This window comes from Polyodon spathula, chromosome 1 (assembly GCF_017654505.1).
Source record: "Polyodon spathula isolate WHYD16114869_AA chromosome 1, ASM1765450v1, whole genome shotgun sequence".
Taxonomy (NCBI): domain Eukaryota; kingdom Metazoa; phylum Chordata; class Actinopteri; order Acipenseriformes; family Polyodontidae; genus Polyodon; species Polyodon spathula.
The window spans coordinates 30354866-30499044 of record NC_054534.1 but is presented as its reverse complement, the minus strand read 5'-3'; the positions used below and the strand labels follow the sequence as shown (position 1 = coordinate 30499044).

At 38.7% G+C, this 144179-nt stretch overlaps 3 protein-coding genes across 3 annotated transcripts; 2 read left to right on the top strand and 1 right to left on the bottom strand.

Moving 5' to 3' along the window:
* Positions 1-8242: 8242 nt before the first annotated feature.
* Positions 8243-16161, bottom strand: LOC121318420 (F-box only protein 4-like). The gene is made up of 4 exons (XM_041255106.1): positions 16105-16161; positions 15587-15816; positions 9057-9277; positions 8243-8322 (listed from the first exon to the last, which is right to left on the bottom strand). The coding sequence occupies exons 1-4, from the start codon at positions 16159-16161 to the stop codon at positions 8243-8245; spliced, it is 588 nt and encodes a 195-aa protein (XP_041111040.1).
* Positions 16162-26200: 10039 nt separating this feature from the next.
* Positions 26201-101430, top strand: LOC121317112 (succinyl-CoA:3-ketoacid coenzyme A transferase 1, mitochondrial-like). The gene is made up of 17 exons (XM_041252728.1): positions 26201-26398; positions 31719-31827; positions 32178-32268; positions 36205-36340; positions 39449-39598; positions 47751-47857; positions 48452-48512; positions 62230-62337; positions 63620-63734; positions 65688-65782; positions 66849-66897; positions 67564-67636; positions 72405-72480; positions 86814-86903; positions 88481-88561; positions 95696-95797; positions 101013-101430. The coding sequence occupies exons 1-17, from the start codon at positions 26294-26296 to the stop codon at positions 101052-101054; spliced, it is 1590 nt and encodes a 529-aa protein (XP_041108662.1). The 5' UTR covers positions 26201-26293; the 3' UTR covers positions 101055-101430.
* A 10731-nt stretch (positions 101431-112161) lies between these two features.
* Positions 112162-136263, top strand: LOC121295184 (PI-PLC X domain-containing protein 3-like). The gene is made up of 3 exons (XM_041219630.1): positions 112162-112355; positions 132948-133656; positions 136017-136263. Exons 1-3 carry the CDS (start codon positions 112253-112255, stop codon positions 136171-136173), a joined length of 969 nt encoding a protein of 322 aa, XP_041075564.1. The 5' UTR covers positions 112162-112252; the 3' UTR covers positions 136174-136263.
* The last annotated feature ends 7916 nt before the right edge of the window (positions 136264-144179 follow it).

Sequence of the window (144179 nt, the reverse complement as noted above, 5' to 3'; positions counted from 1 at the left end):
ATCTTGCTCGTTTGGTTGTTAGTAGCTTATTGATCCCAGAATCTCATCAAGCAGCTTCTTGAAGGATCCCAGGTTGTCAGCTTCAACAACATTACTGGGGAGTTGATTCCAGACTCTCATGATTCTCTGTAAAAAAGTGCCTCCTATTTTCTGTTCTGAATGCCCGTTTGTCTGATCTCCATTTGTGACCCCTGGTCCTTGTTTCTTTTTTAAGGTCGCAAAAGTCCCTTGGGTCGACATTGTCAATACCTTTTAGAATTTTGAATGCTTGAATTAGGTCGCCGCGTAGTCTTCTTTGTTCAAGACCGAATAGATTAAATTATTTTAGCCTGTCTGCATATGACATGCCTTTTAAACCCGGAATAATTCTGATCGCTCTTTTTTGTACTCTTTCAAGAGCAGCGATATCCTTTTTGTAGCGAGGTGACCAGAACTGCACACAATATTCAAGGTGAGGTCTTACTAATGCATTGTACAGTTTTAACATTACTTCCCTTGATTTAAATTCTCAATGTATCCAAGCATCTTGTTGGCCTTTTTTATAGCTTCCCCACATTGTCTAGATGAAGACATTTCTGAGTCAACAAAAACTCCTAGGTCTTTTTCAGAGTCCTTCTTTAATTTCAGTATCTCCCATATGATATTTTTAATGCACATTTTTATTTCCTGCATGCAGTGCCTTACACTTTTCTCTATTAAATGTCATTTGCCATGTGTCTGCCCAGTTCTGAATCTTGTCTAGATCATTTTGAATGACCTTTGCTGCTGCAACAGTGTTTGCCACTCCTCCTATTTTTGTGTCGTCTGCGAATTTGACAAGTTTGCTTACTATACCAGAATCTAAATCATTACTGTAGATTAGGAATAGCAGAGGACCTAATACTGATCCCTGTGGTACTCCACTGGTTACCACACTCCATTCTGAGGTTTTTCCTCTAATCAGTACTTTCTGTTTTCTACATGTTAACTACTCCCTAATCCATGTACATGTGTTTCCTTGAATCCCTACTGCGTTCAGTTTGAGAATTAATCTTTTATGTGGGACTTTGTCAAAAGCTTTCTGGAAATCTAAATAAACAGATAGCCTCTCCTCCTTCTTATTCATATTTTATCGCAAAAGGGGTCCCACAGGGTTTAATCTGTTTTCTGTGTGCATTAACAATAGAGTACAGGCAGTTCTTCTCTTGTTCTTTATTACTTAATTAACTCTGATTATAAATTGATGACTTTAATTGTGCCCGTCTGGTGTAAAACATACCCCTTAACTTCTGGCAATACACTGCACTGATCCACCAATAGAGGTGCTAATGATGAACTGCAGTAAAAAGCTTTGAGAATCTATCCCTATAAGCAACACAAGTGTAGAGTGCTTAAAAGAGCAGAGCTGCATTGTCACCTGTGTTACATCTGTATGATGTTTGCAATCATTCTGAATGTTTCTGTGTTCAATTGCTCTAATGTTGAGATTGTGATCATTTTTTTTTCTGCTCAATCTGAATGGCACACACTGTTTCGCCACGTGTCTTTTAATCCTGATTGTGACCTTTCGACTGTAAGCCCCGCCTGGTTTATGGTAAAGTACAGTAGTGACTCTTTGTGACCACTGGCTCCTCTTGATCCTACCGTTTCACAAATCAGACGGAACCAACGGAGCAGAAAAGTCCGAATCAGAATTGAAAGAGACATGGCAAAAATGACACAGGCTTGCAAGAAAGAGGGCAGCCTGTTAGAAAATGGAGATGGAGAAAAATAACAATGAAAAGATAGACTACGACTACAAATCATTACTTAGGCAAATATAGAAAAAAAAGCAAAAAATGTTCAAGACTGCCTTTATGGTCAATGAACTAAAATTTAAATCTGAATGGATTATAAAATGAACGTATTATATACTTTATATATATATATATATATATATATATATATATATATATATATATATATATATATATATATATATATATATATATATATATATATTTGGACTGATGTGATGTTTTACAGCAAGACCCTGTCTTTGATGTGCTGTATGTGAAACGGCAGACAATAAGCCAAGATTTCTGTTTGCAGTTAGAGCAACGTGTACTGTCCCACTGTGACTGATCTTCATCCAGAGAAAAGTTTTAAACAGATTATAAATGCACAGCATGGCTAAATTTCAATGACTTCTCAAGGCACTGCTGACAAAACAGTATAAAGTGCAGTCTACATGCACAGCTATGGCCAACGGTTTTGCATCACCTAGAATTTTAGGATTGAGACAAATATAAAATATATATGAACATAATTTAGATATTTTACTTAACATCATGTAATCAAAGAAGCTACAAAATGATACAGTTTTTCATTAAGTATATGGAAAACTACAAAGCGGTATGTGATTTAATATGTTAATATAACAGTATTCAGCAGGTTTCATTTGACTTTGTAAAGCAAAATTAGTTGGTCAATAGGGGAAGCAGCTGGTTGGTTAATGACCTGAAAAGGGGGTTGAAGCGGTTGTTTGGAACAACTTCACACTCCAGGTTGAAACGATTGCGTGTCAAGTGTTCTAATTGGTGAAAGGAAAGCATAGGAGAAAGTATTAGCCCTATGACAGTGTAGGAAATAACAAAAGAAAGATTTTGGATTGATTCAATTTGAACCAAATTTTATAGGTCCTCTAGCTCTTTGACCTATTTTGAAGCAGGGAAAATACCTTTTCTTCTGAAATGATTTGAAAAAATGTAACCGCATGTTTAGTAAGAGACAGCTTAGTTGCAGGAAGGATGTGGGGCTGTTTGATTACCAGTGTTTTACCATCTGTACCTAGTGGAACCATAAGAAGACCACAGCACTATAGCGTTATTTGTCAGTAGAACAAATATCGCACTGTGGCCACACGGTCCCACACTAATACTGGTGTAGCACTATAGTAATGCAATATATTAGTGTGTATTGGGTTATTCCATTGGGATTGCATTGATATGTACTCATATGAAAATGTTAATACTGTTTTATTACTAGTTCATACTGCTACCATTGGCTGTTGGTACAGACCCATTGCATTGACACAGTAGTGCCACTGCATTGACATTGAAGATCAATTGGTAAGTGTGGACAGTAAATAAGAACTTAAAACTTACATTTGTGGACCAGGCTTCATTCAAGCATCATCTGTTCTGGAAAACTTTTATAGATTTATGCAAAATGAAAATGTCAGGTCAATGATGGGAAATAAATGAAAGATAATTGGCTGCTGCCATTGCCTGAGCAGATTTCATCTCACTTAACAGCCAAACGAGTGAGCAGCAGCATGAGCATTTCAAGACTGAGAGAAAAGAGAGAAAAGGTCAGCCTCAGAGATCTTACAGCCAAATATAAACTGCATCTCCAGGAAGGGGAAATTAAGTGCTGTTAATCTAAAAACAAGCACAAGACATATCCAGATTGCGGTTCTTGACGAAGGCGCACAGATCCAGACTGCTATTCTTGACAAAGCACACATAATATTGTTTACATAGCAGTCCTGACAGCTCACCAGAGAGCTAGGGCCTGCCTTTATGAAATGCAAACATTAGCATTTATTAGAAAAACAAATATATTTCAAAGTAACCTTGCATCATCCAGTGACTTATTGTTTTTTTCCATCAGTGTTGTTTTTCACCCCTCAAACACACAAGGCAACTCTTAAGGAAGTTTGTATAATAATATATTCTTTCATACAGTACATCATGGGAAGTCATTATAGTAAATATTTCTACTTAGTTTTTAGTTAAAATAGTAGAATAGGATTTTAATATTACATATGCATGTATTTATATTATTGTAAGGGTGTGCCTTTTATTTAATATTCCCTGGGATTACATTTCCATAAGGTGCTGCTGTCCTTATTGCTGTTTTTTAAAAAAAGAACAACAAAATAAACTAATTGGTTAAACAAAATTAAAAAAATAGCAAAAACAATAATTGAACTGCTCCATTCTACAACTTCTTTCTCACTAGTTTCCTACAATTGTTTGTTTTAAAATACTTTTCCTACCCCTTGTCAAATCCAGTCCCCTTTTCACTTCTCACCTCATCATTTTGCACATTTTTCTTGTCTAATATATTTTCCTCACAGTTTAAATCCCTGTGCAAAAGCTTTCTCCTCCATGTTGATCTGCTATAGTCTTCCATCTTCTGCTAGCTATAATGCCACAGACCTGGAAGATTGTAATCCCACAGTGGCGAGGAGGACTGCTTTAATGCGTTGGACAGAAATGCTGCAAGTTAAGAAAACGTATCAGAAACGTAATTTGGCAAGGATATGGGGAATATAAAGGTAGTGTTGTCTGCCGAAGACAGATACAATGTAGGCTAGGTCAGATGCAGTGTCTTTATAAAAGTAAGAACCAGCCACACATTTGACTCTTTGTTCTCTAAACACTTCTCTGACACTATGTACTCCTAATCATCACAAGCAGGGTTTATATTTTTTTGTCTGAAAGGAAAAAATACAATTGGATATTCTAAATCACTACTCTTAAGATCATGTCTGAGTTGTTTTTTTATTTATTAGGTGTGTTTTTTACTTTGTGGACAAATCAAGCTCGATGGGAATTTAGCCCTTTGTTGGATCTAGCTTATCTTTGTATATCATTGTGACAGAGAGTGAATTAATCCTAATCAACAGTCTCCCTCCTGACCTGTGAGGGCGCTGTATAACAGGAACAGTGTGACCCGTACTGAATGATTTAGCAGTTCATTCTAGGGTCAGTCGGAAGCCAGCCATACAGGAAGGGAGCGGAGTCACAATGCCAGAAGTCATTGCCCTAATGTGGTATGTGATGCGTCAGTCATAGATTGGAGGATATGTGATTGTTTAGTGTTTTGTTTGTTACTGTTTGTTCTTGTTAGATGGCTAATACATACTGGGAGCTGTCGCTACAGGCCAGCATAAGCCCGGACTACACTGCACTGCTGCACCAGTTATTGTCTTTCACCACACCTGCACAAGAGCACACACTGTCTGGAGAAGTGGCCGTGTCCATGTTGAGTGTTATTGTATTATTATTTCAGGACAACACTAAGATAATATCCATAAGAATAGAAAGAAGACAAGCGTTGAATTAACAACCGAACTGGCAGAAGGCACAGGTGTCGTTGTCCACCAAATCAATAGTACGAAGGTCTCTCTTTTGCAGTAAGAATACCTCTGTTAACAAAGGGGAACAGGACTAAAAGGCTAAAATATGCACAAGAACACAGAAATTAGACTATGGGACAATGGTCAAAGGTGCTTTGGACTGTTGATAGATGGACAACTGCACTTGTGCTTTCTGACAGTTCTGTTGTCAATTCAACACTTGTCTTCTTTCTATTCCTTCATGATATTTTCTTCAAGTATTGCTCACTTCACAAAAGTATCCTATATGGCAGGGTGTGAAGAAGGAAGCCATTACTGAAAATAAGCCACCTCAATGCCTGCATGGAGTTTGCAACAAAACAGCTGAGTGATCCTGCAATGTGGCAAAAGGTGTTGTGGTCAGACGAGACCAAATTGGAACTTTATGGTCTAAATGCCAAGCGTTACTTTTGGTGCAGACCCAACACAGCACATCTCCCAGTCAACACTATCCCTACAGTCAAGCATGGTGGTGATGTCATCATGCTATGGGGATGCTTCTCAGCAGGGACTGAAAAGCTTGTTAGGATTGAAGGAAAAATGGATGGAGCAAAGTACAGGTAAATACTAGAGGAAAACTTGTTTCAGTCTGCTAAAGACTTAAAACTGGGGCGAAAATTTACCTTTCAGCAGGACAATGATGCAAATCACAAGGCCAAAGCTACATTGGAGTGGCTTAGGAATAAGAAAGGGAATGTCCTTGAGTGGCCCAGTCAAAGTCCTGACTTGAATCCTATTGAGAATCTGTTGAAAGACTTGAAAACTGCTGTCCATAAACGATACCCAAGCAACTTGAGAGAACTTGAGCAAATCTGCCAAAAAGAATGGGCACAAATTGCACCAAGCCAGTGTGCAAAGTTGGTAGAGACTTACCCAAAAAGACTGGCTATAATTGCTGCCAAAGGGGTTTCTACCAAATATTGAGTTGACAGGTCTGAATACTTATGCAATCAACATATTTCAGTTTTCTCTCTTTAGTTTTTGCTGACATTTACTGTAACTTATATTAGCCTTAGAAGTCTTCAGTTTGAGCATTCAAGTTCTGAATAAAATATTAAGTGTAAAAAAATGTGTACGCATTATTTTGTAATTTCACAAAATGGGACACTAGAGGAGGCATATAGTGTGAAACTATGTCCCCCGATGGAAGAACTATGTGTAGTTATCAACAGAACTATAATTCCCGAAGCCAAAGGCACAAAATCACAAACACTTACATACTGTATCAACATAACTGATTGCTGCTATATCAAAGTGTTATTAGAGTTCAGTCCTGTGACTGTAACTATCCTCCACTTTCCAACTACGAAGTGCTTTCTATTACACTTTAACGTTTGGCACACAGGTGGAGTAATAGCACCCTCTGCTGGTACAACAGACATCTGACAATCATCCACATAGTGGGAATAATTTATCAGCCACTGTTCAATATATCCAGATCTGACTTGAAATACTGCAATTGTTGCATTTTCTGTTTCACTAACACAGTCATATCTTACAGAAACCGAAATATATACACAGCATAGCTGCATTAGTACCTGTGCCTAATGGTAGGCCACTAATTCCACAAGGGACTGGACGGTGTCTTGAAGGATATTTAACAAATTCGTAAGTAATACTGTAAAGCCATAAATTTGCAAACTTTTTATTATGCATTTTTTCCATATCAAAAAAAAAAATAAAAATTGTGGCACGAATATCAAATTCCACTAAGAATACATATTTCGGATATTGCAACAGGTTGCCAACATTTCTGGAGCAAAAGAGGTTTTATGGGTGTGATACGCCAAATATTTTGGTCACAAATACTTTACAGTATATCATATTAATACATCACTGTGACGGGATACATCCCGCCTCTGTGTATTTTGCATTATTATTTAAATACATTGTTTAGTGTTTACAAACACAATGCTTTATTGTTAATTATTTTACAGCATGGATGGGATTAAAATTCTCCTTCCATGATAAACTCGTGTAGAATGTGACCGTCTCCAGATTGATCAATGCATTACTATTCTGGAGACGGTCATATATATATATATAAAACCTGCAGCTCTGGTTGAGCAGGATTGGTTGTTCAGAGGCTGTTTTGTGTGGAAGTGTTTTGTTTGTTCACTCCTTTTATTTAATTAATAAACGTGCACATCAGCGCTTCGATACCCCAATCCTGTGTGTGTGTCTCTTCCTGGTCTGACATCACCCACAAGCCTATCCATGACAATCACACAACCGGTACAGAGGAGGTAGGCAGAGGATTGTGCCAATGCATGTGCCGTTCATGTTTATCCCAAATATACACAATCGGATTTAAATCATTCACACACGTGGTATACCAAGAGAACATGCACCTCACCAGGGCAATGACAAATCCAATCTGGTTAGATGTGTGCTAATTGGAATGGCTAGGCTGTGTATACACTGAATGATACAAGTGAACTTATAAAACTGCCCTACACACAGACACACAAAAAACTCTTTTCAGTCGATCATCAGAGACTATCAACCATGCTTAAGTGTGATAGTCATCTGGATACAGGCGGATGTAGGATTGAAGACTTTCAATACACGTGTCAGTGCTTTATGTTTTAATTACACTTTGGTTACATTGCACCCTTTCTTGAGGACTGTATTCGCTTCATTACAGTGTGACTGCAGAATTGTCTTGCTGGTAATTACTGTAAGTGATTCACAGCTCCATCCATGACTAAAGATGTTATTCTGAAGAGCTCTAGGCAAATGAATTGCCTCTGTATGTATCATTAAACCTATTTTCATTTAGACCTACTTCTATACTCCATCACATCTGGATCAGCTGGTTTGTTAATGACAGGAAAGATGCCATTGAAGGGGTGGAACAATTCCACCCTCCCCATGAAACAACCAAGCAAATACAACAATAAGTGAAAGCATGGCAGGCCAGCATAGCTCTCTAACCAGGTCAAGTGTTTCTTCCAATATCGGACATCTGAGCCCTATTTACATCGCTATTATTTTGTTAGCTACGGTTACTTTAATGATCTCAAGCATCTTATAAAAGACTGATTCCAATTATACATTTTTTTAAATTGGTGAATGTTGTTAGATTAATGTTACTTACCTGGTAGTTGAGTACAGTGTTAAAATATTAAATGTCTGCTGGTTATTTAACGTGAAGCTAATTCCTGACCCAATGCCTGAAAAAAGAGGAGGAGGCAAAATTGTGTACTGTTAAAAATTATATATATATAATCAAATAATAGCGAATAAAAGTTATATATAGATGTTTTGGCACGCAATTATATTTTTGACTAGTTAAAAAAAAAAAAAATTGATGTCTTAAAATAAAATCAAACACCTGGAACAAGTACTGAAAAATAAATTATTTTGGCTAGAATGTGCGCATACTAAACTAAACACAAAATACAAGCACAGGGCTAGATTCTCCTCCAGAATGTCATTAGCAAGAACACTTCACACAGTAATAACACACCCAATAAAATAACCCCTTAAGACACAATTGTGCGGCTGTTCAAATGGTTTCTTCTTTAAATACATCTGAGTGACACCAGTATCACAAGGAAACAATTCAGCCAGCCAGTAAATCTTAAACCCTGTTTCCTGCACCTCATTGGCAAAATAAGAAAGTCACCATCATTTTCTTTGTGGGATACATAAGCCTCCCGTACCTTAAAGAGTGAAACAACTCAGACATTTGATTCTAGAGCTTGTGGGTAATCTTGAGTTGCTTTTTATTCTTTTTAGAATTGTAAATGGTGTTTTATCCCCATCAGACAAAAATCACACAAATGATGATTTGATCCAGCCCTGAATGCTTTCCTGTGTGTACAAGGCAATCTGATAACGCATGTAAAAACTGTCATTGGCCTTTGCTTTTAACTACATAAACCATTTTAAATGTCATGCATACCATTGATTTGCCTCTGCGGAAAGCCTGCAACAGGTATCACATCCAGTGAATGCCTCATTTTCCTCACCAAAGAAAGCTCCAGTTGTTCCAAGCCAGGTTCAAACATAGCCAACCGGGGCTCTGTGTTTATCACCAAGGAATGTAAGAAAGAAGTAACAGCAGCATACCCTCGCCTGTAAGGTCGCAAGCGTCTTCTGCACCCAGGGCAACTCTTCAAATATCTAAAAGCAGGACAATAATAATAACCAGGCTCAGTTCCAATATATTAATCACTATTTAATTCTATACTATACCCTTTTTTCACTGGTCGCTTACAAGGGCTGGAGTAGAGCAGTATAAAAGGGGTTTGACTTGAGGAACGGGGCTGCTTGTGTAACAAGGAATTAGAGACAAAGCTGGACAACTTGAGAGGAAAATAGCTGGACAAGACGTACGATGTAAAAAAACTCTGAACTCTCACGTCTCACCAGGTCAGGCAGCATACACATTGCTGAGCGGCTATTGAGAACGAGAGACAGAACAAATAAAGACAAAGCTCTCAGTCCAGGTCGTTAGCCAGGCGGCGTCTCTTAGCTGCTGGTTGAACAAGGAGAATGAGAAGACAAACATAAAAGACACTCTCGATGAGAGACATAAAAGACAAAGAGATAGATCCGTCACTACTCAGTGCAGCATCCTCAGGCATCGTGGCTGGCAGCTGGGCGGCGTGGAAAGTTAGGATGAAGTGTCTCGGGTCCGTGTTGGAGACACGAAAATAGAGACCCCCTCCCCTTTGGCGGGGCCCGACTCAGCAGGTGGGGACTCGGCCAGCCAGAAGGGGCAGAAAGGTGCTCGGACCTGAAAAGAAACTAGAGAGATCGGATAGCAAGGTTGTGGCCGTGGTGAGACTAGCGCATGAGCTGTGACAGGATAGTTGTGGCTGGGGATCCCCTCTAGCTGAAGAGTAACCGCAGGGGACAGCAGTGACTTGGGCAGGAGGCCGACCCAGTTGGTCGGAGGAGTGAAACTCACGTCCCCCCAAGAGAAGGACCCCCAGCTCACCACAGCACCGCACCGTGAAGTTGGGAAGAGACCGCTAAGCCTCACTCATAGATAAGAGAAAGCTGTAAAGAATAGAAAATACAGGGAGAGGTTAGTATAACGGGCTATTGATTGGAGGCCATCGCTCTATGGAGAGGAAACCCCCCCCCCCATTGGGAGGAAACCTCTAGTGGACCTGGCGGAGAGAGTGCCCCCACTTCGGGAATACTAACAAAGGACTTTTGAGCTGCTGTAATGGGTGAAGGGGAGGATCTGATGTACAACTCGACTGCTGAAGAGGACCAGCGCCCCATGTTTTTTATCAGGTGCTGATTGATTCCTGCTCGTGCTGCGGATGTAGCTGCTCCGATCCGGAAGGAAAGAGAGGAGTAGCGGCTTGAGCATAGCCCAGTCCGAGTCAGGAGGGAGTTGAGGTGAGAGAAAAACCAATGTCTCGTAATGATTGTTCTTGAGGAGTCAATAAAAAGTAGGAAGACAGGAAATCCTGGAGGCGAGGTATTTGATTAGCGCAGAACTAGGACAGAGAGAAGAGTCAATTTTTGAGAATTGAACGTACTGACCCTTACGAAGCTGATCTGTTTTGGAAGATCTGATAAAGAGAATGTAATTTCCCCCAGGAATTTGGGTAAGGTCAGAGCACCGCAATCCTAAGGCTGGGAAACTTGCGGATGTTGGCACAGAGAACTCTGAGCAGCGAAGGAATCCAAAAAAAAAAAAAAAAAAAAAAAAAAAAAAAAAAAACATTTAAGCATACTGCTTCCATAACAATGTCATAGAAAAGAGTGAAGCAACCGTGGCAGACTAGAGATGAAAAGAAGAATGTCCAAAGAAATAGGCTGTCTTCAAATGGAGGAAGGAGAGAAGTTCTTCTCCATACCTCGAATCGACAGGCGAACCTTAGTTATGGAAAGGAGTGGGGGATGAAGGACTGGACTGAAAGCGTAACTGATACTGAATGCCCGATAGGTAGTTTCTGATGGAGGAAGGAGCAAGGTTGTGAGACAGCCTGAAATATGATTAAAGGCTAGCAGGTGTTGAAGATTAAAGGAGGTGGGAGATCTAATTCTGAGCGCAGAATGTGGTGAAGGAAGACGAGGTAATAGAATAAGAACAGCAAGTGAAAGGGGCTAAGGCTTTTTTTTTTTTTTTTTTATATATAAAGTTGCGGGCTGACTGAAGGAGGCTGGTGAGTGAGGACTTTAGTGGAACACAAGTTGATTGAAAGGGGGAAACTTGCCACGGATTGGGTCTGCTACTGGGACCAGGCTGAAACTTGTGGACCATCATACAACCTCCACCATGTTTAACACTGGGCATGGTTAAATTTTTTATTTTATTTTTTTTAACTGCAAAATGTAGTATTGTGTAATAAAATTACTATAGCTGGCAAAAGTCCAGTATCTGGGTGCACGGTAAGTTTCAGAAACCCTCATGGTTGATAGGGTTTTACACTCCAAGACTATCAGTTGTATTCCCCTTGATGTCCTGATATTTTTTTATTTTTTCCTCCTCCCCCCAGTAAACCATCTGGTGCTGTCACAGTAAGTTCACAGCGAGAACCTTGTTCCTTCAGGAGTCCTGCAGAGGAAGGTGTCAAAAGAGCAGCTAGCTAGTAATGACTAAAGCTAAGGTTTACAATTTTAGAAAAGCAAACTATGAATATGAAACAGAGACTAACAGAAGTAGATTGGAGTAAAATAGAGAAAACACCCACAGAAGAAGGATGGTTGTTCTTCAAAAATGTAGTACTAGAGGCGCAAAACAATTACATCCCTAAAGTAGACAAATCTAAATGTAAAACTAAATTGCCAAAATGGTTTAATAGATCAATTAAAAAAAATATTCAGCAAAAAAAAGGTACTTTACAGAGCATTAAAAAAGGACTAAAAAGAAAGTACGCAGAAAGAGTACACAGAACTGCAAACGCAAGTCAAAAAGGAAGTTAGAAAGGCCAAGAGAGAAATAGAAATGAACATTGCTAAGGGAGCTAAAACCAATTCCAATTTTCCAATATTACAACAGCAAGAGAACATTCAAAGAGGAGATTAAATGTTTAAGAGATACAAATGGCAAAATCGTAGAGGAAGAAAAAAAATAGCAAATATATTAAATGATTACTTTTCACAAGTTTTTACAAAGGAAGATACTGACAACATGCCCCACATGTCATCCAGTTCCTATCCAGTTTTAAATAACTTTAGCATAACTGAGGCAGAAGTGTTAAAGGGACTAGGAGCACTTAAAATAAACAAATCCCCTGGGCCAGATGAGATCCTCCCAGTAGTACTCAAAGAAATGAAAGAAGTAATTTACAAACCGCTAACCAAGATCATGCAGCAGTCTCTTGACACAGGGGTGGTACAGACAGACTGGAAAATTGCAAACGTAATACCGATCCACAAAAAGGGAAACAAAACTGAACCAGGTAACTACAGACCAGTAAGCCTGACTTCTATTATATGCAAACTTATGGAAACTATAATAAGATCCAAAATGGAAAATTACCTTTATGGTAACAGGGTCCTGGGAGACAGTCAACATGGTTTTAGGAAAGGGAGATCGTGTCTAACTAACTTGCTTGATTTTTTTGAGGATGCAACAACGATAATGGATAATTGCAAAGTATATGACATGGTTTATTTGGATTTCCAAAAAGCTTTTGACAAAGTCCCGCACAAAAGATTAATTCTCAAACTGAACGCAGTTGGGATTCAAGGAAACACATGTACATGGATTAGGGAGTGGTTAACATGTAGAAAACAGAAAGTACTGATTAGAGGAAAAACCTCAGAATGGAGTGTGGTAACCAGCGGTGTACCACAGGGATCAGTATTAGGTCCTCTGCTATTCCTAATCTACATTAATGATTTAGATTCTGGTATAGTAAGCAAACTTGTTAAATTTGCAGACGACACAAAAGTAGGAGGAGTGGCAAACACTGTTGTAGCAGCAAAGGTCATTCAAAATGATCTAGACAAGATTCAGAACTGGGCAGACACATGGCAAATGACATTTAATAGAGAAAAGTGTAAGGTACTGCACGCAGGAAATAAAAATGTACATTATAAATATCATATGGGAGATACTGAAATTGGAGAAGGAATCTATGAAAAAGACCTAGGAGTTTTTGTTGACTCAGAAATGTCTTCATCTAGACAATGTGGGGAAGCTATAAAAAAGGCTAACAAGATGCTCGAATACATTGTAAAAAGTGTTGAATTTAAATCAAGGGAAGTAATGTTAAAACTGTACAATGCACTAGTAAGACCTCATCTTGAATACTGTGTGCAGTTCTGGTCACCTCACTATAAAAAAGATATTGCTGCCCTAGAAAGAATGCAAAGAACAGCGACCAGAATTATTCCGGGCTTAAAAGGCATGTCATATGCAGACAGGCTAAAAGAATTGAATCTGTTCAGTCTTGAACAAAGAAGACTACGTGGCGACCTAATTCAAGCATTCAAAATTCTAAAAGGTGTTGACAGTGTCGACCCAAGGGACTTTTTCAGCCTGAAAAAAGAAACAAGGACCAGGGGTCACAAATGGAGATTAGACAAAGGGGCATTCAGAACAGAAAATAGGAGGCACTTTTTTACACAGAGAATTGTGAGGGTCTGGAATCAACTCCCCAGTAATGTTGTTGAAGCTGACACCCTGGGATCCTTCAAGAAGTTGCTTGATGAGATTCTGGGATCAATAAGCTACTAGCAACCAAGCGAGCAAGATGGGCCGAATGGCCTCCTCTCGTTTGTAAACTTTCTTATGTTCTTATGTTCTTATATATAACTTCCAAGGTCAGCTCACTGAATGGACAGGAACAGCCTTTTCTGAGGGTAAATATTAAAGAGTGAAGGATATCTACTGATGAAGTTGGGGTAAATGAGGAAGAGAAAATCCAGGAACAGGAAGGTTACCGGAATAGCCTGAAGCAGGGAGGCTGGAAATTAATGTGCTGGTGGATTCTTAGCATCTCTGAAAGCTGATGAGCTTGGCTTCATGACCAGGTCCTCAAGGGGAGGGGTTTGGATTTGAAGAATTCAAGTTAATATATGTATATAGGTTGAGGCAGGAGGGTACTGGGAATCCCTCGGAGTGACAACAAACTGCAGGAATTGATAGAAAGATTGGAGTGTGTGATTCGCAACGATAGCAAACCAGTTTAAATTATGTATAGCTTGTGGTGTTATGCTGCCATCTAGAGGTCAGATTGAAATTGAAACTATTGGCTTTAGTGAAGCAGGGTATATTTTGTTATTTCAACTAAAATCCTTGTTTGTGTATAAAACACTTGCTTTAGAACAGTTAGTATATAAATAAGTTAACATAGGTCAACAAGAGGAGCCTGCAGTATTTAGATGTCACAATTCGGCGAGTTGAACTCGCTCTCACGTTGCAAAAGCACAGCATAAGGAGCCAGAAGACTGCAGTACTGAGGCACAGGCTCAGAGTGCCTGTCGAATCTGCCTGGTCGCCAATGGCAACTTACCACTCACAATAGAACTCGATGAAGCGTAGCTGTGGTAACCATTGTGTGTGAGGCCCAGCGGAACAGAGTTGTAATACAGCAGTGTCGCTGGAGCCGGTCTTTCTGATGAAAACGCAGGCCAATTTGAGTAACGAAGCTGTGCTTTGAACAGGCTGGAGCCAGGCTGGAGCCTGGATGGAGCAGGAAAGATTAACATTGGAGCTCCTGCAGCTGAACAGAGAAGCTGAATGATGGGAAGAATCATCTGAGCAGGTAGGAAAATAGTTGATAATATCTTGGCAGCACTGTGCAGTAAAATGACCAACAGAAAAAGGAGCGAGGTTTTAAATATTAAGCGAAGATTTAAAGTTGAATGACGATGTCTGCGCGTTTGCTACAAAACAAAAACAAACACAGAAGGTTGAAGCAGTGCTGAGTGTATAAATAACAAAGAATGAGATTGAGAAGTGAACTGACCCCCCCGGAAGTAGTCTGCGTGGCTAATCCCGCCCCCGCTGAATGCTGCCAGGGAGGCTAGAGAAGCTGAATACAGCTATAAAACTTGGAAGCTCCACAAGGGAGCGCCCTCTACAGCGTCCACCGAATTACACCTAAAAGGTTAACATAACCTTAATACTCTCCTAATAAGGCAGGGCTGTAATACAAATGCATTACAAAGGGTGGTTCAAAAGTGGGTCACAGATTACTACGGGGAATAAATATGCACCCTGTAGCTATGAGATCTGGCAGGCAGTTGACCTTGCATCATAGGGGGTGCAGTTGACATTGAACACCAATAGACATAAAGTAAATCACGTTTGATGGAGAAAAGGGTTCCAGGGCAGGTGTCCTATGCATGGAAAAGATGAGCTGTGCAATCCATTCCCCACACAGTGAGAGCCTGTCTGCAGCTATGTGCCCATTCTACTCATGGTCCTTGATAAATACTTTTATGCAAGGGGTTGAGAAAGCCCCTTTGTCTACTGCAGCTGGACAGACCCAAACGTGTTGCTTTAATACGTACTCTGTCATGTAGTCATGCATTGTACTGTCGTCTAATCCACCTAATGGTTGGCTTATTTTCTCCATGTCTGGCATTGAGTTATGGTCGATGAAAGTGGGGAGGTCCCTTAATAGAAAATACCTCCACAACACAGGGTCACGGACAACAGTGTGCCAGTATTGACATGTGCTCCCCAACTTACACAGATCTTGAGGGGAGAGGAATGACATGACATAAAACTTCATATCCACCTGCAACAACAGTGAACAGATGTCAGCATACTCAAATAGGAACTCAGTACCACATCTACAGAAACAACAGTGAATGAGCTACCACAGATCATTCTCTTTACACAATTTAATTAGATAACAATATTTTAAAGGCATATGTAGAATTACAATACCGACATTAAAACATGCTATTGACACTTTGACAGTTTTTATTGTTCCTGTTAGTTTTTCCAGCTACATCCGGTTTTAATATCAGTAACACAAAGATAATAACAATAATACTTACAGGTAAACTCCCTAAAATGTTACCACCGGTGGTTGTTTCCCCAATGTGAGTTTCTTGCAGTTCCTGATTTTCCCTAGCATTTCTCGAACTTTGTAAAAACCTGTCTCTGAAGTGTTTTAAACTCTTGATAACTGCCGACTCCAAACGGCTCCACACACTCTCATCAGCCATCAGCACTCGACTGGTTATTCTATTAATAAATACAAGTCACGTAAAAATAGATGCCACACACCAAAAAAAAAAAAAAAAGAGCCAGAATCTGCTGTGGTGCGAATTCTCATGGTCAAGCCTTGTCTAAGCAGAGGCTGTCCAAATGAATAGCAGACACGCTCAGGACTGCCTATGAGCGAGCCAACTTGCCCCCTCCAGAAAAGCACACTGCTCATTCCACTAGGGGCATGGCAACTTTGTGGGCTTTATTCCAGGGTGCATCTGTCTAGGACATTTGGAATGCAGCAGTGTGGGCTACTCCCCATACCTTTATTATATTTTACAGAGTTAATGTTGCGGATCCTCAAAACTAGGTGAGGTGAGTTTCACCCTCAATATTTTCCCCCTAGCTACTTGTTACTGGAGTTCTGTATGGTAACGCACAGGGCAGCCTCTTGGCTTAGCCTTGTAGCATTCCAGTCATTCTGCAATCTTGCCCTTGCGATGGCTTTGGTACACTCACCCATTTAGGTAATGGTTACATTTCATACTTGAAAGGGAACGTTATGTTATTATCATAATCCTGGTTCCCTGAAATATAAATGTAACTATTAACCTTCAAGGTCACTGAGTCCATGATTGCAGCAGGCTTGAAGGAAAAATAAAGTTGAGGTCTGTGACCGCAGTGTTTTTATGTCAGTGGTGGGCTATGACTGTGTCACAGGCTCTTTGATCAGCTTTGATATATCTTATTTGGATTTTGCTTCTTTAGGAGGTAAATACCCATACGGTAATGGTTACATTTCTATTTCAGGGAACCAGGGCTATGATAATAACCTAACGTTATCAAATTCAGATTTTTAAAAGACACTTTTTCATGATCTTTGATTGTAGTGAAAAAAAGCGTAGATTGAAAATAATGGAATAGGCAGGAGATTTCTTCATACAATTAACATGTTTTTAACAGGTTCCTTTCTGTTTTGATGTGACACCTGTCACCTTGCAACATGTTCAAGGGGGAATTTGAAAATAAAACTATTCAGAGAAACGTAAAGGGTTTGCCTACCTGGATTACTATTTACCACACTTAATAACTACTTCAGAAGGAAATTTTGTGCAATCAGGGCAGCTTCTAAACAAAACTCAGAAAAGCTGATTATCTGTGAAAAAAGTGGGGTAGCTTATGGTGTGATGCAGTGGGTTTAATTTATTTCACACAGTCAAAAGATGCAATATTTAACAAATTTCATCACCTCTAGGCTTTCCACCACATGACATAAAGTGTATGAGTCCAGTTTAATAGTAGAAAGTGGCTGAAAGAAAATAATTCCTAGTATCTATTAATCATGGCACACTAGTGATCCAATAGAAAAAAAATAAATACAGAACAAATACCAAGTCATATTAAATGGTAAGAAATGTAATATGTTGGAGAAAAAAATAGATTCTATGAAGTAACTATCTAATTGAAGTATTTCTTTAAATATTTATGTACTATTATTTTATAATAAACCACGCAGCACACCGACTTGCACAATTCAACTGGAAACTTCCATCGGTTTTATTTTCATTTACTACAGAACAGGTAGTATCTGTTCAAGTATCTGTTTTAGCACCACCTATAGGCCAGAATTAGGTATTGTTCCTGCTTTCTGAATTAAAACTAAACTATAGTGAACGATTTAAATTCAATACTTGATACAACAATATATTACATAAAAAAATAGAAATACTGGGATAAGTATTTTTTTGTAAAGGAAGGGCCTGGTTTACAGATTAGAGGATAGCATATAGATAGAGAAAGACAGAGAGAGACTCGTTGAAAGTGGAAATCAGAGAAGATGCTGTTTCTTAGGTAGAAAAGGGACTACTAGATTTTCAGCAGTAATCAGTAATAAAATAGATTTTTTTGTGAATTGAGAATCTCAGAATGTTATATTATTGAATTGCTACTGTGAAACATAATAAATATGCTTGTTTTGTGGAAATTAAATTATAAAGACTAAAGGCTTTGAAAATAAGATTCCGCTCTGAATATCACCATGAGCCTCTGCATTCACTTGTAATATGATAATAGATCAAACATTGCCAAAGTGGAAATAAAAACCCTAGAGCTTCACTGTAGCTTGGAAGTTGGAAGTTATTCACAAGATTTCCATACTGTCCCAGTTTAAGAACTTAAAAATCTGGTCACCTTAGGTGTAGGGTCAGAAAGTGGTACATCGTCAGAATGTGGTACCTGTTCCAAAACCTGACCTGTGTAATGTCAGAAAGTGGTATACTGTGAGATTTTGGTACAGGTGCAATCAATTGCTATAGTCATAACAAACGATGAACAAGATGTCATCACACAGTTTAGCATATAATAAATATTTGCATACAATTTTGTTAATAGTGGAAAAAGATATAAAAGACCAAAAACATCATAATGCAGCAGTTTAGAGTGGGTGTTTCCCTGCTTTCTTAGCAGTGGTTGTTTAGACATGTGTAAGCAAGCACGGTGATCTGCATACCACGTTTTAACACGTACCTGAAAATAACACTACACCTGTAGCAGCAATTAAGTTTCATACTCCTTCACTTCAACATGTACCACTATTTTCTTAATTCCGCTGCTCCTGTCTTTACATGGAGGCTGCTAGGCACTGTTTTATGTTTAGTCGGCATCTCTATTTTGTACTCTGCAACCGCCTCTGCACAATATTGCGTGAAGTGCAAAACTATGTGAGAAAATGACCAATTTCTGTGAATTTCTGCACTGCAATCTGCACCCTTGTACGGACTGAGTATTAATCCCTGCAATCTGAGGGGCTGATTAAACTTGTCAGCTTGTGGTTAAAAATTGGGTAGTGTGACTGTAAAGATGCAAACAAACTGCAATTCAAATACTGTATGAGAGTAGAAAACATATTACATGTAGTCTTATAATGTTTCACAAATGCTAACATTCTGATAAATAAATATTGTTAAATATTGAACTCTTGTCTTGGCATGTTTTTAAAGTTTGGTGGGTAACGAGGGTCCCACAGTATGGTCCTTTCTCTTCCTCTGCCACTGTAGTGCAACTCCATGCACCTGCGCTGATGTTTATTTGTGTGTAAATTAATAAAACCTGGGAGCCTGTTTGAAAATGTGTTTTGAAATGTGTATGTCTGCTCGGTCAGCCAGACCAGAACTTTTTGTCATTAAACAACATCCCTGTTTGATCTTTTTTGGGGGCAATAACATCTTTAGGTTATGTGTATTGTTGCCTTCAAAAGAGAATGACCTGGGGCACTTGATATAAGGCTGTCTGACCCCACTGAACCACGAGGAAATCCCATACAAATGTTTGTACAGTAATGCTTGTTTGCCAGTATTTCAAAAGCATTATTGGGATTTTAAGGTTAAAGGGGTAGTAACAGCCTGTGAAAAATACTTTTCCTTTGGGTAATCTTGGTAAGGCAGTCCTGTATCACCAACAATGTATGTGGATGATTTGAAAAAGAAAAAGTCAAACTGCACTCTGCCAAGACAAATGTGTTTTCAAACTAATCAAGATTACAATCTATTCTGTTTGTTCATCTGTAAATCACACTGTTTTTAGATGAGTTCTTATTCAATTACATTTTTTTATCAGGACACATTGACGTGTTGTGGCAAAGTGGCATGGGAAAAACAGGTTGTACCAAGAGAATGGCGCCGTGCAGGTGGAGTCTTTATACCAAAAGAAAAAGATTCTACAGGCATCGATCAGTTTCGTCCTATTTCCCTATTAAACGTAGTTGGCAAGATTTTCTTCAGCATTATTGCTCAGAGATTGTCAACCTACCTATTAAAGAACTGCTTCATTGACACTTCAGTACAAAAAGCAGGCATTCCAGGTTTCCCAGGATGCTTAGAACACATCAGCGTAATCTGGCAACAAATTCAATCAGCAAAAAAGGAGAGGAAGGAGCTCCATGTGACATTCCTGGATTTGGCTAATGCATATGGTTCAGTGCCAAATGAACTTCTTTGGGCAGCATTTTATTTTTTCAGCGTACCGATGACAATAACAAATTTAGTGAAAGCCTACTTTGGAGATTTGCAATTTAGTTTTTCAACTTCAAAATTCAGCACTACATGGCAATGCCTAGAAGTTGGAATAATGGCAGGATGTATCATTTCTCCACTGGCTTTTACCATGGCAATAGAAGTAATTATAAGGGCATCAAAATGGGTAGTGAGAGGAGAGCGCTTGGCTTCCTGAATGCGACTACCACCAATTCGAGCATACATGGACGACATGACAACCATGACTACAACAGTAGCCTACACTAATCGGTTATTGGGAAAATTAACCAATAACATTGAACTAAATCAAGGAGTATCTCTATAATTAAAGGTAAAGTAGTAAATGAAAGGTTTTACATTAATGGTGAGGCAATACCAACAGCGTCCGAGAAGCCAGTGAAAAGTCTAGGGAGATGGTACGACGGGGATCTAAAGGACACTGTTCGTGAGGGAGAAGTTAGACAACAAACAGTGGAAGGGTTGAAGAGCACAGACAGCAGCACTTTACCAGGCAAACTGAAACTCTGGTGCTTTCATAAGAACATAAGAACATAAGAAGAACACAAGAAAGTTTACAAATGAGAGGAGGCCATTCGGCCCATCTTGCTCGTTTGGTTGTTAGTAGCTTATTGATCCCAGAATCTCATCAAGCAACTTCTTGAAGGACCCCAGGGTGTCAGCTTCAACAACATTACTGGGGAGTTGATTCCAGACCCTCACAATTATCTGTGTAAAAAAATGCCTCCTATTTTCTGTTCTGAATGCCCCTTTGTCTAATCTCCATTTGTGACCCCTGGTCCTTGTTTCTTTTTTCAGGCTGAAAAAGTCCCTTGGGTCAACACTGTCAATACCTTTTAGAATTTGGAATGCTTGAATTAGGTCGCCACGTAGTCTTCTTTGTTCAAGACTGAACAGATTCAATTCTTTTAGCCTGTCTGCATATGACATGCCTTTTAAGCCCGGAATAATTCTGGTCGCTCTTCTTTGCACTCTTTCTAGAGCAGCAATATCTTTTTTATAGCGAGGTGACCAGAACTGCACACAATATTCAAGATGAGGTCTTACAAGTGCATTGTACAGTTTTAACATTACTTCCCTTGATTTAAATTCAACACTTTTCACAATGTATCCAAGCATCTTGTTAGCCTTTTTTATAGTTTCCCCACATTGTCTAGATGAAGACATTTCTGAATCAATAAAAACTCCTAGGTCTTTTTCATAGATTCCTTCTCCAATTTCAGTATCTCCCATATGATATTTATAATGTACATTTTTATTTCCTGCGTGCAGTACCTTACACTTTTCTCTATTAAATGTCATTTGCCATGTGTCTGCCCAGTTCTGAATCTTGTCTAGATCATTTTGAATGACCTTTGCTGCTACAACAGTGTTTGCCACTCCTCCTACTTTTGTGTCGTCTGCAAATTTAACAAGTTTGCTTACTATACCAGAATCTAAATCATTAATGTAGATTAGGAATAGCAGAGGACCTAATACTGATCCCTGTGGTACACCGCTGGTTACTACACTCCATTCTGAGGTTTTTTCTCTAATCAGTACTTTCTGTTTTCTACATGTTAACCACTCCCTAATCCATGTACATGTGTTTCCTTGAATCCCTACTGCGTTCAGTTTGAGAATTAATCTTTTGTGCGGGACTTTGTCAAAAGCTTTTTGGAAATCCAAATAAACCATGTCATATGCTTTCAGTTTGGTCTACTGCCAAGACTGCTGTGGCCACTGACTGTGTACGAGGTTTCCTTGACAACAGTTGAGAAGCTGGAAGCTTTAATCAGTTCATAAGTCAGGAAATGGTTGGGAGATCCATGCTGCCTCAGCAGAGTGGGACTTTATGGTAAAGGGATACTGTAGCTACCAATCTCTGCTCTAACCGAGAAGTTTAAGTGCGCGGAAGTCCGACTGGAAATTACATTAGTAGATTCACGTGACAAATGTATAAGGGAGGCTGAAGACTGGAAGAAAATGAACGGCAAAGAAAACATTGGAAGATGCTAAGGCTGCCCTTCGAATCAGAGATATTATGGGGCAAGTTCAGTAGGGAAAAGGAAGTTTTAGTCTCAGTTCAGCTCCTTCTACATGGCACATGGCAACCCCAGCTCAATGGAGGAAGCTGGTAGTCAATGAGGTACAAAAGCAGGAGGAGAGGATCAGGTGTGTAAAGGTTGTTTCCCAGTCCAAGCATGGAGAATGGATGAGATGGGAACGTGTGGAAGAACGCAAGATCGGCTGGCAAGACCTATGGACAATGGAACAGAGCATGATCAGTTTCCTCATCAGATCAACATATCATGTTCTCCAATCAGCACAGAACTGAAACCTCTGGGTGGGTGAGGATCCCTCATGTCCTTTGTGTTCATCACCTGCAACATTAAGGCACATTTTGACAGGGTGTAAGGTGGGTCTTAGCCAAGGATGGTTTACTTGGCGCCATGACCAGGTGCTGCGATGTTTAGCCTTAGCATTGGAAGACAAGCGTAACCTGACCAATAAGTTGCCACCAGTTCCATCAAAGCATTACGCACAAAAGACAACATTCCTCCATCCAGGAGAGCAACCACCAAGAAAAGGTGTTAAAACCAGGCCTCGCCCAGGACAACTGCTAGAGACTGGAAGATGCTAGCAGATGTTGGTCACAGCTTATTTTTCCACCTGAGATTGCCACCACTAACCTTCGACCAGACATTGTCTTTTGGTCTGGATCAGTAGGCTTTGTTCATCTGGTAGAGTTAACAGTGCCATGGGAAGATACTGTGGATGAGGCGTATGAGAGTAAGAAATTTTGGTATGCTCAACTAGCTGCTGAAGCGGAACAGCGAGGATGGAGAATCTGAGTTTACCCAGTGGAGGTGGGTTGTCGAGGATTTGTGGCACACTCTACAACCCGGTTTCTCAGAGACGTCGGGTTCAGTGGCCAAGAGTTGCATCACACAGTGAAGAACTTATCTGAAGCAGCAGAAAGGAGCAGCAACTGGCTGTGGTTGAGACAGAAAGATTCTGGATAGGGATCTCAAGCACAATAGAAAGAAAGCAACGCTGATGTACAGGTAAGTAAGCTGGGCTGAGCTGAGTGGGGGATGGAGGGGGGTGATGGGGGACGCCAGAATCATTGTTGAGCCCTCTTGAGGTGTCGTGGGCTAGTCAACGAAACACAGAGGATGGAAGGTGCCCACTTGAAGACCCCAGAGATGTACCCTACTTAGCTCAATCCAGACGGTTGTCATGCTGATGCTCTGGGGAGACCGCACTGGGTTGATCCCTGGAGCCAGCATTGCAGCCGTTATGTGTGCTGATGCGCTGGGGAGGCAAAATAAGCTGATCCCTGGAGCAGCATTACACTTCAGCAATCAACACCAGACAGAAGGATATCTAAATGGATGGAGATGCAGATGGATCACATTAGTTTACTGTAAAGCTACGTCTTAGTTGATGCTTATCTTGGTGAGAGCCGAGTTCAAATCAGCATGAAGTAGCATCTACTCTCATGTAATGGAAATAATGGCATTTTAAGAGATAGGTCTGCTAAACTTTTACTTCATGCTATTAAACTAAAGGATACTCTACCTACAGTACATAGAATTCAGAAATAACATATTTATAATGTATTCAGTACTTTATTTTTAGGAAATAAACTTCTACTATAAATTCAAAAGATTACACACACCTAGCCAAATCTGGAGAGCATTTGAATAATCCAAAAATAGGATAATAGGCTTTCAGTTTACATTTACAAATTCTGGTTAATTAAAGTGTATTTGGATCCTCATTAAATAAGGATTGCTAGTCATTTTGTGTTGTTGCCAACAAGCCTTTGGTGGTACTGTAATACAATGCTACCGTACCTGGTCTGTGTGATATCGAGTAGGATACTGGAGAGTGCTGACTCAGAATGACATTACCTGTACAGAATGGGAAAGAACAGAGCCTTATTCATTATTCTTAGAACTCTGAACTCTGATTGGCTAGATTCAACACACCCCGCCTTAAAAGTGGCCAGGCTAATCTCCTTTGTTGTTCTTAAAGAAACTCATTCATAGACTTGCTAGTGGCAGGGGTGTCATGTGTTTGCATATTTGAACACCTGGTACACTTGAAAATCTCTTGCTCTTGAGAAGTCTTGATCATCTGTGTTTTTTGGGAAACCTTTTCTCCTTCATCAGTGTACGATCTGTCCATAGAATAGTATTGGGTAAGCTTAAACTTCTCAGAAGAGAATGCTGGAGTCCCCACACTAGTGTCTGACTGAAAAATACAATTGCCGTATGTAAAACAGCCTAGGCATCATGGGATTTGATGATGTATATCATTAACTCACAGTGTTAAACTTTAATTGCAGCTGGTAGAAATTGACTCAACACAGATCAGTTTAAGTTATAATTTTACCTGCAGCCTGTAAAACATCACTTTCAATGACTCAATAAATGTCTGTGTAGGCAATATGCATTCATATTTTATATTATCACAGGTGAAATGTCAGCATACATAAAGTGAATAATTGATGTAGTTCTAGATTAAGTACTTACATTCTCAATAGATTTCTTTAAGAACAGCCTAGCCATTTAGTAGGTACATTTACAGGTCATGGGTCACTACACATTTAATTAGGCAGAATTCAAAACGCGTTCTTGTAGCACCACAGTTGAATGCAATTGTCCAATAAGTTAAATATTTATAAAGATCAGTGACACAATATATTGCATTACTACTTCATGAGGTTTTACATATACTGTAGGGTAGTTTTATTTTATTCTGCTTTTCCATATGAAGTCTGACACAATGTCTTCCTCATTATATCAGTCCAGAACATAAGTTATTATCCAAGGTTTTAACGATCCAATAGTATGTGTCTGTCCAGGTATTGCACTTGTAATACCAGAAGAAACCAATATAAGCCATTTTACCACATACAGTACTTTGCAATCTCAATCCTGTTTTCTCATGCATGCCTTTTTCTAGTTAATGGCATTTTAAGAGATAGGACTGCTAAACTTTTACTTCATGCTATTAAACTAAAGGCTAACCTACCTACAGTACACAGAATTCAGAATTAATGCATTCAGTACTTAGTATTTAGATAACACACTTTGTTTTATTGTAAATTCAATAGGTTACATACACCTAGCCAAATCTGGAGACATTTGAATAATCCACAAATAATAAGCTTTTAGTTTACGTTTAAAAGAAGGGGAAATAATAGTGCCTTATTCCTTGCTCTTAGAACTCTGAATGACCGGTAAGATATTGTAGCCTATTATATTACTGAATTGTAGTAGGTCTATTCTGTATCTATAGTCTCTTTAAACACACACACACACACACACACACACACACACACACACACACACACACACACATATATATATATATATATATATATATATATATATATATATATTATATCTATATCAAAATTTCTGTGTTAAAGATGTCTAAAGTTTAAAATGGACTTTATTAAACTGGGCACTGGACTCACAAAAGCGCCAAGGATGTCAGTCACATTTTAAATTTTTATTAAACGATAATTAAACGATGATTAAAGTGCAATTTGAGCTCAGGCTACTTTGTAATTTTTTTTTTTTTTTTTTTTTTTTTTTTTTTTTTAGCCTTTTTAACTGGCATCTACCTGTTATTTAAGATCTTCTCTTTAACTATATTTATGATAATTTACCCTAATTTTGTTAATCGCAAAAGTTAAATCTAAATATAATGTATCAAAACGCATAAATGCATCTTGTGTTCTAATTTTTTGGAAAGAAAAAATGGATTTGGTACTGATGGTTAAAGATCATTTTCTAGCAAAGGTGCAGAACAGCACCTGTCCGTGCCGTCTGGTGATGAAACAGTTAAATTCATGAGCCTGTCGCCGAGCCCCCGTCACTCCCTCTCTCTGATTTGCCTGCCTCCCTTCCTTCTATGTGATCGGCGGCTCTGAGTGATAGTGTTGATTGCGATTCAAATCACCAAACGCATTACTGGCATTATATTTAAAGAAAGATAATTTCTTGCAAGATGGCGGCTTACAAGATCTTCCTAAAGTCAGACAACATTTTAAGTAGAATACGTTTTCCACTAAGCAATGTCAACGTCAGCAAGGCGGGTAATATTTGGAGTAAGGTAGGTATTGAAATAAAATAATTATACAGTATGGTATTCGTCAGTGGTTGTATACTTCATATAAATAACAAAGGAAGGGAGCAGCAACGTGTTTTTTTCTTTATTATTTTTTTAAAAACAATTTCAAACATAAAAATGTGAGTAATGGTACAGTTTGTGTGCATTGTGCTCAAATGTTTGTAATTTTAACAGCTCAGCGCTATATGATCTCAATGCACTGGAGTAGTCGTTTATCACGGCACAAGTCAGCGCTTGCTACCTCATAATAAAATACTAAATATATAGCTTTGTTTAATTAGTTTTGAATTCTGTTATGAAACAATAAACATTTACTCAAATAGATTCGTTTAAAAAAAGCAGCTAGAAGGATGGAAAGTATAAGGATGACACAAACTATAAATGACAGGTAAACAATGGCTCGTGGCTGACCTTGGGGGGAGAAAAAAAAAAAAAGCTGAAGCGAAGCCTGGCTCACACAGTAGCAATCTATTAGTTGCGGCTATAAATACAATGTTCATCTACGCTGAATAAACACGATCTGCTTTTTAAAGCCGTTTTATACCACAATATTCCAATGTTTGTTCATTCTTCGACATGTATTTTTCCAGTTTGCCCTTATCCTTTTATTAAGGGCATACCGTCCTTTGTCATGATTTTTAGTACTACCAAATATTTTTTTTCTTTCAAAATATCAGAACGCAAGCTGTATTTGTTTAATTTGATACATTACATTTAGACTTAGCTTTTGCCGTTAACATAATTAGAGTATGTTAGCCTAACAGTATAGCTAAATAGAGAATTTAAACCACAGGTAGACAGTTAAAAATGGTCCAGAAATATACAAAGCAGCCTGCCCTCAAATGAGGACAATGGTACTTAATGTGTTAATATTCTTTACTGTACCGCTCAGTGTTTAGCGTGGTTTACTATGTTTTCGCTGCGTTTTATTACACTGCCCTATTCTTTTTCCACAGTCAATTTTTATAAGGGATTCTATCTGTGTTCTATCAAGGTCAAGCCATATGGATATTCGACCCAGTTCTTACTTTTAAAAACAGCTATAGTAAACATGAGGGATCTTGTTTACACTGGAGCTGAATTTTTCCACCTGAATTCATTAATGGGAAACGTCTACTGTCGTGCAGGGTGGCAAGCCAGCCAACTTTGTTGGATTTGTTACAAGAAACTTTGCCAAGTGGCCACTTGGTTTAGAAGGATTTTTTATCTATTTATTTTAAAGTGTATTGATTCACTTGTAGTAAAAGTGTAACTAAAAACAGTAGTAACAAGTTTTGTGTTCAGTATAGAGAGATACAGTGTCAGGTATTACTGATGTGTGTATGGGGGAAAAAAAAAAAAAAAAGTATGTTTTCTTTTAAAATGTTGATTAAACATCTGGATAGGTATTTTTCTGTCTAATTTATTAAAGTTTTACATTGAATGAAACAGTAGGTGTTTGACCACTTTACATGAATTGAAATGTGATCCAGGGTTGTTGTTACATGACTGTGGATTTAACTGCTCTGTATGTTGCACATTTTTAATTTTGAGAAAACCCAGTCTACAGAGGGTGAAGGATGATAGCAACACTGTGTTGCACGTGCCAAATTGGTGTCGCCTTAAAAGACTAATGTGCTTCAGAGACACTCAATTAATAAAATAGGGTAAAACACTTATAAAATAAAAACACGAAAATGAGTTAGGTACTGGCATGAACATATATGAGAGAATGACATGCAGTAGGCCTTTATGGTGAGCAATAGTATTGGTATGCACTTGCTTAAAGAGGGAAAAGACATTCGTTTTTTATAATGCAGAGGTTTAAAATAAAATCTTAGGTGCAACAAACAGATAAAGTAATTTAGAGAGACAAGGATTTTCAAAATGAGTTAATATTTTAACCTACAGACCACAATAGTAGATATTGTTAGCTAGATGAGTGTTTAAATGGCTGCACTATTGTGAGTATGCGTGTTTGGCAGTCTCTCAAATTTTAAAGACTCCTTGTTGTAATCCAGTGTTTCTTGTTAGATTGATCAATTCCTTACTTTCTTCACCTTTTAATCTCTCTTTTTAATCTCAGATTTTGTACCTCGTTTTTGTTAATCTCCAGATCATTATGGCGCTTTTCATTGTTTTATGTTGGGTAAGGATTAAAGCTTTCAGGGTTTGAATTATGTCTACTCAACATTTCTGGTTTCAGTTTGCACACTGCAGCCATTGACTGTCCACTTACGCATTGCAAAGTTTAGTCTGTCTTGTTGTTATGGGTTCTATTGTTAAAGAAGAGGACTCAAACTGTCAAAGGTTTCTATTGTCTGGTAAGGCCTGCCCCTGCAGTGAAATGTCAAGTCGTAGGCTGAAAGTTACACTGAAAGTTGGTTAAAACCTTTTTTGATAGGGTTTGTTATTTTAAACCTTTGCCAACTAAACAACCTTCTTAAAGTGTGACTTCAAATATTGCATCATGAACAAGCACAAGGACATTAAAACAGCTACATCACAGTGTATGAAAATTGACAGTGGACATTAATTAATAACCCACTTTCTCTAATGTTTTCAGGTCCTCTGTAATAATAGTTTAAACTCATGTTGTTATTTCAGTTCTTTATTATCTGGTGCCAGCTAATGAACTCAGATTTTGGCTTTCCACAGTCCCACTGCTTTTCATACTTAGGGGTTGTGCGTTCTGTTGAATAGTATCTCTTTATCAATTATTTCCAGTATAAATCCATTTTGTTCTGCTATATTTTAACTGTTTCACCACAAATTAACTGTTTTTAAGGTGGAAAATAATTAAACCAAAATTATATAGAGACATGTTCAAGATCGGGACCTGTCAACTGGTGTGCTGGTTTGATGGGTTATTTTTTTCTAGACCTCTATAGACCTTATTCACGCCAGACTCAAAACGAGGCTTGGAGTGCAGCTGCTAGCTTCTCTCTTCCGATGTCTCCAACTGCAGAGAAGTTATGGCGTTGCACTGTTGCGTTCCGTTTTGTGGTTCTGATTTAAGAAATAATTTGTCGAAAAATATATAATTTCTTTGATTTCCTAAACAAGAAAAAATTGCGTACAAGTGGGTACATAAAATAAGAAGAGACATTGGTCCTAATTTTCAGGTAAATAATAAGTATAAACCAGTCCTAATCAATTGATAAGTAAGATGCAGAAGCTTGAGACTATGCATAGATACTAAAGGGAATGTGTCTTGTGGGGTGCAATGCCCCGTTTGTGTTAAACTTCATGAATATAACCCTCGATCCAATTGCTGTACCCTTTCTGCTGTATGTTTTTCGGAATCCTCAAATTATTGTCTGCCCAATCATCAATATCTTCAACTTTTATTTGAGGAACACATATTAAAGATTTCGTCCACATAGTGATACTGTCAGTAGCTGCGGCAACCATGACAGTTGCTTTCACCCCAAGCCTCGTTTTCAACCAAACATAGCCGCTGTGTGAATAAGGCATATATTCAGTGCCTATGGTAAGTATTCACCACCTTGGATGTTTTCACAGTTTGTTGTGTTACAACCTGAAATCTTGATGCATTTAAATGTTTTTTTGATTAGCACAACCTACTCAACACTTTGAAGAGGCAAGAGAACAGTTAATGAAAAATAAAAAAAACTGAATTGTCTTGGTTAGATAAGTATTCACCCCCCCTGAGTCAATACTTGGTAGAACCACCTTTGGCTTCAATTACAGCTGTGAGTCTTTTGGGGTAAGTCTCTACCAGGTTTGCACACACATCTGGATCATGCAATATTCAGCCATTCTTGGAAAAATTGTTCAAGCTCTGTCAAGTTGGATGGGGATCGTTGGTGGACAGCAATCTTCAAGTCTTGACAATCTGATTCAAGTCCGGGCTTTGACTGGGCCCCTCTAGGACATTCACTTTCTTGTTTTTAAGTCACGCCGGTGTCGCTTTGGCTGTGTGCTTGGGGTCATTGTCCTGCTGAAAGGTGAAAGGTGAGTCCCTGCTGATGAAAAGCATTCCCATAGCATGATGCTGCCACCACCATGCTTCACAGTAGGGATGGTGTTACCTGGGTGATGTGCTGTGTTGGGTTTGCGCCTGATATAATGCTTTGCATTTAGGCCAAGTAGTTCAATTTTTGTTTTATCTGACCACAGAATCTTTTGCCACATCTATTCAGAGTCTCCCACATGTCTTTTTGCAAATTCCAAGCAGGATTTTACATGGGCTTTTTTCAGAAATTGCTTCCTTCTTGCCACTGTTCCATACAGGCCAGATTTGTGGAGTACCTCAGCTATTGCGCCTTTCCACAACTCTATCCCGGAGTTGTTTTGAAAGCTCCTTGGTCTTCATGGTAGTATCATTGCTTTGAATGCACTACCCAACTGTGGGACCTTACAGAGAAAGGTGCTGTATATTTAATCAGAAATCATGTGAACCACTTTTATTATACACAGATGGACTCCATTTAACTTATTGTGTGAATTCTGAAGGCAATTGGTTGCACCTGAGCTTATTTAGGAATTTCATAGCAAAGTCGGTCAATACTTATCTAATGAAGACTTTTCAGGATTTTATTTTAATTGATTTGTGTGTCGTCGTCCCAGTCCCCCCCCCCCCCCCCCCCCCCCCCATCCCATTTAAATGCATCAAGATTTCTGGTTGTAACACAACAAACTGAAAATGTCCAAGGTGGTGAATACTTCAAATCGCTATAGTAAGTTAGTTTTAAAATACATATTTTATAACATAAATATTTGAAAATACCACACCAAAAACACTAGCGTATTGATTGTAACTTTTGTTCCTCTGCTTGGTTTTAATTGAACACACAAGGTCAACAACCACTGTCACGGCCTCGATGCCCCTTGATTCCTAGAAAAGCTCTCCCATTCACCATGTGGAAGGGGGAAGCAGAGTAACAGCCGCCCAGTGAATTGTCAATCCCCCAAACCCAGCCTCTCCCATTCAGATTGAGTTCCAGCTTTCCCTTTCTCTACCCGAACAAAAATCTGTATCAAGCAACTGGCAGCATTTCAAACTGACTTTAAATCTGGGGTCTACACAAACTGCATTTCCTCCATCTCTTTCCGACAGTATGAGTTCACAGAGGCCACATCTGAGTCAAACTCTTTTATCCAAGCTGCTCCACTGAAAAATAAATAGCTGGTCATCATTATTAAATGGTGGACATCCCTACATAGAACTAAAGATTAATAATGAAAAACTATTCTACATGTTGTAATGTACATTTTAAAATCAGCGTGAAGGGTTAAACAAGAGGACCATGTTGTGTGTGCACTTTGAATGTATCCAGAAAATGTATTGTCTTTTCAGAGCTGTGGCTGTCACTTTTCAACCTCAAGCACCAGGAAAGCCGAATTCTACACAGAACCAACTGAAGCCGTGAAAGATATCCCCAGTGGAGCCACTGTACTTGTTGGAGGTACCTGAAGCAGTTACCTTCTTTTAACCTCGGGGTTCTGTAAACTGTGCCATGTGCTTTTCAGCAGCCATACGTATTTCCTAAAGCCTTGTAATGTGTTTTAGCAATCCTTTTTTCTTCAATGCGTTTATTTGACCTTGTGATAGGGTGAAGTGTCCAATTTCCATTGTGTTTTATTTGAATTTCAGTTGTGTTTCCCGTTTCTGTGAATTGAGGGTTGGGCTCCTTTGTAATAATGTACTGGACCTCATTCATTGTGCTTGATTGTCACTGTCTTTTACACAGTAGTTTTTATCAATGCATCTACTCTGTATTATTCATAATTAGTTTTTGTTCTATTTTTTTCTTAGGGTTTGGTTTGTGTGGCATCCCTGAGAATCTGATTAGCAGTTTACTGAAGACAGGTGTGAAGGAATTAACAGCAGTCAGTAACAATGCTGGGTAAGCAGCCATGGAAATATACTAAATTAAAGGATACTTGCAGGAAAGAGAAAGCATTAAATTCATGACCTCCCATGTCAATAAACCTTAGTTAAATATGAACTTATCATGGTGACTGTTGAGAGTAATGGGACATGATAAGATTTTTTTATAGGATATTTTTTAGAGGAGTTATAAACCAAATGATGTTGTGAGATCACTTGTCTGATGGCTCACAAACCAAAGTAGTTTTCAAGGCAGGCCTGACACGAAGGGTTTCCTTTTCATTGAGATATACCTTTTGGTAATACATGCTGAGAAATCTTTTTTTTTTAAACATGATACATCTTACTGTACTATTGCAAAGATATTTGCGGGGACATATTTCAACAAGCTTGGATATAAGCGCACTGCCATGGTTTTTATTTTGAAAAGAACAGAAATACCAAACAGGAGTCGTTTTTTGACAGTATCTATTTGGTCACAAAAACCAGTTTCTAAGATAATAGATTATATATATATCTATAATATATATATCTATATATATAATAAGTATATATATATATATATGTATATATAAATATATATATATTTACTATAAGCATTTTTTATAACTAAATGATATTCGTAAAAAAAATGGTACGTGGTTATCAAAACATAAGTGACATATGCTAATATATCCAGGTTAATATACTGCTTGTAGTTAATCATGGTACCTCTAGCACAGTGGTTCATAATTCTAGTCCTTTTGGAACATAGAGCTCTATTTTGTAATGGCAAATAAAATCATTGTAATGGCTTAAAAGTAGTTGTATTATATTTCTTAGGTAATGTATCTTGGCTATTTGGTGATTTAAATGTCATCTTGTTATTGAGGCATGTTGTTTCTGTTGGGCCCCATTATTATTATGGAGATCAACAATAATGCAGTTGCTTTTAGTCTGTGAAACAGGTATTCAGAGGTAGTATAAAGAACACTCACTTTTCTGGGTCACATATAGAAACTGAAATTCAGCTTGTTTGGTCAAGTTAATTGATGAGAGTGAGAGGGGTTGTGTTGTATTGTGCAAGGGTATACTGCTTGGTGACGAGTTATCATAAATTCACTAAGATGTGTAAGATTTCTTACGGCTCCTTTTGAATGGTTTTATAACACCTGACAAATGTATCTGAATACTACAGTCTAAATGGGAAGCTGCAGTACAGTACTTCCCTCATCGTGGTGTTTTGAGACTAGTCTCACGCTGTGTAAAGATCAGATGTCTTCTATCTAGGTTAAAGTGCCCTCCCTACAGCCCAAAAAGTGCAAATATGTGTAATAGAATATATGACAAAGGTTATGCTGTGCAACTGTCTGTACCCACTGACCCACATCAACATGACATCTATGTGTTTGCATGTCTGTGTACACATGCTGTGTGTTCCATCACATTTTGCACTTGAAAGTACAAAGGTGTATACTGTATGTATGTTCATTTCAAAGCTCTTTCACCAACATTTGACTTTTTAATTTGCTGTGAGAATTCACTGGTAGTGAAAAAGGGACTACCTAACACTTTACACACATTTTAAATAGAAAATATGTTTTTTCATAGAAAGTTGTTCCTGAGAATTTTGACTTGGAGAATGCATTTTTACTCACCTTAATCATGTTAAATAGAGAGACGCACAGGCTTAAAACAAGGACAGCTTAGTGGATTAGAAGTGGGATCATCTGGGGGTCTCTGGTTCAAAGCTAGCCAAAGAGAGAGGTAATTCAAAAGGATTGCTATTTGGCTGTGGATGCATCACAAAACAACACTCATTTACAGGGTCTTACTCCTAAAACTATCAGGGCTGTTTTTAAGAATGTTTTGTTGCACAAAGGAATCATCAGTGTAGATTGTAATCCTCCTGTGTTATTTACAGTTTGTCCTACCTGTGATCTACACCCTTTGACCCAGCAATCTTTTTCCAGACTACATGGGAGTTCCTAATAGAACAGGGCCCATTGTCTCAGAGCTGGCCTGGAGCTTGAGTTGCCCTCTCACCCTCTGAGAGGGTGTCCCTCCAAGGCAGTTCAAACCCACATACTTTCGTAAGCACGAAGATTCCCTATTTGGTTATTGACATGTTACTCAATGAGACCGGAGGTTTTAATCCTGTGGACTTTTATTAGCGTAACATCAAACACAGTAAAGTAAATCTTTGAACCCTCAAGGATGGGATAGTACAGTATGCCATGCACTCTGGCAGGATGCAGCTTCATGTCTATGGCTGTGGTTAGTAAGAACACTTTATGAATTTTAGATGCCCTTATCCAGGGCGACTTACATTTGTTACACAATATGACATTACAGATAAGAGCAGTTGTAAAGTACAATAAAACCAGTAGTAAAAGATAAAATTCAAGTAAGAGGAAAAATTTGAGATTACAGTAAATAATTATGTAAGAGCGGGTTTGAGGAAGTAGTTATAATTAAGAGCAGTAGTAGAATACAGCAAGGTATGGAGCAGTTCAGTGCAAGTACAAGCTGATGCAAATACCGGTACAAATGGGTGCCATGTAGTCCAGTGTAGTCGAGTGTTGTGAGGTTTACAGATGCTGTCTGAACAGATGTGTCTTGAGGAGGTGCTGGAAGGTGGTCAGGGACTGAGCACCTGATATCCGTGGGTAGGTCATTCCACCACTGGGGAGCAAGGGTGGTGAAGGAGCAGGCTCTTGAAGCGGGGGAGGGGGGAGGGGGGGGGGGGGGGGGGGTTACAGACTAATCAACTAATCTGTCGGTGGTGGAGGAGCGGAGCGGGCAAGAGGGGGTGTAGGGAGAAATGATAGTCTGGCGATAGGAGGGAGCAGAAAGGTCAAGACAGCAATAGGTGAGCACAAGAGTTTTGAATTGGATGCAAGCAGCAATAAGGAGCCAGTGCAGAGGAAGGGAAAAGACAAGGTCGAGCAGCAGAGTTTTGGATGAGCTGGAGCGGACAGATGGCAGAGGTAGGGAGGAAGGGATCGAGGGTGATACCAAGATTCTTGGTGGATGAGGTGGGAGAGAGGGTTGTGGATTCAACACTGCAATGTTTTAAATATAGAGAGAGAGAGATTTCAAGCCAGGGAACTGCTAGGCATGTGACCCTGGCAGTGGTGCAAAACAAATGCTACAAATGGAAAGGGCAGGGCTTAGCAAACCATGAAGGCATTTGAAGTGACTTACTCTTTAACTGGTCAGTTTTAAGGTCAGGGACACAGAATGCAACACAGTTAAGAAGACAACTGTACCATGACCTCTGCTATCCACTGCTATATACAGTAAGCTGCATAAAAGGTCATCTTGCACTATTTGTTGAAAAACAGGCTTTTTAAAGTGCTGTGGTGCACAGCAGGTCTAAGAGCAATGGGGACCCTCACTGGTAAAGACAAGACAGGAGTGCTACTCTAGTTTGTGCATAAACTAAAGGGTGTTTGGCTGTACAATGATTTGGAGAATTGAAAATACCCCTTTTATTATTATTATTATTATTATTATTATTATTATTATTATTATTATTATTATTATTTGGAACCAGTCAACAAGGCTTTTGAAATGTGGTTTCTGGAGTAGATGTCACTCAAGGTGTGACCTGTTGAGCAGTTGCTATATTATAAGACAGTGTAGTCACATAGCTTGTATACTGGCAGCTCATGACCTTGGCAATCACTTACAGCTTTAACAGTGGTTATGTACTCTATTTGGTTGATTAATTTTGATTGATGTACTGCCAAGAACCAAAACAGAAAGCTCTTTATTTTCTGTTAAGCTGCGTCTTCTGGCTAAATAACCTGCATATGTATGCATGAGACCGTGCCTCCCATCCCCTCCCTGTTGTATCTCTGTTGTGGAGTGTGGATGCAGTTGCTGTTAATATTAGGGCTGCATACTTGTTCTCGGCTGAGTGTTAAATAACCCCCACCCCCTGCTGTGCTGATTGTTTTCCATTCAGAGTTGATAACTTCGGGCTGGGACTGCTCCTCCAAACCAAGCAGATAAAACGCATGATTTCTTCCTACGTGGGAGAGAACGTTGAGTTTGAGCGGCAGTACCTGTCAGGAGAGCTGGAGGTGGAGCTCACCCCTCAGGTAGGGCATGGTGACTGTGGACTGGAGGAAACGTGATGCAGGGGTCTTCTACCTGAGAAAACCTGCTAGCGCACCTGCACTGAAGGAATTAACAAAGGAAAATAAAAGGGAGTGGATGAGGAGAGGTCTTGAAACCCCCTGAGCCATACTATACACTCCAGATTGTTATACCTGTGTGATATACTAGGCCTGATATAAAACCACCAGTGCAAGTACTGATCAGAGAAGAACTGTGATTGTAAGAAGAGTTCTGACTTGGTACCTGAAAGTTCATAAAATACTGTAATTGTTCTTCCACTGGTGGCTTTTAATATTCAGAACCCGTTATTGTTTGTTGAAGTATAACATGCAATTTAATGTGAAAAATATGATATCAAAGTATCCCTTAGCTTTGCCAGCTCTAAACTTGGATTACATTTTAATTATATTGCCACTATTCTTTAAACCCCCCACCCAAAAAAAAACAACCTAATAAGAAAAACTATGATAAAGTATTTAATGTTAACAATGCATGCCATGCTAAAACACATGATTTTACAGTATAATCACAATTGATTTTGTTTGTTTTTATTTTGTTAGGGGTGTATGTATAGTCTATCTGTTATATTACTGTCATCAGCTGTGCAAGTTATATTGCACTGGAATATATTACACAAGTCCAAACTATGTTGTTATCCCATGCCAATGGAGTGAGTCAGCTCTGGAACGCTGTAAACGTATCATTTAATGAAACTGTATTTTTATTTTGGGCTGTTTCTCCTTTTTCCCACTCGCTTACACTTCTAGGAAAGCAATCTACTGGCCACGCCAGCAATTTCCCATTGGCTCTGTTTAAGTGTAACCAATTCAGTGTAACCAATAAGACCCGTGTTAACACTCTAAAGAAAATAAAAACCACCAAAGAGGTCAGGTAAAGTGTTCTCTCCTGACGTCTTTTCTAGCCATGCTTATATCCCGCTTGAGTTCCTCCACAAGTTTCACATGCCTTTTGCCAGCTCTTAACACTTCATTGGGGTGCCCTCTGAACTCGCTCTTTATGTTCACTGTGTTATTGCTGCAACTTGGATTCTGCAGCCGCCTACACTGGCTTGTAATCATATGTGGGCAGAACAGGAAGTGCTACTAAAATGTATTTTTCTGTATGGAAATGTAGCATTAACTTCCTGCAGCGTTACCAAGCAACATACCACAGTGGACAGCAAACATAGCTTAGAAATAAACAGGACCTGCTTTGCGCTGTGCTGTTTTACTGACTGGAAAAATGGATCACATGGATTCTAAATTAATCCCAGCCAGTCTACAGCACTACAAACACCACCTGTTTTTTTTTCTGCTGTACAGGGTGCTAAAACACAGTTCCGGGGAATAGCAGGAGAACTATTTCCCATTGACAGGAAAGTGAAAGGAATATCCAAGTACATCAAAACATTTTGATGTATGTTTAAGTAGGTTCAACTATTTAAAGACAAAGGCCTGGCCTCTGATTCCTCACATTAAAGGAGTTTTATCCCTTCAATCCCAGTTTAAGGGACTTGTATTTCAATAGACTAAATGTAATTTTTAGAATAGTTTTAGAATTGCATTACTTATTATTACAACACATAGGGAAACAGGCCCATAGTTCCAAGTAAAAACTCCTAACTGATTCCTGTAAATTCCTATGAATTATATAAATTAAATTAATAATGTAACACAATTTGAATGGAGCTTGGAGAAACTAAAAATGGTATTAATAAAATAAAAAAACTGCAACTTCTTAGATGGCACATGAAAGCAGGTGTAAAATTACACCTTGTTCTAATTAAACTAAATAATTACTTTAGGTAATCTGTTTTGCCATTTATAAGTTTCAGCTGTGTCTCTATTAGCAATGGCCAAAAAGGAGTGTACTACAGCAAGGCAGTAACCCTTCATTCAAAAGCTGTAGCCATGGTCAAGTGTTTTGCATAACCCTTTTAGAATGAACACATTTTGCTTCATAAAGTCTTTGAATAATGTTACGTTAACATAGTGAATTTCATACTGCTTTGTAGTTTTTCATATACAATGGAAAACTGACAAAAATTGAAAAATCTGACATTTTGTAATCGAACATGAAATACGGTACTACTATTATGGCTTCCAGTACACTTTTTCTTTGATTACATAATGTTAAATAAAACATTATGTAATCAAACAAATCAACAAATTATGTTACAGTTTTTTTTTTTTTTTTTTTTTTTTTTTTTTTTAAATTATGTATCAATCCTAAATTTATAAATGCAGCAGAACTTTTTGGCCTTAGCTGTACATCTTGAGCGGGAACTAAGTATAATCTACATCAATGTAATGGTTATAATAGTAAACTTTTGGTAAGTATTTTAATCATTTTAGGCACATGTGTATGTTTCTTGGTAACTTTGTGGAAGCCTGACTGTTGGGGCGAAACTGCAAATATAATCTTTGGTAGTTGTTGCGTTTCTGTTACTACAGATTCTTCCAGGCTTCCATCCCAATTTGTCTCCATTGTTTAAACATCAACAAATAAACCTTAGATCAGTAAATGCTTGTTCAAACTGCATATGTTCTAGTTGCAGGCTTCTGTGCAAAGCCAAAGCCAGCTGCCTACAGCTTAACAAATGATTAGCTGAACGTGCTCCCAGTATACACCACACTGGGATAAGCCACTTACTGTTTTTTATTAGAGCATTGTACAGTACAAGGGAATACACCTGCATTAGCCTCTTATTATTAGCTGGTTGGTGAGACTTTAGGGGATTTCATTTGCTTTATTCCAAATACAGCCGTGGCTTTTCCCTGACCGGCATACGCTGATCAAATCAACCTACTATCTCTGTTCATGACTAATCAGCGCATTAGCCAAAACGTGTGTCTGCTTTAAATTGCCTCCACATTTGTGTAAAGTTGCTGGTATTCATGAAAGCCCTCTTTAGCCAGTGTTTTTGTTTTCTAACAGCTATTCTGAATCCTTTAAAAGTTGTGACCTCGAGGAATGTTGAGTTGGTGTGAGGTGTTTTTTCTGACCGGATGTGTTTGCTTATACAGAGCTGGGGATGCACTGAGATTTTTGACTTGAGGCCATCGCTGAGTTTCTCCCCCATGTTGCAGGGCACGCTGGCAGAGAGGATTCGAGCGGGGGGGGCCGGAGTGCCAGCTTTCTTCACTGCCACAGGCTACGGCACGCTGATTCAGGAGGGGGGCTCGCCCATCAAGTATAACAAAGATGGCAGCATAGCCATTAAAAGTGAGCAGAAAGAGGTAAGTAAGGTCACCCCAGGATCCTCCCACTGGAAATGTGTAATGTCTTGAAAACGTTAGATTATAACCATAACCCTAGTTCCCTGAAAAGAGAATGACAACCATTACCGAATGGGAAGAGCCTCTCTGACCGTCAATCTCTGAGCAAATATACAAAAGCTGCCCTATCGGGCCCTGCTGTGAGGGGGGAAGTCCCGCCCACCTCCTGTTGAAGAGGGACGTCCTCACAGTAGAACATCGCCATTTTCTTTCGAAAACAGAGATCAGCTGGGGACACGACCTCAAAGGGTAATGGTTGTCATTCTCTTTTTCAGGGAACCAGGGTTATGGTAATAACCTAACGTTCCCTTTCAATTCGAGTGACAACCATTACTGAATGGGAAAGCTGTACCAAAGCTGTCATGGCTCCAGATTACCGACAGTACAGCCCCACGACGATAGCAACAGAGCCCACATGACGCCTAAGGGCATGCCACCTGCAAAACTCTAGAGCCCAGAGGGTAAAAACGCACAAATATTTGACTACCTGTCCATGTAGCAGCATTGCATAACTCATCTAAGGAGGCGCCATGAAGGAAAGCCCACGAAGTTGCCTGGCCCCTGGTAGAATGGGCCGTAATGTCCCTCGGTAACTGGGAGTCCATCTGTTCATACGCCAAGCGTATCGCATCTGTCACCCAGTGCGCTAGATGTTGCTTTGATAGGGCCTGACCTCTAGAGCGGGACTCGTAGCAGACAAACGGTTGGTTGGACTGTCTCCAGGACGCCGTCCTATCCAAATAACAGCGCAGAGCACGAACTGGGCATAGCGTGTGTTGTCTACGGTCCTCCTCTGACTTGTGCGAGGGAGGTCTGAAAGTTTCCAAAACCACTGATTGGTTAATATGGAATGAGGATACCACCTTTGGCAAAAAGGATGGATTTGTTCTTAATGTTACCCGCGAGTCACTTCCAGTGAAAGCCATACATGTGTCATCGATGGACAGCGCATGAAGCTCACTTACTCATCTGGCAGACGTAATGGCTATTAAAAATGCCACTTTCAATGAAACAGGGCGCAGTTCTGCTGACGCCATGGGCTCAAATGGGGGACCCATAAGGGCCTGCAGTACCAGTTCTATATCCCATACTTTTCATGGGAGGACGAAGCCTCCGAGCCCCTTTAAGAAATTGCACTGCCAGGAAATGTGCCCCAGGGGACACCTAGTCAGTTTTGTCATGGCACACTGATATTGCTGCCAGGTATACCTTCAAAGTGGACGCTGATTTTCCTGTGTCAAACAGGTGTTGTAAGGTTACTATCGTCTCAATTGGGCAAGTCATCGGATCGTGACCTTTGGCAAGGCACCAGTCTTGAAAAACTTTCCATTTATATGAGTACTGGGCTTTAGTGCTCGGCGCCCTAGCAGACTGTAGTGTTTCTACACACCAGGGACAACAAGGCAGCAGTGCGTCCAGGACATGAGTCTGTGCACTGCGTGGTGAAGGCCCGGTGAGTGCAGGCTGCCTTGGTGATTTATGTAGGCTACCACTGTGGTGTTGTCCGTCTGGACCAGCACATGTTTCCGTGTCTCCTCCAACTGGCTCTGGTAGAGCACCAATATGGCCACGGCGTTTGCTGCTCGCACGGACAGCGCTGCTGACGCGTATGCCTTTTTTAGCATCGTGTCCGTTGTTCTGCAGGGCTTTGACGGGCATGCTGGGACCTTATCCCCCTTGATGAAGGTGGAACCTTGCACCAGCACCGTGATCGTGTCCCCGATTGTGGGGAATGCACCTAGGCCCGCTTCTTGGGCTGCTGCAGTGTTTAGCAGAGACTCCGCTGTTCTGCAGGCTGAGGATGCAGACGCTGGGTTGCTTGTGCAGTGTTGAGGTGGAACCTACATGATCAGCACCGTGACGTGTCCCCGCAGTCGGGACTGCGCTGTTCTCAGGCCCGCTTCTGTTGTGCATAGCCAGGATTCATGGCAACGACCCATGTGCTGGGCCCTAGGACAGGAGCGTGGATAGGGCACGGGGCCAGGAAACCCTCATTGTCGCCTGCCCACCTGGTGGGTAGACAAGTCCGAACTGGACGTCCAATGAAGGACAGCTCAGCGCTGGGGCTAGGAGGTCAAGGCAGAGGGGATCCCTTTTCAGACTCTTGTACCCGGTCTACGTGCCGCAGCCTGCCTGAGAGGAAGCAGTCGATTCGACTGTGTGGATATGCCTCTCCCCCCTTGGTTTAAGGCTCAACTGCGGGCAGTGTATCCATGGGACATCCGTAGAGAGTTCTCAGGTGACGATGCGATGCTCCGCTACAATTAGTGCCCTGCAACAACTCCGACATCAGGGAATGGAGAGGCACCATGTTCCAGGGAGTCCGGGCATGAGGGGCAGTTCCCCTTTCCCCCCTGTTCCGCCGGCCATGGGACATCCGTGACTGCAGCTGCCCGCTGCATTAGTGCCTGCAACAACTCCCTCTGGGACATGTGTGGCAAGGGCGGCAGGGTGCTCCCCATTGTCGCCTGCCCAGCGGAGGTGGCTGGGTCCGACAAGTCCGAACTGGACTCCATGAAGGACAGCTCGCCTGGGCTAGGAGGTCCAGGCAGAGGGGATGGGGAACGAGACTGTGGGGGCTGGGGCTGCCCGGTGGTAGGGGGCAGCCTGCCTTGGGATTTTAATAGGGTGCCTGCACCTCTGTACCGGTGGTGGAGAAGGGGATGGTGACCCGGTTGTGCGGGAAAGTTCCCTGGTCACTGTAGCAGGGGGGGGTCCTGGACAGACAGGCTGTTGGACCACCGATCTCATTCTCCCATGGCTTGAGGAGAGAGAGACTCCTCTGTCTGCTGGGGATAGGGCTGATCCCCGTTGCTTTGTTCTCCTTGAGAACTTCTGACAGGGAGAGCAGTCCAGCTCACCTGCCAGTGCCTTGGCCGCGTGTTCTGGCCCGAGGCACATGGCGCAGGATCTGTGTTAATCCTGCCTGGGCAGCTTAGCTGACCACCGGTCACACTGGTGGAAGCCAGCTGATCCAGTTGACTGCATCGACATGTTTGCAGTTTAAAAAAAAAACCTGCTGTGCTCAATGAATCAGTCAGTGCCGGGATCGGCATCGAGATGCGTACGGTCGGTGCCGAGTTGATCGGGCTGTAGGCGACATCGACCTGTTCCAAGGCGGGTGCCGATGGTAGGCATCGTCTGGGGCCGAGCTGTAGGCGGCGCAGAAGATGTTCACGCCGGCTCTGGGTCGACCGGGGCCGGGTGGGCGCTGTTTCTCTCAGCCTCGCAAGTCAGCGGGAAAACCACAGTCGATGCCAGGGTATGCAGCTGATTCAATCGCGTGGTCGCCGAGGGCAAGCGCAGCTGCGCTAGGATAGCCCGAGGCTTGAGAGAGGCGTTAGGCCCGAGCTGGTTTTTTTGGTTCGCTGTGACTGATAAATTGGCACAGAGGACGACGTAGCGAGCTCGCAGGGTCTCCTTACAGCACCACAACAGCTCTCAAACGGTGTATCAGCTACACAAAGCCTCGTGTAGTGAGAGTAATGGCTGCTCATTAATCCCTGAAGAGGGGTCGAAACCAGCTGTAGCCAGAAAACTGACGTAGGACTTTTAGCGAGAGCAGTGTTACTAATGCTCGAAAGCATGATACTGTGGATTTTTATAATTTATTTAGAGTACCAAATAAATCAGCCAAATTCGGAACGCAAACGTAGAAGCAATTTATGACCTATCTCAGGGACATGAGAGAAAATAGCAATGTGCTACTGTGAAGACGGCCCTCTTCAACAGGTGGTGGGCGGGACTTCCCCCCTCACAGCAGGGCCCTGATAGGGCAGCTTTTATATATTTGCTCAGAGATTGACAGTCAGAGAGGCTCTTCCCATTTGGTAATGTTTGTCATTCGAATTGAAAGGGAACAAAGAATTATAGGAAAAATCTTATGTAGCAAAAGTTTTGCTTTTGGGATGAGGAAAAAAAGTTACAAAACATAGATGTCTACAATTATTTATTTCAGTAATCTTTTTGAAAAACTCCAAAAATGCTAATTCCAAAGTATTCATACCCTGACAAGGAAAATTAAATTAATATCTAGTTGAGGCACCTTTAGCAATAATAACCTCTTTTAAACGATTAGGATATTTGTCAGTGAGCTTTTGGCGTGATGTTTTAGTGATTTTTGACCATTCTTTAAGGCAGGATTGTTTGAGTTCATTCAAATTCCGAGGTCTTCTCTTGTAGGGATGGGACGGTATGAAATTTGCACGGTATGGTAACCGTTATAAAAAAAAAAAAAATACCGTGGTAACCTTAATATCACAGTATACAGTACATCATGCAAGTTATCAAATAAAGGCTCAAAAGAAGAAAGACTAATGTAAATCACTTAAATTACTGTAATTCACAAAAATAAAACCAAGAAAACACTTCCTTTCATGGAATTATTTAAACATTTGGTATTTAGTATTTTACTATGCCAAATCACTTGGTACGTTTCTTTTTTAAAAGACAATCAGAATAATAATTAAAAAAAAAAAAAAAAAAAAAAAAAAAAAAAAAAAAAAAACAAAAAAAAAAAAAAAAAAAAAAAACTAAAGTTGTACACTCTCAATGTTATACTACAACAGTATTAAGATCTATTATTTGCTCAAAATGACGTGGTGGTGTAGTTTGCTAAAACATTTTAACGTATAAAATTAATTAAATAAATAAATACTTCGTTTAGCTGATGGTAAATATAATTGGGAAATGATCGGTCTTTTGCTTAAAACACAAACATGTAACACAGATTATTATTTAACAGCAGAAATTAGTCGTTTATTTTTTTCAACCGGATAAATAAAATATGTATAGAAAAAAAAAAAAAAAAAGTATTTTAATACTAAAACAGGTTATTGGATTTACATTTACGACATTGCACAAGAGAGCTTCCAATGATTATTACACATGTGGAGTTTGTAAAAAAAAAAAAAAAAAAAAAAAAAAAAAAAAAAAAAGATTTCTTCAATTACCTAAGAAAATTGGAATACTGTTACAACTATTTTAAACAAAACTATGCTGATATTAAGTAGGCTATCCTGCAGCAGTCGCGGGTCTGTGCTAGTTTTGTTTGAGACATTGGTCGTGTTCACAGAATCTCGGCGATGCGCTGTAGACGTCACTCAACGCCCACAGAAATCTGTGCAGATTCTGCATAGCCCAGCGCAGCTTTGAAATGTTACTGCGGGAGGCTGGCTGCGGCTGTGAACCAAAGGGACGATGCAGAGATCACGAGTGACCTGCTAATCATAATGCAAATAACCACTAAAACTACTGCTGCCACCTTGTTAGCGGAGGCGAACAATATTTTATCATTATACAATGAAGCCATGAACAGCCTTGTCAACGCTATATTAAATAAATAAATCAATTATTTAAAAAAAACAAAAAACATAATGTACTAAAGCCGTGATAAGTGATGTATAATTTTAAAATAAAGTTAATGTTTATCTGTTACATTAAAGTGACTGTTGATAATCCAGACAAATGTAAATATAACACGTTGAACATGTGTTCTGAGCTGCAAGGTTTGGAGAAGGCGTTTCTCTCGGAGCTGTGTGTGACGTCAGAAAGTCAGCATACGGCGCAGCAAGCTCTGGGTAACAGAACGCAGCAACTGAAACGTGTATTCTGTGTCGTTGACCGTTTCCTTCAAAAACCATTATCAAAATACCGTATCAGTTCACAAAAAGATCTTCCTCAGACACTTTGCTAAGGCTGCAAGTACCATCGCTTGATTTAGAAGAAGCGTGTTTGTTGAAGAAATGCGTTAACCGGTGTATAAGCGAATTACGATAATTGCGGTTTAGAATGAAAGAAACGGTGTTAATACCGTAATGTACCTAAACCGAAAAACCGGTATACCGACCCATCCCTATTCTCTTGTGCACAGCCTTCTTCAATGCGTAGCAAAGATTATCAATCGGATTTAGACGGGGAACCTTGATTTTATTCTTCTTTAACCATTCTGAAGTAGATTTTGATGTGTGCTTATCATTTGCAAGTTGAGCTTTGAATCAAGTTTTGTAGTGGAGGGTTTCAGATGATTGACCAATATCTTATGGTATGGTGTGGAATCCATTTTACCATGTTTTGGAACTAAAGTTCCTGTGCCATTAGAGGAAAAACAGCCCCATAGAAGGATATTACCACCTCTATGCTTGACAGTAGGTGTGGTGTTATTTTCTTTGTATGCCTCAACAGACTTTCTCCAAATGTAACAAAATCAGAGTTAACAAATAGCTCGATTTTTATTTCAACACTCCACAAAACCTTTGAATAGAACTCATATCCATCATTCAAATGCTGTTATGCACATTGTCCTTGTGACGTTTTCCTAAGAGTGCCTTTTTGCTTGGCCTGCGACCATTGAGACCTTCACCATGCAATACTCGACTTGTGGTTGAAATGGAAACCCCAGTCCCACCTGCAGCCAGTTCACTTTGAATATCTTTGTCAGTCAATCTCAGATTGTTATTAACCTTCCTCACAATTCTTCTACTTGTTCTTGGTGAAAGAACCTTCTTTCTTCCAGACCGAGGGAGCGTTGTGATAGTATCTTGAGTCTTGTACATCTTGATAATAGCAAAAATAGTTGAAATTGGAATACTCAAATGCTTGGAAATCTTCTTGTATCCTTCTCCAGCTTTATGACAATAAATGATTTTCTGCCTAAGGTCTTCAGATAGCTCTTTACTTTTCCCATATTGACTTACTGGTAATGACAGCAATCATCCTATGCCTAACCCTTTTATACTCTCTAAGAATGTTCACATACAATCCAACATTTTCTAGACTTTTGTAGAATTGGGTTCTGCATTATCATATTGAAATTTCTACCACCTTTTAGACAATGCTATCATAGCATGAAAGGGTATGAATACTTTTAAATTAGCATTTTTAGAGATTTGCAAATTGCTGAAATAAATAATTGTAGACATCTGTTTTTTGTGACTTTTTTCATCATCCACAAAAGCAAAACTTTTACAACAAAAGATTTTTCCTAAAATTCTTTGTTTTCGAGAAATTTCTAGAAATTATAAATTTCCATTGGGGTATGTAAACTTTTGACTACAACTGTATATAGTGGTACGGTTATTGAGGGAAAATATGTAGTAAGTTTAAGACTGTCAATGTCAATTTTTCCTGACAGGGTTTATAATTGTAATTACAACCACCTGTCCACTAGATGTCACTGTTTGGTTAAAGTATGTGGGTTTAACAATGCAACAGTCGTTAATTAGAGGTAATGATTGCATGCTTGTTCAGTTGGAATTAACTCATTAACTAATTACCAAGCTGTATTGTTTTAGTTCAACTCCACGTGGTGTGCAAGGTTACTTGTGTGAAATCTGTGTGCCACATATAATCACAGTATGTGTTTTTTTGTAAGGGAAACAGCTTACCTGTCCTGACTCGTTAGGGAAACCAACACGATCTGTGTAGATAGGATCTCTGGGAGGAACTGGTTACTGCGCCTGCACACTCAGCCCATCCAATTTTATTTAAAAAAGACAAAGGTGCTGTAGTATTGTAACCATTAACACATTTCTAGCAACTAACAGTGAAATGTAAACAGGGAAAAAAAAAAAACATTTAAAAGTTGCATTGCTAAAAAAATGCTTTTTATTGAATAAGCAATACAAATTGTACTATTCTAATAACACCAGCAAACATATAACAAACTGATTGAATTTAGTGGCTGGTATGTCTAAGTTGAGTTTACGCATTTTGTGAATTGCAAAAAATATGCTGAAGTGTATTGATGTTTAAACTATACACCCCTGTTTTCCTGTTTCACGTGATTATCGACTAGACGGAAAGACATCAGATGGGCTGTGAAAATAAAGTTCTGCTAGAGTGAGATTTAGACATGGCTGTGAAGATTCAGTTCTGCCAGAGTGACATTTAGACATGGCTGTGAAGATAGTTCTGCCAGAGTGACATTTAGACATGGCTGTGAAGATACAGTTCTGCTAGAGTGAGATTTAGACATGGCTGTGAAGATACAGTTCTGCTAGAGTGAGATTTAGACATGGCTGTGAAGATACAGTTCTGCTAGAGTGAGATTTAGGCTGTAAACAGAGTTCAGATCTGTTGATTGTTCATTGTCAGTTTTCTTGTGTGCCCTCAGGTCCGTGAATTCAATGGTCGTCACTTCGTTATGGAGAAGGCCATCACTGGGGATTTCGCACTGGTTAAGGCATGGAAAGCAGATCGAGCTGGGAATGTGGTATTCAGGTACAGTAGGATTCTGCTCTTAATTAGCCTGCAGATCAGTGTATTGGTCTAGGAAAGATAACCTGTATGTTTATGGCCTATGTTTGTTTATTGTATTGTATAAGCTGGTGGAACTGTTGAATTGGTTATGCTAGGTCAGTGTTCCTGTATGGTTTTGTATTGCTGGAAGAGTTAAATCAGCAGTGACAGGATATTTGACTTATTTTTTTCTTTAATATAGAAATACTTGTTTTATAAAAACAAAAACAAACAACTAATAATATTGAAGCAGAATTATTATATTCAGAAAGGAAACAGAAACTATACATGCTGCCAAACTAAAGGTTTTTTTGTTTTTGTTTTTACTATTACTATATGTACCATTTCAGTCCTTTTATAGGAAATTGCATATTCTCCCCTGTATACAGTACCCAAAGTAATGTAATGTACATGTAGAACCAGATAAAACATTAGTTGTAATACATTGCTTGTACCACAAGAGGTCACTGTTAGCTTCAGCATTGATTTGAAGCATTAAGTTGTTTTTCTGCTGTTGTGTTTTTTGCACTGAAATGCAATCTTAACAATTTTTACTTGTGCATTTTTATTATACAGGAAAACAGCAAGAAATTTTAACCAGCCCATGTGCAAGGCAGCTAAAGTAACAATAGTAGAGGTAAGGGAAGACTGTTTCAGGACTGAGAGATGTTATATCTGTTAGAACCTTCTTTGTGTGTGTTTGCGTTGTGGTCTTGTGTTTTTTTTGTTTTTTTGTTTGTTTTTTTTTTTTTTTTTTTTTTAATGAAATCACTCATGTAACTTGAATGCCAGAGTAGTAATGCAGTAATATCCAGGTACTGTAATATCTTGCTGTGTGTTCGCAGCTGGTGAAGCCTTACATGAATAGACAGTTCAGGGTCGTCACAGTGCGAACTGACAGATTTCTGAATTCAAAGAGTTACACAGGTATTTAAACAATACACAGTGCTAGCTTGGTTTGACTAGAGATAGCACAGCTATTCGTTCCCTACGAAACCTGTTATAGTGATTCATTTCTTGGGTATCGCAGCTCCATTTCAAATTCTGTCCACTGGATGCAGAGTCAAGCAAGCTTTCTTCCTACATCACTGAGTCAGCAGGAAACTTACATTAAATGACGTTAGGAATTTATTCTAAAATCCTGTTTATTTCCAGCAGCTAAGACCATAATGTGATTAGAAAAAATAGTCAAAGAATTGGGAGTGAATTGGCATGCTGCGTAAGGACTGACACCGCGGTTAGATATTCTGAGTTTACCATTTTACAATTTTCACTTGTTTCACTAACACTATGTTTTACAGTACTTGCTTCCAAGTTTTAGAGAGGTTTCAAAGGTTACATTTTATCCATGTTACATTTTCTTTGTAGTATGTATGTATGTATGTATGTATGTATAAACAATTTATTTAGAACTGCTTTTCAACAATATGGTCCCATGAGATGAATATTGTTTTCTAATGAGTTCTGGAAGTATGTGTAACAGTAAAGAAACCTGCAATACAGCCATAGGTTATTTACAGTGCAGTGTCATACACATGTCAAATTCACATTTACATTGTTAGACACATTTAACTCTCTTTAACGGCAGCTATTTCTCAACTTTAAGTAAAAACTAAGGAACTAAAGTCAAGTAGACAACCCTTTTGGTTGGTGTCTTCCTCAGCGTACTAATGCGTTGGTGTTTGTTTTTATCAGTTTGAAGGGGTAGCTCCTTCCTGTGAGGCTATTTCTCAGCTTTCCATTGCTTTTAAATTAACTGGATTCTTACGTGCCAGTCAGGAGCTCATCGCATGTGAAATCATGTCATCTTTACAAGAATGAGTATTATTTTACATTGTGCATGATGTTATTTGAAAGTTATCTTTCTGATGAAGCTTAAAGTTTACATCACCACTTGCCGAAGTGAGTGTTCAGAATAGAGCGGTCCAGTGATCAAGGAGTCCTTCAAGAGTCCTTCAAAAAAACCACAAACGAAAAGTAAATGCTGGTTTATCAGACCTTAAACAACTACAGCTAGTCCAGCCTTCACCTTTAAACAATTGAGCCATAGTGTGGCGTACACTGTGCTACCTGTGTGACAGGCCTCTTCTAGAACAATCCCAGTGAAAGGTCCTGGAGTCATGCAATAGTTTGGAGTACTCTGTTTAATTGTATCTTTTCGCAACCAATTGAATGGCATAAAATAAGTGTGAATAGTTCCAGTGTGACTCGGCAGGTTTTGGAAAGACTCTTGATTAGTGTATGCTTGCCTGGAAATACAGCTTGTTTGAGAGGATAGAAAACTCACAATGACATATATGATTCATTTATGTTCCTCGCATTTCCATACTTATGTCACACTTATGTACAGTACTATACTACTGTAAATACCACATATCTAATGTCATTATTCATTGGAGTCTCTTATTCTATACTGCTCTGTACATCCTGTTGATCTATCCATTGGGCATCAATGTTTTCATCATATTGATAGCTGTAGTTCTGAATTCGCAGCAGCAGGGAGTGTGTGTTGCTCACATACTTATCCATGATACTTCTTGAAGGTTTACTGGATGGTAAGATTAAATGACTGCTTAGTGTCAGGTAACCAGTCTAAGAGGGATGCTGAGTTATACAAAAGTACAAATAGGAAACTGAAGATTTTCTCAACACAACACACTGTGAGTTGGAGAAATGAGGTTGATAACGTGTGATTAAGTCTGAAGGGAGACATGGCCACTGTTTCTAAGACAGTTTCTAAGTTCTAAGTTCAGTCTCTGCAGGATAAGTTTAACTGGAGCACTGGCTGCTGTAACTGGTCTGTCACATTGATTTTATTGTAGATCATAAGATGGTAGATTTGCAGAGTTTCATGTTCTATTATAAGCATATAGCATTGTTGCTGCAGTGGAATAATATTGAAACAGAATGTATTTAGTTTTGTAATTGGAGTTGTATGGTACACGATGTAGTGTGTGTGTGTGTGTGTGTGTGTGTGTGTGTGTGTGTGTGTGTGTGTGTGTGTGTATATATATATATATATATATATATATATATATATATATATATATATACAGATAGATATAAATTGTTGTGTTCTTGTCTGAAGAGATTATTTCATGTGTTACAATGGATTTGATTTGCCCAAGTTAACCTGTTATTTATCAAAAAGTAAATGCCAAAGTAACTGATCTATACAGGCTTGTATGAAGACACAGGCTAAATTATTAAAATTGGAAAGAACACTGCTGGAGTTGCAAATACAGTATTAGCATTCAAAAAGGCAGTTTAGATAACAAAAATGTTAAAATTAGTATTGTTGTACTTGGGTTGCTAAGCAACCAAGCTCTGTACCTACTTATGCAATTCCTGTTATCTCGGGTACAATAAATGCCATAGTGCATTGTGGGACAGAAAGCAGATTGATCGTAGCAAGTTATTTGGAACACATTATTAATGTGGAGTGGGGCTGTTCTTTGCTGCATTGTTAGCACGGCAAGCTTTATGAATGGTTTCCAGGCATTTTTAATTGGTTATTGATGAAATCAATCTTCAAAGGTTTATTTTGTGTTTAATTATAAAGTGCTGGTTCCTCTTCATTTGGCTTTGCAGGTTGTGTAGCTGGGATGGCACTGCGCTTCACTGTTAACAGAATTCAAATGAAAATGATCTGGAGGCCTAGCATATTATTCAGACATCGGAAAGAAAGCAGTACTTTATCCCAGAGTATCATTAGAAGAGACCCGGTTTGAGATTGCTGTCAGTCCTTAAAGTGTACAGACCTTCTTTCTCATTGTGCTGGAGTTGCATTCGAAATGGGATTTGCAGTCTTCCCTATAGGGACAGTTGGATCAAGTCGCAAACCCTGGTTCCCAAACCTGTTCTAACCTATTATAGAGGCTACCTGCACTAAAGACTAAAGACGAAAGTCTAAAGCCTCTCACTCCTTTTGCATGTACTGTAGAGGGGTTTGATGTATACTTTTATGTATTACCAAATACTGGTCTGGATTTCCGTTTGCATACAAAATGAATCAAAGAGCTACAAAAGAACATTCTACGTGTTGCAGGTGTGGCTGTTCTTATGTAACCATCTACATGTACAGTGGGCAGAGGTTACTACACCTTTCCAATACAAAGACACCAATTCCAATGTCTTCACAATTTAGTTGGCTGAAATTTCAAAGTATGTCCTGGGCTCCAGGGTGTATTGCCAGCCTAATTTAAATATACACTTGCATTTTATTAATGTCACTGCAGCCTTATCTGAAACTGAGTCAATGTCTTCAGGCAAGATTAGTCTGATCAGGTAATTGCCTGTTATCCAGCTTTAGTTTAATGCAGTCAACAAATAGATCTACTGTATATGGTGTAATGCTTTCAGAAGTTATTTGCCTAGAATTATATATATATAATAAAGTTCCATTGTGGTGTTCAGTAGGTAACAGTATTCGAATGCACCCAGACATTTTTGTATAACACAGACATGGCAATGGCAGATGATTTGTTCACTTGACTAGAAAGCTGTCCTTTCAATTTTGAAATGCCTATTTTTAGACTGTTACTAAACCAATTTATGCAAACTAGTGTTGCAGCTAATTGACAGAAAAGACTAAAGCAGTGCTTTGAGGACTTGACATAAATTCCTGGAATAGGGTTGGCTATTGCTGTAACGTTGATTGACATTATGGGACTGGACTCTAAATTCTCTTTCATTTAATTTCCTGATTTCAATACGACGCAAAATTTCAAAAGAAAAAATATTTAAATATATTTATTTTAAAACAAATAATAAGTTAATACAGTACCAATACAAGTTTTATTGTGAGAACTTTGACATAAGTTTGATTTCAGAATGGATGTTTTTTTGTTTTTTTTCTAATCCATGTAGTTCTCCCATTAAATGAAATCAGCAGACCCCCCCCCCCCCCCCCCCACACCACCACCAAACATTTAAAGATTATAGAATGCTAATCCCTGCAATTATCATGTGCTGCTAGAGTCTCACCACCTGTGCCTTTTTACCATAATCCTTCTGGCATATTCTTTACTGGATTTTTAGATGGGTAGGTCACTTATCATACATCCGGTATAACTTTAAATTAGGGATTCAGTTGGTGTCCCAAAGGTTTGCTGTGAACCTTTATCTAATTTTCACGCCCGAGTGAGTGCATTCCCACCTTCTGCTCTTTTAATTGGCATAATAGAGTTCTGCTGCTGTGTATACTGTAATGCATGTTCTCCCAGGAGCATGCAGTATAACTCAGTCCTCGGTTGGAAACCTTGCTGTTTATTAGCGACTGCTTACTTAAGTAAATGTTTTCCACATTTATTCAGGCAGTGCACAACACATCCAGACAGACTGCCCTCAGTAGTTTAGGTATATATCTGCTCATTATAGCTATGTCTGTGCTTGCCTCTACTCGTCATAGATATGTCTGTGCTGTGTCTGTTCTATGCTTGCCTCTGCTCATCATAGATATGTCTGTGCTGTGTCTGTTCTGTGCTTGCCTCTGCTCATCATAGATATGTCTGTGCTGTGTCTGTTCTGTGCTTGCCTCTGCTCATCATAGATATGTCTGTGCTGTGTCTGTTCTGTGCTTGCCTCTGCTCATCATAGATATGTCTGTGCTGTGTCTGTTCTGTGCTTGCCTCTACTCGTCATAGATATGTCTGTGCTGTGTCTGTTCTGTGCTTGCCTCTGCTCATCATAGGTATATTTGTGCTCTTGTCTGTTCTGTGCTCCCCTCTGCTTCTCATAGGTATGTCTCTGCTTTGTCTGTTCTGCTGCAGGTACCTGCTGTGCTATGCCTTTAAGCTCTGAAGTTGCACACAAAATGATGTTGCAGTGGGATAGAAAACCTGTAGGCTCCAGCAGCAAAATTTGTATTTTGTTCATATGTGAATGCTTGTACTGTGAACAAAGGGACTTGCTTCATCTGATTTAGTTACCTTCTCATTCTCTTCTCAATTATTCCCCAAATCAGATTTTTTTTTAGCTCCAACTATGTGGGGATTCAGTGCTTTACAATGTGCCATTGTACGCTATGGGGGTCTGCTATTGTCACATCTCACAACTTTAGGAGCTCTGAAATGTGGGTGAAACAGACTTGATTGTTTAGTTGAATTTACTTTTTTCATTTTTTTCTGGTGGTCTGCCCCGATTTGGGCTGGTGTCATTTTCGAATAGGATTCTGGGAAGGTGAAGCAAGTGGCTGTTGTGAGCAAGGACTCATAAGTTGCTATGCATATGTGAACACAAACTGAAAAGCTTATCAAGCTTTACCAAGCTTGATAATCAGAAATAGCTAAATCAAACTGCTGTATAACCAAATAGACACAACGTCTGTTTTTCCATATTAAGTTCATTGGTTATGCTATTCTGTACAATAAAGGAGGTGCCTGACATTTAAACAGGAGGTACCATTTCTATAACAAATAATACTAATAGCTGTAGATATGTGAAGAGACTTACTGGATAGAGATGCTACCAGTGCTCCAGTGAGACAGCCTTGGAATTCTGAAGTGAGATGTGTTCAGTCACAATGATAGCAGTCACAATGAAATACTTTCGCAGCGACATGACCATACACACCTGAAGAAATACAGATGCGATACGACTGGTTTGAAAACTGCCAGATCTATAAAACTATAAAAATTTGCTATTGACAAAACTGTGATCAAAACTGGTACATATTCGTCAACATAATGTGGAAATTATGAGTGTCTTCTCTGGCGGTATTTCAGTATATATGGCCATACATTATACATACCAAGCTTGTCCAGTTCCTTCGAAATTGACCCAGATATTATCTTTCATCTCTCTGTCTTTAACTGAGATGATCTTTGTCATCAAGCTCTGGGTATTATTTTTTCCTCCCATCATTTTGGATACTGCTTCACCTTGGTGGACACTGCATTGAAGCTGTTCTGTAATTGCGTCGCTCCTGTTGGTGTCGTCTGTGCTGTGAAAGATAGTTATCAAAAGTACAGGTTCTATTCATTTTATCGCATCGCTGTGACAGTTACTCTTGTCGCATCGCATCTGCTGTGTAGCAACCTTTAATCTACATTTTTCCTGTTATGGAATGTCTTGCTTTTAATTTGTGTATGTCCTCATGAGCTCTAGGCTAGGTCTAGGCTCCTGACAAGGACTGGGTTTCAGATGTTCTTGAAAGCCCTTTAGAAATGATGACAGACAATTGTACAATGTAGTTTGTATTTCTAACTGTTCTCTGTAATACTGTGTATACATTTTAACTAAAAGATTAAAAATTGTGTAATTCTGATTTTTTGTAATGTTTATATAGCCATAAAAACAGGGAGGGAGTAGGGCCTCCATGGTAAGACAGATTTGACAGAGTGTCTACATAGTGTTTAATATGTCCTAGAGAGATGCAGCATACCTATTCCTCATTGATTACTGGATCTCATTTCTTCAGGGAAGTTGGGGAGTGGGGTGGAAAGCAGAATGTTCCATGACACTTCCTTGTAAAACATACTTTTGTGTTGCCTTGGATACAAGCCTCTAAAGTTTTGTCATTGAAATGTGTGTAACAAAAATGGGCTTGTAACAGGGAGATGCAGCTTCCATATATGACTCTACCGCACACACCAAATGTCCTTTTCTCTGTACACTTGTATATGTCACTCGACCATACAAACTCATCTGTCCCATCCACATCTCAGCACTGTTGATTTATTCCACTTGTAATATAAAACGTATTTAACCTTTGTATTAAAAAACTACTTTTCTCATCCCTGCAGCATTTTAAATGGCCTTCAGCCAAGTCTAGATGAAACCATGTTGTACAATAACACTATGTAACACAATTTTTGTTCCTGGGTAGTAAGTGTTATTTCCTAATTACTTATGCCTCAAAAGTATAGAAAATGGCTATTATTCCCCACAAACTTTGCTTTTGTGACCAGGACAGTGATATTTTGAAATTTACCTATTTCCAATGAGAAAACGGGCGAATTTGTGTCTTTTCGTTCACATAAAGTCAGAAAAAAACAACATATGAATCCAAATTAACATGTATTTATACTAAAGTAACACAAAAATGACTACAAAAGATTTAGAAGCAAGTAGTTTTTCGAGATTTACGATTATACTGTAAATCACTTTCACGAATCAGCCCCCAAATGTAGTCTCCCATCATGTTCTCGTTATACTGTCCTTGGTAGCAGCGTTCAAAGTCCAGTATATCCTGGTGGAAGCGCTCGCCTTGCTCCTCCGAGTACGCTCCCGTGTTCTCCTTGAATTTATCAAGATGAGCGTCAAGGATATGGACTTTGAGGGACATCCTACAGCCCATTGTGCCGTAGTTCTTCACCAGTCTCAACCAGCTCCACATAGTTTTCGGCCTTGTGATTGCCCAGGAAGCCCCGAACCACTGCGACAAAGCTGTTCCAAGCCGCTTTCTCCTTACTAGTGAGCTTCTTGGGGAATTCATTGCACTCCAGGATCTTCTTTATCTGTGGTCCGACGAAGACACCGGCTTTGACCTTTGCCTCAGACAGCTTAGGGAAGAAGTCTTGAAGGTACTTGAAGGCTGCCGACTCCTTATCTAGAGCTCTGACAAATTGTTTCATAAGGCCCAATTTGATGTGCAGTGGTGGCATCAGCACCTTCCGGGGGTCCACCAGTGGCTCCCACTTGACGTTGTTCCTCCCGACAGAGAACTCGGTCCGCTGTGGCCAGTCCCACCTGTGGTAGTGCGCTTTGGTGTCCCTGCTGTCTCAAAGGCAAAGCTAGCAGGGAAACTTGGTAAAACCGCCTTGGAGACCCATCAGGAATGCCACCATTGCAGCCTCTTGATGCCATCTCAGAAAAATGCAGATATGTATCCACTTAGGCAGCTGGAGCTAAACTGAACTGGTGGGCTTAAGGCCCCTGTATTTATATTACTATTTATATTACTGGAAAGTTCTAGAAAGTTCTAGAAGTTACTCCAAGTTTACTCAGCACTGAATCTATCTGGAATGTTCTGGAAAATAGGTAAATTTCAAAATATCACTGTCCTGGTCACAAAAGCAAAGTTTGTGGAGAATAATAGCCATTTTCTATACTTTTGAGGCATAAGCAATTAGGAAATAACACTTACTACCCAGGAACCAAAAAAAATAAAAAGTTTGTTGCACGGTGTAATACATTGATAACACCGTGTAACAATTATTTTTTTTTTTTTGTTGTTCCTGGGTAGTAAGTGTTATTTCCTAATTGCTTATGCCTCAAAAGTAGAGAAAATGGCTATTATTCCCCACAAACTTTGCTTTTGTGACCAGGATAGTGATATTTTGAAATTTACCTATTTTACCTATTTACAATTTGTCAGAGCTCTAGATGAGGAGTCGGCAGCCTTCAAGTAACTTGTAAGGAGAACGCGGCTTGGAACAGCTTTGTCGCAGTGGTTCGGGGCTTCCTGGGCAATCACAAGGCCGAAAACTATGTGGAGCTGGTTGAGACTCTGATGAAGAACTACGGCACAATGGGCTATAGGATGTCCCTCAAAGTCCATATCCTTGATGCTTATCTTGATAAATTCGAGGAGAACATGGGAGTGTACTCGAAGGAGCAAGGCGAGCGCTTCCACCAGGATATACTGGATTTTGAACGCCGCTTCCAAGGACAGTATAACGAGAACATGATGGGAGACTACATTTGGGGGCTGATTCGTGAAAGTGATTTACAGTATAATCGTAAATCTCGAAAAACTACTCACTTCTAAAACTTTTGTAGTCATTTTTTTATTACTTTAGTATAAATACATGTTAATTTGGATTCATATGTTGTTTTTTTCTGACTTTATGTGAACGAAAAGACACATTCGCCTGTTTTCTCATTGGAAATAGGTACATTTCAAAATATCACTGTCCTGGTCAGAAAAGCAAAGTTTGTGGATAATAATAGACATTTTCTATACTTTTGAGGCATAAGCAATTAGGAAATAACACTTACTACCCAGGAACAAAAATTGTGTTACATAGTTTAATTAAAGGTCCTTTCAGTAATTATTTTTGGTTACCTGCTTTCCATTGTGTTTATCTTGGTTGCTAGGCTTCCTAAGAGAGTAGAAGAAGATTGCTTTGACATTTATTTGGCAGGCTTTTTGGTTTTCTTTGAGGAATGCACATTCCAGAACTTCTGAGCTGTTAAAGGACAGGACAACATGTCACATTGTATTCTTCTTCTCATGTCCTTGTCATAGACTAGATGTTTTTCCAGAACTGTGCACAAGCGAAGGCTCTTTCGATTGCTGCAGCGAGATCCACCTTCCTACAGATCTCCCCAAGGAGTAGGCAAACAAGCATGTACTCCATGTTTTGCCCTTCACCACACTCTCATGTATTTCTAGTCATTAGAGAAGGCCGATTTGATCATGTTAGTCTTTGATCTGCCAGTTTGCGTGTGCAGGCGGTCCAGGCACCACCACGTTGACCAGTCTGTATCAGCTCATCCGTAGAAAATTACCTACTGTAATTTCAGATCTTTTTCAGTGTGTCCGACTGTGCGCAGTCTTTCATTCCATAACCTCAGTCGTGCTTTGCCAGCTGTCATAAAACTCTTTCAGGATTTCAGACGTTTGTTACTCCTGTGCGACCATATAGTGGGTGCCTTGGGTCCTCCATCTGCCATGGTCTTTCCCCTGGCTTGCTACCTGCCTCCTGATATCAGGTGGTGCAATGCCAGCCAGTAAGTACAGGTTATCCTTTGGTGTTGGCTTTAGACATCCTGTTCCACAACAGCTGTCATTTAGAACAGGGTCTAGTTTTTTGGCATGGATGGATCGTTCCCACACTGGACATGCATACTCTGCTGTGGAGTAGCACAAGGCAATAGCAGTGGTTCACAAAATAGCTGGGTTGGCCCACCAGCTTGAGGTGACTAACTTTCGGAGGATGTTGTTGCGGGTGCTGACTTTCCCTTTCGTCTTCTCTACATGTGCTCTGAAGGAAAGTGTTCGGCCCATTGCCACCCCCAAGTAGACAGGGTTCGGGTGATTTAGCCAGAGAGATTCCATCCCAGGTAGTTTCCTCTTGGCTTCTCGATGGCGTAGGTGAAGGTCGTCACCTGTGTCTTGGGTGGCGCTTTTAGCAAATCTGCCACCACCACAGGGTCAAAGACTTGTACCTCAGTATTTGCAGGGTTATATTGAGACCATGTGACCTTTGAAGCTGTGTAGAGACAGTAAACATTCAGTTATTGTCTTAATGTTTGTTATTCTTTGGTTGTCTGACTTTGGTTATATTGCTAATGCTATCTGCTGTTAACCTATTCACTGCCTCATTGCTTTGATGATGCAAACCAAATGAACACGTTCACTGCCTCATTGCTTTGATGATACAAACCACATTAACCCATTCACTGCCTCATTGCTTTGATGATACAGACCACATGAACCCATTCACTGCCTCATTGCTTTGGTGATACAGACCACATGAACCCATTCACTGCCTCATTCCTTTGATAATACAGACCACATGCTTTGACACAGGGTATTTTATAGTTATAGTTCAGTCTTTTTTAGTTGTAGTATATTTCAGTTTCATTTCATGTTTACACACCATTTAATATGATCTTGCCCCTTGGTGGGGGATGCTTTGTTTGTATTCACAAACACTCCCGTTTCTATCCCCCCCCCCCCCCCCCCCCCCCCCCCCCCCCCTTTTCCTTGAGTGGTTCTAAATTCTGCTGCTTCAGTATTGTGACACGGGTATTCATTTCTCGCTAAGCTGTCTTTGGCTGGAAGCCTCCGTTGTACTAGAAATACATTATTCATTTAGATTTGATATTATTCCGAGTATTGCATCTGTCTCTTCACATTGCACCTTGGCTTATTTAATAAATGTAGCAAACCTTTCCTTAAAAATGACAGAAAGTGTGTAAAAAATACCTTTTGTTGGTGTTGCATCAAGAAATAATCTGGGCAGAAATAAACATTTGTATTGAAGTGGCCCCAGAATTAATTTTCTAGCTGGAAAGTGAAATAAACAAATAAAACAGAATGACAAGAGAAATGAAAATATTTTAGAAGCTGCCTAAAGCTTAGTGAATTTAAAAAAAGGCACTGGAATCAAATGTTTTGCAAAAAGGGGAGAATCATTGATGGTTGACAGAGGATCATTACATGCAAAGTGCATACTCCATTACTTCTGACATTCTGTTTTTTTTTTGGGGGGGGGGGGGGTTGCATTATGTCATTTGGGGTTTAATATATCCCTTCATTTTCTGTTTGTTTCTCCTCAAACAGGCAGGCAATGCCAACCATGTGAGATTGCTGGTAGACTGTATTTAATGTGACTTTATTGGAGGTGAAATGGCTAATTATTTGGTCAGTTTGGCCAGATCACTTGTATATATGGGAAATAGCCAGACTCCAAGTCAGGGAAATAAAATGCCTGCGCACGTTATCTTGAGTCACAGCGATAGTCGTCTGCTTGGGTATTTGTTGTAACTTCTGACCCAGCCTTAAAGGACCCAAAATATTGGATTTGTGTAACCTAGCAATAAAAATATACAAAAGTTCTGACCTGTCACAGACACTTTAAAAAAAAAAAAAGACTAGTAAAGGGTTAGACAAAACATGGTTTTCATTGTCTTCAGAGATATCCTGCCAAAATTAGAGTTATTGCTATTAAATTGAATCTAATGAAATAAGTGTGATTTAAGTAAAGCTGGAGGGGATTTCTGTTGCCAATGCTGCTGGCTTATCTGGCATCGCAGGTGCTGTCCGGAAAATGGTGTTTTGTGTTGCTGCGGCAAACTGGTGCATGAATACAGTTGAGTGCAGTGCAGAGCGGATTAATCACACAGACAGTAATTAACAGGTGCAAGGGTGTATATTGAAATTATGTCAATGTCCAGAGCCTTATGGTAAACACCTGTGAATAATAAATGATGGAAGTGAGTACAGTGGCGTGTATCACTTCGTTTATAAAAATCCCACGGGTTTGACACACAACCAAAAATCCACTTTAATATACAGACAAAAAACACAAAACACAGACACAGTTCTTAGTGGTAGTCAATAAGTGCTAGTGATAAATTTACAGGTCTCTGTGAAAATGCAGGGGTGAAAGTGATGTCTGGGTTCATGCTGGCTTTCATTACAGCTCAGGATCGTGCTACTGGTAATCTATTTAAAAAAAAAGACAACAGTTAACAAACACTAACAGACACAAGACAAAAACTCACGGTTCACAATACGGCAGCAGAACCCTTGTAGGTTAAAACACTAACCATTTACCAAAGAACAGATCACTTACACTACGCCCCCTATTTATACCCTCGCTCATGACCCCTAGGTTAACAAGCGAATCCGCTCCTCTAATCCTGGATTGCCACACAGTCTCCCATCCGAGTCATTGAACTTGGGTGCCATAGCTTAGGCCCCTTCCTAAATGACCGACTTCCACCTACTTTAAGGTAGTGCCGCCACAGGTTGGGAGGGAGACCTAACACCAAGAATCATTCGGTCTCTGTTACAGTAGCTCATTAGTATTAAAGTGGTTTTGTTTTTAGTTTTATTTTTTTTTTTATTTATTTTTTTTCTTCTTTAAGTGAAGTCTAGGCTTATGAGGATTTAGATGCAAATTGGTATGGTGCCAGAGGCAATTTCAGTTTTATTGGCCTGATCTTTTTAATGTTTTAAAGGGTAGTCCTTTGAATTGTTTGTTTTATAAACAATTTGTAAGTCTACAACTAGAGGTCATGCTGAGTGTTTCCAGTTATTTGAGAGTGTGAAGAAAGTGAATTTGTTTTAGGTGGCTCAGTGTGATCCTCCCCACTAACTGGACCTACCACACTCGCAGATCATTAATCTACCGCTCAGCACAGCAACACAGCATATCAACAAACAAAACATGTGCCTCCAAACAACGTCCTAGTTTCTATTGTGTTTATCTATTGATTCTGAAAAGGATGACGTTTTTTTTTTTTATTGGTAATACTGTAAAGAAAAGTTTAACATATTATTTATCAATATTATTACTAATACTGGTATACTTTGTGTTTTAAAAAAAATATTGTTCCCACGCTGGTAGTGGTCCATGGAAAAATGACAACTCACTAAGTTGGTCCCTGCATGAAAAAATGTGAGATACACTGTCCTGTGCAAATGGAACCTGCTGTGTACTACTGGATATAGAAGATTCGTCACATATTGGACAAGACGGCAGATCTGACAGACTGTAATAGTGGGAGCACAACTGGCAGTTTCCAAGATAGAAATTACTGTTTGAAGAACACCGTTCACAGAGGTTATTACTCTTTAGAAGTTGTGTAGACTTGTGATGAATCAGTGCTAAATTGTATAATTACGTGGGAATATTTTGTGTTTTTGTCAATGCCTGCTTCTTCTCTGCTTTCAGGTTGAAGAAATTGTTGACGTTGGTACATTCGCAGCAGAGGACATTCATATCCCCAGCATTTATATTCATAGGATTGTAAAGGGGGGCAGCTTTGAAAAGAGAATAGAAGTAAGTATTCTTGTGTTGTCTGTAGCTGGGCAGAGCATTCACATGTCTATTAGTTAAGTGAAATAAATAGAGTGCTACCGTATGTTGCCGCTATCAGTTAACATGGTTCACAATATAAAACTTACCTATTAGTTTAAGTTGTGTTTATTTTTATTTATTTGCATTTCTCTGGGGTTCACCAAAAAACAAGGGCATATACAAACTACATTTTCAGAGTATTTTTTTTACCTTTTTAAAATCCATATACAGCTATGGCCAAAAAAATTGGATTTTAGGTACAAAATTTATTAAGAATTCTGTATTAATTTACTGTATTCTTGTGTATGTGTATATATATATATATATATATATATTATATATATATATATATATATATATATATATATATATATATATATATATATAATATAATCAAAGAAATTTTGAAATTATGTCGCTAAAGTCTACCAGAAGCAATAGTAGTGGTACAATATTTTATGTTAAATTTTGAAATGTCAGATTTTTCATTAAGTAGATAGAAAACTACAAAGCGGTATGTAATTCAATATGTTAACGCAACATTATCGGTTTCATTCTGCTTTATAAAGCAAAATGAGTTAATTCTAAAAAGCAACACATTTGGCCATAGCTGTACTTGTTGTTTATTTAAATTTATGTTGCTGTTTTTGCTTAGGTCATTTTTTACTACTGCTCTTTTTTCAAACATGAGAGCTACGTTTTGAAATTACTTGAAAAGCTGCATTTCTGAAGTCAGGTATATTTAGAGATGACTCCCAGAGGTGTGAAGTTGTAAATTCTATCCCCTTTGCCACTATGGCAACGGGGCTTAGTAAACAGGAGATCTCAATACAAAACATTTTACATTACCCCAAAATGAAAAGATAACATGTATGTATTTACATTTGATGAGGCTGCTATTTATTTGTCATGAAGTTATACATTGTTCCGACAGAACTGCTGTACTGTATTGTGCTTTTCAAGCCCCCTGGATAATTAATGACTAAAAACCATTTCCTGTTTTATTCCTATTTGAAATATATCCAGTTTATTTATTTATTCATTTATTTTTTGCCTTCCGGTGGCTGAAGTTTGTCAGAGTTAAAAATGAAGAGATTGTTGATGCCGCTTTTTCAAGTGACTGAAGGTGATTTGCAAATCGTTTGTTTATGTTGGTATATCAATAAGACACAACATGTTGTCAGAATCCCAAGGATGTGTTTATCCAGTGCAATTATTTTACAGCAACAATGGCGAATTGTGATTTACATTCTCTTCCACGCAGAAGCGCACCGTTAAAAAGCCAGAAGCAACGACACAAAAACCCAAAAAGGAGTCTGATCTTCTGAGGGAGAGGATCATCCGCAGGGCAGCGCTGGAGTTTGAAAACGGCATGTATGGTATCCTTTCAGAGATGATAGAAAAAAACCAGTATAATCTTACTGGGTGTGCTGCTTTACTCAAATCAGAACTGGCTCAGAAATGCATAGCAACGTCTCATTTAAATCGGTGTCCTGTTAAAATCAGAGTGGTTTTGAACACTTTGTATAGTATTTTCTTTTTAATGGGAAGTTAGCAGTTGACCCTTCTCATCTCTAGATAATACAGCTTGTGGAGCACTGGTGATTAGTCTAAATGAATAAGTGTTGTGTATGGATTGTGTCATCCCCTCATGCACATTTCACATACCCCCTCAGGTAGCAAGTACAAAGTGACACAAATGCTTTAGACAAGGACAAAGGACTGTTGCCAAGTGTGCAGCTGACCTAAGTTTACATGCAATCTGTCGCTTCCAGGAAATAAAATAATACCTGATGATGCTTGGGACTTAAGATGACAATTTAACGTACATTCAGTTGGGCAGCCTTTCATGAAATATTGATCTTTATTATATCAAGAGTATGTTAATTCATAGTAATTGGTAACAATCAATAGTAAAGTAATAAGCTAGGAAACCTACCCAGTCATGAATAGAAGTCTCTAGATAAATGACTCTGAATTTAAGCATATCGTCTTCTAAATGACGTGTTTGTAATCCTCTGCTGGGATGAATTTTCCCACCGAGTACGGAGGTGCCTCAAATACAGCAAATACAACACATGGCTCACTGCTCCAACATTTAATGCCATATTTTGTAAATGGAGTGTCGTTGTTGTTTAACTGTAACTGCGTTCAGATCAAATTGTATGTGCGTACAGCAGTGGTTTTCAAACTGTGGGGAGCGACCCCGGGGGGGGGAGGCGCGCGATGATGTTATTAAGGGGGCGCTAATACTTGACAGTAAAATACTTTTTTCTGACTTTCTGACGGTTGTAAAAGCTCTGCGGTAAGTGGTAGACTTGGTGGGCCCGCCTCCAGGATGATTGACTGATCTACTACCCAGGGAGGGATCATGTTTAATCTGACCAACCCCCTGTGAAATCTGACCAATTCCCGTCCACATAGTTTGTGTTGTTTCAGACCTATCGTAAGTCAGCGATTCTCTGGTCCAGTCCTGCTCTCCTTGATTTGAAAGTTGTGGTGCTAATCATGGCAATTGTTCCTACAAAGTGCAGCGGCACGTTTTACGTTTTGTTCACAAAAAAAAAAAAAAAAAAAAAATTGATAGACCTGCAGTTTATAAATAGGGTGGGTGGGGTCTTGCTCCGTGCAGAAAATGAACAATGGACAACATTTTATGAAATAAATATTTTCTAACATTATAAAAAATAATGATAACAAAAATACGCTGGACAAATATTACAATTACTATTCGAAATTGCATTAACATTAATTAAAAAAAAAAGTTTTTTAAAAAGTAGTCGGTTATTAAAATGTTGCACCCTCATTTTCTCGTTTATTCCGCTTTTATCAAATGCGAAATTAAGGACTTGGATGATTTAAAAGTGTTTCAGTGGTTGTAGATTAAGCACCATGGGCGTTACACGGAGTGACAGAGAGGCTGTCGAAGTGAGAGCGAGACTGGAATTTAGCACAGAGATTTTGTTATTTTGTTTTGCTTTGGTGTGGCCCTTAATTGTTTATTTTTCCTGTGCTAATAAATGCTGAATTCGAGCATCGCTACTGCCTGTGTGGCGCTTGCTTTCATTTTACACGTGACGTCACAATATGTTATTTTAGAAAAATCATATTTATTTTAATATTGTACTGTTTACTAGGGAATAAGTGGGCGCGGCAAAAAATAATATATCTCAAGGGGGGCACAGCAAAAACATTTTGGAAACAGGTACAGCATTAGAATGCACTGTAGGTGTTGGTAAAGATCAATTGTACAGAAATGTCATTTCAGGCAGGTGTTACTGTGTGTTTTGTGTTACCCCTTTCACAGTATTTCCTTGACTGCACTTTTTCAGCTAACCTGGGCATTGGCATCCCGATGTTGGCCAGCAATTTCATCAAACCCAATATAACAGTCCATCTGCAGAGCGAGAACGGCATTCTGGGATTGGTAATGTCTGGGGCAAATGTGCGGGAGGCTGCTGGTGAATAGTTAAAACAGCCACCCTGTTAGTGTGTACTTAGCTACAAATACTGTGTTTTATGAGGCTTTGGAGCGCCAGTAAGCTGCATTTACTGATGTGCAATTGCTGTGTCTTAGGCCTTATCTCACTGGTGCATGCCACTACCAACTAATGTGTGTGTGTGTGTGTGTGTGTGTAATTTGTGATGGATATGACATTCTGAGCAGTATGACGTTAATTGAAAGTAAGGAACAGGGTGACCTGTGTGCCAGTAAATTAATTACAGTCCTTCAAATCCGGACAGAGGTAATGAGTTATTATCATGTGTCCACATGGCATCCTTCACGATCGCCACTAATTGGCACTTTTATCAGCATTCGCTTGGCTAAATATAGAAAAGGCAAACTTCTCATATGCAGGGCTTTATTAAGTTTCTTTTTAGTATTTCTAACTGTACCCACTCTTTGAATAAGTAAAAAGCCTGTTTCACAGATCACCACTGATTTTGCTTTAATGAATGTGCAATGTAAAAAAAAAAAAAAAAATCATGCATTTTGTTTCTGTTTTTATGAATAAAACTAAGTTTGATATTTGTGAAATTGTTACTGTACAGAGCGTGTTTAAAGAAGCCAACAACAGTATAGAATATTTTCTTGAATATTAAATTTTAGTAACAAAAACTGCCTTTGTTTTAACATTCTTTAAATAACTCAGGAGTTAACGCTTTGTAAATTAGGCCCATTTGAAAGTGCCCATCTCACTTATCTTCAGCCTATAAACACTCTGCCATGGCTCATACATAGTATGCAGTATCGAATATACATTACCCTAAAGTCCAAGTACAAGACACATTTTAATGGTCACCTAAAACATTCTGATTGAATGTCATTTGAGCACGAATGTTTGCAAAATAGTTCATTGATACAGTGTAAAGCAAACAAGCAGACACAAGTACTGCATATGTGATGATTTCGCTGCAGCCACATTGTTTTTTCATTGAATTGTATGTAAGCAGTTTCTACGAGTTGGTCCATAGTCGTTTGTTCTCGACAGGGTCCTTACCCAATTGAATCTGAAGTAGATGCTGATCTGATCAATGCTGGTAAGTTTTTTGCAGGTTTTGGTGGAAATAAACCTTGAATAACAACAGAAATGATTGCCTACTTGTAAATACTGTATTTCAAAAGAAATAAAAACAAAAGAAAGAAAAACCATATGAAGGAATTTTTTTTTGTTTTTTTTAATAAGTTATGTATTAAAACAGCAGTGAATAAAAGTTAAATTGTATTGAATTAATTGCTAAATGTTTACCAACTATGTGAGAGATGTATTCCTATCCTGAAATATCTATGAGAAATGATAACAAAGTTGCTCTGGACACATCGTGCACAGACAGTAGTCAGTGTGTTTCACAGATTGTGTTTGTGCACTGCCACTTTAAATATAGTGATGCATACAATTAAAATTGAATCACTGGCAGACTAAATTAGACTAGTCTCTGAAGTGTGACTATTGTTCAATATTATTTGGATCTTAAAGAAGCAGCTCTGTCTCTAATGGCCTATTGTAGAGGAGATAGCTGCCAATATCAACTTGATGGGAATTGCTACCAAGCCTCTCTATCTCAAAGCCCTAAAAGATAAGACAGGATTTGATTCACCTGTCAACAGTCAGGAGGTCAGCTTGCCTCAGAGCACTCATACTAGACCTCTGTCTATACCTGAGTGTAGCCTTCCTGAACCTTCAGCTATTGTATTTCTCCCTATAGGTAAGGAGACGGTCACAGTGCTTCCAGGTGCTTCCTACTTCTCCAGCGATGAGTCATTTGCCATGATTCGAGGGTAAGTAATAATTGTAGTATCAAAGGAACTCGCTCGATCGCTCAGGGAAGATACACACTGGGTGTTTATGTGTTCTGCATTTTAGATTACGGAATTGACTTGGTGGAATTATTTCCTCTGTACACCAGGTGAATGGTGTGGATTTCACTGTTCTCTTGTTAAGAGATTCATAAAAGACCTTCCATAAAACTCACTTCTCTCTGATCCAAAAACATTCAGTCGCTGGGGGTCTGTTTTTATAAAGCTCTGCATTATTTAGTCTGTTTTGATTAATTAAATGTAAGTGTATTATTAGATTTAATGAAAAAAATAGAAAAAATGACTTTGGTAATTTATCTTGCCACCATACTATCGATTCAGTTCCTGTGCCACAGGTATTAGGACCCTAGCTGAAGTTCTAAAGTAAAGTAAGTGTAAAGCACTGAGGCTGAACAAGAAGTGATTCTATTGCCTGAATTTTTTGAAAGCCTTGGTCATTACCCTTTTAACAAACTAAAGTATTCAGACGTCGGCTATATGTAAATGTCAGCTCAGTAATACACATTGCTGTGGAATTGCCTGTCACTCTTGAAAATGAGCTGTCACCTCCCAAGATGTTTTAATGTCCAGACTTCTGTTTAAATAAACAAATAAACAGATTGACACATTACTTTGGCGTTCATTGCATGTTATCAGGTGTGGCCCAGAAATGTGTTTTGCATTTCATTTTACTGGTCTGTGCAGAGAAAAAAGGTTTAACGTAGTGGAAATCATATGGTTTATAAACATTTCAGATTTATTTTTTACATTTATCATTTACAATTTATCACCTATCAATTTTCTTTATTCTGCATCCATTTTTACTGTACCTATGGTTGTGTTTTATGTTCTAAAAACAATTATAAAAAACAGTTGTTCTTTAGCAGTAATATTGCATTTTTCCCGTATAGATGTCCTTGTCTGACTTTCAGCTAAATTCAGTGGTGCTGTGGAACCTTAAGTCTTTGATTTGCTCATTCCCAAAGTCTAGTGAGACTGTGACCTTTCAATTCTAAACTTACATCAAGCGCATGGAACCAACAGAGCTGAACCATCACGTGCCTCTGTGTGTGCCACTGAATTAAGCTGAAAGTCAGCCACACAAAACAAAGTATTGGGAGCAAAGAAACTCAGAACCTTTCATAAATTGTGTGAGAAACCAAAAGAAAACGTGAAAATAGCAAGTAAGCTAGTTGTCCTTTTAAAGTGACTGTAGCAAATGAAATATTCCGTGTTGTTCTTCAATTCATTCTAGGACGAAGGAAACACGTTATATTAAATATGAATTCTTATTTTAAATGGCGATACATGGTAGTACACTAGGTTAAAGAAATCTCTGTTTGCAAGCCATGCTTTTAGATTTTTGCACTTTCTTGGTTATTTCACCTATATAGTATCATAGTTATATAGTAACACGTGTTTCTTTCAAAAAAAGTGCAAAACGGATAAGATTTATGGAATGTGTTTGTTAGCTACAATTTTCATGTGTGTTATGCAGTAGGTGCGTGTTATGCAAAGGATATATTATATATGTTCAACTATATACTTAACTGTTTAAGCACTGCTTTGAAATAACTTCAGTAATCTACACATGGCAATAAATAAATCTATTAATTCTTCCATTGAGTAGTGTAAGTCCTCAATATCCATCTGTTGTGTGTCGATTCCGGGTAACCACAGACGAGCGCTTGTTTGATGTTGTGGGAGTTGGATGCTGCATAGTCCCTAATTAATCTGTAGAAATAGAATTGATTTAACATGGAGAGGAATGAAAATACCATTAGCCTTAATAATACCTTGATTTTATTTCCTGTTAAGGCGATAATGAGCATTGTCTTTGATAATGGCCTTGGTAGCCTTGTAAAACTCTCAAGGCGAGATAAACAGTCAGATTTCTGCAGTTTACTGTATTATTATTGAGAGGTGTGAATCCTCACTTAATAATAGTAAGTGAAACCCTGCCTTTTTCCTAGTAAGGCAGACCAACATTGAATCACATTAGTGTTGTCAATATGGACCCTGTCAAAGACCGTAGACCCTGTCGGCATACTCTGCAACTTAAACAGGCAGAGGGGTCGAGGTGGAGTGATGCTTTCAGGTTTTGCAATGCAGCCAATGACTGGATTAAGGATACCTAGTAACGGTAGCACTTATGTGACTGGTTGATGGGCAATTGAAATCCTATTTACAGAGAGTGGTTTTGTTTGGATTGTCATAACCTTTAAAGGCACTATGACAACATTTTCAGAATTAACAGCTTAGCCATTAAAAACATCTATAATTAAAACATCATCAAAAAAGAAATATTCTTGTCTTTAAAAAAAAAAAAAAAAAAAAAAAAAAACCTTCATGGTGGTGATGGGTTGAGTTACAGTTTAAAAGACCACAGACTGCTTATAATACGTAACCCTTTGGATCTGTTGATAGCGGCTGACCCAAATAGTCAACCTTTTGGTTGCCTACCACGTTCTGTAGTATAGTGTAGTATGTCAACTAAAAAGCAGTTCTTTACAAGCTGTATTCTCATAAAGGAAAATGACTTTTCTTAGTTACAGTGCAACTAATGATTTTAAGCAAACCTCTCTCAGTTACTTGTTTGGGTTGGTGTACAGCTTTACGTGTAGAGCTGAAAGGCTGTTCATCTAATATGCAGGTGACATTATCTGACCTTGCTAGTAGAGATCAATAGTACTTTAGTCTGGCAAAGGAAGATGAGTATACATTCTAAGTAAGAGAAGGATTATTTTATTAAGCCTTTTATTTAGGACGGAAAACTGTTTCAGGTCTTCTGGAAGGTTTGAGCAGCCAGATAGTCGGACAAAGAGACTCACCCATATTCTGATATTATCAATAACTTGTCCCAAAGAATGCCCTTAACACATTTCATCACAATTTCATAAGCAGTTTTCTACACACATATAAAAAAAATTGTGACAGTCTGTCACCATACAACCCCATATTATGATGCACTTAAGGTGCTAGAAACATCTTTAGAATGTTTCATGACAATTGGGTAATCAGTTATGTAGATGTATGTTAAAGATATATGTTAGTGTGAGAGACAGAGAGACTGAATTCTTCCAAGATTATGATCTGCTCAGTGATGATATACTAAAGTAGGCCCTTTAGCAATTTCATCCCAAGACATAGTAATGCATGGTTCTTTTGATAAATGGAATCTATGTTTGCCTGGCAGGGAATAATTAGGTAAAAACTATTTGTTATTTTACCAGCTGCAATGCGCAGTATCTTGAAAAAGAAACATGTACTCTTATAATGACAACTGTTAGAATCCAAACATTTTATTATAAACACTTTAAATAATATTCATTGCAACAAAGGTTTAGGTGCTGTAAACATGCACACAACTTAAATTAAAAAAATAAATAAAAACCTGATCTAACCAGTGATCAAATAAAGAAAACAAAAAAAAAAATCTTTCAACCTTAACATGAATAAATACTTGGACAAGGAAACTCAGCTCTGGTGACCTTGTTGTACTGGCTGACTCCCCTTCCCCAGGGCTAGCTCTAGAAAGATCCTTGGCAGCAGCATTAATGCCCTTGTTAGGACCAGCTTCACTCTGTACCAAGAATGTCTCTCAGAAAATCCCGATAAAAATGGAATGTTCTGGCATATCTGTCTCTCAGTCTCTTAGCAGGGATGTCTCTGTCTGTCATTTTTAGTTTGTCTTGTTCGTCTGTGTGTGTGAGTCTGAATACATTTTTGTCAGGTACAGTAGAGATGGAGATACTAAATCCATTCTTTTATTAAGCTCTTTAGTTTCCTGCCTGGAGTTGTTTTATTTGTTTGGTTTGTTTTGCTGGGACCAGGGTTGGCAGATGAAAATACATTTCACATCAAGAGCCTGCAGCCTCTGCAAGTGGAGCAGTCCAAATGAAACCTGCCTCTCAGTACCAGTTTTCATAAACTATTTTAAAACTAATTAAAAACAAAAAAGAAAAACTAGTGTATTGTTTCATGTACTGTATATTGTCTGTGAGTATCGCAAGGCCTGTCCTGACTTTTTAAATGTGTGTTTTTACAAAATAGTAGTTTCCACTAGTTTGAAAACCACTTGCCAAGAGCATATTTGATTTGATGGACTGTATTATAATAATTCCCCAGTCAGGTTGTGTGTGTGTGTGTGTGTGTGTGTGTGTGTGTGTGTGTGTGTGTTGGTATATGTAGGTTGATCACATAAGAGATACAGCATGCTGTACATGTGGCACTACATATGAGGATGTATAATTTAGTAGTTAAAAAAAAAAAAAAGCAAAAAAAAAAAAACTTCTGGCCAAGCACAAGTGAATTCCATTCCAAAACATATTTCAGCTTTGACAGCACTTCCCTTTGTGTCGAACTGTGCAGTTCTAACTTGAAAATGGCCACCATAGTTTAAGGAACTTTTTTTTTTTTTTTTTTATATTATTGATAAAAAGCCCTTTTTTCTTGTGTGTCACTTGGGTTAATGTATTTGTGGCTTGTGGTCTCCACAGACGGGAGCAGTGGGGATGGTGCGGCTAACTCTGGACATCACTGATATGTGTGTGTTTTGTTTACAACCAAATAGGATTTACCTTTACCCTGCATTGTCTATTAATGCTGGGTTATGCTATTCATCTATCCAGAGGGATACATTAACCCTAGCGGAGTCCACCTCTAGAATCCCAGTATAAAATCACTGACAAGATCAAATCAATGTATTAAAAGTAAATTAATTTCTGAATGTTTTTGTTTCCAACAACAGGGGCCACATCAACTTGACGATGCTGGGAGCGATGCAAGTTTCCAAGAATGGAGATCTGGCTAACTGGATGATTCCTGTAAGTCTGCTGAACTTTAACCAGATCTGTTATTGCAATGTTATTAGTTAGCTGTATTCTGAATTATTTGTTTTGCAATACAGTAATCTGATACAGTAACATGTTTTGTTCCAAAGAGAATAGTCATACAAAAGTCTTCTTGCAATTTCAAGGTAACACTGACATCCTACATGTGTCTAGCTTTCTTATGAAGAATCCCTGCACAGCTGCTAAAGTAGGTGTTGCATACTTAATGCTGCCAGAGACAGAAAGCAACTTCGTTTTATTGACTGGCAGGATGTGTGTGGAAGAGATTGATTTCTTTACCCATGTCTTTATATTGCTTCCCAATAGGGAGTTTGTGACGGTTGTCAGTTTTCAAACTTTTGTTGACAAGTTTTTTTTTATAATCAGGCTATCGGGTATTACTAGGTAAAAAGGCTTTAAAATCAGTCATGTGGCAAAATTTCCATGAGTTGTGTTTATGTTATGTCTTGAAGTGACAAGAGCTTTTTTTTTTTCATTGTGACATACTGCAGCTCAAATGCATTCTATTGCTAAGCATGCTGCGTTTCATCTAAAACAAACATGATTAGTTTATGGTGATATTCACAAAAACATAAAGGTGGAAGTAAACTTTGATCTAAATTGTTACTTTCATAATGATATTTTAATAGGGGAATTTCAGAGACTTTCCAAAAGCCCGGGTCTGAAGAATACACTTCTCTACACCCAGCTCACTTGTTGGCAGGGACGAACTCCGTCATACCTACTCACAGGGCCTTGTAAAAGTAATCAGTTTAACTGCAAAGTACCTTCAAATGAGTTTGGGAAGCATGAGGAATCTTACTGATATCGCATTTAAAGAAAATGGAAACATTTGTGCCACAAGAAAAATATGTCATGAAAAATTGTGACATACGGCATTAAAATAAAATATATAACTAGATAAAGCAAACAACATATTATTTTTAAATGTATTTAAAGATGTTAAAACCAACTGGAACTGGAAGCTGCTAGAGACTGGAAAATGCTGGCAGATGTTGGACAGCGGCTTATTTTCCCACCTGAGACTGCCACCACTAACCTTCGACCTGATGTTGTCTTGTGGTCCGGATCAGCACGCCTTATTCATGTGGTAGAGTTAATATTGTCATGGGAGGATGCTGTGGATGAGGTGTATGAAAGGAAGAAACTTTGGTACGCTCAACTAGCTCCTGAAGCAGAACAGCGAGGATGGAGAGCCCGAGTTTACCCAGTGGAGGGGGTTGTTTAGGATTTGTGGCGCACTCCAAAACCCGGTTTCTCAGAGACATCTGATTCAGTGGTCAAAAGTTGCAACGCATAGTGAAGAACTTATCTGAAGCAGTAGAGAGGAGCAGCAACTGGCTGTGGTTGAGACGAAAAGATTCTGGTTGGGGACCACAAGCACAGTAGAAAAACGTCAATATAAAGGAAGGTAAGTAAGCCAGGCTTAGCTGAGTGGGGGACGGAGGGGGGTTATGCTGGGACACCAGAGTCACTGTCGAGTCCTCTTAAGATGTCGTGGGCTAGTCGACGAAACACCAAGGATGGAAGGTGCCCACTTGATGACCCCAGAGGAGTACCCTACTCAGCTCAGTCCAGACAGTTGTCATGCTGATACGCTATGGAGGCTGCACTGTGGTTGATCCCTGGAGCCAGCATTGCAGCCGTTGTGTGTGCTGCTGCACCAGGGATGCAAAATGGGCTGATCCCTGGAGCCAGCATTACACTTCAGCCATCAAAACTAGGCAGAAGGATATCTATGTCATCAGATGGAAGGAAACGCAGATAGATCACATTAGTTTACTGTAAAATAAGCTATATCTTAGTTGGTGCTTATCTTGGCGAGAAATGAGTCCAATAGCAGCATGAAGTTTGAACACCTACTCTCATGGAAATCATTAATTAGTGACAAATAAACCTATATAATCACTAATTAAAAACATTGGTACTGGTAGTTGTAATCTGATTCCGCTGCTCTGTAGTGACACACACGAGACCATCTTTAATCCAGTGAAATCCTAAACTGCATTGCAATAAAAAATAGTGAACCAATAGAATCTGAAGAAGAGGGCTTTTATGTGCCATTAAATGCCAGAGCCAAAGTAACGAATTGGATGACAGACCTCGTCTCAAGGGGAGTCCCCAGGAGCTCAGTGGAGGCTTCTTGTTAATGCCAATGGGATTAATATTAAAAATAAATGGTTTGTGCAACCAAGATGGTACTGCAAAATGCTAAGAAAATCTAACTTTCTAGATTGCCCTTTTTTTTTTTTTTTTTTTTTAAATCCTCAAATCGCAGACCACTTATTTGAATTCCACTGAAAATATTGCTTAGTCAGGTCAACATGGGTGTAAAAACAAGGTTTACAGTGCTAGTACATTGTTTCTTATAATACTAGACAAGAAGGGGTGCTGTAAATCAGGTAATAAACAGGATTGTTTGATATCTGGAGAAAAGCAAACAAATACAACATCTCTGTAGGTGTATGTAGCCTGTTGGAACCCTAGTGGTCTCTGTAAACTCTTCCTGTTAATGCACAATCACGTTCCTTCAAGCAGCCATTCTGAGTAAAATCGAATCCGTCTGTCAGCACTGGCAGTGTAATTACAATAGTTCTGTAATTGCCTCATTTGAGGCTCAGAAGCCTTAGACATGGTGACATTTTCTAAGCCATTCTTCAAGGCCTTTCTATCTCCTCTCCATTGTAAAATGTTCTGTAATTCAAGCGACACATGTCACACACTTCCTCTTTTTGTGCTAGCTTTAAGAGAGACTTTTTTATGTTTCCATTCTGTGCAGGATTCAAGTAATGTTCTAGGGCACTATTTAATCAAGCTTAGACTAGCAGTATAGTATATGTGTTTTGAGCTTATCAAAGCATTCGTCTCACTTTTGTGATCACAGGGGTTTTATCTGTGGAGATATTGCTTGTAATCAAATCTAAATCAACTGCTGCCTAGGGTAAAAAGAGTAGCCATAAATCAAATGCTTCATAGTTAAAAGAAAGATATTTTAACAGCACATACCTGTATTCTGTAATAATTATAGTTAATCACTTTTTATTTAAAAGAAAATACCAGAGGTAGTAATCTGTCAATTAACCAACAGTATTATTATTAATTTTTACATCATATTCCTCTAATGTATATACAGTGCCTATAAAAAGATCATAATTGGATAAGTCTCCATCCCCCTGAGTTTGCACTTAGTGGAAGCACCTTTGGCAGCAATTACAACTGTGAGTCTGTTGGGATAGGTCTCTATCAACTTTGCATACCTAGATTTGGCAATATTTGACCATTCTTCTTTATAAAACTGTTCAAGCTCTGTCAAGTTCCTTGGGGAGCGTTGATGGACAGCAATCTTCAAGTCATGCCACAAATTTCTGATTGGATTTAGGTCTGGGCTCTGACTGGGGCACTCAAGAACATTTACATTTTTGTTTCTTAGCCACTCTAGTGTAGCTTTGGCTGTGTGCTTTGGGTCATTGTCATGCTGAAAGGTGAACTTCTGTCCCAGTTTCAGCTTTCTTGCAGAGGGCAGCAGGTTTTCGTCAAGGACTTCTCTGTACTTTGCTCTATTCATTTTCCCTTCTATCCTGACAAGAGCTCCAGTCCCTGCCGATGAGAAACATCCCCATAACATGATACTGCCACCACCATGCTTCACAATAGGGATGGTGTTCTTTGGGTGATGTGCTGCGCTGTGTTTGTTGGGTTTGCGCCAAACATAACGCTTTGCATTTAGGCCAAAAAGTTCCATTTTAGTTTCGTCACACCACAAAACTTTAATTCAAGGTGGGCATTCTTGAGTAATGGCTTCCTTCTTGCCACCCTACCATACAGGCCAGATTTGTGGAGTGCTTGGGATGTTGTTGTCACATGCACACTTTGACCAGTCTTGGCCATAAAAGCCTGTAGCTCTTGCAAAGTTGCCATTGGCCTCTTGGTAGCCTCTCTAATCAGTCTCCTTCTTACTTGGTCATCCAGTTTGGATGGACAGCCTGATCTAGGCAGGGTCTTGGTGGTGCCATACACCTTCCACTTAATAATTATCTTGATCATGCTCCAAGGGATATTCAAGGCCTTTGATATTTTGTTACACCCATCCCCTGATCTGTGCCTTTCAACAACTTTGTCCCGAGTTCTTTTGAAAGTATTTTTAATTATTAACTTATTTTTAATTATTTTTCTGAAAAGTTCTAGAATATTTTTTTCACTTGGAAGTTGTGGGGTAGGATGTGTAGATAAATGAAAAAAAAAAAAACAATTTTAATGCATTTTAATTCCAGGCTATAAGGCAACAAAAGCAGAAACATTTGAAAGGGGTGTAGACTTTCTATAGGCACTGTATGCAGTAATATGTTAAAATTTCTCCATCTAAAAATATTGTATTCAGAAGGCACGGGGAGCTACATGAAAGAAGACAGTAATTCAGCTTCAAAGCGTTTATGAGTTAAAAGATAACGTTGAAAAAGGACTGAACACATGCATAGAGGAAGCCCAGTGATGAGACTAAGGGAGTAGGGGTGGATTGGAAACAGGACAGAGGAAAGGGGATTTTAGAGAACTATTCTCTCTAACAGAGTTCAGATGCATTATTGTACAGGCGGTGTTTCACAATATATTATTGTACAAACTGCACCTGTCAACATATTTATTGTAATGCATTTCAAAACATGTTGTATTTGGAAAAGGAGACCGCTACGAGTAATTGAATGTAAGCCTCCGCTTCATAACTATTTCATAAGGTCTCCTTTTCAATAAAAGTGAGGTTAACCAATTCCTATATAAGGTACAGGAAATCAAGGATAACACACCCTACTGAGTTTTATATGGACAAGTACAGTAGTGTCCTCAGAATGGCTGCATAATGAGGCACAAAGTGCTAAGTTGTTTATGTCTGTCAATTCTGAGTTGGCTATTTTACCATATCAAGCTTGTGCATTTCTATTGATACAGCAAAGGTAGTAACTGAACATATAATAGCAATACATATGTTAAGGGACTAAAAATGCTATGTATTGATACTAGCAGCGAAGCAGCTGTGGAAGTATGAACTGTGAGCTGTTTTAAAAGTCATTGTTTTACAGTACAAAGTGTCAGACATCATAGGGTTTGTTGATGTGAGGTTGAATGTGGTTGGTGTATTTTTACCAATGTTGTTAATGGTCTCAGGATGTATTTGTAACAGTTTGGAGAGTTACAGTATTAGACTATGCAGTTGGAAGCAAGTACAGTACAACAGAGTGTTGAAGTTAAATACATCCTAGTCGTAAAATAGCTAACTGTTACTTGAAAGTGAAGCAAAAAACAAAAAAGATAGAAAATTGCTTGGAGGTTCTTTGTAACCCTTAAGTTTAAGGACATTTAGGACATGTTTAAATATATTTTTACCAGGGGTGCAACAATTACTCGATGCGTAGATTACTGACCAGCTGCCCTTACATTTCACCGAGCTTCAATTACATTTTGGTGAATCGATTCATCGAATTAGTACCCAGTTTTAAATCTCCTGTTGTCGGTTTGTATTAAAACCTTGAATGTGAGTGTGCTGCTTCTAGTGCTATTACGGTAGATTAGCGAGTTGCTAGGATACACACATCAAGCCTACATTACGCGGTGGACAAGACAAATAAGAAGTAGGCCAAGTATTCAGGTTTTTTTTTTTTTTTTTTTTTTTTTTTTTTTTTTTTTTTTTAAAAAATTAAAGGCAACAAATTTTAATGTTTAATGGTTAATGGAAAACAAAGTTTCGCGTGTTGTGTTGGAATACACCGTTGATAACATGCTATCAATGTAATCAGTTCCAGTAACAGGGTTATGAGAAGAAACGACAAACCTGTATTTTACATTTGTAAACTTGTTGGCATCAAGTCTTTAACAACCGTAGTTCAGAAATTTCTTCTGTTAAAAATAGTATTTTGTATTATTTCAGTGACTACGCCTGATGCGGACGCACGCATATTCTTTTCAGTTCTTTTTTTTTTTTTAATCGTAAGAGTTTTAATTTGAATGCAAGTCGTGACTTTTTGTGTAACTATTTTAGCTATTAACTAAAAATAACTAACGATTGTTTATTTTGAAAAATAAAACATCAGTGCATCGATTATTGTTAACTAAATACGAAATTAGGGTGCCGATTGCACATCTAATTTTTACCCCTTCCTTAGCTTTTAATGAGGTTTATTATGCTATTTATTATATTATTTTTTATTGTCATATTTCTTTATCACAGTATAAAAGGCCAAAATATCACATCATCGCTCAAAAATAGCAAGACCACAGTAAGACTGAGCAGTGGAGAAAACACAGTACACAATATTAATGTTAGAACAAGAGAACAAGATATAACTATTAGAGTTCTCTGGTTCTTGTAAGTGAACAGGCCCAGTCTATTGCTGTGATTGACACTTTGCAAAAGCACAACACTGGCACAGCATGATCAAGTGTTGATTTAAAACAGACAAAACAAATGGCACAAGTTTTGAAATTCAAATTAAATATATTCAATATTATTTTTTCATTTACATTTTTTGAGCTTTACCAGGTTCACAAAAATGAATTAAAGTTTGGTATAATGATTGGCATGAGCTTTGTCAATTTGATATGTGTTATAACAGTTCAAGTGTTGAGCTTTGCTGTTGATATTTGGCGCTCTTGCTTTCACAATTAATTATTTTTTATACTTTCACCTCACTTAAAAAAACAAGGTAAGAGAGGGGTGAAAAAAAAAGCTGATTCCAGTTTATTTGTGGCTGTTCTCTTTAAGACTTTCAAATAATAAATTACTATAATCTGTATGCTGTACATGTCTATTAATGTTATTTTATAAAATACAGTATTCCTTCGAATTTAAGACATGCTTTTTTAACGATTTTTTGCTTCTCAGAAATGTCTGGCGTCTTAAATTCGAGTACAGTATAGTGATGTGTGTATTAAAATCGGCAACAAAAGACTTGGCTAGCCAAGTACACAAACATCAACGTGACTGACTGCCGAGAAAAGACAACAAAGGCATCTTTGCCAGGGAAAGTCTGTCTTCAAATGCTTCTAAACACTAAGCTTTTTTTCAGCAAGTACTGTACACACTTGACCACTAGTAGCGACTGTGGTGTTTTTTGTTTTTTTGTTGTTGTTAATAATAATAACAATAATTTTAATTTGATATAGCACCTTTCACACCGGGAGTCTCAGGGTGCTGCACAATATGAAAAAACAAAATCGGGAACAATAATTATAAAACAAAGCAAACAATAAACAGTCAATTAAAAAATACATTAAAACAGGTAAAATACAAATAAAAACCAATTCCTAAGATCATAAAAACAATAATTACAAAAAAAATTAAAAACAAGTCCACATGATCAGTGTAAAAAGGCTGCTAAGAACAAATTTGTCTTAAGAATGGATTTAAAATTTAACACTGATGTGGAGTCTCCAATCCCATCAAGAGTAACACATCCTGGAACCAAAGGCTTTAGAAGGCCAGAGTTTGACAATCTGAGCTATCTTCCAGAGATGTAAGCACCCTGACCATGCAAAGCCTTGTATGTCAGCAACAGAATCTTGAAGGCAACACAAGAATGAACAGGAAGCCAGTGCAGACGCATAAGGACCAGGGTGATCTATTCTGTCTACCTAGTGCCTGTCAAGATCCTTTCCGCTGTATTTTGTATCATCTGAAGATGATTCAGAGAATGAGTAGGACCAGTAAAAAGACCACTGAAGTAATCCAATCAAGAGGTTACAAAGGCATCAAGGAGGATCTCTGTATCCTTGGAAGACAGAAAGCAGCACACTCTGGATATTATCTTTAGGTGGTAAAACTCTGTCTTAACCACAGCAGAACTATGTTTTTCAAGTGATAGCCTAGGGTCTAACTGGACACCTAAACTGAGGACAACCAAAGAAGCACCAACAGTGAAATCACCAAAAAAGCAAGAAAACCTAGGAAAAGAATAGAGCTGGGTTTTAGATCCCATTACCAACAGGTCAATTTTGCTTGCATTTAAATTTCAGAAAACTGACATCCAAGCTTGTACATCTGCTAAACAAGCAGATAAAATTACTTCAGTTTTGGAATTAATTTTTAATTAAGTCTGACTGTCGTCTGCGTAAAAATGGAAGTGGACTCCGTGTTGTCGTATAACATCACCGAATGGCAGCGTATAAATGTTAAAAAGGAGAGGTCCAAGGACAGAACCCTGCGGAACTCCATGAACATGGTGAGCATTAGGGGAATTATAGCCACTGTAAGACACATATTGATGTCGGTCCAATAAATATGAGCAGAACCATTCCAGAGCAGTACCCCTCACATTTACCAGATTTTCAAGATGCTTCAGGATAATCTGATGGTCGATGGTGTCAAATGCAGCAATACGGTCTAAAAGAACCAGTACTGAGAGATCAGCATTAAGAAGGAGGTCATTAACAATCCTAACCGTAGCTGTTCCAGGACTGTGACATTCTAAACCCAGACTGAAATGCTTCCATTATATTATTTTGTGAGAAATGAGAGAGCAACTGGTCGGCAACAGCTCACTCAAGTAGCTTAGCCGGAAAAGGGAGATTAGATAAAGGACGAAAGTTCCAAACCACTGCCGGGTCCAGCAGTTTTTTTTTAGAATTGGTTTAACAATGGTGTGCTTTAGTGCAGTAGGGACAAAGCCTTTGAGAAGTGACAAATTCATGATATTAGTAATGTAAGGGGACAGAGTATCAGTGTAAAGTTTAACAGTACTAGTGGGCCACAGGTCAATAGCACTGGTGGAATCTTTGGCCTTACTGATTAACCCATATCTGTAGAAGAGACAGGTGAGAAATCTGAAAGAACAGAGATAGCAGGATTAGACAATGTAGATGCATCAGAGCTGTTAATTGTTTATGGAAGTGATGCCCTTATACTTTTTTTTTTTTTTTTGCTAAAGTACAAGGCAAACTCCTCACAGCGATCAGGATTAGTCAGAGGTCGTGGGAACGCAAGACGAGAGCTTGTCAGAAGTATTAAAAAGAACATGAAGATTACCAGATTACTGCATTTAAATGTCAGGTTCATGCATTAAGAAAGCAGCATTACTTGTTTGCTAATTTACAAAAAAAAACGTTAATACCTTAAATTTAAAAGATTAGTCTGTGCATTGCCAGGAGCTCCTTTGGCAGCCATTTCTGGGTTTCTTTGTAACCAATAGAAGATCAGCTTTCCCCATAGCTAGCCAATGAGTAGTGATAGGGGTGGGATGTAAACACTTTTTAAAGTGTTTGTGTGTAGGTACTAGACTTCTGCAATTTAATATTTCAGAAACCTGTGTGGCTCTCTGGAAGTATACCCAGAGTGTTTTTTAGCAACAGAACGAACATAGGAAAAATAAATAAATAAATAAAAGTACTTCTCCCACGGGCAAAGTATAATAACAAATATTCTTGTCCCGGGCGTCGGGCAATACGAATTGCAGACCCCTGAGACTTTGCAATCTAGTACAAAATAAAATCTAAAAACACAAAACAATTTCCTCATGCACACACATTGTTTTTTAGTAGCATTTTTGTTCTCTGTAGTGGTTACTACAAGCTAGATTATTGAGTTCTTAATAATCTTTTGTTATGTGCCCTTCCTGTTGCTGCAGGCAATTATCTAACAAATAATAACGTCTGACTGACATTGTTGCTTAAATATGGATATGAATGAATTTAAATATTGTCAGAGAAACATGTTTCTCTATCTTTTTCTCTTCTTGGGATTGATATGAGTGACAGATGTTGTTTATGTACACTTGGATGGGGAGGCCAGCTGGCGGTGAAAGAGTTAACGCTGTTCTGTGTTTTCTGTTGGCACAGCAAACAGTTTCCAGGCACTCTAAACAGTTTAGAATGTGCCTGGGGAACTGTATAGCAGTAAAAAAAAAAAAAAAAACACTGAGCAAAAAGTGTGTGAACAAATGGGAAATTACTGTTGCAAGCAAATCAGAGCGAGGACTATGGGTGAACTTCATTTAATAGTATGACCCCCCCTTTAAAAAGAAAAAAAGAAAAGTTAATATGGTAAATAGCTACAAGCATTTCTATAAGAAATGTACAAACATAGCCCTTTCAACCCTAATCTAACACTCGTGTTCTGGATGCCCTTTTTCTTCTTTCAGCACAAATTACATATTTATAGAACATCACAGTTCTTAGGTCACCCAGACCTGGGAGGCATGTTAGACACACAACTCACAAGTGCAGAAAAAAAATTCCCAATGTGTCTAGATGGCACAGCAAGCTAATTCACTGCCCTTCTATGTATTTACCTCTGGGAACCTGGGTTTAAATCTGTCCCAGTAAGCAAAAGAAATGAGTTGCATTCTAGTATTAAGGGCCGTTCACACCAGACGCGGCGCGCATGCTGCCTCCTTGCGCGTCGCTCTGCAGTCGCCACAAACCACTGTTCACACCGAACGCGGCAGGGGAAAGTCAGTGAGCGGTCTGTTACGTCACGGCTGCATGTTTTTAAAACAGAAGACACAAAGCTTAGTAAAACAAAAAAAATTCAAGTAATGAGCTAAACATTATTATTTTTTATTTTTTTATATAAAACTTAATTTTAACCCCCCACTCATACACCATCGAGTTTTGTCTGGTTTGCTGGGTATAGGCAAAGACAGTGGGAGTTAATGGCATCATTATGCATTGATATTATTGAGCATTATACACATGATTAAAAAATGCAACTACTGCCATCCCATCATACCAAACTTTTTTTGAGGGGGGTGCGGGGGGCTGTAAATGCTGCAACAATCAGTGGTACTGTGCATCTAACAACACAATACCTGGAACAATGAACAGCAAACAAACAAATTGTGATCGCCCTGCCTGCTGTACCGGAGGAAAAAAAAAGTCAGATCGCTCAAGAAAAGAAAAAGGTACGGCGACTCATCGGGTGAAACAGGAGCTCCGGTTTGATGAAGGCAGATTTCAAACCTACTTAATGTTGTATTATACAACTCTGGAAAATCAGAAATCAAAACCACAAGCTTTTCCTCCATTGTACTTTTTTTTTTTTTCTTCCTCGCACAGCCTCCTAGTACCCCTGATTGGTTGCTGGTAGTTTACGTCACAGCGCGGCGAAAGTTGAAAATACAGTATTTAATCTCCTGCACGCCACTCTGCGGTGCCACGTCCTACTGCCGCTGCATGTGACAGCCTTCATAGAAAACAATTGCTTTTGCCGTGCCATGTACGGTGTGTACACCCCTTAAATCTAACCAGCAGTGGACATACATTTACATCACAATTCGCACTACTTGCTGGAGACAACTCCTCGACAGTCGTGTCAGCGTGTGTGTGCGTGCGTGCCTGGACTTCTACGTTCTGACAATAAAGAAAGAAAACACTGCAAAGGGCTTGTTTTCAGTTTTTTAAAGAGCACAGCTGAAAAGTATAAATGTTTTATTTCATATGTTCGTTTGGAGAGGCTTGTACTCTCAATTTGGATGTATTCACGTGCACTGATTATCAATACACGAATAGTGCACGTTTCAGTTTTGTTACGGTATCAAATGTCAAAAGCAGACAAGGTTGCACAGAGTTGTGATCCGGAATGCTTTGTTTTTGTTCACAAAAAACAACATTTCTACTTAATAGGCTGATAATGTTGGCTCTTCATAAATATTTACTGTAATCATTGTAAAGCTGTTTATTAATTGGCAATAATGTATTGTGCCCATCATTTATATTGCAAATGTCTCAAAGATTTGTTAAATCTGTATAAAAAAAAAAACAAATAAATAAATCATAAGCTATTTTTTCTATGTGTAGTTTTGTTTTGCTGACTGAAATCTAGGTCTTAAAACTATTTCATTTGTTGTCATGGAAACACGGTGAAATGGGACTCTGATCTTTGTAAATCTGCCATCTTTTGACTTCTGGTGCTTGATAGTTGGAGTACGAAACAGCATAGGTGAAGTGACTGTGAAGTGTGTATTACAGTGGTTCATAATTATGCTTTTTTATTTAGAAGATTGTGCTAGTTAACTAATATATTGTTATTATCTTACACAGCCAATGCATATCCCCTAGCAACTGGGCGAGACTTGGTATGGAAGTTTCAAAGTAAACGTTTTTTCAAAGTGACACGTTCGGAGTTTAAGTAGCTACAGCTGGTTACAGCTGAACTGGGCAAACCCAGCCTGCAATCCTAACTTAAAACTGTGACGAGCGACTGCGTGTATAAACATATAGAAATCAGTTGTGGTATCCAATTAGGCATTCATCTCAAAAGTTAGCCTTTAATACTTGACATTACCTATATATGTATGTATATTAGTGTTAGAGGGTTGTTAAGAACTGGTGCTGCATGTTAGGAAATGTAAATTCATTTAGTTAGATTACTAAAGCATAAGAGTCAGGGTTTTTATTTAATATGAGTGTTCAAAGGGGTGGGGAACATTGTTGGCAATGTCAGATGTAATAAAGTCATTTCGGTTGTTCAGTTCTGTTAATGTGTATCTCCTTCCTAATGTGTTGTGTTAATTGACTGAAAGATATCTGGGAAACCACCTTCAACTGTGTTTTTATTTCCACTGAAGACTGAACTGTTTTGATAATCTGTGAGTAATTGATTAAATTAAGCTTTTATCATCTATTTGTATCTAAAATGTTTGTTTTTCTTTTTGCGTGCGTCCTGGTATAAATTCCCAAGGGATAACCTGGATTATATATTGATGTATTCATTGGTGGAACAAAATTCTTTACAACTCGTTATCAATACTACATTTCATTTTTCAATTCCAGCCCTTCGTTTTCAATGGTAAAATTGCAAAAATCAAGCTTGCTAAATATATTTGGAATGTATGTAGTGTTTTACAATCAGAAATGCTGGAATTTTTTGGTGATGGGTTTAGAGAGGAGATGTTTTCAACATTGTCAGTGCTGCAGGCACATATTGCACACACTAGAACAGGTTAGACAGGGGTTGTGGATCCTGCAGCAGAATAGTTTTCCTCTCACAGTTTGTTGCGGACAAAGGATTAAAATCTCACAGTAATTTAAAAAAACGCACACCAAGTGATTTTTTTTTTTTTTTTCCTGGCATTGTTAGTTATTACTCCAACTCTATCAAAGTGCAATACACCTATCTGTATTCTCTCTCTCTCTCTCTCTCTCTCTCTCTCTCTCTCTCTCTCTCTCTCTATATATATATATATATATACAGCTCTGGAAAAAATTAAGAGTTTCTCTGGTTTAACTATTTATAGGTATGTGTTTGGGTAAAATGAGCATTTTTGTTTTATTCTGTAAACTACTGACAACATTTCTCCCAAATTCCAAATAAAAATATTGTCATTTAGAGCATTTATTTGCAGAAAATGACAACTGGTCAAAATAACAAAAAAGATGCAGTGTTGTCAGACCTCGAATAATGCAAAGAAAATAAGTTCATATTCATTTTTAAACAACACAATACTAATGTTTTAACTTAGGAAGAGTTCAGAAATCATTATTTGGTGGAATAACCCTGATTTTCAAGCACAGCTTTCATGCGTCTTGGCTTGCTCTCCACCAGTCTTTCACATTGATGTTGGGTGACTTTATGCCACTCCTGGCGCAAAAATTCAAGCAACTCGGCTTTGTTTGATGGCTTGTGACCATCCATCTTCCTCTTGATTACATTCCAGAGGTTTTCAATGGGGTTCAGGTCTGGAGATTGGGCTGGCCATGACAGGGTCTTGATCTGGTGGTCCTCCATCCACACCTTGATTGACCTGGCTGTGTGGCATGGAGCATTGTCCTGCTGGAAAAAACCAGTCCTCAGAGTTGGGGAACATTGTCAGAGCAGAAGGAAGCAAGTTTTCTTCCAGGACAACCTTGTACTTGGCTTGATTCATGCCAAAGCTGCCAGATTCCAGCCTTGCTCATCACCGATCATCTACCACATTTCACTGTGGGTGCGAGACACTGTGGTTTGTAGGCCTCTCCAGGTCTCTGTCTAACCATTAGATGACCAGGTGTTGGGCAAAGCTGAAAATTGGACTCATCTGGGGGTGCTTCAGCAAGGCTGGAATCGGGCAGATTTGTCTTTGTGAAGGGCGCGTGAATCAAGTCAAGTACAAGGTTGTCCTGGAAGAAAACTTGCTTCCTTCTGCTATATATACACATTGTCCAGTGATGCTTAATTGAAACTACATAATATGAAAAGTACTGTGGCACTCTTAGGAAATTCATAGGCTATCTGGTGCATCAAAACTCACTTTTAATTGCACTGCAGAGGGAAGAGGAAGGGGCTTCTGCTTAATGGAAATGAAAATGATGTGTGCTTCTTCCTTTCTTTCTGTGTTTTTTTTCAGGGTAAGATGGTGAAGGGGATGGGCGGTGCTATGGACCTGGTAGCCAGTGCAGGAACCAAGGTGGTCGTTACCATGGAACACTCAGCCAAGGTAGGAAAAAATATGTTTTGGGGTTTTTTTTTTTTTTTTTTTTTTTTTGTGAAATTGCCATTGGTTCCATTTCATAGACATAAAATGTGATTTATATATAGGGGAAAAATATTAAAAGTTGTTTTAATATGTTCCTACTGAACCTACACGTGAAAAGATTTCCAGTGCAAGTTCATGTGTAAACATGTTTCAGATACTTTACTCTTGGTAATGTTGCAAAACCAGCTAGAAACCACTCCAAAGCAGTCTAAGGACTCTGAAGTCCAACTAATTTATTTCACACTGGTTCTATAAAAAAGCACAAGCTTGATTAAGTGCAATGAGGGCTTCAATGTTACACAGCCTGATCCAGCGTTACACATTTAGAACACATTCAGTTCTGTGCTCCTCATCACAGATACAAATGCATTACCTCAGCTGTGCATTAAAAAGCAGTTGGAGTAAAGTTGCTCCACAGAAGCCATCACCAGTTTCTGCCTAAATGACTGTAGCTGACTTGAAATCCTACACAGAGAATCGGTTGCAGAGAGGTGTTTTTCTGGCTTCCTGGCCACATTGCCCAGGCCCACTGTAATAACATGGCTCATTTTATTAGAATAATTGTGTGCACAGATCCTAATTTGAGAATTGTTGTTGCTTTTGGAATAACCAGTGAAGCGCTTGGGCTGTTAATCACACTCCAGCTGCCGTCCTGGGACTGTAAGCTGAAATATGTGGCCCCTTTTTTGCTTCAACATGAAATGATTCAAAACTGTTGGACATAAGCTGTGGATCGCACTTTTTGTCACAGACATATCTTAACAGCCACTGGAGTTCAAGCATCAGATTTATTTGTGCTGTGTCAGGTGCATTGGGAAATGGTTGTCATAGATGGCACAGGCACTACCCAAAATCCATTTGCACCAAATCTCTTGTCTGGGTGAAAACAGAATCATAAATACTGGCGGGTTGTCAAAGCAGATCAGTTGAGTGTTTCTCTTTAAAAACTAGTTGATAAGCTTCTGCCGTATTGTTTGACCCTAGTTATGCCTGATGCAGCATACTATTTTGCAACGGTTTCTAAGGCAACCTGTCGCTTTGCACAGTTGCTGTTATGTTCATTTTTGTGAATTTGAATGGCTTTTTACATAAGCCCAAGGCACTGCTTAGTGTTTGTATTTATATCTGTTTTGTTTTGGTGTTTTTCTGTTAAAGCACCACATTCTAGAAACATCCAGTTCCTAGAACTCAAACTCGTATGCATCAAAGTTAGCACTTTTACAAGGCTTTCTTTTTCCCTGTATAACCTGCTGTCTTGAAAAATTATTTAAGTGCTGTAAGTTGAAGAAGTTGAAAAGGAATCTACATGATTTAACAATAAAGGGCCCCTAAACAGCTTTTAAAACATATGTGTTAATCCATTGCAGAATTGACCAAAGATCCTATACATTGTCAAATAACAAATGCTGAATATATTTCAAAAGGATAAAGTACATTGGGTATCAGTTTATTTATGTTTGTTATTGCGTGTGTGTGTGTGTTTGTGTTTTAATAAAGAGTTAGATAGATTAAAATTAAGAGAATTGTACTTCTTTCAGGGTGGTGGACATAAAATCTTGGAGAAATGCAACTTGCCGCTGACAGGGAAGCAGTGTGTTGACCGGATCATCACAGAAAAGGTATTGCTGTGGAGACGATAAACAGTTTTTCAAACTGTACAACTACTTGTGTAGTAGGATGACCACATCACGGCACTCAAGTATAAGGATTAAAAGTACTGGTAATGTTTTGTTTAAAAGGTTCAGAGTGTCTATGTGTTTTGTTTCTACCCAAACAGAAAGACACTATTTTGAAAATAAAATAAAGATAACTTTTATTCATTTTATTGGTTCATGTTGTCTTGTTAAACTGTACAACAAAATGTATTAAATGGCTACGGAATGCAGTGAAGCAGGAGTAAGCGTTGCCTTAACACTATAGACCAATATTCATTAGGTGTGCTGGTGTGCATTGCTTCTCTATACATTAAGCAGCATGTTAACGATTTATAAGAGATACTTAATGCCTTGGGATTTGGTATAGTGTTCATTAATATGCCTTTTTCTTCTATGAATAGAAAACACACAATATTTGCAGTAAGTGAGGTTGAAAGTCTGTCTAAGAGCAGTGCTTTCTGTTCCTAGTGGATTGATGCTTAAGTTCACTGTCACAGTTTGAAAGACACTCATAGATAATGATATGTTTCTGGGTTGATAGAAATATTGGAAAGGCTGCGGGAAGCTTGGTATTGCAGTCAGCAGTGTTGCATCGGCTCTATAAACGCAGTGCACAGTCACATTTCATTTCTACTGATATTATTCTGTCAGCATTTATGAACATTAAGTTCTTCACCACAAATAAAAAGTCATAAATCCCAGAAATAAAACTGTTGTGAAGTCCCTTGGATTGCTCATTGAATAATGTTGTCTGGTTACTTTCCAGAGACATAAATAAAAATGATATTTGCAATAAAATTGGCCTTGCTGTATATAAGCCCGAACTAGTGACAGAAATACTAAAAACTGCAAATGCGCACAGCCCAAAATATCAAACACAGTTTTTTGTAGGTATCACAAATACTATGTGGGCTTGCTTTATTTCAAAAGAGATTTTGTTTAAAATTGTACACACTGTGAAGAAGTGTTGCTTGTAATAATCAAACCAAACAGAAATGAATGAAATGAAAAACGCCATAGTGTGTGTTTATTTACGAACAAAACAAAATAAACAAAGCAAACTTCTAATCCCGTTCTAGGGACGCAAGTACTGTAAACTCTTTTTTTTCCCCTATCTAGCAGCCATGCGAGCTAAGCTTGTTCCCCTGTAAACACGAATAACCATGACCAAATTATAAATCCAAACTGTCAATAACACAGTGCCACTGGATCAGTTTTTATGCACTCTCCTTCCTAACATACGTTTTCCTCTCCCTGTCCTTCCACTGTCACCCAAAATGGTCACCTTTTAATTGCTTGCTTAATTAATCCAGTTGACCCCAATCAAGCAATTAATTATACAACTATGGCCATTTTTCCCTGATGTAGTACCTGTTCCTAACCCCAGGGTCCTATAGCCACCTATTACAGTTTGGAACATATACCCAGTCACAACACCACACACACACACACACACAATGTGGGCTAAATTAAAAACTTTAACATTTATCTTTCTTTTAATATATATGTTAGTGCAAAATACTGTACATACTAGGGATGGGTCGGTATACCGATTTTTTGGTTTACTGCGGTTTAGGTACATTACGGTATTAATACCGTTCCTTTTCTGCACTGCAATTATCGTAATTCATTTATACATCGGTAATTGCATTTTTCAACTGCAAACACGCTTCTTCTAAATCAAGCGATAGTACTTGCAGCCTTAGTAAAGTGTCTGAGGAAGATCTTTTTGTGAATTGATACTGTATTTTGATAATGATTTTGAAGGAAACTGTCAACGACACAGAATACACGTTTCAATTGCTGTGTTCTGTTACCCAGAGCTTGCTGCGCCGGCTGCTCTTGGCTGCTGACTTTCCAACGTCACACACAGCTTTAAGAGAAACGCCTTCTCCAAACTTTGCAGCACAGCATACATTTTCAACATCCTATATTTACTTTTGTCTGGATTATCAACAGCCAGTTTAATATAATTGATTAACATTAACTTTATACTAAAATTGTACATCACTTATCACAGATTTAGTACATTATGTTTGTTTAATTAATTAAATTGATTTATTTATTTAATATAGCGTTGACAAGGCTGTTCATGGCTTCATTGTATAATGACAGAATGTCGTTCGCCTCCGCTAACAAGGTGGCAGCAGTAGTTTTAGTGGTTATTTGCATTATGATTAGCAGGTCACTCGTGATCTCTGCATCGTCCCTTTGGTTCACAGCCGCAGCCAGCCTCCCGCAGTAACATTTCAAAGCTGTGCTGGGCTATGCAGAATCTGCACAGATTTCTGTGGGTGTTGAGTGACGTCTACAGCGCATGTCTGAGATTCTGTGCAGCACTGTGCAGAACTGCGGAAATCTGAGCTATAAGAACACGACCAATGTCTCAAATAAAATTAGCACAGACCCGCAACTGCAGCAGGATAGCCTGCTTATTATCAACGTAGTTTTGTTTAAACTAGTTATAACAGCAGGGATGGGACAGTATAAAATTTGCACGGTAAGATAACCGTTAAAACAAATATTGTGGTAACCTTAATATGAAAATGAATGGAGGGAAATTATACAACAAAAAGTTCAAATGATTATAACTGGCTGTTACGCATTTCCTGTGTATTTATTTACAGAAACTTAAGTGATTTATATAAAATGCTGCTGTTCTAGGACCTGTTTGGATTTTTTTAGGGACACAAAGCTAGTCTAAAATGATCAAACAGCCTCTTGTACTGTGTTGTCTCTACAAAACATTTGATCCCACAGGACCATTTATTTATTTATTCATTTGTTTATTTATTTATTTGTGTTGTGGGTTTTAATCTTAATCACCTGTTTTCTGTTGTATTCTGTAATTGGCAGCATAATTAAAAGGGAATTATAAATTATAATCTGCACATTTACTCTTTTTGGGTTCAAAGCCAGTGTAAGAAGGCATATGCACAGCATGTGAATCTAGATTGACAGGTTTGATGGGAGAAAAAAATGCCCATTACTAAAATCTGTTAAAAACTGTGTAAACAAGAGATCAACTGCTATTCAGGATTCTGACAGCAGCCCTTCACCACATAAACAAAATGAACCTGCAAACATTTTAGTGGCTCTCATATCAACACACAGTAACAACTGATGTCCGGTTAAAGCATCTATGCGTAGTTTTAAAAATGCATTGCTCTAAAAAAAAAAAAAAATTTGTTGACTAAAAAGAATTGGCAGCCTCTATTATTGAGATTATCCGAATGTGGGGGTGTCTGTTCCAACGTATATATGTCTGTATGTTACAAATACAGAAGACAAGACCTTCCAATTCAAAAGCATAAAGTGTTCATTATTTGTCCTTCAGAGTGATGCGTCCAAGTGCTAATTAAAATCTGATTCATAGGTTATTAAAAATTTCTGGCAGAAATAAATGCAGTCTTCATTTTTGAATGAACCATTATTTTCTATTTGACAATTATATACGTGCCACATTTTCATTCTTTGAAGATATCAGAAAACTGAAAACTGAAAAAAACTGAAATGGTGTAAGTTGCTTCTATAAAGATATCTTTAACCTGAATTTGGGTTACAGTAGCCTGTGGGTGTGAGCTTAATCACCTCTGGCTTGAGCTGTCAGGTAGCACAGGTCCCATAGCAGTTGGTGGAAAATAAGTACCAGTGAGTCTCCACATGTGGAATATCAACACTGCTGTGACACTGCTTTGATGGAATTCCTTTTGTGTGTGGATAAATATCATTCTGTAGGATCTCTACCACCATTGTGTAAAATGTAATCTCATTTTCAAATGCATATGGCTGTGGCAATATCCCAGATTTATAAAGCTTACCATTGACTTTTGTGGAGGTTTAGAGATTCAGTCTGATAGTATTAATGATGATTCAACTGGCTTCAAAATGTTACACTGTATCCCATTAACACGTTTTTTTTTTTTTTTTTAATGCTGTGGGTGCCAGAAATATATACATATATTGCCAGATAACCATGGACAGTAACTTATACCTTCAGGCACTTGAAAGATAGCACAAGACTTGACGGTTTGATTTAGGCCAGCTGCAGGATTATAAAGAATCTCCTGGAGAAGCTAATTTCATGCATGTATTTGTACTGTGCTCAGCAACCGTTTCAGAGTAAAGGTTTCAGGAGAAAAAACATTTTGTCATGGGTTTAGGGTTCATTAGCTTTTAAAAAAACATCTAACTGTTTACACTGATCCTCTCCTCAACGCTGCACAGTCCAACAATGAATATCTTAAACTGTAATATAATGAATGTGTGTCTGTTGAATACATTTTTCCATAGCTGTGAGTGCCCTTTAGTTCATCAAACAGCAGCTGCAGTAGCCCCCTGTGTAAACATTTCCAAAGCTCGTTTGAGCTGTAGGGACACAAGCTCTACATTTAAGAGCCTGCATGTTTTTCATGTTCTTGCTATTTACTTGTGAACAATAAAGTGTTATCTTAGCACTGATTGTTGTCAATCTGTTACCTGTCTGGTATTCGACTAGAAACTCAGTTACTGATTGCACCTCTCGATGTCATTTTACAGGAAACACGTATTCTTTTTATACATAATAGGCTGTATTCAATTGATCTAGACAGTGTTGAATCTCAGTCAGTAGCAGAAATAAGACTCTTATTGCATAACAGTTTAACCCATTCCAGGTTTTACTACAAGCTTGATTAGCCACTGTATAGGGAACAAGCTCAGGTGTGTTCTTTTAAACTCATAGTAAAACCTGGACTGGATCAACGTGTTCTGCAATAGGAGTCTTATTTCCATCCTTGTTAGTACTTTATTAGTGATTTCAGTGGTGGCGGTATTAACACCTCTCACAATGCAAGTCAGTTTCTTTCTATAACAACATGTTCTGTAGAACTTCAGGGTGCTCGTACTGGGATTTGCAGTCGTTAAGGTCAGTGTTATGGACCCCACTGTAGGCTTATATAAAGTAAGACCAAGTTGGTAATTACTGTAATTTTCATTAAAAAAAGTAACAGCAATCAAGTCTAGTCTGGGGTCATCAGCACTAGAAATTCACAAATGCTTACCCATTCTTACATTAATGAGCAAAATATAACCCTGCAGCAGTCAGTCAGCAAAGGATCACGGGTGAAGTTTAGGCTTATTGATTGGAAAGCAGAGCCATTTCTGAAACAGGGATTCCTGAGACTGTCTGCATTGTGGGATCTGGTTCTGGAATTTTTGCCATTTGCTATCATTTGTTTTATGAACATGACCCTTAATGTACAAATTTGAAGCAGAAATAAATGCACTGTTTTATGTCAACTATGTGCATTTGCTTGTATGCAGGACTGTTTTTGTCAAAAATGGAAGAGATAAACATAGACCTTAGAAGTCCTAATATGGGATTATAGTTTGAATTGCCATCCTTCTGAATTGAAGACAGTTTTTAGAGCTGTTTTAACTTTTGTGAATATGGCCCAAAATGTGCAACAAACATTTTCAAAACTGAAGGGAGACGAACGTGGAATTTGAATCAACTGCAGCTCTTACTATCTGCCACAGGTCATGGCTGTTACGAGTACAGCTGCATTGAATAGTAAGGGTATAAAAGCAATGATTCACAGCCTCTTACCTCCATTAACTATTAACCATATACAATATGACATTTTATTTAGAATTAGCGTTGAATTTTATTTGCTGCGATGATGAAGCCAGTGGCACCAACAGAAGTGCTTCATGAACAATCATTTTTGTCCACAGTTGAGATCAGCAGGTTTTCTATTGATAGTGGTTTTCATTTCAAAGATGCCAGTCATTTCCTCATGCCGATCAGCTGAAGCCATGATTACTGTTTATTCCGCCTCATTATTTAACATGTCTTCTGTCTTGCTGCAAGGCTAATTGTAATCAAACAGTTATGCCCAGGAAATTATGAATATACTTACGGCTTCTGTACTTGACATGTGGACCTGCTGGCCAACATCTCTACAATATAGATGCTATCATTCTGGAAGATCCTAAAACATTTGTAAATATTTGTATATTAGAATAGAGAATTTACACTGTAAATGATCAAGATGAGTTTGGAATGAAGGTATGGGTATTGACTGGGGTACTGCAATGTGTTTTTGTACGTGTTCAGATCTGTGTAATTGGGCATGTTGAGTCCATGTCAAGACTGTCTCTCAGGTTTGGGCCAGCCTCTCAAGCTTCCTCACTCACACTCCTTTATTGTTTTGCTGTGGCGAGTCCTAGTAGAAATGGCAGTTCGGCTGCTGAAGCAGGTTGATCTAACCGCAGCTCGCCAGTGTCTTTTCCTAGTTTGGGATGTGTACTGGATTAACTAGTCAGGGATCTACTGGGGGGCTTCTGCCACTCCCTCCCACCAAAATTCAATTAATTTAGGGGAACAGATTTGTGGATCACCTTATACATGTTATCCCACTATAGATTAAGATAAATATCAGGTAAAGTATACCATTGGTATTTATTTATTTATTTTATCTCTAAAGGCCATGTGTGTCATACAGTACAAAAGCAGTTCAAGTAATGGATAACCACATAATCTCACAAACAAGTGTAGTTTATGTAAGAGTGTGGGGAGTGGGAGGGGGAATATCTGAATATATGTACATGAGATAACCACATGTGCTTGTATGCTGGACTGTTTCAAGAAAAATAAGAGATACAAATTCATTACCAACCCACCCTAGAAGCTCTGATACTAACTTTTAGCCTTTTTTGTGACAATGTAGTTATCCCTTAGGTTTCACATATAAACCTATGCGCCTGGGTCTGGCTAAAGATAAGCACAAACGCAAACCATGGGGGGCTAATGTGTTTATGAAAACACATTACAATACAACAGAATGCAACTCTTTTTAAAATTGTCTCCCAATACTTAAGTGTATAACTGTTTGTGCAATGATGCAGTAAACAGAAAATGCTAAAGAGGACCTACTCAACAGATGAAGCATCAGTGAAGCACCTACAAAAAATGTACTGAAGCTCCACAGTGGTCTCTTGCCTACAAGTTGCCAGTCTTTCAACTTTTTACACCACTTTAAACATATTGACTTTGCTTCTTATAAAAACCCTGAAAAACAGGGCTGACAGTGTTTTTATATGTTATCCTTACAGGCTGTGTTTGATGTAGACAAGGACAAAGGACTCACCCTCATTGAATTATGGGAAGGACTGACAGTGGAGGATATCAGGAACTGCACCGGCACAGACTTCACAGTAAGTAAAGCAGAACTCAGTTGGGAGGTCCAAAAGAAACAATGTCAGGCCTATTGCAGGGGTGCTCATCAAATACAGCACATTACAGCTGTGGCTGGGGATGCAAGCCACTGGCATGCTTGCTTTTATTAGTGTTACAGTCGTCGTAGTATGGAGGATAATAAATGTCATAATTCAGCAATAAGGATACCTGTGTGGATACGCATTCGCAGACCAGAGTAGTTGGGCAGTTAAAAGATAATGAGAAAGTCCCCAAAGAAAGTGATTTCTGTAATTTCAAATTGTTCTATTGAAAGATATAAATGTCTGAGCCTGAAAGATGTAAATGAAAGAGACTGTGTGATCCAGTGGTTAAAGAAAAGGCTTGAAACCAGGAAGTCCCCGGATCAAATCTCGGCTCACTCACTGACTCACTGTGTGACCCTGAGCAAGTCACCTAACCACCTTGTTCTCCGTCTTTTGGGTGAGACGTTGTTGTAAGTGACTCTGCAGCTGATGCATAGTTCACACACCCTAGTCTCTGTAAGTCGCCTTGGATAAAGGCGTCTGCTAAATAAACAAATAATAGTAATAATAATAAATTAGAGATTCAGCTTGATAATAAAACAAATGATTACATAACATGCATAAAATGAAAAATAACATTCAAAAAAATAATTTCATACTTCATTTTGTATGAAGCCCATGTGTTGCTTATTGTTGACAATTGTCATGATTGAAAACCATCACCTGATGATAATTGTATAATAAGTAAATACATAATCATCAATTGTTGAAATTTTGTGATGCAGAAAAGCAACAGAAGTGGTTAAAACTAAAGAGTACAGCAACAATCTCAAACGGCAGTGATACAACTAAACAAAATAGGAGAAACTACCAGAAAAATAGCAGAAAAACTCGGTCTACCGAAAAGCACTGTGTGGGCTATTACAGAAGAAAAAAAAAACACAGAAGAACAGGAACTACTGCAACTAGCTCCAGGTGTGGAAGACCAAGAAAGATTTCTGCAAAATCTGGAAGAAGAATCGTCTGAGGAGCCTGGCAAAATCCTGGTTACAGCAAAAGATTTGACATAAGAATTGAGAGATGGTCAAGAAATTCACTAGCAAACAACTCAACGATACCTTAACAAGATGAATGTCCATGGGCGAAAACCAAGATGCAAACCTTTGTTAAAAGCAATGCACAAAAGAAAGCGATTGGAGTTTATATTGAATAAGTAGCCTGATGATTTCTTCTACCAAATGTTATACTCAGACGAATCCCAAATATAACCTTTTTCACCAAGAAAGCAACAATAAGTTTGGAGGAAGAGAGGAGAAGAATTTAAAGAAATGTTCATCATGCCCAGTGTTTAACATGGTGGAGGTTGCCTGATGGTATGGGCTTATTTTTCTTCCTCAGGCACTGGCATCCTTTGTATTGTAGAAGGATCAATGAATGCTGCAAAATATCAAGAAATGTTGCACTCACATTTGTTACACAGTGCTTGAAGGCTTATTAGTAGGAAGTGTGTATTCCAGCAGGATAATGACCCTAGGCATTCTGTTAAGTCTACAAAATACATTTCTGAAAAAAAAAAAACTTTTTGCTGTAAAGGAAGCAAAGGGTGGGCACACAAAATACTAATGTAAGGGTGCCCAAATATTTTTTGTCAAAGTATGATTTTTTTGTGTGTTATTTTTCATTTTATGCATGTTATGTAATAATGTGTTGTTTTATTATAAAGCTGAAACTCTACTTTAATGTATATCTTTCAATAGAACAATTGTAGAAATCACTTTCTCTGGGGGTTTTCTCATTTGTTTTTAATTGCCCACATACGAGTGTGTGTGTAATATTTATAACACGGCTTGGAAAAATAACACTTCCTAGCCGGGAATGGTTCTTTTTGACGCGTACATAAACTGACTTGCAGACATCTCTTTTTCCTATTAGCGGGAGTCCTGAACACAGAGCTTTCGTTGACATTCATTTATTGCAGGGTACAGAATCTTCTTGCAGTCAAGAGGTATAAAGCTTATCGCTATCTTCTCTTATGGAGCCATGTTAGACTCAGAATCCAGTTCAGAAACCAATTCAAAGTTCTTGCTGCAAATTGCCAGTTCTTATAGGACTTTTACTCAAAGACCTATACATTCCCCCTACAACTGTCTTCCATTGTTTTGAGCCATGGGTGATCACACCTGTATGGGATGGCCCCATGATCTTCTTTATGACTTCCCTGCTGCTGTCTCCAACTTTTCGTTTCCTCCATAAATTCTGCTCAGATGCTCCGAGGTATTCATGATCCTGTAGAGGCCCTTTTGTATTGGGTTCAGTTCAAGTCCACTGGCCTGCGGCGCACTCCCCCTCTCCTTTGTGTAGGGTGATTCGGCAGCTGCTCCAGTTAATAGTTCACATGCTGCACTGCATACTGTGTGCTCAAAAATAAATCCAACAGATTAATTCAGATATGCTCTTATATCAAAAATAGGCAATTATGCCTACAGATTCAAGTCAGGACTTTGACTGGGCCACTCAAGAACATTAATTCTCTTCTTGTTTAGCCATTCCAATGTGGCTTTGGCTTTGTGCTTTGGGTCATTGTCCTGCTGAAATGTGAATTTCCTCACCAGTTTCAGTCTTGGTGAGTCAAACAGGCTTTCCTCAAGGACTTGCGAGTACTTAGCACCATCCATTCTCCTGTCTATCCTGACAAGCTTCCCAGTCCCTGCTGAAGAGAAGCATCTCCATAACTTGCTGCTGCCACCACCATGCTTGACAGTTGGGATGGTGTTGACTGGGTCACTGAAAAGTGGCTTCTTTCCTGCCACCCGTCTATACAAGCCAGCTTTGTGTAGGGACTGACTTGTTGTTGATGTATAAACACTGACTCCCATCTCAGACACAGAACTTTGCAGATCTCTCATGGTCATTGTTGGCTTCAGAGTGACATCCCAAACCTGCTTCCTGCTTGCCAGGCTGCTCAGTTTGGGGGGGCGGCCTGTTCTGGGTAGTGTCTTCCACTTCTTAATGATGGACTTCACTGTGCTGAGAGGGATAATCAGTGCCTTTTGAAATTTTCTTGTAGCCTTCTCCTGCTCTGTCCCTTTACCACTTTATCCTTGACTTGTTTCAAAAGCTCCTTGGTCTTCATGGTTGATTTGTTGGATCACTGTGTGAGTTGCAGCTTGAAAGTCTTTATATACATGAAGGAAATTATCTACAAGTTAAACCACTTTGAGTAACCACAAGTTGAAACAATTTCACTAATTGTGTGACCTTTCAAATAAATCATTTGCACCTGAGCTGATTCAGGGCTGCAGTAGCAAAGACGTTGAATACTTATGCAACTGAGATGAATCTGTTTTTTCTGTGTAAATCTTAATTAATTATTTATATTCTATATTCATTTTTTAACTTTATCAATATGGAGTAGTTTGTGTGGATTCTACATGTAAAATCTAATTTGAAAGCGTCGTAGAGTACGCTCAGATGCCAACAAAATGTGAAAACTTTGCAGGAGGGTGAATACTTCTGCAAACCACTATATATATATATATATATATATATATATATATATATATATATATATATATCAATCCAGTTTTCAATCCAGTTTAAAAAATTATTGCTTGTTATTCAGAAGAGGTAAAAACTTTTTCCTTTGTCTTTAATAACAGGATCGATACAAACAGTATGAAATATGGATTTTCACAGCTCTTTACAGTCTTGAAACTTAAACTTCTATTAATTTAGCCAGCTTAACCCGATAGACACCCAGCTATTTGCTGAAGAAACACAGTGCCCTAGCGATACAGGGATTTCTGTAGACACTGCCAGGAAAGCAGAGCACTCAACTGTAATTAGACTCACTGTAATGAATGAGCATTAGTGACTTCAGCCACACCTGGTATGGGGGCTGATAGAACACTGCAAATGGAGATTTCTGCTTCCTTAATATAGAGACAATGGAGAACGCTGATGATATAGTTAAGTATTCAGGCCATTAAGACACAACACAAAATGGTTAGATAATTGCAATAGATAAACCTCATGGTTAACCACAGGACTGTTAACCTTTAACTGACTGGTAAAACACTGGACATGAAGTTGCTATTAACAGCTTTCCATTGATTTCCCATCACCTAACTCGGTATGGCTCTACAATTACCTTTTTGGATCATGACAGAATTCTACTTGAGTATTATTCCCTTAGGTAGCCAGTAAACTGGTGGATCATTTGGCTTCAACTCCCTTGTGTATACACGGTTAATGTTTATATAGACTATATATCAATATTAAATAAGTCAATAAATTGGTTTTGCACTGTTTTCCTGTGGGATCTTGTGTCCTGCAAATATTGGTAAATGGAGTTGCTATCACTATATCCCAGATAATCTTGGACTGTTTGAGTCCTAGATCAGTTTGGCAAGGTAATGGTGTTTTACTGTGCAAGGACAGGAACTCCAAATGATTTCAGACTTGACAGGAAAAATAATAGCAATGAATACCTTATAATACAAAACAAATAATGAGAGATCTAGCATCAAATAACTTTCATATTTGCTGCTGAATGAATTATTATTATTATTATTATTATTATTATTATGTATTTATTTATTTATTTCAATTTGGAATCTCTCTTGCATTCATTCAAATCCAGTGACAAATCTCGCCAAGTTACAGATGCAGAGTTTGATCTAAGAAAAGTAATTCTCCAAATTCAGCTGTTTTATCTTGTGTTAAAACATACTTTCTGTTCCATGCATATGTACTTGTTCATATAAACTGAATACTTCATGAACATTCTAGGTGTGCTGTTGTGGTTTCAATAATGAGAGAGGACAGGTTACTGGGTCATCGTTTATTCAAGGAATAACTACTTTACTGCATGAACTTTCATGGTGTAACCACTGTTGCTTCAGTGTTTGTGGGGGGAGGGGGGGGGGGAGGGGGGGGGGGGAGGGAGGGGGGGGGGGGGGGGGGGGGGGGGGGGGGGGGGGGGAGGGGGGGGTGTTCTGCATATGAAAAGCCAATCGAACAACTACTACCTAATAAGAACCACTGATGCCAGTGGGACTGAAATATTATTTCTAAAACAAACTCATCAGTCATGTGATGGACAGCCCATTTACACAGTAGGGTCTGTTACATACAGTAATGCAGCTGTTTCCAGTATTTTTGTTTAGTCCTTGTAGTAATTTTCCTTTTCCTTTTTTTTTTCAAATAGGTCTCTCCCAACCTCAAACCAATGCAGCAGATATCAGACTAATCAGGCAAACCAAGAAAACAAGACCAACAAGCCTTCAACACCAAAAAAAAAAGTGAAATGGTCCACTGAAAGGTTGTTTGCGTTTGTTAGTTTTGTGTGAAGTACAGATAGGAAGATTTCAAATTGGAAAATAAATGTCAGTGTCTTACTGTTTCACTCAGAAAACCAAACAGTGCTTTCTCAGATTGAATTGATATATTATTTGTATTTCTGTTTGATAATTTTTAAAGCTCTTCCTATTTAATAAACCAATAACCGTAACCTTCAATGCAAAAATCTTTGAATATGGCACAAGGCCTTATATTGGTTATTAAAACTGCATCGCTCTACCTTTTTTCTGTATACCATTGTACAATAAAGCGCTACCGATATGCAAGAATGTTGAGTTCTTTTCTCTGAGCCTTTAAAGTTGTGAGATGTGAAAACAGTTGATCACCCTATAGGATAAAATGGCTCACTGACAAACACTGGATCGCCACACAGTCACACAGAAAGCATAAAGAGAATCAGATTTGGGGTGTCGACACAAGCTGAATTCATTAGAAATTAGATTAAACAAGTTATTCTGATCGCAGTTTAAGCATCCACACAGGTTTTAGGAAGAAAAAAAATCCTGCGGTTGGCTTGTCAGTGAAGTTTCTGTCACACTGCAGCATAATTTTGCGAGCAATATGGGAGCTCAAAACACTCTGGATAACGCAGTGCAGCAGCCAGAACATTTTGGCAATTGGAAAGAAACATGTTGTACATTTATAACTTTCTCCCCTTTCCCTAAACAGACTCGCAATGCCATTAAAAAGTTTTTAAATTGCAGTTTTATGATGATTTCAGTCGTTCTGGTTTGGTTGCCCTACATTGGTTGCCATGACATTGCAGCTACACATACATATTAGAAGTGTTGGAGGAGTACATTTTCAGCATTGTCCTGTGCTGGATTCTATGGTGTTCCTGCTCCCTGTTTACAATGTTATGGCAGATGTATCTGTTTTTTATTTGTAATTATATTTCTTTGTTATTCCAGTATGCTTATGTTGAGGTAGCCCAGAGGGAAAGGGCACAACTTAGGACACATGGAGGTCCTGTACTCTACACTCCTGCAAAAGAGCTCTGTCACTTTTTGTCTTCATGACGCCAATGAGATGAGATTTCTACTGCACTCTTCTAATTTGTCAGTTTTGCACATGCCAGATTTGACGAGCAATTGTATGGCAGACTCGCCTTTTATTGCCTAAGATGAGAAATTTGCAAGAATTTGAAACTTTCACAAGCCACTGCCAGACAACAACCTGCAGATTATTCCATGGGGATTTTATAAATAAGCACAATTTGTTTTTTAACTGTATTTTGTTTGGGCTGATTTCAGGTGTGCTCTGATTTGGGCACTTTCTATCTTAGAAACGAGTGCATGTGATGGCCACATGTTATGATTATTACAGTATTAAGATCCACAGCTGTTTAAGTAGCCACACTTACAGGAGCATTCAGGCTTCATTTGGCTGTGTAAGTTACAGTATAGGATAACACCAAGAGAAGCTTATTAATAAAACACTTGTGGTTTTTATACTCTCAAGTTAAAGCTTATGAATTATACATTTTATTTTTGGGGCATTTATTATAATATGGTATTATTAAACTACTGCAGTTGACCTTGATTTGTCAACCGGGATTCAGAATTAACATACAAAAACAAAAATCTCTTTAATTAGGTTCAAATGAATTAATCTGCCACAACTGTATACAACAAATAAAAAGGTGTTGCATTATATAGTCCAATTCCATCAGCAGCAGGGCTGTAGAAATACAGTTTGAAACAAGGCTCTGACTGTACAAGTTTGGAATAGGGACTGAGAATTCACTCCAGCCCAGTCGCTCTCTAGTAAAAAAGCATGCAACAGGAGTTCTGGAAGTATTTGCTACAATCAATCAAACAAATAATGAAATCTGAGCTTTCATATTTTATTTAAAGGTATTTTTTTTTTTTAAATATATATTTAAAATATATATACATACATATCTATCTATCTATAGATATATATCATGTTATAGTCAATTGGAAATCGTTGCCTTTTCTGCATCACCCTATAGAATTAACTATTTTTGCTTTATGAAGTTGAATGAAACCGAATGAATAATGGTATGTTAACATATTGAACTACATATTGCGTTGCAGTTGTTGATATACTTAACGAAAAATTTAAAAATGTGACATTTACAAAATCTAACATGAAATACTATGCTACTGTTATGGCTTCCGGTACACTTCTGCAATATAATTTTTTTAGTTTCTTTGATGTTAAATAAAATATCTGTTATGTTCATTATTATTATTATTATTATTATTATTATTATTATTATTATTTTTTTTTTTTTAGAGTTAGGATCAATTAAGATGTACATACGTTTGAAAACCGGTATCGCCATAAGATTACATAGAAAGTTTTTTGTTGCGTTTACGCAAGTCCGGGTGGCGTTTGGTTACTAACTTGCCGTTCTAGGAAGTGTCGCTATACTGGTATGGATGTGTTATCCCCAGAGTGACAGGGGGGTTACGTCTTCAAGTGACACAGTCAATGCAGCAGATTTGAAAACTGCAAGATCTATAAAACTATTAAAAATTACTGTCGACAAAACTATGATCAAGACTGGTACATATTCGTCAACATGGTGTAATAATCTCTGTCGGTATTTCAGCATATGGCAATACATCATAAATTTCAGGCTTATCCAGTTCCTTTGAAATGGCCTCCTATATATTAACTTTCAAATCTGAATCTTTATAATTGAGATTGTCATTGTCATAAAACTGGGTATTTTTCCAAGGCAAGTATTATTTTTTCTCTGACATAATGGATACTGCTTCACCCTGCTGGATCACGTGCATTGAAGCTGATCTCTGATTGGTCAATTCCTAGTAGTCATGCGTCAAATTGCAAAAAATAGGATTCAATCCTATTTGTTTTGCATCGCTCCAGTGCCGCCCTGGTGTCGCTCTCTTGTCGCCTGTGGTGTTAAAGATATTTATCAAAACTAGCTGTTCATTTTGTTGCACTGCTGCACATTTCTGCTTGTCGCATCACGTTTGGTGTGGTTGTGTAAGACCATTACCATTGGAGAGTTAAAGAAAACTGAATTTTCGCAAATGGTGCAGCAGTTTGCTCAAACTGCTTTAATTGAAAACATTGGTTCAGTCCTGTATTGGAATTCCAATGTCAAAGGAGTGCTTGTGGGTAGGCTGATTTGAGGACAGTCTTGAGGACAGTCAGAACAATGGGAACCAGAGCTGAACACTCTTCCCTGGCGCCAGGGTGTCCTCGGCTCACCATGCACCAGCGACCCCTGTAGTCTGGCCAGGTGCCTGCGGGCTTGCCTGTTAGCTGGTCGGGAGCTGCATTGTCCTCTGACGCTGTAGCTCCTGGGTAGCTGCATAGTGAATCCACAATGTGTAAAGAAGCAGTCGGCTGAGGGCACACACTTTGAAGGACAACATGTGGTCATCTTTGTCACCCCCAGGTCAGCACAGGGGTGGTAGCCAAGCCTAAATAATAACTGAGCATTTCAAATTGGGAGAAAATAACAAAAAATAATTGGCAATGATGAAATTTAAATAAATAAATAAATAACTTTTGCAATTTGTAAAAACCTAATGGAATGGAAGCTAGTTTTGTTTTTTTGTTTTTTTGTTTTTTTTTTTTATATAGGTAAGATGCGGTGATGGCTTAAACATTAGGAATTGACTTGTTTCCAGGTCCTTTAATATAACTAAACTAGGAGAGGCAATACAGAATACAGAATACACCACAATGCCTGCTCTGGACACCTTATTGGTTAAACACACATTTAACAAGTTCTATGTGTGTCTGAGTTTATAATAGCAATAATCCCCATGTAAAAGCTGTTATTCTTGTTTTTATCACAGCAGTTCAGTTATTGAATAATTTTAGGACAAGTGACAAGGCCTTGTTATAATTTTTAAATATGCCATGACAATACTTTTATTAGTAATGATGTCAGGTCTTACAAATAGTGACAGGGTCAAACAACAAATTGCAATGTTTTTAAAAAATCTGACTTCATTACAAAAGGAGGGAATGTCTTTCAACAGTCCAAGAACTTGGTGAAAAATGTGTTCCCGTTCAAGTATGAAATGTAAACATTACCGAATGAATATTTACCTCCTAAAGACCCGAAACCCAAATAAGATAACAAACTGCTCCGCCGAGCCTGTGACGCAAGTCATGCCCCGAGGGTATTGAAGGACTGAGCGCACAGATCTCAGAGCCATTTTCAATGGAGCCTATTGGAACCTATTCAGAGAAGTACTTGTTACTTTTTCTGTTAAAGATTATTGCATTTATTGCGTTTTTACCTCATGAAGCCAGTGGCTTGAGTCTCTCCTTCCCAGGGATCAAGCAACGTAAGTCAGTTGACTTTGTACTGTACTGTAGCGAACCGACCTGATACCATCCCGGTTCCGACCCGATACCGTATCATACTGACCTGTTGCTACAGTCACCGAACCGGTACTGAACTGAACTGGTACCACCCCGGTTCCGACCAGTACCATACCGACCCAGTGCTAAAAGTCACCAAAACCGACCCGGTACAGTCCCGGTTCCTTCCCGGTACCAAACTGTACTGACCCTATGCTACAGTCACTGAACCAGTACCAAACCAAAGTTAACCAGTGCCATCCCGGTTCCGACCTGCTAATGACCGTTGCTTAGATCCTGGTCTGGTACCAAGACGGTCTTGAACAGCCCTGTTGCTGTCTCTAAGCAGACTGAGGCAGCACCTGTACATTGTTACTGTACACTGCATTGCTATTTGCTTCATGCCTGGGATTTATCCCTGCGACACATGCAGGGCCAGTCTGCCTGTTGAGGATAAGCATGGTGAATACTCTTCCTGCCTGGGACCAGAACACGCCAAGGAGGCACTGGTGAACTGCAGTTTCTGCAAGTTTTGTACATATTTCTCCAGGCGCATGCTGAAGAAACGTCTCTCCTTCAGCTCTACAGAGCACTCTGCGACCCTCAATCCTATACAGCGCTCTTCCCCATGACCCTCTGGTAGAGTGCCGGTTGCATCTTCACCCTATGGCTCCTTGCCAAGGGTGAGTGGACAACGCACCCGGGAAAGTAGCCCATGCAAAGAACTGTCTTCATGGGATTCCTCATCCTCCTCTGCCTCTCCTCCTCCCCTGAAAAAAAGAAGAGTCGCTATCACCAAGGAATGGTCATTGAAGAGTTACTGTGTGAACATTTGTCCCAGTCTGGCCCTTGGGGTCTCAGGGCACTAAGAGCACAGATACCTGTTACTGGGGTTCCGAATGGTAATGCACAAGACAGCCTCGGCTGACCCATTCGGTAATGGTTACATTTTGTACTTGAAAGGGAATGTTAGGTTATTATCATAACCCTGGTTCCCTGAAATATAAATGTAACCATTAACCTTAAAGGTCACTGCGTCCATTATTGCAGAAGGCTTGAAGCAAAAATGATGCTCGGATCTGTGCACTCAGTCCTTTATACCCTCGAGGGTGGGCATGACAGTGTCCCAGGCTCGGCTGAGCAGCTTTATATCTTATCAGGTATCGGGTCTACATACCCATTCGGTAATGGTTACATTTCTATTTCAGGGAACCAGGGTTATGATAATAACCTAACGTCTGATATTATTCTGAAACAATCTCCGTGCCTTCTTCCTCCGAATGCTCTCACAGCCTTATTCATGCGCAGTCACTGAACTAATCTGTGCGTCATTAAGACTGGTTATACGCAGGAACCAGGATGCAAATCAATAAAATACTAAGAAAAAATCCTCTCATCAATACTGGGGCAGAATATACTTAGCTATGCAGCCACAAAATCAGCCTCTTTAATCTGCACCCAGTGCTTGATCCCCTTTAGTGAATTAAAGTGTCTGGACCTGCTGTAGGACTGTGGCAAGGTAACAGTCGCAGAGGCTGTCTGGCAGCAAGACTCGGAGGTAGGAATAACAGGTTGAAAGCACAAATGAGCATATTTATTAAACAATAATGAACACAAATGGGCAACAGAAATAAACAAAACAAGTAGCAGTCAAACACTTACTTTCACAAACAGCAATCACCCACACCTGGAGACAAACACACTACAGGACTGCTGCTCTGAATGGAACCTCTAGCTCCCTTTTATACACCTGTGGGAACGTCTATTTGCACCAATCAACTAATTATCCCACTGCCACATTCTCACATGCTTTCAAGGGAAGGGGAATTAACCCCTTCCCAGCTCATTACTAGCACATACAATCCTAAACACACATTGCCACAAGTCTACATAAGAAATTCAACACAATTCAGTGATGTCAAGAGCTTTATGTGGTGGATAAACTATCATAGCTGGCAATTGCTTTGCTAGACAAAATGCATGTGCTTTAATATATATATATATATATATATATATATATATATATATATATATATATATATATATATATATTTAATTTCATAATCCACGTTAACATAAAGTAACCCAATTACGTTTTTGTTTGTCAGTTGTTTGTTTTCATAAATATGCCTCCCTGCTGAAACCCATCTACCAATCAGGAGGACTGGAGATCAAAGGGCAACCTCCATTCTCGCTCTCAAGACAATTTTTTTAATTCACCGAACTAAGCTGGAAAGTATCTCTGTGGGCTTGTCAGGCATGAGGCTAATAGTAGTGGTTGTAGAAGTACACCGAGCTCATTTCTCTCCATAACCCTGAGGAAGCAGGAACATGATTTCTACCACAGTCGCCCAGCACTCCTTGCGATATGCTTTAATAAATGGGCAGTTTTGAAAACACTGATACACCAGGTCCTATTTGCAAAGCTTGAAATTATGTGACTTATGGATCATCAAGCCTAAATGTCATCTCATCCAGCCTATGACGATCAGTAATGGACTTAAAGTATGTTCTTTAAGTAATATTCACAGGGAGTTAATGTGTACAGTCTGAATGGATCTGGAACTTTTCTTAACTTAGTTTCCACTTACCATCTGAAGAACAAATCTGTGTGGTCTTGAAAGCTCAGTTATTTTATGTTTAGCTGATCTAATTAAAAAGTATCAGGGGGCAAAAATACTTTGTTTTATCTAGTGGAAATCTTTATTTTTCAAATGTTTACATTTTTCTAAATTCCAAATACAATATTTAAGACTGATCCCTCACAGTGCCAAGTGAGTTAATGGCTTGTGTAGATTTTAGTTGTGTTTGTTTTTTTCCTGAAATGATATTCTGTTATTTTCACTTAGGCCTTGATTCGTGATGGTTTTTGAAATTGACCTTTCCCTCTGCCTTTGCATCACAATCAGGACTATAAATCTGCAGGAATGAAACGAAAAGGAACAAACCTGTCTGCTCCGGCACATCCAAGGCTTGATAAAGGGGATCTCTGGACATGAATCTTTCAAGACTGGTGTGGGAGAATGTTTAAACTTTTTGGCCAGTGGTTAAAGGTACTTTTATGCTTTTGAAATAGCTAATTAGACAGCACTTCCAGTAAAGTGATAGCGCACAAACATGTGAATAATGATAGTCACAACTCTGCTTTAGTCAACACATTCTTCTTGTGGCTATGCATAAAGTATAGGAAAGTGTTTTCTCAGCAGTAGGACAGCACCATGACCTGGGATCCATAGCATCTCAACATTAAAAAGCCCACGTCTGGTGTATAAATAGAGGAAATGCATAACAGGACTCGATGATTAGTGTTATAGCAAGGTCTGATAAGGAGTGTAGAGCCATGAGTTAAATATACAGGTCTTTCTCACAAGTTGAGGAAGATACAGTCATTCACTGTGACCCATTGTGTAGTCTGTATATACACTGGGTCACTTTGATTAGTTTAGTGGTTTGATGGATTAGTTTTAAAGGGCATAGTTGTTTAGGATTGTTCTGCAAGCGGTGGGAACCTGAAACCAGCAAATCCAATACTGCCAGACGCGAGAGTGGAATATAATATCAGTGTTTTCTTCAATAGAATTTTGTCCATGCCTTTTGTATGAGAACTAAGTTATTTCAGATTGTCTACTGTGCTGCAGTAGCTGTTTATTTTCACCATATGTTAAATGCAGGGAGGAGGAATAATAAAGCAAGGTTAGATTTATTAACTTTGGAAATCAAGTAGCAGTCAATGTTTCGGCCTTCAATTTGTGATAGAGCGTCTGTGAGGCGTGTGAGTAAAAATTGATTTTCCAGACAGTGATTTACGTGTAAAAATTAAAATTTTATTTAATATTACATGGGAAAAAAAAGAAAAATAATAAAGAAGGATGTGAGGGAGGGAGTGCTGGAGTAATCAAAAATAAAGGAACGGAAGCCTCTTAGTCCTCTTCGCGCTCTGCTTAAATCCAAAAATTAAACAAAAAGGAATAAAAACAGAAAAGAGCCAAGTTAGTAAGGCCTCCGTTCGTGACACAGTCCAAACTCCCACGTACTTCCCTCCAGCCTTTTTTCCCCCGCCTCTATTCCTTAGGACCAACCCCGAACACAGTAGCACGTTCCCTTTAGTATGCAAACCCCACCCCGGTAGTCAGTGGATCACCAATCCCAAACTGACAGGTATCCTTAATTTCACTTGACTCCAGTGGCTAGAATTTACATACTCGTACTTCCGCCCCTCACCAAGGTGCTGCCCCTCAAAAAGATGACTTTTGTCATGGTCACAAGACCTTGGTAAGGGAAGTCCCGAGTTGGTTTGATGCCTTCTACTGTTGGGAGGCTGAAGACCGAAACCCCTTTGACTCATCACAGCATCACTTGTTGAAGTGTGGAGAGGGGATATAGGGAGTTGGGTAAGATTAATAAATGTAAGGTTGAAGGTGAAATTTATGCATGCATCCTTGTATCTTTTCAAACAATTACATGTCATGGTTTCTATATTAGAAGCTCTGTCACTTGTATCATTTAATAAAGCCCTTAAGCTATTCTTTATTCAGAATTAATGATTTTTGTTAGCATTTAGTTTTGCTCACTTCACAAATGAATCCTCTTTCATTCACTGTATGCATAATATTATTTCTGATACATGTATTTCTACATGTATTTCATTTAAGGAAGATTCAAACTAGATGTTTTATTGATTCTGCTCAGTAATTACTTGTCTGTGCTTTCATGGTATCATTTCATATAATGCTGCTTCTATTCCATTGTCCCCACATTATTAAAAAATAACCTTTCACTTATCAGAATTAATAATAATTGATCTGAATAATTAATATCAACATATGATGTGAAAAAGGAAAGCTACTGGAATATGTTACGATATCATAAACTTATCAAAAGGGAGAACAAAGGATGTATTTATTTTGTAGGGTGGAAAGCAGCTCCAGATTGTGATTTCTGGTGTGACCACATACTGGTCAGACTGGTTAAGGAAGATATAAAGGCCTCAGCTGAGGTGACCAGTAATCTTTTTTTTTTTTTGTGGTTTTGCTAATTATAAAAACAATCATCTGCAGTGCAGCAATATGATTATTTTTAAAGAGCTGCTAAGATAGCGTGCCTTGTACAGTAAATCACAATACCCGATGCAATTATACATCTATGCAAAGCCATTTCGTCACTTATAGTATTTAGTGATTCAATGGCAAGGTACATTCAGAACCAATCCGGTCGGACAGCTCCTTCAGAAGTTGTTAAGGCTCGCGCACTGTAAATAATCTTGATCCATCTCCTCAAGCTTGACAAATAAATAAATAAATAAATAAATATGTATTTCTTTTTCAATATAACTATTGCTAAATTAATAAACAAACTAGTTCATGAAATTGAATCGGAGATATTCTATTTGATAAAATACAGTTTAATATCGATATTGAAATTGTGACTGCATTGCTAATATCAGCTGGAGTGTATTGTGATATTTAGTTACACACAACTGCTCTCTCCACCTTTTTCTTTGCAGATGACTACTTTGCGTGTCTGAGATTGTCTTGACGCATACGTCGCTGATATGTTGGAGTTGGAGAGTATGAATTCACAAGTTTGTTCGCTGATCTCAGTGGCTTAAACAGTTATTCATTTTTTTAAGCTTTGAGCAAACACATAAAGACAACCCTGAGTCTACAAAAGTGTGTCTTATTGTTCGTTACTTTACATGTTGTTTTGAAAGGGAACGGAAACGAAGCTCCCTGCTTACTAGCATTATTTCTCCGAGAAAATTGATTTATATTGATATATTGTTTTGCCGCTTGACCTCATAATAATTAAATTGATATTCGAAAGCGGTGTTGGTAATGGTCGTACACAGCACATCAGATATGACAGTGTTTGTAGTACCTCCAGTCAAAATGTATCAGTAGGGAGCAAAAGTGAGAGCAAATGAAGTTAGCAATGAGGAATACTCCAAGACAAAGAGTACGCTGTGGTTTTGTTGAGCTCGACTAACGACCGTAACGTAATCCAGTCTAGTTTGACAGAAGCTTCGTCAACCGAGTCAGATGCACAGAGAAAGACAAATCACCTGACAAGTAGGGTCAACACCTGTCAAGTGGACAGAGCCAGCAAGCTTGAGCACGTGACAGAGAAGCTCCGGCCACCGCCTCCAAAACACTTACATACATCATACAAAAACTGTGGTAATTACATTACAGTTTTTGTAAATATTGATAAACATCCTGTATATTTTACATCAAGTCCAATCCACCTACATATATAATAAGCATTCTCATTCGAAGGTATTAACGTTGCGCGTTTATTTAAATTAATCAATATCTAGGTTACCTAAAAACAAAAAGTTCACATTTCAGAAAACACATATAAACGGATCGATGTAACAGTGTATGTAACCGATCCAGTGGTACATGAATAAAATCCAATAAGTAAATATTAAAAACTAGCAAAATTAAACAACAGGTTATCAGCACTGTTTTTCTTTTTCTTTCTTTGTTGTTTACCAGTTTGTCATGAATAGTGTAGACTATGTCACAAAACGCACCAAGAAAATAAATATATAGGCTATATAAAAAAGAGAAAACAGCAAGGATAAAGAGGTGGAGTGCAAGCACAAAAAAAAAAAAAAATCTTGTGGAGGATTTATTGGAAATGAGCGTGTCTGCGCCATCCACCGGGTGTGGCTCTACTCAGAGTGTGAACTCTCCCAGCGAAGAGAATAAAAAGCATACACACCAACACAGGCACAAGCGAGTCAGGCAAGAAAATAGCAGCGCGATGGCTTCATCTCAAGGGAAAAACGAGCTCAGATTTGCAGACTGGATGGCAAGTTTGCCGGAGAGTATCCAGAGCACGCCTCTTACAAACCTAGCAATCCCCGGTAAGTGGAGACACTTTTCTCTTGAACGAATGCAAACTGCTATGCAAATTATATTCGTACGAATTTAAATGCCATGTGTGTTAGAATGGGCTATGTCGTGTGATTTTACTCAATGATAAGGTGCTTTTCACTATTATTGTCAGCTGCTGTCATGCCGTTTAAATGAATAATGTCAGGATTCCTGTGACATTGAATGGAATGGATCTGAAGATTGTTTGAAGATCCTCCCTGGTCATTCATATTCTTATCTAGACGTGTTTAAAGAGACAGCGCTTGTGCACATCAAGGAAACTTGTATCCTTGCAATTCCTTTAGGTATATTTCTACTGGTGCGTAAAATGGATAGATTGTCTATTTGCTGGTTTAGAGGTCATACGAGCAATTCTGTACAGGTGGAGTAAGTAGATACAGTAATACGACAGTAGATGGAACATTTCTTTGAAAACCTTGATTTATTTATATAGCCTGAAGAACGAATTTTCCATCTTGCTCTACCTTATCTTAACAAAGTGAATAAGCCATCCGTTCTCCGTGGGAGGTCTGACTTCCACCCTTGGCAATGTATTTGTCCAGAACCAGACTGACTTGTGAATTACTGGGTACAATTCACTTTCTGCACAAGGCCATTTGTATTTACTTATTTGTTTACTAGAGGAGATATTGTATTTTGCTGCCTAAAAAAGGATGAATTATTATTATTATTATTATTATTATTATTATTATTATTATTATTATTATTATTATTATTATTATTATTATTTCATGTAAACGGTACGATTCTGGATTTAGACGCTGTAATAGTTTTTGGATGGTCAGAGTGGCTGACAGCTGGCCTGGGTACCAGTCTATGAGCTTGGCAGCAGCTACCTGGCTTCTGACAGAACCATGCAGGAAGAGGATTTAACGAAGCCGCACTTGATACACAGACTAACTAAAAAGTGCGCTCGAAATGTTCAATCCACATCGCGTCATGTACACTGCGGGTAAATGCTGTACTATAAGAAATGTACAGTTAGCAGGGGTTCATGTTTTAAAAAAAAAAAAAAAGAAAAAAAAATAATAAAGGACATGCTTCCAGTTCTCGTCTGCTAGTCGGTTTTGTGCCTCGTTGTTGCTGCAGGCCGATCTTTGACTAGCCGTGTTTAACATAATCTTCAGGGTTGAATAATACCAGAGGCGGCCGACTAATCTGATGAACCGGAGCGGCGACACATGCTGTTAAGAGCGCTAGTTGATTTTGGTGTTTCGCCGTTTGGGGTGTATTTTTGTTAATCCTAGATGTAACATACTAAAATATATATTTTACAGAACACTTCTGTCATTCAATTCATGTAACAGTAAGGCTTTTTCTTTTTTGCACATGTCATGTATTCAGAGTTACTGTTTGCCAAAAAAAAAAAAAAAAATGGCAATATTTCTCTCGTCAGACAAAAAGATAGGGGATCTGGCATTCGGTTTGATCCGGCACAAATGAACTCCTGTCAGTCGCAATAAACTGCTATATCCATAGGTGTCAGCTTCTTGTAAAAGCTACCACCCTTTCATCTTAGTCAAATACATTACGTAACAGCATAGGTATTAATCATATTTTACAATACATTATATATAGCTCTATGACTTTTAACTGGTCAGTGATATTTTCAAACATCAGGTACTCTGTCCTCTTAAATACCAAAAAAAAAAAAAATATGTGTCTTTCTTTTCGCCTCACACAACGTTTCCACTTCATTTGTCTTTAAGTTTGCATTGTGAATGATTTACCGTTGGCACAATATTTCAGGAATACTTAATTCCCTTTCAATTCGAATGACAACCATTACCGAACGGGACTCTGACCGTCAATCTGAGCAAATAAACAAAAGCTGCCCTATCATGGCCCTGTTGTGAGGGGGAAGTCCCGCCCACCTCCTGTTGAAGAGGGATGTCCTCACAGTAGCACATCGCCATTTTCTCTCTCATCTTTCTGAGACAGGTCAGATTGCTTTTGCTTTCTTGAACAGAAATTGACTGATTTGTTGGTTTTATCCGTAAATTAAAAACTTTTTTCACGGTAAAATTGCGCTTCCAGCGTGTCTAACAGTACTTTCACTTATTCTCGCGCTAGAGCTGGTTTCGACCCCTCTTAAGGGATTAGCGAGCGGCCATTGCTCTTTCACTACACGAGGCCTCATGTAGTTGTTACACCGTGTGAGAGCTGTTGTGGTGCTGTAAGGATACCCTGCAGGCTCGCGGCGTCTTCCTCTACGCCGATTTAATTGGCCACAGCAACCAAAAAAGAAACAAAAAACAGCTCGGACCTAGCGTCCCTCTCAATCCTCGGGCTTTCCTATCGTGGCTGCACTTGCCCTCCACGACCACGCCGATTGAATCGGCTGCATACCCCGACATCGACCGCGGTTTTTCCCGCCGAACATGAGGTTGAGAAAACAGCGCCTACCCAGTCCTGATTACCTTGGGACCGGTGTAAACATTTTCAGTGCCGCCTACAGCTTGGCCCCGAGCAGGCGAGAATAAGATCAGTGGTCCAGGAGCCTCCGCAGAGGTAATCCAGGATGCTCCCTGTGAGGGAGCTCTCAGACTCATCTCGGTCACACTCCCCTACCCCACCACCGGTACAAAGGTGCAGACACCTCTCAGGGGAGGCGAGATGGTCACCGCCGAGGCTGTACCACTCAAGGGGACGCTCACCAGGGGACAGGCGGTCGCCGCACAGGCACCACTCCCCTTCTCCACGCAGGCGCAGACGTTCATCGTCACAGTCGCCGCAAAGGTGCCCAAGCTCGGCCGAGCAGCGCATCGTGGAGCTGGCAGAGACTGTAAGGGTTCAGCAGACCATGCTGGAGACCCTATTGAAATCTCAGGGCAGGCTGCCCCCTACCACCGAGCAGCCCCAGCCCCCACAGTCTCGTTCCCCATCCCCTCTACCTAGACCCCTAGCCCAGGCGAGCTGTCCTTGTCCGCGTCCAGATCGGACGTCTCGGACCCAGCCACCTCCATCGGGCAGGCCACGGTGGAAGGCTCCTTAATGCCCTTGCCACATGTGTCACAGAGGGAAGAGTTCCGGGCCCTAATGCAGCGTGCAGCTGTAGCCACGGACATTCCCTTGCCAGTAGAACAAGAGGGAAAGGGGAACTGCTTCTGCCAACAGACAGGGCACCCACAGCATGCCCTCCCCCTATGCTAGGACTTCCTGGAACTGGTGCGTTCCTCCTGGAGCAACCCAGCATCTGCACCCTCAGCCTCCAGAACAGCAGAGTCTCTGCTTCTTACTACAGGAGCCCAAGAAGCGGGCCGAGGCATATTCCCCACTATCGGGGACATGGTCACGGTTTTGGTGCAAGGTTCCACCTTCACCTTGTCCTCCCATGAAAAGTATGGTCCCCAAGTGGGATCTAGAACTGGTACTGTGGGCCCTTATGGGTCCCCCATTTTAGCTCATGGCGTCAGCAGAACTGCGCCCTGTTTCATTGAAAGTGGCATTTTTAATAGCCATTATGTCTGCCAGACGAATAAGTGAGCTTCATGCGCTGTCCATCAATGACGCATGTATGGCTTTCACTGGAAGTGACTCGTGGGTAATATTAAGAACAAATCCATCCTTTTTGCCAAAGGTGGTATCCTCATTCCATATTAACCAATCAGTGGTTTTGGAAACTTTCAGACCTCCCCCACACGAGTCAGAGGAGGACCGTAGACAACACACGCTATGCCCAGTTCGGGCTCTGCGCTGTTATTTGGATAGGACGGCGTCCTGGAGACAGTCCAACCAACTGTTTGTCTGCTACGGGTCCCGCTCTAGAGGTCAGGCCCTATCGAAGCAACATCTAGCGCACTGGGTGACAGATGCGATACGCTTGGCGTACGAACAGACGGACTCCCTGTTACCGGAGGACATTACGGCCCATTCTACCAGGGGCCAGACAACTTCGTGGGCTTTCCTTCATGGTGCCTTGTGCATTATGCAATGCTGCTACATGGACAGGTAGTCAGACATTTGTGCGTTTTTACTGCCTTGATGTGACAAACTGAACGAGACTCTGCTCTGAGTTTTGCAGGCGGCATGCCCCTAGGCGTCATGTGGACTCTGAGGCTATCGCCGGGGGGCTGTACTGTCGGTAATCTGGAGCCACGACAGCTTTGGTACAGCTTTCCCATTCAGTAATGGTTGTCATTCAAATTGAAAGGGAATGTTAGGTTATTACCATAACCCTGGTTCCCTGAAAAGAGAATGACAACCATTACCGAACGGGAAGAGCCTGTCTGATCGTCAATCTCTGAGCAAATATACAAAAGCTGCCCTATGAGGGCCCTGTTGTGAGGGGGAAGTCCCACCCACCTCCTGTTGAAGAGGGACGTCCTCACAGTAGCACATCGCCATTTTCTTTCGAAAATAGAGGTCAGCTGGGGACACGACCTCAAAGGGTAATGGTTGTCATTCTCTTTTCAGGGAACCAGGGTTATGGTAATAACCTAATGTTTTCCATTGCTTCTATCAATACAGTACAATCCGTAATGTTTGTCATGCTAACATGGATTAAATGGACTAGCATATGACAAAGATTTAAGACAGATGCTCTGGCAAATAAAATATTTCAGGAATTATTTCTGAAATCAAACTCAATCAAACACATGCCAGTTGTGCATATTTCACGAGGCATATGAGTTATATAGTATGGCTTGCTACTTTTTGATTTTAATCTGTAAAGCTTTTTAAACGTCGAATTCCCCAAAAATATGAGTTCGACTGAAATAAATTCATATAGGATAAATATCAGTAAAACCTTCCTTCTTTGTTCCTTTCAGAATGGCTAGGGGTCGCTGTCAAACATCTCAGTGGTCCCTTAATAGGCTACTGTAGTTTGGCAGCTACTGTAGTCACCATTGCAGAAAAGCATATGTGTAAAATGAAGAGCAAGATATGTAAAACAGAGGGCCTAATTAGGGTAAAACAACTCAGATTCACTTGCTGTCTGTCATCAGTAGTAATGGGGTGGATTGCATGTGTATGTGCCCTTACATTCACTTGTATGAGCTGCTTTTCTTCTATGGACATAGAGAAGTTTTACATGAAGCATATCTAATAACTTATGTGGCAGTCTGTGTTTTAAATCATCAAGATACTTGTTGCTCATTTGAAATGGAACACCAGCAATGCAGTTCACAATAGTGGAAAATGATAATTAGGGCTCTGCTTTCTCTTGTCATGTCTGGTAAAGAATATGATCCATGACAAAATAATTCTGCGTGGTTCGACTTCGATAAGAAAACTGGGAAAAAAAAAAAAAAACTGCCACCAAGCCAGAGAGGATTTTTTAAATTTGATATAATGATTCTTAATCTACTGGTAATGCAAGGCTGGATACTAGTCATCCTCAGTTACTGACTGATCACAAGCACTGAGCACAAATGCAATTGTGTGTGCATATGAACTGGGTTTGGGGGAGGAGGGCTATACATATTCAGTGTGATGTGTCTGCAAGGTGTTTTAAAGCAGTGCTATAACATAGTTTTCAAATCCATTTCTTACCAAATTAACATCATTTCATTTTTTCACAAGCAAAACAAAATTAAAATGAGGGCCATTTTGACTGAAACTGATTTCAAACAGGGAGATTCATCTTTTATAGGCACAGAGTATATGTCAGGGATGCAGGACAAGTCATCTGTCAAAGTCATCAAGGAAAGCCAGACAAACCACAAGGTAATCTGGCAGGGCGATGCAGCCCATCTTGCAAATTGGTTTGTGAATGAGACCAATTTCCAAGTTTATGACCATTCACATTTGCTGGCTGTCTGTTGAATCCTGTCCTTAAATCTTAGCTGGATTTTCCATCCACAGTTGTTACGCTACAGAAAATAAAGCATAGAGGCTCAAATTGAATCTGCTTTTATATTACGATCTAATCCCTTTTTTTTTTTTATTTTGTATTTTGTTTTGCATTTGTATTTTAAACAGTATCATTGACCAGTAGTGGAATAAAAGTAAACTACCTGTTTTTAGCATAACAGGAAAAGAGCTATAACTAATTAAATCATTCCATAAGTCTTCCATTTGCAATGTAGAGCCCATGTTTTTTGAGGTTTTGAAAAAAGCACACGTGATATCAAATATGTATATTAATTTAAAAAGTATATTTGGTGAAATGCTAGGTTAGAGAAGCTTTCTGTTTCGTGCTTTCAGGTAGTGTATTACTGCTTAACTTTGTAGGTCATTTGATCTGAACAGTGTCTGCGGGGTAGAAGCATATCAATAGGCGGAGCTCCTGGTTGGCCAATGGCTTTAAAGGATTTGGGAATAAAACTTAATAAATAAAGAGCCAGTGGTTTAGTGAGGACTAGTGTCATTTGCTGACTTATTTTGAGAAGTTAAGAACTAGTCAGCAGTAGTTCTAAGTGAGAATTTTTTTCAGAGACTGTGTAATGTTTTGTTACAAGGTAAAAAGATACCTCCAAATTCAGAGAAACACAGATAGTCTACTGAAGATAATTAAATCATTTCTATCAATTAAGTGCTAGTCTTTCACTGTCACTGAACATGTTGCAAAAAGTCTGAACGATGTGCTTAACAACCTGAATGTAATCCCTTGATTGGAGTCAGATGCATACACAGTATATCTTGGTAGAGAGCATACATTCGAATGGTTAGTATATACTGTGTGACCACTAAAAAGAGAGAACACACTGACATTATCAGCATTCCTTTCCAGAGCTCCCCCAGATTCAATTAATACAGTGAAGATAAAGTCAACCTTCTCACAATCTGTAATCGAAATGCAGCCCAGAATAAACTGATTAGATTAGCTTCTGTTCAAACGACATCTCCCACTGCAGTGGCTGCAAGTAAACTTGTTTCTATGTCATTTGGGCATTGAGAGCCATTCTAATGGCAATACATTGTTTCACTCTTGTAGTGTATTTTTTTTACATGGTTTAAGAGACATTCGTATGAATAGAGTCGATGAGGAAAAGCTTCACATATATTGTGTCACACCAGTATACAATATTGAGCTGGATTCTCAAAGTGTTTTACTCCAAATTGGTGTAAAACTACAAATTTTACATATGTCAGGACCCTATTTCCAAAACTTGAACACATAACTTGAACATATGCTTTGAAGAGGATGGGCAGGAGATACTGGAAAATGAGGGAGACAAGAGTGTTCAACAGTGTTGCTTTATTTACAATATGCACAAATTAACAAGGGTTCATTTTACTGCCAGGGTTTTTGGCTGGAGACGACAGCTACACTCTGTCTCACCAGAATCCTACACCACTCCAGACATTAAGAAGCACTATATAAAACTATAGTTCTCATAGTGCGGTCCTCTGATTATTGCAATACAGGGGCTATAAATACCATTTTGTTCTTGTGTTCCTGAAACCACAAGAACAAGGCAGTATGGTCCAGTGGTTATAGTTCCAGGCTTGTAACCAAATGGTCACTGGTTCAAATCCTACCTCTGCCACTGTCTGACTCACTGTGTGACCCTGAGCAAGTCATTTAACCTCCTTGTGCTCCATCCTGTGAATGAGATGTTAAATTATAAGTGACACTGCATATAATGCACAGTTCACAGCCTACCTCTGTAAAGCACTTTGTGAGGGTGGTCCACTATGAAAGGCACCATATAAAAATAAAGAGACTATTATTATGCATACAGAATTCTGTATTTAGTCTACCTGATACTTACAAATACAGTGCCTGACGCCTGTATTGTTACTGCGCAACATCTGCAGCTTGCCTTTCAGTTTCATCTATTTCACACAGAATAGCTGTTCAGACCATGTTAAGGAAATGACTTCATTTTTTTTAACTCCCAAGTTTGCTGTTCCCATTTTCCTGTTGGGATTGATCTAAACAGTATAAGGAATTGTAGGTTTAAGATCCTACTAAAGTCTTTACTCCCGAGACCACACTGAATTGAATAATGCAGTTACTATGTGTATGTTCGCAGATCACTGTGATACAGCCATCTAAAATGTATAGGTGTTGCTTAAGTTTTGTAGCATGGCAATTGAAAATAAAAATACAGTAGGGTCCTGAATACAATGACACACAGCATTTGTGTGAAAAGCCAGTCCTGGTTGCCAATCATCCCTCTTATAGTGCTGTACAGGCTTGTATTGGAGAGCACCCTATCCTACATTATGAGATAGAGAATTTGTCATTGTACAGCTGTGCAGATAAATATCAGATAGAAACAATTCTAGGCAGGTGACCTTCAGCTCAATCTGAAACTATTCCTTTTCTGTTTTATAGTATCCTGTTTTTAAAAAAAAAAAAAAAAAAAAAACAGCTTGAAAAAATGGTTAGAAATCCAAGCCTGATGCTGTGAAATGTGCTTGCTGTTTCAGTTTGGGCCAGTTCCAGATTCTGCCAGATGGTCTGCATATAGCAGCAGGGCCTCTATCATTAACAGAGGTTAATGCTGTCATTATATCCAGATCAGGATATTGATATCCTTGGCTTCCCATTATAATCTTTGGGTGTTATTTAGATCTTTCAGAATCATGCAGTGTAGCTAATTGATGTATCCAGGATGTATTGATGTATACTGTAAGTAATGTTTACAATATTTGAAATTTCAGGTATCAAGTGTACTATTTCCCTGCTCACCAAATCATCAGTCTACATGTTTACAGCCAGACCAGATTGGTGAGCTCCACAGGAACAGGCCTATTGCAATTGTGATGGTGTTGTGAGGCCTGCAATGAAATAAATGTGTGCCTTTCAAAACACAAATCGCAGTAAACAATATATAACTTTATTTTTACCTAAAAAATAGTATACATGGTAATAAATACCATATGGCTTCTAAATGTACATTACAATAAGGACCTTGCCATCTACCATCCTCCAATCCTATAATTGAAAAATGTGACATTTCAACAGCTTCCGGCAGACTTTTGTGATATCGTTTTGGAGTTTCTTTGATTAAATAATGTTAATGATGGTTGGAGTTGAAATAACACAACCTGGAGTCTCGTATATGCAGTACAAAGCCAAACATTTTTTTTTTTTTTTTTTTTTAAATACACAGGCCAGACAAACAAAGACAATATGAACTCCCTTTCTGGAGCACTGACTACACAGTGGGAGTTTGGTTTCCCTGCCTATCGTCAGGACGGATAAGCCATTTCCCTAATAGTACACAAAACCAAAAGGATCGTACTTTACCGTGACACACAGTATACACGGATTAGATGTTGTTGATAAATAATCCTATACACACCGTATACATGGGACAGATGTTTAGCTCAGATTCACTGGATTTATAAAGGTCTAACTTGTACTTATTTTTTTTAGTTTGTTTTTTCATTCTCGTCTCTCCAATACTGCTCAGAACTCTTCTGCACACCCTCCTCGAGACTAACACACAGTGTCTTTATATACAGGTGGATTTAATTAGATAACCAAACAACCAATTACCTAATAAAACAATGAAGAGAACATTAATTATTCTATTTGGCCACGTTTCTGGAGACATCTAGTGGTCAAAATGTGACATAACAGTAAATAATAATGTTTTTAGTCCTGCGTTTACATATCTTCCTTGAATGACATTATCACAATTCATATAGTTTGTTATTATTATTATTATTATTATTATTATTATTATTATTATTATTATTATTATCGTCTCAATCCTAAAATTCTAGGTTGATGTAAAACTTTTGTCCATATCCGTAGATGCTGATTATATTGCATACCCCAATTTTGTGTTCAGTTGTACTCCAAAATGTAAGTCCTAACTAATCCAAAGCAGAGCCTTGATTCACTGCACATTGCACATTCTTTGAAATGCTGAAGTGAGGTTTAGGGTCCTAGCATTATATTTTTGTGACTAAGACTCAGATTTACAACACAGTTTACCTGACCCTTTGCTTCCCCATGCATTGTAGATGTGATGAGGCTGCGTAGCAGCACTCAGTCTACAGAACTGATGTACTTGTTTGGTTGTGGGTTCACGTATAGAGAATAGCATCAATTGTTTCAGTGTTATCGCTGCACAAAGAGTACGATCGATTTTGTATGTTGAGCGGTTTGGCATCTGAATGATACTAGAATAAATGTACTGTTAGGAAAGCACACTCTCGATAACCAGTAAGAGTTTTTGTGAATGATTAAACAATCCACAGGCATGATTTACACAGCAAACAGATACTAGATTGCAAGTATGCATCAGTATAGCTAAACACCCTTTGAATCCTGAAATGTAAAACACCTTACCAGTTCATAAATCAGTAACATACAAAATAGATATCTGTTTTACTTCCATATATAACACTTGGTTATTACTAGATATCACATCTTAGACTTTATGTGATATTTGTATAAATATGCAAATGATTGCTTCATTCTTCTTTGGCTGCCACAAAGGTAACAGACTGTGTTGTAAATGGTTCACTTGTTCCATCTTCGTCATCATTTTGCATTGCCTGTCAGTTCCAGGTTATTGAACGTGAAACACTTAAAAAAAAAAAAAAAACTGTAAGGCTTTGGGGAGCTCAAATATTCCCCTTTTAGTGTATGTAAATTGCACTGCAAAGGTCTACATATACTGTTAACTGTAATTTATAAGGGAGGAATGGTGTTTTTCTATGTTACACACAAAACTCAATACAATTACAAATACAAAACCTAAGTGGTTAGAGGGCAAAAATATATTAAACAGAAATATAAGACAGTAATAAACAACATTTAGTTAGCACGAGAATGTGTTTTTAATGGCTATACAATTCAATTACATGATTAATTGTATAAATGCAATGTAGCAATGTGATCTTAAAATATCAACCTGATCTCACTTCCAACCCTTTCCTATGGCAATATCCTAAAATGCTGCTGTAGTGTGACAGAAATATAATGAGTTCTGGTTGTAAATCTCTCTCCTGACCTGTGAGGGCGCTAAGTAGCAAAAGGGGAAGTCTTTGGACTGGCTGGCCTGACAGTTCATTTACTGGGTTGGGAAGTCGGTCAGCCTTGAAGAAGGCAAGGGTTTGTTGCAGGAACATATTGACTAGGAAGGTAAACGAAGCAGCAGCTGCGGGCAACTGAGACAGCTGCAATCACTTATCAAGGGGTCATGCGTGGTAGCATAAAGGACTGAGAATCGTAAATCTTTTCCTTCGCTTTGTTTAAAACCTCTTACGCCCCCTGTGTCCCGCGGGCGGGGCATAGTAGTGCAATTACACATTATATTTCAAAAATCATCTGTAATATTATTACAAAAGCAAAACAGCAAAAAAAAAAAAAACGGACTCAATATCAAAAACGTTGTTTTCCTACCGTCAAACAGCGAAGGAATTTTTCGAATTCGCCATTTCAACGCTGAGATACTGCCTTCGCAATGTGCCCAGTACCTCACGGTTCAAAAACAACTCCGATCGACTAGCTGTGCGTTTCGTTGCTCTGGCCTTGCATTTATCTGTTGATGGTGAAATCTCGGTGATCGCGTTGTAGTGGAGGTCACAACCTGTCCAATCATACCTTGACTTTGTAGCATAATCCATTGAAGAGTAATCGATGCGTGTATGTACACAAGATACATATTTGCAAACGAGAGCGCAGTGTTACGCACATAGGATCAAGGTTTCTTACCATTTTCTGATCATTTTTCAATTTGTAAAATTTATAAAATCGAACGGAATGGCCAGCAGTGTTCCAAAGCATCCCAAAATAAGTCAATTCAGTCTTTTTGTAGTTTTGGAGGAGATGGATAATAGTTAAAGTGACTGCGAAAATTACTTTCTGAGTTGGAGAGCGCTGATTTAGCATCTGTGAAGCAGCATTTGAAGATGGACTGGAGCCTCTTCAGGATTTGTAAGTGTAATGGATCCACACTACATTTATTATTATTATTATTATTATTATTATTATTATTATTATTATTATTATTATTATTATTATTATTATGTGTAATTTTCAATATGCATTTTTACTGTAATTGTTATTAGAAAATGCAACCATTTGACTCTCAAGGGGCACATAAAAATAACATTTTTTAAAATAATTTTTATTGCATAGTATAGAGCAACACCATGTCTCATCTGTAGTAGATATGTTGGGGACACTGGAAAAAAATCTGGCTCTTTTCATGTGCTACAAGGTGAAAAAATGATGATAGAATATAAACAGTAATAGTAAGACTTATATCAAATCTGAGGTTTTAGTCCTAATGGCCAGGGGGTTACCTTGAATTCAATCCCTGAACCATGCCTGCGCTGTCTATACTTTGATAGATAATGTGATTTATTTAAGGCCATAGCCCTCCAGGTGGAAATTGCCTGTGGGAGGCTGGGGGTCTAAGAGTTTAAAAATACAAGGAACTGGAATGACTGGGAGATTTCCCTAAATAAAGAGAGAGAGAAAAAAAAGAAAGAGTTTGTGAGTGTTTTGTTTGTTTTGTCTGTTTAGTAACTGTCTGTGTTTTGTGATCACTAGACAGCTAAACATGAGTCCGGAGCTGTCGCCAAGGGCCAGCACAAAACCGGATCAACACGGCACTACAGTCACGATTAACACTGTTGTCACTGTCGTTCACGAATAAAGCACATATTATATTGTACTGCACCACAAGCACTGAGAGCACTCACTTTGGACTTTGTGATTGTGTGTGTCTAATTGTGTGTGTGTTAGTACTGTGCCGATTATTTATGGGACTGCAACCACCCTTTTTCACTGTGAAGTACACATTGTTGTGTATTACAAAGCTCTTTATTATTTACTGGCTGGTCAGACCACTGGATTATACACCCAGTGAAACAAACCATTTCACCCGCACTTTGTTGTCTGTTGGTTCTTTGGATTACAGCACCTGCTACACACCTGCTACTAATTACCACTTTGCCACATGTAGTTACTTGAGATGACTTTTATTGCCATAAAACCAAGCAGAAACTCCACAGCGTTATCTTGTTTACAATGTGATTGACTTGGAGCCAATGGTGGCGGGGGGGGGGGGATAGGTCGCTCATACAATAACCATAGAATAATATTTTGCACAGTTCCTGAGCAGAGGTAGGTATGTCAAGATAATTTCTGGGTACATTGTGAACATGAATAATTGAGGACAAATGAAACACAATGCTGTATAATTCATGACCAACTGCAAAAGGTCTGATTTCTTAATAGAAATTTGTAATTGCACATGGGCGATCTAGTCTAGCAGATTATTAATAAACGCACTGTTTCTGAATCGTAGGAGGAGGCTAGAAAGCTATGAAATGTGATAACACGTTTTCATTGAATTGTAAAGTAGTGTACATAATGATAGTATACAGTCAACATTAACAATTGTATTGCTGGATAAGAAAATGGCTCTTATTAAACCTTGAGGGGCATGTGGTACAACATGATCAACAGCCAGTCATGCTTTCACCTCGACAGGCCTGCTTTGAATCTCAGTCTCAGATCAGGTCGAGTGAATTGAGTTTGTAACTCAGCTTGGCCCCCAGTGGATATTAGCTGACATCGCAAACACTACCACACCATTTGGCACAATTACCAGCTTGCTGAAGGGAGGCCCAGGACTAAATGGAGTTCAGATCAGGATTGAGGGCACTAGGGGCTCCCGAGTGGCGCATCCAGTAAAAGCACTCTGCGTGGTTGTGCCCTATAGCCTGGAGATTGCAAGGGGTTGGCTGAAGACACACACTTCAGAAGAGAGCATGTGTTCATCTTCACCACTCCCAAGTCAGTGCAGGGGAGTTAACGGTGAGCTTAGCTAAACTGGGGAGAAAATAATAAAAACAAATAATAATTGGTGACAAATTAAAAAAAAAAAAAAAGATTGAGGGGCAGTCACTCTCTGAGCTGTAAGGGATTTTTCTCAGAATGTAAATGATCTATCCTAAAAATGGTAAAAACAGCAGCAGACATACATTTCACAACATTCACAAGACAGACTACACTACATTTAAAATAGTACGAACCAATGTTTTCAAATCCTATTATTGGCTTTCTGAACATTACTACAGGTCTGCCTTTTACTGTGCTGAGAATTGCTTGGTTCTTCACTTGTTTTTTTTCCTATTACAGTAACCCGGGAGATGAAAATAAAACACAATGGTACTTTTGCACTAGGTCACATTGCATCTAACTGTAAGTAATAAGGTATCGAGGAGCAACAGCATGTTTTTTTTTTCTTCTATAGCGTTGTCTTTTGCCTGATGAAAAGGGGACTGTAATGATAAGTAATGATAATATTACTGTTCTCATGGCAATTGGAAGAAGAAAGTTGATTTTAAATCCTAGTTTAGCAGTGTTTTTTTTTTTTTTTTTAAGTCTCGCAATAAATAATCCAAAGCCATCTATGGATATATGGATTATTGCAGGACGGTTGATGGCCAGTTACATTGGGCTAACTGAGAGATATGTAATACCCAGCTGTATGTTTAGAAGAAAAACCTGCACTGAGTTCAGCAATAGCACACCAGATCAGAGAGGTGAGACTCTAATTTCTTCTCAAAGGCATCTTGCTGCTGTAAGTAACTCAATTATCTAGTGAACTAGTTTCTTCAATCTGATCCTGTTATCCAAATGAAGGATCTAATCATGCAGCGGCAGGGAGTCAGATTACTCAGTCCAACCCCCCTTCACATTGACACAATTTGTATGTCTTTGATGAACAGGGGGAAATGCACTAATGAAAGATTAGCATGTGTGTAACAATTGTAATCAGTGATACTGCAGTCAGCCCAGAATTGTTTTTGCTTTGGTCCAGATTCACAACGGGGTCAGGCAATTTCAATTCATTTAACCATCACTTCAAACACTAAAGGTATGAATTCTGAGGTAGTCTGTAATAAAGTAAGGGGACGATCTTGCCAACCTATATCCCGTCAATAAGCCATCAACAACCTACCCATGGGTACCTGGGATTACCTCTTAAACCATACAGTGGTTGCCACCAAAGAGGGTTGACCAGTGCTGTAAAATCTACCACAGAGTTTACAACAGAGTTTAATTGACCACACACAACTGCCAATAGTGGCAGGAGAATGCCTACAGGTTTGAAGTGAGAGGAAGCTTCGTCTCTGCAGATAAAACTATCAAATTAAATAAACAAACTGAAAATAATCTGATCATCAAGATACTGTATGCTTTCTGATAGAGCAAAATGCGCAGAGTGTTGAAGAAGAATGCAGTTACTGGACACCAAGAATTACGTGATTGCAGAACACATCAGCATTAGACAACACAAATGCATCTCACATAAGGTAAACAGCCACTTCAAGTTGCAATTCAGAGTCTGTGACTATAAGAAACATTACCAAGACAGTATTTTATGTTGGAAGTGAATGAAGTCAAATTAGATTTTCAGTTTACAATCAGTGAAAAAATTTGTATTGTCCTTGTGATCTGTGAAACACATTCACCTGATATCCGACAAGCATGGTCTATTTGTAGTTTAATGATTGGCAATGAGAGAATTTTATTTTATTGCACTACAACATTTGTCAATATTAAATATCTTGAAAAGTCTGATCTTAATTTTATTTCCTGCAATAAATGTACATCATTGCTCAAGCTTTAAACATTCCCCAGGGCAATGTATAAAATATCTATTGGATTATGAGATTGAACATTACAGCTAGACTCATTTTTCTTGGCAGAGGATAATACAATTGTACTCTCAATATTGAGTTTTGGTATTTGTAGTTTTGTTTCACATGACTTTGCTAATGTGATTTTCTTCTGAATCCCTTATTAAAATATATGAGATGGTGTGGCAGGGCAGAAGCCCTGCTGCTGTAAATAGTGTGTTTGTATGTGTGGGAGGGGGGTTAAATTTGTCCCTGCCAGGAATCACAGATGTGACCATTCCCCAGTTAGGTAATTGAGTTGTAATTGAGGAGTGGCCACTTGTATAAAAAAAAGGTGGCAGAAATGGTTTGTTTGTGGGAGGGAGTTTGATTAATGTCCCGTCCCGTCCCTGAATGATTCAGGAGCACCAAGATGCAGGGAGTTGTCAAGTAGTTCTTCCAATCATAAACATCCATAGGCAAATAAACAATCACTAATATTTTAAAGGTAATGAACTCATTATTTAGTGAAACAGGGCCATATATGCAAACAATATACATCAGTTTTTAATGAACTCTTGTTTTTTGAAAGGACGGTTGCAGGTCTCTTAAGCAGTGTCAAGTTGTTGTTTTTTCTCAGTGTCGTACATTACTGTTGAATTGTCATCTTTCACAAAATAGGAGTTAATTAAAAAACAGAGTAATGTTTTGACATCAGCCTACGTTTGCTGCTGTCTGTCTCGGTTTTGAAGGAGGTGATCCATAGTTCCATTTTTTTCAATCTTGTTCCCACAAGCATCAGCAACTGCATCCACATCCACATCGATAACTGCAGTCAGAACACACAGGGAGCAGGCTGAACAGTTTTACTGCTTGATTATATTAATAAGATACAATATTTCTGCAATAGACAATCTAATTTATCTGCCTGCCAACAGCAATACTATTGTCATCAGTTATCTGAAGTAGCAATTCTGAAGCAAACAAACAACAATTAATTATGAATGACCATAATTATTTATTAATTAATTAATTAATTAATTAAACTTTAACAACAGCAGACCAGTACAATAATCTTGTTTATAATCAGATATTCAAATATGTTAATTTCCATTTATTTAAGAGATAACTGTGTAGTGCTGAAATAATTCAAATGTATGTTTTTCCTTTATAAAAAAAAACTTCTGATTAACTGTTAAACACAAATCACAGCTAAAAATAATGAAAATAGTGTGCTGACTGAAATTAAATATTTAATATTTAAATTCAAAGATCCCTCCCTTTAAAATAAGGCATAGTTCACAGCAACCAACCTACTTGCAAATACTTGTAATGTATTTAAAAATACAGTGAACTCTGCTTTCAGAAAGCATGCATTAGATAAAAGTCCATCTTAATTAAAAAGTTCCTCTACAAAGATATATTGATAGGCCATTGTGAGATTTTCATAAGCACACAGGAAATGATATAAATGAAAAGAGGTATCATTTAAAATGAGTCGCTCATTATGAGCCCTATTCACGAAGCTCATGACATGAGTCGATGATTTGCAAACACAATTGAAACTGTGGACAATGGTATTCGTTCTTGTTTCAATGCTTACAATGACCTTTAAACCAGTTGCCCCGGAATTCAAACTGCACAGTTTTGTCAAACAATAAAACATCAAAGGAAATGTGTGGTTGAGGCCTGACAGGCAATTCAGTCTGTTCCAGTCCTATGTGATAACTGCAGGCGCTGTCAAGACTGTGGTTTTTGGGCAGAGTATCTGAGGATAGGACTACAGCCACACTCGCACTGTGTGTAAAGGAGCATTGATTGGGAAGACTTGCTGCTTGTTATGAAAACTCTCTATTCACACTCCTGCAGCCACAGTGACACTGAAGTCTTGTTTCATGTATTCAGAAGGCACCATGAGAGCCGTTAACTGATGTAATGGTTTTACGAAACTTTTCATTTTTTCTTCTGTTCATATGTTTCATTGCAATTGTCAGTATAAGGAATAACTGTATCTGGTGTTGATGTTCTTAGTATTTGTGTGTGAATGTACAGCTATGGCAGATTTCAAAATGTCACATTTTTCATTTTTTGGCAGTTTTTCGTAAAGCATATGGAAAACTACAAAGCGATATGTAATTCAATACGTTAATGTAACATTATTCCACAGGTTTCATTCGACTATCAAGCAAAATGTGTTAATTATATAGGGTGATGCAAAACCTTTAACATTAGATGTATAGCTTGAGAAAAAGTTGTTGGAAAGTGCTGGTTCATAATAAGGACATGCTTCATTGGCATCTGAAAGAAAAAAAACTTTTTTTTTTTTTTTAAATGACTCACATTGCAGTTAAAAAAAAAAAAAAAGGAGAGAGAGATTCTCTGTATTGAACTACTGAGCACAACTAATATTTCAAATAAAACAATATCTTCACTAAATTGACTTCCCTAATGGTAGATCAAGCAACTTTTTATGTAGAACCCAATGTTATTGTTATTGCAATGTAACAGAACATATTTTTTTAATTAAAATGCTCCCCTTTTTTAAGAGTGATGGACTTCACATTTGTAATACTTTGTCTGATATAGGTAGATTTAAACAGCTAGTCTTCAACATTGGTTTAAATCGTACAGAAGCGTCCTAGTGCCAATTAAAAAAAAAGAAAAGAAAAGGCATCTCCTACATAGGACTTTATACCTCCTAGGTAAGGCAGCAAACCAATACATATGCAACATTAAACCACATTAAACCAACAGATATGCCAGCAAACCAATACACATGCCAGCAAACCAATATGAATGACCATTGAATGAATGATTTTGTTCCTGAATGGCGCCTCATGCATTTTACTGCACAGAATTTGATGTAAATCAAGCTGTCTTGCAAAAGAGCTTTACAGCAATCTGATGTGAATCAAGTTACTAATGCTGGAGAATAAAAAGGCAAAGATTAGCACTTTTGAGGTAGTAAAAACTGACCTTGTTATCTCTCACCCCTGCAACGGGGATGATGTATTTTATAGCCACACGTCCAGTAAAATGACAAAAGGAACAATTACAAACCAACTTAAAGGGCAACTTGGTATTGCTTGTGAGATATCACAGTTGTCATTACAAATGGAATATTCTTGTTTAGATTCACTTCCTGTTCCAGTCATCACATGCTGGTGACATTTTAAAACTGAAGTTTAAAGCCTCAATCGGGCTCTGTGACGGGGTACTCCTCACCCCTGTGTGGATTTGTGTTATTTTGTATTATGTATTATTTTGTTGTATTATTATTTCAATGTACTGTTTTGTGTTTATTTAAAAAAACGCTGCTTTATTGTTATTATTGTTTACAGCCTGGATGGCGTTAAAATGCCCCATCCAGATAGACTATGTGGTCAATAGCAAGTGTCTATTGACAAACTGGCTGTTGACCACACATACGAGAAATCCTGTGTCATACGAGGTCGAGGGATAAACTAGGTAATAGATAGACAGTTAATCCCTCGACCCCATTATAAAAACCAGCACCTTTCGCTCACTTGAAGTTGGTGTTCAGAGTGGAGAACGGGAGAGAGAAGGAGGTAGAACTTTAAAATAGGCAATTGTTACTTGTGCTGGCTTTATAACCAGCATGTCACTTGCTTGTTCATTGTTCTGTGGCTTATCTGTTTGTTTTGGCCCCAGTGCCGTTTTGTTTTGTGAAAATTGTTGTTTGTTTAAAATCTTTTATATTATTATTAAATGTGTGCTTTCATATCCTAATACTGTGTGTCTACTTCCTGGTCTGATGTCACATGCAAGCCATCTTGCCACAGGCTCTCAAACATGTATTCTCTCTTAGTTCAGCCAGTACACCAGAGTGTAACCATTAACCTGTCCCACCAGCCAGTGGTGTAGTTGAGCTGGACTCACATCTCCTGCACAACTGTCTGATTCAGTCCGTAGTCTTCTTGCACTGAAAAGAGCATTAGGAACTTTTACTATTACAAACTGCTTCTTTAAGAAGGCTGGTGCATCGACCTCGACTGCGGACACAAAGCCAAACGAAGTTGGAGAAAGACCCTTTGTGGAAATACTTGTAGAAATTAGATAAATGCATTACCTATTGTAGGTCTTCCTAGAAGTTCAGAATACAAATAAAATGTGAGTCCCGCATAATAATTATTTTGAAGAAGATTTTTATCTTAGTAGCATTCTGGTACTTTCAGATTTAGGATTTAGTTACTGCCCCTTGTAGATGTAAAACATAACACATTAGTTCTGTATGGTATTTCTTACTGATGTATTTCTCACATCCACTAGGGGCAATGTGTTGCAGGAAGACAGGATCACAGTTACACTTTGGTGTACCATCTGAACTTTGAGTGAGTACAAGTCTGAGAGTCTGTAAGGCCACGGCGTAGCTTTGAACTTCAGACTTTTAGAAAGTCACCTGGATGCGATGACGGAAACAAAAAATGATTTATATAGCACTTCTCAAAAAGAAAATAAAGGCCAAATCTGGAATAGCTAACATTCAACTAGTTGGGATTTATGCACTGTGGCAGAGTAAAGCTCTGCCCTTTAAATTGGCAGGGATGGGGTTAACTTCCCCTACCTGCCTGGGTTTATTATGTTCAGGTGGCTGGGGTTGATTAGTTGATTAGGTTGATTAACGATCAATCAGCGCCCAGCCACCTGATATAAAAGGAGGCCTCTGCTTCTCATTTGGGGAGAGGGAGCTGAGGAAGCAGGTTGGGTTTTTTTTGGTTGTTTGGAAAACTTGAATCCAGTGAAGGCATTGCCCAGCCTGGAAACTGTTATTTTTGTAAATTTTGCTTTTTGTCTTTCTTTGTGTTTAAATTGTTTTGTTTTGGCCCTTGTGCCCTTTCATTTGTGTTTATTTATAATAAAATAGTTATTTTTTTGAACTGCAGTCTGTCTCTGGGCCTCTATCCACTCGCCAGCCTGCCACATGCACCAACATAACTATTCTGTAACAAACAAATGTACTGCAACACAATAAAAATATATTGAGCCAAAGGGCTGGGTTTGCATCTTTAGGTAACTAACAGTCTGTCTCTATCTTTCTTTAGGCTCCCATGATTCCTTTAGCTTCTACATAGATGAAGCGTCTCCAGTTGGACCGGAGCAGCCAGAAACTGTCCAGAACTTTGTCTCAGTCTTCGGAACAGTGGCCAAAAAGTTGATGAGGAAGTGGTTGGCCACTCAGACCATGAACTTCTCCCACCAGCTGGAAGCTGGGATTCGATTTTTCGACCTGCGCATCTCAACCAAACCCAGAGACCCCGACAACGAGCTCTACTTTGCTCACGGCTTGTTCAGTGCCAGGGTCAACGAAGGTCTGGAGCAGATCAACACCTTTTTGGCCTCCCATTCCAGAGAAGTGGTCTTCTTGGATTTCAACCACTTCTACGGCATGCAGAACTCCCACCATGAGAAACTGGTCCACATGCTCCAGGATATCTTCGGGAACAAGCTTTGCCCGGCCATCTTCGCCCAGGAGGTGAGCCTCAAGTACCTGTGGGAAAAAGAGTACCAGGTCCTGGTATTCTATCACAACCCTGCCGCTTTGGAGGTGCCTTTCCTTTGGCCTGGCCAGATGATGCCATCTCCATGGGCCAACACCACCGACCCAGACAAGCTGATCCAGTTCCTGCAGTCCGCTATCACAGAGAGGCGTAGGAAAGGGACCTTCTTTGTGTCGCAGGTGGTGCTCACTCCTAAAGCCAGCACAGTCATGAAGGGGGTGGCCAGTGGCCTGAGGGAGACTATTACTGAAAGGTGGGTGAGTCTGGCTGTCAGGAATTCAGTTTAAAGGTAGCTCGTTCATATTAATTGAATTGCTGTATTGAACATAAGTAGAAAATCTGCTTTTGTATCATGAGTGTTGGGTCCCACATTGTAAAATCCTCTTTAAAAAAAAAAAAAGTAGTTTTATAATAAATCTGAAACCTACTTTCTGAGGTTTTTATATGTTGATTGTTTTTGTTTGTTTGGTTTTTTTTGCCTTTTGTAAGCATGATGGAAGAATTGGTCTCGAGATGTGTTATATGGGTGCAGTGTTAATGCTCTTGTCATTTGCAATTATTTTAGTCCCAGTTAGAATTGGAATGCTTTTCCCTGTACATCAACTGTGAAGTCGCTGATTTGTCAGACGTATTTATAGTATGCCCTGCGTTGCCAATGACGATTACTTCTAACAAATGTTGCACCTGGAATCTTACCTAAACAAGATGTCTGTCCTCAAGGAGAAGTGCAGTGTAGGCTACTGATGGCTTGCGGTTCAAATTTTGGCCTCTGAAAATGATAAAGGATGGTACTGCACAGCCAACACCCTCTGGAGCACAGAGCTGATCTTTCATAACCTGGGATTTTTGAGAACCAAAATAGTGTCCTGGGGATATGCATTGATTGGTATTGAATGAGCACACAGGCTTGGGGGAAACAGATACTCCTGACAGAAGCCTTGGTAAGCTAGGAGTTGCTATGAGAATGGACTTTGGGTATATAGCACTTACTGTTTGTTTTATTTTGTAGGTGGTGGGGGTTGTATTTTATTCCAGCTGGACAGATACTTTTCCAAGAGCACAGTATTCAACTAATTTAAAGGTCTTTTGTATCTGGTCTTTTCACATCTCTTTTTGATCCATCCATTGCATGTTGCTTGTGTACTGGGGCGCAGAAATTTGTACTTTCAATGTCAGAGATATGCTTGCGCAAGACTTCTGTTATCTGATTTCCACAAGATCTCATACCAGCCAAAATATGCATGCAGTTTCCTAATAGATGTTCATTAAATCTGTGTAGGATTTATTAAACAATCTTTAAAAAAATCACATTTCATGTAATTGTATTTATCTAACCAGGATGAAACCCTTGAGGTCAACTGATGTTTTTTTTTATTAATTCAGATGATTTCATAAAGGTGGAGACAATTGTTTTAACCTAATCAAAGTTAAAGTGGAATGAATCAGAATAAAATTAAGGGTGTATTTAGAAAAAGAAAATGTATAAATGCGGAAGAAAAAAATACATTGAGTCAGACTCTGCTTGTTAGAAGATTTTAGCTTTTTTGCCACAGTCACTTCAAATATTTGGAAATTGAGAGCTGTTTTGTTGTTGTTTTGTTTTTCATATGGGTCTATTCTAATTGTAAATATTTTACAAACTTCCCCCAGAAACTCATTTTAGCCTTCTTAAGTTCCTTGTGTAAAATCAGACCACACATAACATGCATGTCTGTCTTGCTGTTGGCACAATCATATTGCCATTTTACCAGCCTAGTTTTGCTGCAAAATCTGATTAACTGCATCTTCACTGCGAGACTTTCAGTACAACCCCCCTTGAAATGTTATTGAAGACAACTGCCTGGGATAGGATGGCTTTGTCACACACATTCAACAAATCCTAATCTCTTTCATGGAGCGGTCTAGTTGCGTAATTCTTGACAGCATGAAGGAGAGGCTCAACATTCATACAATTTTTGCCATCTAGTTCTTGTAATTGTGGTCGTGATGAGACCCAATACAGTACCTCAGCATTTGCTGATGTAACTCGTGAGTACCAGTGCCATATGCCTCTAGTAGGTAATGCACATAAGAAGATCACAGTGCAGGTTACTGGCTGTTGGGTGAGAGGGAACAAGATCCATGTCCACCCACCTTAGATAATACAATGTATGAGCTGTGCATCTCTTTAGAGAGCAGATACAGAAAAAAAACACATCATCCTGCTTTGGTGCTAAATTAGCTGGGGTAATGATATTATGAGTCAGTTTTCAGTGGGTTGCTGTCAAATACCTGTCAATGCATTTGCCTTTCCACTGCTCTAACCTGCAGGAATAGGCTTGACTAGCACAGAGAAGGGAATTCATGTCAACGGAAGCCAACAGAAAACTGAGGTGGATTGTATAATATGATGTGAAGTCTATGCCGGTACATATGTCACTAGAACCACTCTCCCAGGCTATTTTAATTAGGGTGTACAAAACTGATATAGTGTTACTTTGCAAACTTTCAAACTAGAGAAATGTAGTTTGACTCTAAAATCCAGCAACACAGAACTTAAGTTATCGCCCTAATATTAATTTAAACAGCACAATACCGTTTTAATGCAATATTGTGTTTCTGATTTTGCCACAGGGCTCTTCCAGGAATGATGCAGTGGGTGCGTACACAGAAGCCTGGAGAAAGTGGAATCAACATCATCACAGCAGACTTCGTGGAGCTGGGGGATTTTATCAGTGCAGTCATTATGCTGAACCGCCTGCTCGAAGAAGGAGGAGAAAATGCAACTTGATTTAGGGCCTGAACTGCCTGATGAGGGGAGATTTTACTTGTATTCTGTGGAGCATTCTGGAGCGTTCAGAGTTTCTGGAATCTTTAGGGCTAATATGACTAGGGGTGGGTGGGGGGATATGTTTTTAGTGAGTAATAAAATGATTGCCTAGCCTAGAGTGTAAAAAGGCAGCTGCTTTTCTTTGTTTTTGTTAGGGATAAAGGGAAAGAGATGTAACTGCTTTTTTTTCTCATCTATAGCATAATTAACTGATAAAACATTGCACACACACACACACACACACACTCCTAAATCTGTGACTTATTTAGATCTAAAGCGAGACATTTCTAGCAAAAAAACTTGAGCCACTGTTTGAGTTCAACAAAACGAAAACCAAGCCGGTATATATTGCAAAACAAAATAAGCGTCAGGGCTGAGACATGTATTATTTTGTTTTTATTGATGGATGGTGACTTAATATGCTTTATTTTTAAAGATTGTGGATAAAGGCAGGGAATAGTGCATTTTCAAATATTCTGTGAAATGTGTGCATTATGTAACTGGCTATCATGTTGACAAGAAATTATATTAACCATCCTGACATATATTTCCATTATCACTGACCACCTGCTGTTTATTTTGGCTTGCAAATGATTGAAATTCCTACCGTCATGTCTGTTTGTTTGTTAGTGTTATTGGTAATGCAAACGATGAGCACTAGATCTTACTGGGCTGTATTAATATATGTATGTAAGTGATAACTGCAATTTAAAAATAAAACTTAAAAAGTACTGCTTTGCTATAGGATACATAATTCCAAATGCATACAAAAAATGTTGTATACATTTTATAGTGGAATTTACCCCTTTTTCCACCTTCTGTATACTGTGCGTATTACTGTCCAAAAAATGTCCTTTAAAATGTTTCAAATAAAGCCCAGCATAGAACAGTCATCTACATGTATATGAGCAAACCTACCTGGGGCTAGATGAAATCACAGTTTATGGATGCGTTATACCTACACTTTATAATGGTTAAGACCAAGCCATCATTTGAATCCAGGCCCTGGTCTGTAAATGTAAATTTAAAACAGTGTGATTATTTGTGGCTGTCAGGCAAAGAGCTGCACAAACTGCTTCTTTAGATTGAGCTCCACGGCAATGAGGTGCTGACACCAAAACGAGGATCATTGGCATTGATTAGGCTCATTTACCAATCCTGATGTAACCACTAAAAGAGCAGCTGTGTGAACTTCAAGCTACTGTTACTGAATTAGCCCAGAGAATTAGCATTCTGAGTCTCACCTGTGGATAACTCACCCCAATAGGGTAATGGCTCTGTGCGGCTCTAATCAGACATTGTTAATACCATATTCACTTTCCCTTAATCATGCGCGACCATCCCATGATGTAAACGTGATTGCCAATGTGGACTGCAGCCATTCTATTTCTTTACAGACACTCTTCCCAGCTACACTTTATGAAAAATAATGGCTTCCCATTGACATTTTTATCTTCCCTTTGTTGAATGTAATAATATGTCCCCCTCAACCCCTGTAATCATTTTAATTAAAAATGTACATACTGTATATTTGTTATATTCAGTGTCAGAAGAATGTTTTGTTCTTTTAAATTGTTTTATGTTATAAATGTGTGGCTGGCATTAAATGAGAACATCAGACATCTTAATTAAATATGGAGTGTGTACATTGATATAAAAGGCAGACTGGGCAGTTGGTATTTACTTAAAATTATAACTGGGTAGGATAATACATAGAACATGTATATTTTCTGAGTGGTTTTATAACCCTTGACCAGTTTTTAAACACCTTGAATTAACTTACACTTATGGGGTACTATTATTGCTTGTACTTGGTGATAGAGTGGCAAGAATAGTGCAGAAAAGGCATTTTAAGATATCACATTCCTAAAACACTATGCCCTCAAGGTTCTGAAAGAAATACCCCCCTTAATTCAAACTGTACGTGCCAGGCGTTGCATTGACGGACCCACAACCCCTGCAACAGACCTTGCCTGGGAGAAGGCCACCTATCCTGCTGATATTCACTGTTCCCAAGTCATCATTCATTAGTCATTCATTTGTCAAGCTTTAAAGAGGCAGCACCGACTGCTCCAATGGGATTAGGGAAGCGGCATCACATCTCTGCAGAATGCATTAAATCCCATTTCATTCACTTATTTGTGGCAGTCTCCTTATTGAATATCCTGGAAATAAAACTTGTATTAATTTAGAATTGAAGTCTGGAACACATAGTGTGAATTGTTTTTGTTTCCACAAAATGTTTATGTTGATAAATGTTTATGCTTTCTTGAGACATTTTGCAGTTACTTTGCATTCTGCTGTATCTCTGAGTATCCTACTTTAAACTGGACAAAAGGCAGCATGTAACTTCAACACAAACATATTGCACCCTCAGAGCCAGACAGGGGGTACCGTGACAGTGTGCCTCGTGGGTGCAGCATGTTGCCATTGGCCATATTAATTAGCACCATAACACTAAACCATTAAACTATCAGTTATTAGAGAATGTAGCACATTTGTGTAATTCGCTGCATTCTTATTGCAAACCTCATCATTTCATTGTGACTATTAGTTTGTGTGCCATTAATTTGTAATACTTTATTATATTTTACACATTTCATTAAGTAATATTAAAAGCCTTCATAGTCTAAACAAAAATGTGTATAAAAGGGCTCCTATTGCATGTGCTGTTAAATATTCAACAATATCATAATGATATATTTTACAGCACACAATAAGTTAAAAGCCTGACAAGTTTCACAGGACATTTAGTCTCGGTACTAACTTATAATAGTTGACCTCTGGTCCCAGTTAATATATTTTGTTAACTCTTACCTCTATCATTTCTGGAGGTTTGTCTGTCTTTACTTCTTTCCTGACGAAGTAATCTTGCAGAAGGTAATATCCTCTAATGAGGGTTAAATAGCTTGATTGGACTCCCCTTGAGTAGACGATCTTTTGGTTCTTTATTTGTTTTTTACTCGCATAATCCCATCAGATTCTATAGTGGGGCCCCCACCTTCACACCCAAATAAGTCTGGTTCTATCAAAAAGCTTTTCATAATCATACAGTAGCCCTTCGCTAAACCAGATATGTTTGTCCGACATTAAGAGGTGTCGGGTTTAAAAAGATAAAATCCCACACAGGTACATTTATAGTGCTTAAATGTATACATCATTGTGCTGAAATAACATTAATGTGTTTTGAGTAGGCTACACATTACATTATGAACAAAAACATAAATCTGTACAGTAAGCCTATACAGTATACAGTACAGTAGTAAAATCAAATGAACACCTAGCGCACTTTCTTTTTTACTTTAGCGTATAGCTACCATTATCACTATATTAAAATAGTTCACGGTGCCGCATTGATAAGTTATGATACTTACAGGAGGACAGTCAATTCTCGTTAATACAAATTTCAGAGGACCAGCAACACATTTTGCATAATACCACTAATTCGTCATAGTAGACTGTAAGACAAATGTATACTGTCCATTTTTATTTTTTAATCAGCAAGTTAATCAGCAGTGCAGTGCCAAATTGTGCACAATTACAAACCACCTGCACATTGATAGAATAGGTATGTTTCCTATTCCTATACAGATGTTCAGAATGAGCTGGAGGGGTTAGCGGCACATGTGTGCAGTTTATTGCTCCCAACACATTTAGCCAGAAAGCCAGAAATATCATGGAAATTTGTTTTCAAGGCTTCTAAGTACACCCTGCTTTTAGTGAAAAATAGGTATTTGCGTGTTCCCCTCAAAAATGCATTGAGCACAACTGTCAACGCACGAGAAAATACAGACTGGGAAATGCCAGCAAAAATTGCGACTGTTTAAAACATGTTTTCAAAGGTTCTTAACAAATTGATGCAATTGTAAGTGTTGCAATTGCCGGCAGCTTTTGTACATGTTATTATAATATTTGAGAAACCTAATTTTTGATCTCCGCCCCCTCTTTTTGTGAATATATGCAGGAAAGCTCATAATTACATATTCATCTACAATTCAACTGCAAACAGAAACTGCTGCTGCAAAGCATTCCCTAAAAAGTCAAAAATAGCATTGCACTTGTTTAGTACATTTCACCCAAGACTTCTCACTCGTTCGCAACTGGTTTGCGACCATTGGGACGGGCGCAACACATTAGTAAACCTGCCCCTATGTGTATCCGCAAAAACATGTACTAATTCAAAACCAAATCTGTGCAAGTAATGTGCTTGAATACTTTTCTTGTTCCTACTGTGTCGATGTTTATATAGTGTTGAAATGAGTTGTGTGTAAATATCAGCAAAACACAGATGTGTTCTAAGAAAAAAAAGAAACCATTTTTATTTTATTTAAGTAATCAAAGTGCAGTTAAATGATGGTTCAGAGATGCTGTCGATATAATGTTTTGTATTCCTTTGTCACTTTTCACTTTAAAACAGTGCACAGAGCATTGTTCTCAGGCTTTTGTGGGCTCTTTATAAATGCCACCTATCTATAACCCAGCGTTGTAATCCAGTAGTCTGTTAGCATGGGCTTTATTTCAGGAGTAAGGCAGTGTGTCAACATGCAGCCAAATCCCCAAGCTGGGCTTCAGCTCAGAATGGTGTCCCATATTAGATCATGTCATGATGGATTGAAAAAAGGTATATTGAATATACCTACCTTTAAATACCAGTAACGCTATGACAGAAGGGGCCACCTATGATCCATGCCTAAATGCATAAGGTAAATAAAGGTTAATTTCCTAATATAGTGAAAAAGAATATGCTTCTGCAACAATTGTATTCTGGGTACAAAGAGGAAAGTGGCTTGGCGTGGCTTGGTTGTGTAGAATTGCTGCAGTGAGGAACATGGCAACATGCATTGGAATCTGTTTGACACTGATATACTGTATAGCTTAAGGAAAAAGCAGGGAATCTTGAAACCGTTGCCATTGATCACCAATTATGCCATCTCGTAATGTTAGTTTGAGATGGGCCTGTAAGAGTGGGGATTAGAATGAAATATGACTGTAAACCAGAGGCACACTTTAATTTTAGACTGCTTAAAATATATTAGGGGCATTTGTTTCCGTGATGGGTTATCATTCATTTCCGTGATGGGTTATCATTCGTTTCCGTGATGGGTTATCATTCGTTTTCGTGATGGGTTATCATTCGTTTCCGTGATGGGTTATCATTCGTTTCCGTGATGGGTTATCATTCGTTTCCGTGATGGGTTATCATTCGTTTCCGTGATGGGTTATCATTCGTTTCCGTGATGGGTTATCATTCGTTTCCGTGATGGGTTATCATTCGTTTTCGTGATGGGTTATCATTCGTTTTCGTGATGGGTTATCATTTGTTTCCGTGATGGGTAATCATTCGTTTCCGTGATGGGTTATCATTCGTTTCCGTGATGGGTTATCATTCGTTTCCGTGATGGGTAATCTATTGGAGCTGAAGCTGTTTTGCAGTTTAATCGTTTATCCAGAGATTTGCTCTGACAGCTATTAATATGTTTTTTCTTTTTACGTGCAGAAGGGCAGAAGTGTTCCCTTCCAACACGTCCCCCTTTCTAAAGCTCTTGGTATAATGACAATATCGGCAAGCGTTACATGTGACGAGAGATTACTGCATGCTGTTACTATTACATTTTCTAAATTTCAGTCAATCCCAAAGCAAAGAAAGACTGCTCCAATGTAATAAAGAAGTCAGTAATATGTTATTGAAATACCATGACTTAATAAACAGCAAGGCCAGTATATCCCTCCTCCTTTACAAAAACAACAATGATGTGGAGTTACTGTGCTCAATTTCAGGTGCATTACAGAATATAAACTCATTGCCCTGTACTTGAGCTTATGGTGCTGAAAAAACAGCTCCTTGTACTAACCCTAACCCAAACATAAAAACATATAGGCAAGCAACAGTAACATCTCAAAGTCATATGGACACCTCAGCATATGCTAAAAAGTCTGACATGTAATTTGATTGTAATGATTAAAAAAAAAAGGGCTTAAATCTTCAATGCCTAATACAAGAGAAGACTAAATAGTATTATAGCTGGTATTGCATTTTTACAAAGGATTGCCACCAGTTTGTAATTTACTGTTCCTGTAAATAACAGTACAGTGTACATTAGGTTTTAGAATGTATTTCAAAGCAGTAATGCAGTGCATAGGCCTGTAAACAGTAGCTACATACAGTTTGTGCTGAAGTACCAAGAAGAACATGGATGACATGAGATTTTTCATGCAACATGTAAATCTCACCACAACCATTAGCTTTGTGTTTTTGGAATGGAAGTTTTAATAAAAAATAAACGCTCAAATGAATACAGCAGTTAAAACAGTTATAATTCTTGACGGGCCTGAGCCAGATTCTTCATTTCATTCATGTAAAATTGTATTCTGATCAAAAGCAATTCAATTTCTGTTTAATTCTGTGATTTAAAAAAGAAAGGTTTGCTCTCTTGTCTTGCGTGCCATTAATCGGCTCATTTCTAAAAGGCAGCTGCTTCCCCTTTGTGACTTATGCTGAAAAGGTTATTGTAGGAATTAATTAACAGACTGCCTTTTCTAATCAATGGTGTTTCATGTCAAGACCTGCACATTAAATTAAAGTCTGCTGGCTGTGTGTTTGGTCACAAAGCAACTAGAAACAGTCTTAGCAATAAGCCTGCTGCAGATATATACTTTAAGAGTGTGTTTATATTTAAAGAATATGTATTGAGTATAAAAACAACAAGTGAAATAAAGTCTCCATGTCTGTACATAGAGTATTTGTGTCTTTTTTTCATTCAGTATGAGCAATAAAAACAGCCTTAGGTATGTCCTTCCACAAAGAAAAGCAAAAACTGTTTTTAAAAAATGATATTATTGTCCGAGTTGTGTAGCATTAGGGCAGATGGCTTGGCATCATGCTTAAAAAAAATATTCTTATCTAAATCTATCTAAAAAACCTTTGACGGTATTTCAGGTTCCTAAATTCAGTATATACAGTGCCTATAGTAAGTATTCACTAAGTATTCACCCCCCTTGGACATTTTCACAGTTTGTTGTGTTACAACCTGAAATCTTGATACATTTAAATTACTTTTTTCCCTTTGATTTACACAACCTACTCAACACTTTGAAGACAATTTTTATTGTTAAACACTGTTAATGAAAAAAAAAAAATGAAATGTCTTGGTTAGATAAGTATTCACCCCCCCTGAGTCGATGTTTAGTAGAACCACCTTCGCCAGCAATTACAGCTGTAAGTCTTTTGGGGTAAGTCTCTACCAGCTTTGCACATCTGGATCATGCAATATTCGTCCATTCTTCTTGGAAAAATTGTTCAAGCTCTGTCAAGTTGGATGGGGATCTTTGGTAGGCAGCAATCTTCAAGTCTTGCCACAGATTCTCAATCGGATTCAAGTCCGGGCTTTGACTGGGCCACTAAGACATTCACTTTCTTGTTTTTAAGCCACTCCAGTGTCGCTTTGGCTGTGTGCTAATATAAGTTTTATAGGCACCCCTGGCACGAAATTGTCCAATTAGAGGTGATCTGGTCCCATTTCAGACATTTTAAACGTGTGTTCAGGGACAGCCAGCAAAGACATTATTTGCTATTAGTTTGAAGAAGACAAAAATAGCAGAATGCCATTGTCAGTTTTGTCATGTATTCACCTTAGCAACCAGACTCAGCTGTCTGGACTGCTTTACTGACCATGGCAATCGCACTACATTGAAGATAAGGAAACACAGAGGTAATTACACTTCTTGAAAGGTTGTCAACACGTTGAATACAGTAAAGCTGCTTTACAGTTTCCCGCTTCCACATTGTAGCACAGAGCTTCACAGACATGAATTTCAATACATGAGTTTCTATTTCTGTTGAGTTTTAAAATGACACTGATTAGCAGTGTTGAAGTTCAAGCTTTGTTTCGAGAAAAGCCATTCAAACTTGCAGAGAACTGTGCCTTTAGTTTGTGTACTGTAGGCCTGTACTTTCAGAATAACCCTGT

Excerpts from the sequence above, each read along its gene's own strand:
- LOC121318420 (XM_041255106.1), bottom strand. The coding sequence starts at position 16,161 with ATGCTAGGGAAAATCAGGAACTGCAAGAAACTCACATTGGGGAAACAA. Across the intron at positions 9,278-15,586 it reads ATGCATGACTACATGACAGA|ATATTTGAAGAGTTGCCCTG; the intron begins GTACGTATTAAA and ends TCCTGCTTTTAG. Across the intron at positions 8,323-9,056 it reads TCCGCAGAGGCAAATCAATG|GCATTGGGTCAGGAATTAGC; the intron begins GTATGCATGACA and ends CTCTTTTTTCAG.
- LOC121317112 (XM_041252728.1), top strand. The coding sequence starts at position 26,294 with ATGGCGGCTTACAAGATCTTCCTAAAGTCAGACAACATTTTAAGTAGA. Across the intron at positions 32,269-36,204 it reads GCAGTCAGTAACAATGCTGG|AGTTGATAACTTCGGGCTGG; the intron begins GTAAGCAGCCAT and ends TTTTCCATTCAG. Across the intron at positions 36,341-39,448 it reads AGGTGGAGCTCACCCCTCAG|GGCACGCTGGCAGAGAGGAT; the intron begins GTAGGGCATGGT and ends CCCATGTTGCAG.
- LOC121295184 (XM_041219630.1), top strand. The coding sequence starts at position 112,253 with ATGGCTTCATCTCAAGGGAAAAACGAGCTCAGATTTGCAGACTGGATG. Across the intron at positions 112,356-132,947 it reads TACAAACCTAGCAATCCCCG|GCTCCCATGATTCCTTTAGC; the intron begins GTAAGTGGAGAC and ends ATCTTTCTTTAG. Across the intron at positions 133,657-136,016 it reads AGGGAGACTATTACTGAAAG|GGCTCTTCCAGGAATGATGC; the intron begins GTGGGTGAGTCT and ends ATTTTGCCACAG.